At 44.5% G+C, this 144,179-nt stretch overlaps 1 protein-coding gene across 3 annotated transcripts; it reads right to left on the reverse strand.

The window, feature by feature from the left end:
* Positions 1–53,385: 53,385 nt before the first annotated feature.
* CD276 (CD276 molecule) lies at positions 53,386–90,092 on the reverse strand. Of its 3 annotated transcripts, none has more exons than XM_077471824.1 (9): positions 89,840–90,092; positions 88,507–88,635; positions 85,975–86,035; positions 68,524–68,871; positions 66,020–66,316; positions 61,619–61,765; positions 61,406–61,444; positions 61,078–61,110; positions 53,386–56,372 (listed from the first exon to the last, which is right to left on the reverse strand). In XM_077471824.1, the coding sequence occupies exons 2-9, from the start codon at positions 88,543–88,545 to the stop codon at positions 56,347–56,349; spliced, it is 990 nt and encodes a 329-aa protein (XP_077327950.1). In that variant the 5' UTR covers positions 88,546–88,635; positions 89,840–90,092; the 3' UTR covers positions 53,386–56,346. The 3 variants fall into 3 exon arrangements, with proteins under 3 accessions (XP_077327950.1, XP_077327949.1, XP_077327951.1); XM_077471823.1 differs by having other exon boundaries at positions 61,406–61,447; positions 89,840–90,091; XM_077471825.1 differs by lacking the exon at positions 88,507–88,635 and having other exon boundaries at positions 61,406–61,447; positions 89,840–90,089.
* Between the last annotated feature and the right edge of the window lie 54,087 nt (positions 90,093–144,179).

Below are 144,179 nucleotides of genomic sequence, written 5' to 3' on the forward strand. Positions count from 1 at the left end.
TTTCAGCTCATTAATCATGGAGGTGCTACCTAAGGTGGTCTGCATGTAAATATGCTCTGCCTAGAAATGCCCACCCTCTATATATTCATCCACAGTTTGCATTGGGGCTGAGGGCTCTTTTAGGCTGCTTTCACACTGGGGCGGTATTCAGGCGTTACAGCGCTAAAAATAGCGCCTGTGTAACGCCTGAAAAAAACCGGCCCCTTTAACTCCAGTGTGAAAGCCGGAGGGCTTTTACACTGGAGCGATGCGCTGGCAGGACGGTGAAAAAAGTCCTGCTAGCCGCATCTTTGCAGCGGTGAAGGAGCGGTGTATTCACCACTCCTATACCGCTCGTACCCATTGAAATCAATGGGACACCGCGGCAATACCGCCGGCAAAGCGCCGCTGCAGCGGCGCTTTGCGGGCGGGTTTAACCCCTTTTCGGCCGCTAGCGGGGGTTAAAACCACCCCGCTAGCGCCCGCACACCGCCGCTAAAACGACGGTAAAGCGCCGCTAAAAATAGCAGCGCTTTACCGCCGACGCTGCTCCCGCCCCAGTGTGAAAGCAGCCTTACTGAGGAAGGGTACTGTGATCTTTTTTTTTTTTTATATTTTTTATTGAGAAGACAAGCAGTACAATATACAGTTCAAAACAAGCATAATAAGTATCAATGCACTGAACAATATATTCAATTTGTGGAAAAACCATCAATAAGACTAGTTATAATTTGAGTCATCAAAAAGAACTACAAAATAAAAGTGCCTGACCTCTCATAGATAATTTTTGTGTACATATATTAATCAAATCAGGTTGAGAAACCAAAGGATTGAAAGAAAAATGCAAGAGTCACTGTGATCATTTTAGAAAGCTAGGTACAGCACCCTGCCATCCCCTCTCAATAGCCAAGATCTGCCTGCATTGCATAGAAATGCACAGAAACCTAGTGATACCCTCACTGGGTCTAAAATAGGAAATAAAAAATAAAAAATGTCATCAGTAGTGATGGACGAACTTCCGACGGGACGTTTCGTGAACGTGAAACGCGGCCGATAGTTCGCGAACCGTAACGTTCGCGGCAAGCCCCATTGACTTCAATGGGAGGCGAACTTTACAAACCTACAGGTCAAATTTGCAGCCACAAAATATTTACTAGCTGTGCACACATAGTCCCACCACATGGCCAATGACATAACACATGTATGAGGTGAATCTGGGATCGACAACTACAAGCATTCTCTTTTTATATGTGAAATTCTGACAATTCAGGACTCAGGAGCGCAAGAAGGCAATGGAGGAGAGGGAAGGTCAGGGTAGGCTAAGAAGAGGGTGCAGGAGATGATCACCAGCACCGTGATATAGAGCACTGACACCTGCACCGTGATAGAGTGATCTGACACCAGCACCGTGATAGAGAGCACTGACATCAGCAGCGTGACATAAAGCACTGGCACCAGCACCCTGATATACAGCACTGACACCTGCACCGTAAGCAGCCCCAGGAGGAAGTCAGCATAGCACAGGGATGGTGGGAGCCCCTCATAATGAGCATAGCACAGGGATGGTGGGAGCCCCTCATAATATGCACAGCAGAGGTACAGCCCCAGGAGGAAGTCAGCACAGCACAGGGATGGTGGGAGCCCCTCATAATAAGCAGCCCCAGGAGGAAGTCAGCACAGCACAGAGATGGTGGGAGCCCTTCATAATGAGCATAGTACAGGGATGGTGGGAGCCCCTCTTAATGAGCATAGCACAGGGATGGTGGGAGCCCCTCATAATGAGCATAGCACAGGGATGGTGGGAGCCCCTCATAATATGCACAGCAGAGGTACAGCCCCAGGAGGAAGTCAGCACAGCACAGGGATGGTGGGAGCCCCTCATAATGAGCATAGCACAGGGATGGTGGGAGCCCCTCATAATGAGCATAGCACAGGGATGGTGGGAGCCCCTCATAATGAGCATAGCACAGGGATGGTGGGAGCCCCTCATAATATGCACAGCAGAGGTACAGCCCCAGGAGGAAGTGAGCACAGCACAGGGATGGTGGGAGCCCCTCATAATAAGCAGCCCCAGGAGGTTGTCAGCATAGCACAGGGATGGTGGGAGCCCCTCATAATAAGCAGCCCCAGGAGGAAGTCAGCATAGCACAGGGATGGTGGGAGCCCCTCATAATGACCATAGCACAGGGATGGTGGGAGCCCCTCATAATATGCACAGCAGAGGTACAGCCCCAGGAGAAAGTCAGCACAGCACAGGGATGGTGGGAGCCCCTCATAATGAGCATAGCACAGGGATGGTGGGAGCCCCTCATAATGAGCATAGCACAGGGATGGTGGGAGCCCCTCATAATGAGCATACCACAGGGATGGTGGGAGCCCCTCATAATATGCACAGCAGAGGTACAGCCCCAGGAGGAAGTCAGCATAGCACAGGGATGGTGGGAGCCCCTCATAATGAGCATAGCACAGGGATGGTGGGAGCCCCTCATAAAATGCACAGCAGAGGTACAGCTCCAGGAGGAAGTCAGCACAGCACAGGGATGGTGGGAGCCCCTCATAATGAGCATAGCACAGGGATGGTGGGAGCCCCTCATAATGAGCATAGCACAGGGATGGTGGGAGCCCCTCATAATGAGCATAGCACAGGAATGGTGGGAGCCCCTCATAATATGCACAACAGAGGTACAGACCCAGGAGGAAGTCAGCACAGCACAGGGATGGTGGGAGCCCCTCATAATGAGCATAGCACAGGGATGGTGGGAGCCCCTCATAATGACCTTAGCACAGGGATGGTGGGAGCCCCTCATAATATGCACAGCAGAGGTACAGCCCCAGGAGGAAGTCAGCACTGCACAGGGATGGTGGGAGCCCCTCATAATAAGCAGCCCCAGTAGAAATATGACACAGCTCAACCTCTTCAAACAGGAGGGTACAGGCATATAGTACGGTGTGCTTTTTTTGTACAAGGAAGTGAGCCAAATAAAGAAAGAAGGTCTGTGTGCTCGATTAAAAAAAATCGTTTCTAGACATATACATGGTCTACTGGTCACATGTGTTGAATTCCTCCGAGATCCTTGCCTCATTCATTTTTAGAAATGTGAGGTAGTTAACACTGTCGTGAGCTAGGCGAGTACGCTTATCGGTCACGATCCCCCCTGCTGCGCTGAACGTCCTTTCGGACAGGACACTGGACGAGGGGCAAGCCAACAGTTCGATTGCAAATTGGGCAAGCTCTGGCCAGAGGTCAAGCCTGCCCACCCAGTAGTCCAGGGGTTCATCACTCCTCAGAGCATCCACATCGGCCGTTAACCCGATGTAGTCGGACACCAGGCGGTCTAGGCGTTCATTGATGCTGGATCCGGATGACACCTGTCGATGGGTCGGCTGAAAGAATGACCTCATATCAGAAGTCACCAACACATCTTCAAACCTGCCTCTTCTTGCAGGCGCTGTTGGATTGGTACCCGCAACTCCTTCTCTGGGAGTGGGAATTGCTCCTCTGCCAGCGCACGCAAAAGCAGAATGCAGCATTTCTCGAAGCAAGGCCTGGAAGTGCACCATTCTGACAGCCCTCTGTGACGGTGGTAACATTTCCGCCATTTTGTGTTTGCACCGGGGGTCTAAGTACGTTGCCACCCAGTACTGGTCCTTGACCCTTATGCTTTTTATACGGGGGTCCCTATTAAAACACTGGAGCATGAAGGCCCCCATTTGCACTAAACTGGAAGCGGTGTGGTGGCCTGGCTCCTGCTCATCATCCAGGATAATGTCGTCCTCTTCATTCTCCTCTCCCCATCCACGCACAACAACAGGGATCCCAGAAAGGTTTAAAGCATGCTCTTCTTGCTCCTCCTCCTCCACCCCAGCACCATCCTCCTCTGACTCCTCTTCAGACTCCTGTTGTTCACTTGTCTCAGATAGAGTAGCCCCCCCTGGGAATTCATCCAGCATTGCGACTTCGTCATCTTCCCGCTCCTGCTCCTCCACAGCTTGATCAATGACACGACACAATGCACGCTCCATAAAGAAGGCATAAGGTACCATGTCACTGATGGCGCCATGGCTGCGACTGACCAGTTTGGTGATCTCCTCAAATGGCCACAGAAGTCTGCATGCATCGTGCATGAGCAGCCACTGGCACGGTGAAAAAAAAACCAGCTCCCCAGAACCTGTTCTGCCGCAGAGTTCATACAGGTAGACGTTAACTGCACGTTTCTGCTGGAGCAGCCTATCAACCATATAGAAGGTTGAGTTCCATTGCGTCGGGCAATCGCAAATAAGACGTCTGACCGGCAGATTGTGTCGCCGCTGAATGTCAGCAAGGCAAGCCATGGCCATGTAAGATCTTCTGAAATGGGCCGAGATTTTCCTTGCCTGCAGCAAGATGTCCTGGACCCCAGGGTATTTGACAACGAATCGCTGTACGACCAAGTTTAAGACGTGTGTCATGCATGGCACGTGCGTAATTTTACCCTGTTTCAATGCGCTAAGCAGATTGGCACCGTTGTCACACACCACTTTACCAACTGTCAAATTGAGCGGTGTTAGCCACTGATCTGCCTGTGAACACAAAGCTGAAAGGAGTGCCGGGCCAGTGTGGCTCTTGGCTTCCAGGCACAACAGACGCAGCACGGCATGGCAACGTCTCACCTGGCATGTCGAATAGGTTCTGGGGATCTTGGGCGGCACAGCGGAAGAGACGCTAGCAGCGGAAAAGGAGGAGTCAGCCAAGGAGGAGAGGGAGGAGGATGGAGTAGGAGAAGAAAAGCCAGTCCTGCATGCAATCCGTGGCGGTAAAACCAAATCTACCCGGGTGCCACGGGTTACATGCTTGACGGCCGTCAGAAGGTTCACCCAGTGGGCAGTAAAAGTAATATACCTTCCCTGCCCGTGTTTGCTAGACCACGTGTCTGTGGTCAGATGTATCTTGGCACCGACACTGTGTGCCAGAGATACATTCACTTGCCGCTGAACATGGCCATATAGCTCTGGGATGCCCTTCTGTGAGAAATACTTCCTTCCTGGGACCTTCGATTGTGGTGTTCCAATGGCCACAAATTTTCGAAAGGCCTTCGAGTCCACCAGTTTATATGGCAGTAGTTGGCAGGCTATCAGTTCTGACAAGCCAGCCGTCAACCGTTGGGCAAGAGGGTTATCCGGCGTCATAATTTTTTTACGCTCGAACATTAGGCCCACGGAAGACTGCCTTTTTGCAGAAAAACGTGAGCTTGGCGTGATGGAAGGTGGAGTGGAGGACAATTGCGAGGAGAGAGGAGAAGGAGAAGCAGAAGACAAGGCTGGACGGTGAGAGCCTGGAGTGCGGCTTTGTGTGTTCCGTTGCTCCCACTGGGCTCGATGATGGCTGCTCATGTGCCTTCTTAAAGCGGTCGTCCCTAGGTGAGTGTTGGGCTTACCGCGACTAATGCGTTGACTGCAAAGATTGCAGATGGCAACGCTATTGTCAGCAGCGGACACGTTAAAAAAGCCCACACTGCGGAGCCATGTGCCAGCGTCCTGGGAGCGCAAGATGTGACCGTACATGGTCGATGACTCGCTCCTGATACATTAGCAGTCTACTTTGTCCCTCCTGTGCAATGTAAGTTATTCCTGCTTCTCCTCCCTATCTGCTGGTCCATATCTCCCTCTGAACGCCCCTCCTCTTCCTCTCTTGTGGGCACCCACGTGACATCACTAGACACGTCATCATCGACGTCACCTTCCCCACCGCTATAATTAGAGATCTCGGAGTAGGCAGCAACACCGGTGACCAACCTCCTCCTTGGGCTGATCTGGGTTCTGTCGTCAGACTGCTGAGTGGCGGTTGTTGCTACCTCCTCTTCCTGATCCAATGCCAAGAGTGGCTGCGCATCAGAAATGTCTTGATATGGATCGGAAAATAATTCCTGTGACTCAAGCAGAAGGTATGTGGTGGTGGTGGTGGTGGTGTTGTTGGTGGTAGTGTCTTTGGGGGTGCACATAGCAGAGAGTGAAGATATATTTAGAAGAAAGAATATTATACATGTACAACCCGATTACCATACCAGTCCTGAAAAGGACCTTTGTGGACCTAATAGTAACAGCTAATGATTAAACTGACTGTCCCTCACTGCTACACACAGCTTCCTGTCTGTCCCCATTTAAATTGACAAAACCCAGGCTGCTGCAACAATAACTTGAATAGCACTGCACTCAAAACTATATCCTGTACTACTACACCATAACAGTCCTGAAAAGGACTTTTGTGGACCTAATAGTAACAGCTAATGATTAAACTGACTGTCCCTCTCTGCAGCACACAGCATCCTGTCTGTACCTATCTGCACTGACAAAAGACAATCTGCTGCAACAATGACTTGAATAGCAGTGCCTCAAACCTATATCCTGAACTACACCTACACCATACCAGTCCTTAAAAGGACTTTTGTGGACCTAATAGCTAGTGATTTGGGTCACTGCAGTCTCTCCCTGCTCCACACAGCAACCTCTCCCTATAGTGACAGTAGAAAGAATGTAAAATGGCCGCCGGATCGGGTCTATTTATAAGTTAGGGGGAATGTCCAAGTGTCCATGTGCTGTAATGTCTCAATTGGCTGTCCTGTACCCCATGATGGATGTGTCATCATAGGTCAAATTTCTTTTACACAGTAAACACCCAAGTCCACCGGGCGAACAGCAGCAATAGTCCGCCGATCGGGCGGACCGCGATCAGCTGAAATTCGCCACAAACCGACCGCCGGGCGAACCGTTCGGCCATCCCTAGTCATTAGCATGTTGATGAAGTAGAAAAGGTAGGATCCAGGGAAATCTAAATGTAAACAGATCAAGCATCATCTTTATCTAGTGTTTGGAACTAAATCCACCATCAGGCTGGGTTCACACTAGAGAATGCAGTGTCTCAGAGCAGGAGTCTGGTACGTCGCCATTCACCATTTCAGCCCGAATTGTTGGCTGAATTCGGACCTGAAACGGACCAAAAGACGCACAGGACTCCTGTGCAATTTGCACTGGAGCCCCCTCAGAGATGTGTGAGCCAGCCAAATAGAGAGCTGGTCACAATTTTCTGCTATGCAAATTGGATGTGGGGAAACATGCATTAAATTCAAAATACTGTGAACCCAACCTTAAAGAATCAAAGAGTTTGAGCAAAAAAATATAAATAATTTGTAGACATTCAAGACATCAACAGAATGGCAGATGCTATGGCCATATGTGCCCCAACTATAGTACATTTTGTCATGTTACAAGCAAAAACATAAATGTATTTTATTGGGATTTTATGTGACAGACCAACACAAAGTGGCACATAATTGTGAAGTGGAAGGTAAATGATAAATGGTTTTCAAAATGTTTTACTAATAAATATGTGAAAAGTGTGGTGTGCATTTGTATTCAGCAATCCCCCCCCCCCCACCCCGTGTGATTGGATGGAGAGCATCTGTGAACCACAATTTTCAAGTCTTGCCACAGATTCTCAATTGGATTTATGTCTGGGCCATTCTAACACATGAATATGCTTTGAGCTAAACCGTTCCATTGCAGCTGTATGTTGTATGTTTAGGGTCATTGTCCTGCTGGAAGGTGAACCTCCGCCCCAGTCTCAGGTCTTTTGCGGACTCTAACAGGTTTTCTTCTAAGACTGTCCTGTATTTGGTTTCACCCATCTTCCCATCAACTCTGCCCACATTTCCTGTCCCTGCTGAAGAAAAGCATCCTCACAGCATGATGCTGCCACCACACTGTTTCGTGGTGGGGATGGTGTGTTCAGGATGATGTACAGTGCACGTTTTCTGCCACACAGGTCAAAAAGTTCAACTTTGGTCTCATCTGACCAGAGCAATTTCTTCCACATGTTAGCTGTGTCCCTGACATAGCTTCTCGAAAACTGCAAACAGGACTTCTTATGACTTTCAACAATGGCTTTATTCTTGCTACTGCACAACTAGTAGTTGCCCTGTGGATAGATTCTCCCACCTGAGCTGTGGATCTCTGCAGCTCCTCCAGAGTTAACATGGGCCTCTTGGCTGCTTCTCTGATTAATGTTCTTCTTTCCCAGCCTGTCAGTTTAGGTAGACAGCCATGTCTTGGAAGGTTTGCAGTTGTGCCACACTCTTTCCATTTTCAGATGATGGATTGAACAGTGCTTCGTTAAATGTTCAAAGCTTGGGATATTTTAAGCTTCTCCACAACTTTATCCCTGACCTGTCTAGTGTGTTTCTTGGCCTTCGTGATGCTGGGCTTCACAGAACAGTTGTATTTATACTGAGATTAAATTAAAAAGTGGTCTCTATTTACTAATTAGGTGACTTTTGAAGGCAGTTGGTTCCACTAGATTTTAGTTAGGGGTATCAGAGTAAAAGGAGGCTGAATACAAATGCAGACTGCACTTTTTTAAACAAGGAGCAATTTCTACCGCTAAGATAAGTTCCCAATGAAACTGCTGATCTTTTAAGCTATCTGTAAGAGGGGGATTCTTCCCACTGACCACCAATGTAAGAAGCATTCTTCACACTGTCCACCAATTTAAGGATCATTCTTCACACTGACCACCAATTTAAGGATCATTCTTCACACTGACCACCAATTTAAGGAGAATTTTTTCCACTTACCACAAATGTAAGGATCATTATTCCCACTGGCCATCATACTGATGTACTATGAGCTGTAGATTTAGTAATTATTAGCAGGTGTTATGAGACCAGAAAGCTATTTCAAGGGTTACTTCGGGTTAAAAAGTTTGGGAAAGGCTGAAAATTAGCATAATTTTTTTTAAAGTAGTTATGGAAAGAGCCAGAAAACATTAAGCATCTTGTTTAGCAAGTACAAAAAACAAAAAACAAAACAGTATTTGCTGAAAGAAATGAAATACATAAAATACACCATAACATCAGTGGGTGTGAAGTCTGATGATAAGAAAATTGCAGCAATTTTAAACATGTCAGCAGCACAGTATAAAAAGGCTTTAATGCTCTTATTAGGCATGGCAAGGTATTTATCACAATACATTCCTCATTAAGTATCTCTGTCTGCAGCTTTGTATGGTACTTGGGGTGAAGAGAAGAACATAACTAAACCTGAATCTACTGCATATAATGCTGATAAAAGTAGAGTTTTTTTTGGTCTGCCCAGAAACTGGAAAAAGAAAGCAGACCTTGGATGAGGTTTTTGTACAAATAAAACCAGAATTCATAATCAAATGCACAGGTTGAAAAAGAGGGTTGAAAAAGAAAAAGAAAGAAGACCTTGGATGAGGTTTTTGTACAAATAAAACCAGAATTCATAATCAAATGCACAGGTTGAAAAAGAGGGTTGAAAAAGAGTACCAGTAATTGTGTTTGCAAAAAAGAAATTCTGCCAATAAATCTCCAGAGCTAGTGGAAAAGGTGCCATCTGACCATAATCCACCAGCTACAGTATTTAGGCTGCTTTCACACTGGGGAGGGAGCGGCGTCGGCGGTAAAGTGCCGCTATTTTTAGCGGCGCTTTACCGTCGTTTTAGCGGCGGTCTGCGGGCGCTAGCGGGTTGGTTTTAACCCCCGCTAGCGGCCGAAAAAGGGTCAAACCCGCCCGCAAAGCGCCGCTGCAGCGGCGCTTTGCCGGCGCTTTGCCGGCGCTTTTCTGGCGGTATTGCCGCGGTGTCCCATTGATTTCAATGGGTAGGAGCGGTGTAGGAGCGGTGAATACACCGCTCCTTCACCGCTCCAAAGATGCGGCTAGCAGGACTTTTTTCACCGTCCTGCCAGCGCATCGCTCCAGTGTAAAAGCCCTCCGGCTTTCACACTGGAGTTAAAGGGGCCGGTTTTTTTCAGGCGCTACACAGGCGCTATTTTTAGCGCTGTAACGCCTGAATACCGCCCCAGTGTGAAAGCAGCCTAATAGTATCCACAAACTATGCTGCCAAAACACATTGGTCATGCTCCTGCAAAAGCAAGAGTGTTGCTATAGTTATACATATATGACTGTGACAAATGTTTCTACACTACACAAACAAATTGTGAGGTGCAGACCTCCACTTTTTTCAGGCAGGTATCAAAGAGATGATGGACATGGCTAGATAGACGACTCTATCAAGGATGTTATCTACAAGGCACAGGCATTTAAAGTTGTATAGGAACATGGAATAGATATGTGAAATCCATCCTAAAGTGTCAATGTGGTCTCTGGAAATCAGTGGACATGGGGACCTAGACACTAAATAAAAGTAAAAAAAAAAAAAAGCTTGTTTTCTCAGGCCATTTTTTGCTATATGGCATTGCGTCGCTTTAACTGACAATTGCGCAGTCGTGCGACGCTGTACTCAAAATTGTCCCTTTTTTTCCCACAAACAGAGCTTTCTTTTGGTGGTTGTTGATCACCTCTGCGGTTTTTATTTTTTGCGCTATAAACAAAAAAAAGCGTTAATTTTGAAAAAAACACAATATTTTGTACTTTTTGCTGTAATAAAAAGGCCCGATTTAAAAAAAAAAAAAAAAGATATTTTTTTCCTTGGTTTAGACCAATATGTATTCTTCTACATATTTTTGGTAATAGAAATTGTAAAAAGCGTATATTGATTTGTTTGCAAAAAAGTTATGGCGTCTACAAAATAGTGGATAGATTTATGGCATTTTTATTATTTCTTTTTTTTTTCACTAGGAATGGTGGCGATCTGTGATTTTTATCGGGACTGCAACATTATGGCGGACACATCGGACACTTTTGACACATTTTTGGGTCGATTGACACTTATACAGCGATCAGTGCTATAAAAATGCACTGATTACTGTATAAATGTCACTGGCTGGGAAGGGGTTAACACTAGGAGGCGATCAAGGAGTCAACTGGGTTCCCTATGTGTGTGTTCTAACTGTGGGGGATGGGACTGACTATAGGAGATGAGAGATCGTTGTTTCCAGTTCATAGGAACTCACAATCTCTCTCTCGTCTCCTCACAGAACTGGGATATGTGTGTTTACACACACACGTCCCTGTTCTGCCTCTCGTGCTCATGATCGCTCATGGCTTGCGGTCATTGCGACCACCAGTCACGAGCACTGGCACCCCCACTGTGCAGCAGGCGGCACGTGTACCTGTTATCCCACTTAAAGGGACATACATATAGCTACAAAGGTTCACGGGATCGTGCCGACTTGTCGCAGTATAATGACAGAAGCTGGTCGGCAAGTGGTTAAAGTGGTTGTAAAGGCTAAAGGTTTTTTACGTTCATGCATTTTATGCATGGAGGTTAAAAACCTATGTGCTCCTCAAACCCACAGCCCCACCCCTTAAACTTACCTAAGACCCCTCTAGATCTAGCGATATGCATGGGAGCCTCGGCTGTTCTGGGTCTCTCTCTAATCATTGGCTGGGACATAGCAGGGGGAGGCATTGCTCAGCCAGTCAATCACAGCCAGTGAGCAAATGAGGAGAGTACGGGGTCAAGCCCAGCCCTGTGTGTCCTTTGGGCGCATAAAGCGGGGCTTGGGAGCAAGCACACACCAGTGGTCGGAGGGGAGGAGCCAAAAGCACTGGCATGGGACCTGAGAAGAAGAGTATTGGGGCTACTCTGTGCAAAACAATTGCAAAAAACAGGTATGGCATGTTTATTTAAAGTGGGATTCCGCTCTTTTTTTTTTTTTTTCTTACCTGTCTCACAGGTGGGCGAGTGCTACCTTCGATTGGTATCCACGTCTGGCGCTTATTTGACCCCCGGCGCGACGAATCTTTTCCTCAGGATGACTTATAAAAACCTGCTCTGGTGTTTTCCATTTTAACTGTGGGCGTCTGAAGCCCACAGGCATTTACTTCCTGGTATATGATGACGTCTGGCTCCCAGCATGCTCCGCTCCATCTTGCACATGCTCAGTGAGAGCAGTGTAATGGCAGATACAGCTGCCTGCCCACTTTAAAAATGGCAAATTCGTACACGCCCTCGTCACGTGACCGGCGTCCTAACGAAATCTCGCGAGATTTCGCAATTTCATTGTCCCCCATGGATTCTTGGGAAATAGCTTACAAATTTCCCAGGGACCATTGCGAGGACGATAGCCACGCCTACTCCCACGGGAGGACAACCCAGAAGTCAGCTGAAACATCAGAAATAAAAGGTAAGTAAATAATATTTTTTTTTTCAGGGTTCGTTTAGGTAAGTATGCTATCTGTTGATTTTAATAACATGTACTTTCATTTTTAGGTACCAAACCACTTTAAAAAAAAAAACTTAGAATCACTTTAAAGCGGGAGTCCGCGTTTTTTTTTTTTTTTTAAAAGCCAGCAGCTACAAATACTGCAGCTGCTGACTTTTAAAATAGTGACACTTACCTGTCCAGCGCGCCCGCGATGTCGGCACCCGGAGCCGATCTCTCGATCGTCTCTCGGGTGCTGCCGCCGCCATCTTGGGTATGGGAATCAGGAAGTGGAGCCTTTTTGGCTTCATTTCCCGGTTCCCTACTGCGCATGCGCGAGTCGCGCTGCGCAATAAGGATGGACCCGCTGCCTTTGGGATCTGTGTGTTTCCCAGCAGGCAGCGGGGGACTTTCGGAAAGGGGCATAATCTACGCCCCTTTCCGCAGAGAGCTATCCCGGAAGTGGGTGTAGATACAGGTACTTGCACCCCCCTCCCCCCTGAAAGGTGCCAATTGTGGCGCCGGAGGGGGGGGGGGGAATCCAATGAGCGGAAGGTCCACTTTAGGGTGGACCTCCGCTTTAAGGTAACATCATTTTATATATATATATATATATATATATATATATATATATATATACACACATACATACTTATATATATATATTCACACATACATATAAACACACATATACATACATATACACACAGTATCTCATAAAAGTGAGTACATCCCATCTTTTCATGTGACAATACTGAAGAAATTACACTTTGCTTCAATGTAAAGTAGTGAGTGTACATCTTGTATAACAGTGTACATTTTCTATTTGCTGTCCCCTCAAAATAACTCCACACAGCCATTAATGTCAAAACCGCTAGCAACAAAAGTGAGTACACCCCTAAGTGAAAATGCTTAAATTGGGCCCAATTATCCATTTTCCTTCCCCTAGTGTTACAAAGTCTCAGGTGTGAATGGGGAGCAGATCTGTTAAATTTGGTGTTATCGCTCTCACTCTCTCATACTGGTCACTGGAAGTTCAATATGGCACCTCCTGGCAAAGAACCCTGAGGATCTGAAAAGAAGAAATGCTTCTCTACATAAAGATGGCCTAGCCTATAAGAAAATTGCCAAGACCCTGAAACTGAGCTGCAGCAGGGTGGCACGGTGGCTAAGACCAAAGAAGTTGAGTGCACATGCTTAGCATCATATCCAGAGGTTCTCTTTGGGAAATAGACATATGAGTGCTGTCAGCAATACTGCAGAGATTTAAGGGGTGGGGGGTTGGCCTGTCAGTGCTCAGACCATGCGCCACATAAAATTGGTCTGCATGACTGTTGTCCCAGTAGGAAGCCTCTTCTAAAGATGATGCACAAGAAAGCCCACAAGCAGTTTGCTAAAGACATGCAGACTAAGGACATGGATTACTGGAGACCAAGATAAACGTATTTGGTTTAGATTATGTCAAGTGTGTGTGGCAGCAACCAGGTGAGGAGTACAAAGACAAGTGTGTCTTGCCTACAGTCAAGCATAGTGGTGGGAGTGTCATGGTCTGAGGTTGCATGAGTGCTGCTGGCACTTGGGAGGTACATGAACCATGAATGCCAACATGTACTGTGACATACTTAAGCAGAGCATGATCCCTTCCCTTTCTAGACTGGGCCGGAGGACAGTATTCCAACATTATAATGACCTCAAACACACCTCCAAGATGACCACTGGCTTGCTAAAGAAGCTGAGGGTAAAGGTGATGCACTGGCCAAGCATGTCTGCAGACCTAAACACTATTGAGCATCTGTGGGGCATCTTCAAACAGAAGGTGGAGGAACGCAAGATCTCTAAAATCCACCAGCTCCATGATATCATGGAGGAGTGGAAGAGGACGCCAGTGGCAACCACTGTTCAGAGCAGGCAAGTATGACATGTTTGTTATTTTTATTAATACAAATGCTTCCTTTACAATCACTTTAAGGCCCCTTTCGCATGGACGATCCGTTCAGGTCCACCTGAAAAACTGACAGGCGGACCTGAACGGATGCTCCATAGAGCTCTATGGAGCGTCGGATGTCAGCGATGACATGTCCGCTGACATTTCCCCCCCCCCCCCACTCCGATCTGAAAAAGTGTGATGGAGGAAAAAGATATCTTTCCATCCGCCATCAGATCGGATCAGATGACGATGGATACTGCGGTCCATCGTAACCCGATCTCCCATAGGGGAGAGCAGCACTGTGACAGGTCTGTCCCTGCGCAGCGTGCAGAGACAGACCTGTCATCTTCCTGCTCAGCGGAGATTGCTCCGGTGATCCCCGCTGAGCAAGCGGATATCCATGGGGCAGATCAGCACTGATCCACCCCATGTGAAAGGACCCTAAGGCTCTCTAATTGACTTAAAAACATGAACACTATGAGTAAAAAGTCCCCATCAAATTTTTGATTAGCAGAATGTCCCATTATTACATATGTTGTCATCAGGAGAAAATGGTCCCCTGGTGATCAGTGGAAAGAACAATGGTGGCCACTGGAGATAAATGTGCACATATACATTGCTGATCAGTGGAAAGAAGAATGCCCTCTTATTCTCTATGCTGGTGTTAGGTGCTAGGAAAAAAAATGCCCTCTTACATTGGTGGTCACCAAGAGGAAAAATTACCCTTTCATTGATGGTCAGCAGGAAGAACAATACCAACCTGCATTGGTGGCTAGCAGGAGGAAAAATGGCCCCTTAAATTGGTGGTCAGCTGGAGGAAAAGTGCCTACGTATATTAGTGGTCAGTGAGAGATAAAATATCCCTTTGCATTGTAATCAGTGGTAAGAAATTGCCCCTTTACATTGTTGAAGAGTAAAAAGAAAGCCCATTTGTATACTGGTGATCAGTGGAAGGAAGTTTCAAAAAGCAAAAGCATTTAAGTTGATTTGCTTACTTACAGAAAGAATTTCTGTAAGGTGTGCCCCTCTAGTTCTGCTGGAGGTGGACCCTAATGGTCATTGGAAAAGCTCTCCAATCGGTTGGGTAATCAAGAAACCATGCACGATGTATGGCTTATCAAGAGTAGAATTCTTTATTTCCTGAACATTGAATATATGCACTTAGAGATTACACAAAGCACAAGGGGGAAGGCCTCTTGGGCAACCAATCATATACATCAACATCTATGTTAGTCATACAATAAGCAACATTTTTAGGTGATTTCTGCCCAGAGATATTTTCTGCGGAACATGTCTAAATATATGTTTTTTAACATTTAAGCTCTTATCATATTTGGAACATAAAACCGCAGGCCAATGTTCTTACTATGCCCTATATGTTCTAAGTATGCAAAACCCAAATGTCAGCTGCGACCGAAAGCGCATCCTGCTTCTTGCAAACTAGCACTTCAGAAGAAACTTTCAAAGCATAGCATGTGGAGCAGTTTCAATAACCTTTTAGTATATATCTGTTTTTGCAAGCAGACTCTAAATGTAATAAGAAGAGTATAAATTTAAAGGGTGACTCTTCCTATCCTTACAATCTCCATCCAGGGAAGAGCAAAACTCTGAGTAAATGACAGATGCTGGCTAGGCCCCCCAGTAAGTGATGAGTAGATAAGAAGAGGCATACATGACTGCTATCAACCGTCACCCTCAGGTACTCATTGGACTTCCCCACACCAGGCTCCATGGGCCATTTGGCATGCTCTTGTGGTAATTTGTTCAGTAACTTTAGTCTAACCCTTAGGGCAGTGATGGTGAACCTTGGCATCCCAGATGTTTTGGAACTACATTTCCTATGATGCTCACTAGACTACAGAGTGCATGAGCATCATGGGAAATGTAGTTTCAAAACATCTGGGGTGCCATGGTTCACCATCCCTGCCTTAGGGCTATGGTTAAATGTAGCTTACTTTCAAGTGTATTCAGAAATTATTCTTGGTTCATTGATAGGTCATTTGACATGCAGCCGACCTTCTTTTGATCGGCATTTGCATCAAGCTGCTTCTGCATTCCTAATGACTAGTATGGCAAGAGAAACAGTTCTTATTGGAACAAAAGCCTGTGCACACAGATTTTGGGTGGACCCAAGCCATAACACCTAAAGAGTTGCTAACCCCAGGACCCTGCATTCACTAATATGATCCAATAAAGATGTGGATTTGTTAAAAAGTTTTTATTTTTTAACTTGTAAGCCATATTCTTTTAAAACAAATTATTTTAAGCTTGCTCCTTTCAAGTCGGATCACACTGCACACCAGCTGCTGTGCTTTAATGCAGCGGCTGGTGTGAACCAGCCCCTACTGACTAAGCTCCTTTTGTTTATTGATTGTGTAGCTGGGTGTCTGTTGGCTTGTGAAGTTCTCAGCCCACTGCTTGCACCCCCACTCCAATTGTTGACTACCGAGAGGAGCGTCAGGCTTTGTGCATGTCAGCCAGCCCTATCCTCCCACTTCTTGCTGCTGTGTAGAACTTATATGCTTGATCCTCTGCTTAACCCCCCCCCCCACCAATCCATGCAGGTGGCTGCAGAACAGGCTCTGTTCTGTGCCTGCTGTCTCTTATCTCCCTGGGAGGCACTGAGGATTCTGGGAAATGCAATTCTTAAAGCAACACTGCATAAAACAAGTCAATGGATATTGAATTAGCTGTGGACTTCTCTATTCTGAATTCCTGTTATATAGAGGTGAAAAAAACAGAACTTTTCTCAGGGCAAATCTGGAGAGATAGGAGAGACCAACCCAGAGAATGGTATAATGCAGACCTGTCACTGGGGTATGTGCAGGGCTAAGAAATGGAAACTGTGAGAGACTGAGCCCTTGCAAGTGCCTGTAGAGCCCTAGGTCTAAACCAGAAAGTATTGCTGTGCCTTGAGATCGGCTGTCGTGTGAGCGAATACATCAGAGCTGAGAAGTCGAGCCAGTGAGGGGCCAATCGTGAGAACTGGGACAGCTGACAACCAGGCCAATGGTACAAGACCTGTTACCTGCCAGGAGGAGTAACCAGAACATCTGTGTTCATCTCAACACTGACACAGTTAATGTAGGAGAAAACATTTTAGTTTAGCATCCCACTAGCCATCTTGTGCACACTCTTTTTTTTTTTTTTTTTTTTTTTTTAATTCTTTATTTATATCCAATTTTTTTTCATAACAAAATAAATACATGTATGAAAAGGAGAGGGAACATATTCATACATATACAATATATACAACACCAGAAGAAAAAAGATTATTAGTTCAAACCTACTCCATTGTAAACTTAAAATACCTCTCTGCTCTCCCCCTCACACCCCCCCCCCCTGCCCACCCCGCCCTTACCTTGTAGAATCGCTAGTGGGTTACCTCTTAGTGACCGTATTTCAAACCGGGTAATATTTTCTTCTGAAGTTTATTGTGTAATTTCCTCCACATATCTCTAAGACAATTTAAATTATTCCCACGATGCCCATTTATTTGGGCCCCCCTCTTCTGCTAATAAGTCAACATCCCCTTCGTTATAATTTTCTATTTTTTGTATTTCATTTATACGGAAAATCCAATCCGATATTTTAGGGCTCTCATTTTCTCTCCATTTTTTTGGGATTAAATTTTTGGCGGTGTCTAACAGGATTGGAATTAATGAGGTTTTATATTGCTTTATGGGTTCATCTGTCCCATGGAATAGGACAATCCACGGATCTTCTCTTATTTCCTTTTTTGTTACAACTTTAATTATCTCTAAGATTTTTCTCCAGTAAGTTTTAATAATCGGGCAGTCCCACCAAATGTGGGCCATAGTCCCAGTTTTTTTACACCCGCGCCAGCAATCCGCAGATTGCTCTAGTCCCATTTTGGCCATTTTATCGGGTGTCGCATACCACCTTGCAAGGCACTTGTAGTTCGTTTCTATCAATTTATTATCTACTATCCCCAAGTGAATTAGTTTAAAAATCTTATTACGAGTTTGTGTGCTACATTGTGACCCCAGCTCTAATTCCCACTTTTGGAAGTATGGTGGGTCCTCCAATTCGTCCCCCTCAGAAAGAATCTTATATAAAAGCGTAATATTTTTTTTTTGATTTTTCTCTCAGACATAGACGCTCCAGGGGTCTCAGTTCCTCTTCGCTACGGATTGGCTGAGGTAAATTTGAAATGAAGTGGCTAAGTTGGAGGAACCGCCACCCGTCCATTTTCATGAGGTCTGTGTCCAGACTAAGTGCTTGGAGTGAGGCTATTTTACCATTAACTAATATATCTTTTAATTGTGCGGTGTCTTTCCTAATCCAATTACCCCCCACCTCCTGTTTGCCCGGAGTGAAAAAATCATTATCTTTGAGAAAAATCAAAGGTGAATTGTACCCCCACTTGTTTTGTGAATGTGTTCGGTCCCAAATCTTTAAGGCTAAACGTGTTATCTCGTGAGCGTGAGGTCCAATGGACCTAAACTGTGGAGGGTTCCATATCGTGCGACCTAAAAGTGCTTGACTCATTGTGTTCTCTACACTCACCCACCTCTTTTTATTTGCCTCTTTCGCCCATTCAACTACTCGAGACAGAACCACTGCATTGTAGTATCTTTTTAGATCCGGGACAGACAGTCCCCCTTGCCTTTTTCCCCTGCATAACACCCCCATGGCAATTCTCGGTTTTTTATGTTGCCAAATATACTTCGAAATTTAATTTTTCATTAATCTAAAATAAGCCGAAGAGAGCGGAATGGGAAGCATTGAAACTTGTATATAATCTTCGGGATTAGTATCATTTTAACTGCATTGATACGCCCTAACCAAGAGAGGGAGCATATTGAAATTTTTTTATTTCTCTTTTGATTTCATCGAGTAAGGGGATATAATTCTTCGTGAATATTTTCCTAATGGTGTTCGACAGATAGATTCCCAAGTATTTGATCTCCTTGCGCCATGGGAAACGGAATTCTGTCCGAAGGTTCTCCTCTTCCTGGGTACTGATGTTAACATTCATAACTTCGGACTTGCTGAGGTTTATTTTCAAATTCGATATTTTGCCGAATTTTTCCAACACTCTCAGCAAGTTCGGAATCGTGATCCTAGGTTTAGTAATGAAAAATAACACGTCATCCGCATAAGCGGCTAATTTATGTTCATCCCCTCCCAACTTGATCCCCGTTATATCCTGATTTTTTCGGATATAGGTCAATAACGGCTCCAGAGATAATGCAAATAGGAGTGGAGACAGTGGGCACCCCTGTCTGGTGCCGTTACTCATTTGAAATTGAGAGGAGGATTCTCCATTAATTTTGACAGAGGCCTGCGGGTGGTTATAGAGGACCTGGATCCATTGGATCATTCTCGGGCCTATACCCATAACTTCCAACGTTTCTATCATAAGTCCCCAGTCTACCCTGTCAAATGCTTTTTCTGCATCTATAGACAGGAATAGAGCTGGGGACCCACTATTTTTTAGGGCCTGGAGGAGGAGTAAAGCCCTCACCCCATTGTCCCTTCCTTCTCTCTCGGGAATAAATCCGACCTGATCTGGGTGCACTAGATCACTCATCTTGTTCTTCAGCCTGGCTGCCAGTATTTTGGCGAATAATTTTGTGTCCGCATTCAGTAATGCTATTGGCCTATAGCTTGAGCAAAGTAAGTGATCCTTCCCTTCCTTCGGAATTACCGTAATTGAGGCCCGTAAAGCTTCAGTGTTCATGTCGTATTGTGTACCGAGCCCGTTCATATAATGACATAGTCTTGGAACTAAGATTTCCTTAAATTTTTTATAGTAAATAATCGTGAACCCGTCAGGCCCAGGACTTTTGCCCAGTTCCGTCTCCTTTAATGCTCTAAAGATTTCCTCCTCAGTGATAGGTCTATCTATACTGTTTCTTTCACTTTCATGTAATTGGGGTAAGTTAGTATCATGCAAAAATTCTTTAGTGATTTCCTTATCCCCTTTACCACACCTCCCTTTTTGGCCCACATTATATAGGGCACTGTAGTATTGTCTAAATACCTCCGCGATTTCCTTAGTGGTATAAACCATCTTCCCGTTCTTATCCTGGATTTTATCGATAAAATTGGTCTCCCTCCTCCCTTTTAGTTGTCTCGCTAAGTATTTGCCAGTTTTATTTTTCCCATAGTGTCTCTCTCTAATTCTCCCTTCAAGTGACCTCCTTGCTTCCTGATCCAAAAGGTCTTTAAGTTCCTCCCTTTTATTAAACAAAAGGTGAAGAAGTTCCGGCTGTTGGACCTTTTGTTTTTTGTGCTCTTGTTCTAATCTATGGACTTCTTTAATCAGGTACTCCCTTCTCTGAATTTTAGCTTTTTTTTTATTTGTGCCAATGGAGATGAGGATACCCCTAATATATGCTTTATGTCCTTCCCATAGGGAGGCACCCGAGATATCCCCTGTATCGTTCGTCGAGAAGTAGAATTCTAATTCTTTCCGGATTATCTCGATGGTATCGTTGTCCTGAACAAGATTTTCATTTAATCGCCAAGTAAAGGGTTGTCTGTATAGCCCTGGTTTCCTCAACTTCATTGTCACAGGAGAGTGATCAGAGAGGGAGGCTATTCCTATCCCTGTCTCTATGACGTCCTCTAACAGCCTGTGGTCCACCAATATGTAATCCAATCTGGAGTACGTCCCGTGCACTGGGGAATAGAAAGAGAAATCCTTCGTTTTCTCATGTTGTGTCCGCCAAGCGTCCACCATTTGATGTTGTTTCAGGCGATGTTTCAATATTTTCAGGGTCCTCTCATTCGTCCCCCTTGCGCGGGACGTACTGTCCATGGCGGAATCCATACAAAAATTAAAATCCCCTGCTAGGATTACATCACCGGATTTAAATTCTGCTAATCTTCGCAGGATCCGTTTCATATATCCTAAGGGATTATTATTTGGACAATATACGTTAGCAAGAGTAAACACCCTGTTTCCTAGCTCACCCTTAAGGAACAGGTATCGGCCCTCAGGGTCAGTCAATCTATCGGTCAGAGTAAATCGTGTATGTTTCTCAAATCCAATTGCCACCCCCTTAGCCCTCCTAATTGGGGAGTCACCATAGAACCAGGTCGGGAAGCTGTCTGAATATAACTTAACATTCGAATCCAGGGAGAGATGGGTCTCCTGCAAGAATACTACTTCAGCTCTGCATTGATGTAATTCCATTAAGAGTTTGTATCTTTTGTTTGGGGCGTTTAATCCTCTTACATTGTAGGATATAAAATTTACCTCAGTCATCCTGTACTGTCTACTGGCATACTTAATCTATGTTTATTTATCCAACCCAAGATTTTCATGACTCTTTCGGTCCCCCACACTACAAGGCGTTTCTCCTCCCTCTCCTCCCCCGCCCCCCCCATCCCGTCACCCACCCCCCTCCCCCACCCCTGTCCCCCCCCCATCCCTTCCCCCACCCCCCTCCCCCACCCCTGGCCCTGTCCTGGCCTATACTTGACAATGGGTAGCACTGCCCCCCTCTGCAAGTAATACCTTCCAGGGTGTGACTCCAACTGCGGGCTTCCACTTCAACCCCCCCTGTCCCCCCACCCCTAGGGGGAGAGATACTCCGTCTCCATACAGGGAGTGGTGGAGCCCGGATCCGCCTCACCTATCCATCTTCCCTTCCAACCCAACCCCGCACCCCTCCCCCGGGTCCCCCCCCCCGCCCCACCCCAAAAAAAACCCCACTCAGAGTAAGAAAAGAAAACAAAAACGACCTGAAACAGACAGAGAAACCAAAGGGCCCGCGCGATAAGCGCTGAAACCCCCCCTCTTCCCCTCCTAATAAGCCCATTAACTTTCACGAGAGTCTCGGGGGAGCTTAAGGGGTGGAATTCCCAAGTTATTACAAAAGACCTCGATTTCTTCTAGGAACTTTAACTTGAAAGTCCTTCCCTCTTTCTGAACGATCAGAGCTGTCGGAAAACCCCAGCTGTATCTTATATTGGCACTTCTCAGTTGTTCCAGTAAGGGTTTAAGTTGTCTTCTCCGAGCTAAGGTCCCTGCGGAAAGATCTGCAAAAATTTGTAGGGTTGTCCCTTCATATTGTAATGAGGGCAATCCTCTTAGTTTACTCCAAATCTTGGTTTTGTCCTCGTAGAGATGAAATTTTACGATCACGTCTCGGGGTACCTCTACCCTCAGTCCTGGAGGTTTCCTTACTCTATGTACACGATCTATTTTTAATTCTTCACCTTCCACTCTTCCTAGTAAAGGGTTAAATAGCTTCGTCATCTTTGCACCGAGGTCTTCTCCTTGTTGTTCAGGTAAAGCTCTAATCCTCAGGTTCTGTCGTCTGCTCTGGTTTTCCTGTTCCTCCAGTCTGTATAAAATGTCCCTGTGAGCCTCTTGCATTTTTCTAGACTGCGCTATTAAGTCTAGTAATTCCTGAGCCTGTTTGCCCATTAGATCCTCCGTTTCTTCAATTCTCCTTAACAGGTGACCCATATCCGCCCTAACGGTTAGGATCTCTGACTTAATTAAATTTTCCAGTTTCAAAAACATTTCTTGTATTTCGCCTTTGGTAGGTATTTGGGAGATATCTGTCTGTTCTCTATTTTTACCATCCAGGTCTGACTCTGTTTCTTCACCAGAGGAGTCGCCTTGGATCCCAGTTGCTTTTCCAGCCTCCTTCCTCCTCTCTCGCTTGCCCGCTTGTTTTTTATCCAGGCCTGGACTTTTTTGGCTTGTCTCTTTAAGATATTTCTGGGTCGAGCTTGTATTTAGGCTCTCTTTAGGGGCTTTAGAGTCATTGACTTTTGGGTTTCTACCCTTCATGTTGTCCCTCTTTGGCTTTCTCCTCCCCAGAGTTCCCTTTCGCTTGGAGACACCTTAGAAAAAAGCTGTGGGATTGCAAATAGCAAGCAAAAGACCGGGGTGCAGGTAATAGTAAAACTAAAATAGTCAAGTCCTTTCCTCTGAGCTAGCTATTGGCCTGTCTATGAGACAGCGGGCTCTTCCCAGGAAATCAGTCCATGAAGCTCTCGGGTCTCGGTAAGCAAAGGGGGGGTCTACTGCGCCCCTACTTAGGCAAGAGTGTAGGCCAAGGTATCTCCTTTAACTGTCCATATCTTTGAGCGGTAGAGGCCAAAAGGAGAACCAAAGAGGAGGACAATGCCAAAACGGGCCACAAGGGGTCCCCTATTCTCCCTTTACACACAGGTGTATTCTCCCCCCCAAAAAAATAAGATTGAAAGTGTAATTTTCTAGTTCTGGGGGATTACCAGATGCTATATTTGGGGTCTTTGGTCCCTCCTGCGATAGGGGAATCCTCTTGCGACTCTCAGACTTAGTCGTCCCCGGTTTCTCCACTCACTCAAAGCGGGGGCATATGGTCTTGCCCGTGACTGCCTTACAAGCAGACGTGGGTCCTTAAACTGGGCTACCTTTAATTTAAATCAACTCGAGCCGGAGCAGCAAAAAAAACAGAAAAAGAAATGCCCCACCAATCAAAATTGTATCAGAGATCAATACTGAACTTTTCAAGGCTTAAATAACATGTAAAAATTGCTATATATCATCAGTGTCCTGGGCAGTACTTTTCAGGGCATAGAGTAGCATGTGAATCTTAATATGTGTATTCAGAGTGCTGCTATTCAATGAGTTGCATTTGAATCCATCAGTTTGCTCCTTAGTTGCTCCTGCTCAGTACTTAACTGGAAGATATGTAACAGTCCAGGAAAAAAAAGCAAAGCAGTTTGGAAGGGTCTGACCTGTTAGTAGTCTTCTGCGTGTATTGGATCTTCAGCTCACAGGGACTGTTCTCCCTCAGCAGCATCTGGTGGAAGAGTATGGGGGGGGGGGGGGTAGAGCCGAGGACTCCGCTCGCTCCAGCGCGGTCCTCCGTGCCGTCTACCGGTGTCCCTCCGGTTCACGCTGTGAGTGCTCTCTGGTCCGGGCAAGCGGGCGTTCGAGTGCGGGTGCTGGGGCCGGAGCGGGAATCATTTAGGAGCGCCGCGCTCTCTCCCTGCGCTTAGCTCCGGATGGTGCGGCGAATCCTCCTCCATCCCGTCGCGTGGAAGCCGCCGCTAGGCCCCTCCCCTCTCACGTACGCCCATCTTGTGCACACTCTTAAAAGGGGCAGCCACATGTGCACCACCTACAGAAGCACCCCAACGAATGTCAGCCAACACTGAAAATTAGGGTCCAGGTATTTGGCCATTACTTCCAGAGGTACCTACAGAAAGGCCCCAACGAATGCTAGCCAACACTGCCAATTAGGGGCCAGGTACTTTGCCATTACTTTCAGGGGTACCTCTTAGTTGGTAACATATATGCCGACCTGCCATTGGGGCTGTATGCATAGTGAGCAAAGTTGGACCTTTATTTTTTTAATTAGTTGATGCCAATACTTTAACCCTGCTTGCACCAGTTATATTTCAGTTTAACACTGCTATGGCTCACTTAATTGCCAGTTTATAGGCCAGAGCTCATTTATGTAGTACAGCATCTATTAAACTGTTTGCTTCCCTGTTCATTGATTTATGCATTGTTTGATTGCATGGCTTTTTTTTTACAGCTATTTAACCCACCACCATTTGCTTGGCTTATTTTCTGTGTGCTGTTATAGAGGGATAGCATACTAAGGCTAAGTTACTCGGGTGAGAGCAGTTTTAACCTCAACCAGGTGTGTCAGTTGGGACTAAGCAGCTTTACGAGTTGTGGGGACTGATAAGCTTTACAATTCGTGGCAGAACAGAGAATCCATCATCACCAGCGCCTCCTGTGAGGGTAAGCGCTACAATTGTAAGATACTGTTTGGCATTTTTCTTTAATCTGTAGGTAACTTTGTAGATCAGTTTTGATACACATTTGCTTACCCACAAAATAGGCAAAAATGCCTCCAAATTAAAGAAAAGGGATACTTTTCCATTTCAGTGCTGACATTGAACCTAAAGCTGTATTAACAGACTGGCTGGAGGGAGAAAAAAGGTTAAAATACTTGAATTTATGAGAAAAATGCTTCTCAAAATTATTTTAAGTGCTACTCCAAAAATCTAAGCATTTGGTTACATTATCCTTGTTGAAGGGAAGGATCAGAGTTCAGATCTGCCAAGATTATTGAACTTGAGATACTTGAGATACCCATCATGAGAAAAGTGGGGATTTGGGAAAAGTTATCAGTCTATCAATCTTTATTTATCAAGCCTAGCAAGTCTGTTAACAGACTTTAAAGCCCCATACACACTATCAGATTTTCTGCTGATTTTGTCTTCAGATTTACCAAAACGATGTAGTTCAATCGTCTGCCTGATTGCATATGAATTGAAACTCCTAAGGTTTGACCTCATATATGGTTTTGGTAAATCTGAAGGAAAAAAACAACAGAAAATCTAATAGTGTGTATGGGGCTTTAAGCTGATATAGGTATAGGGTTGCTTGAGTGAGATGTTTAAAATCCACATAAATATGAACTTTTTAAATTTGTTTACATTTTTTTTAAATTGTTTTTATTAATATAAAATTAGTTTAATGCCAACCAGAACAGTTATGTAACATTTGAATAGATTTGGGGGTATTTGTGTAACCACTCCTGAAACCAAGAAACAATTAAAATGCTCAGGTATAGCAGACAATTCAAATTATGGAATTCAACAGAGCCAACACAGATGTCCAGCATATATTGTTTTGGATCCGAATTAGAACCGCTTGGTACCTTTGTTTCTGTCCCCCTGGCCAAATTAATCCTCAATATAAAAGTGTGCCCATTTGAAGTCAAACACTGACACAGTCGCAGTTAAGTATTCAGATACTTCTCTATTTTTATTTCCTGAACTCCAGCTGATATACAATGAGCCGGATATCTTACTATCAAATCAAAAATTAGATGAAAGACAGCGTGTACAAACCACAAATTATACATATTCATTATTGTGACGGAGTATAAGCTTCTTAGCTGGGCTATGTCTAAAAAGGGAAAAGCAAACTATCGTAGCTAAAATAGGGTCCGTGATGATATAATCAATCCCTCCTTCCCAAAGGTTCCCACAAGACAAACAGACAAACTCCAACAAAACAAAACACTCCGAATACAGGCGGGCCAGAAACAATTGCAGGTTCATATAAATGGACTCGAGAGAAGATATATACCTGTCTTTTAGGCCTCAGGAAGCCGATGTCAAGACAGAAATTAACCAGATACGGATGCGGACTAAACAGTAGACAAATTAAGGAAAATGTCTTACCGTTTTATCCAGAGTTGATCAGGCTCCGTCTCTTTCCGTTTCGGCTGTCCTTTGGACCGAGTCTCAAGCCCCACGATTGGGCGCCAGCTGTTTTGGATCCGAACTAGAACTGCTTGGTACCTTTGTTTCTGTCCCCCTGGCCAAATAATCCTCAATATAAAAGTGTCCACACTTGAAGTCAAACACTGACACAGTCGCAGTTCAGTATTCAGATACTTCTCTATTTTTATTTCCTGAACTCCGGCTGATATACAATGAGCCGGATATCTTACTATCACATCAAAAATTAGATGAAAGACAGCGTGTACAAACCACAAATTATACATATTCATTATTGTGACGGAGTATAAGCTTCTTAGCTGGGTTATGTCTAAAAAGGGAAAAGCAAACTATCGTAGCTAAAATAGGGTCTTGTTTTCAGCCCCTTCTTCCTCTTGGGTGTAGTCTCATGGTTCCAAAAACAAGCGCAATCTTCTTTTTGACATTGCTCTTTTTAACCCTTGCAGTTTCATTCCACATGAAGGGAGAAGCTGGCAGACATCTTAATTATGATTAAATGAGTATGATTAAGGTTGATAGCTGATAGTGAAAGATAAGCACTTATATCTATAAGAGTACCAGAAATAGGCATTTCACTTATAACACTCATGATCACATCCATTACAATAGCTTCAATCTGTAGCAGTTTCATTTTCTGAAGTGATATATCTTTAAACAATGTATATATTCTGAGTGTATTATGGATGACCAAGCTATATTTGTGTGTAAGGGTGCCTATAGGCTGTAGTTGGCCACCCATGCACGATCTGACTGCCCAAAGGGACTTCTGTATGCCAATACATCCACAACAGGGACTTGGCTTAGCCAAACATTCCTGTTTCCTGTGAACTGAGTGAGGAGGGGGTGGAAGTTAATGTTGCCAGCAGGCACTGCCAGCGCTACTTATCTCAGGGGGGAACAACAGCAAACTAAACAGATTTTCTGGATGGATCAGGTGACTCTCATTTCTGATTTATGAGCAGATTCATTTTATCTTGACTGGAATATCAGCTATGTTAAATGCCAGCCAAATACCAACATGACAAATTGTATCATGGATGTCAGAAAACGACTCTTGATTCCGAACCCGATCTTTTGTCACTTTGGTATACTGCTTCAATAAGAGCTTTGTTACTATATTTTCTGCAAGAATTATTTTAATCTTCAGATTATAGAATGAGCTGACCTTGCTTTTGCTGTATTTAGCTATTACTATCACTTTAGGTTTTACACCTGTTAGCAGCCTTCTCTATTGCCAATGCAACTTCTATGGCTAATCAATGAACCTCTGCATTCCATAATGCATGTTTTTTTTTTCCAAAAAGTTTATTGAGAATTGTAGAGTACAATCATAGTATACATGCACACAGAAGTTACATATGCAGGGAACAGTATAACAAGTAGGGTACAGCTCGGTGAACAGTAACTAAGCGTGAGTTCAACTAAGAAAGCAATTGCTGCTCAATAGAAGGGCACATAAGAAAACAAGAAAAACAGAAAAATTAACAGTTTCAACTGACGTGTATTCTCCTGCAGTTATCCATCATGCAGCTTAACATATAAGCCCAGAAGTAAGACAGTAAAGAATCTGGGAGCGAGTGTAATTATTCTGCAGCCTCTTCCCGGCGCTGTGCTCGGTAGGAGCTCTAGGAAACCGCTCGGCTTAGTAGTGTCTGACAGTTTGCTGAGTGAATGGGATGCGTCTAAGGAGGGCACATATTACCCTCATCAAATCTCCAGTTTAGCCATCCACCCCTAAGGGGAACTCACTGTGGATGGGCGTGAGCTGTCAATTGAGGGGTTGCACAGGTGAGGAGATTGGACAGGGTCTATTGAATGCGTCTACTCTACTTGTGGTAGTTAGACATGTGTGAATGTTCCTATGTGTAAAGCTGAAGCAGGTGTGAGTCAATGGGGGGGAGGGGGCTACGCTATAGAGTGTGTTGGGTAATGTGAGTAGTAAGTGAGAGGAGAGGAAAGGAGCTAGCGGGCTTCTTCTGAGGAGTGCTCATGGTAAGGGTAAGAATATAAGGTTGAAAGGTCGGGTGTGGGGATGACGGTCAGGAACATAGTCAGGAGGTCACTTAACCCTATGTTACTTCACGGTGGGTGGGAGGGGTCAGTGTTGGTGTGGTTCCTCAATGTTCGGAATTGTATCCAGCATGACCATGTGTGGGTGAATTTAGTATGTCTGTCATGTGCTTGGTGAACCAGTCGTTCCATCTCTTCAGTCCTATCAATCTGTCGGTACCATTCCTCGACAGTAGGAGGCATCGCAGATCTCCAGTGTAGGGGAATGCACTGGGTGGCCACGTTGATCATGTGTAGAATGAGAGACTTCCGATAAATTTGTTTCAGTATCGGCGTGTGGTGTAGCAGGTATTGGGCTGGGGAGAATTCTGGGTGGTAAGTAGTGATTTTAATAACATTGTTGTGAATTTCCTTCCAGTAAGGCTGGAGTAATGGGCAATCCCACCAAATATGTAAGATATTGCCGTTGGCTACATTGCATCTCCAACAAGTCGGGGGAACATTGGGAAAAAATTTGTGCACTTTGTCAGGGGTGCGATGCCATCTGGAATAGATCTTATATCGATTTTCTTGCACCGATACATTCACAGTTCCCTTGTGTGTGTGTTCATATATTACAGCCCAGTTAGCATTGTTCAGGTTGGTCGCAGTATCTTTTTCCCATAGCTGTATGATGGGTTTGTGTGGGGTGAGGTCTTAGCTCAGCAGCTTGACAATAGTCGAGATTAAGTGTTTGTGAGGTTCCACGCTGGCACACATTGATTCAAAGGGGGTGAGCTCTCTGTGCCATTGTCATAATGCATGATTTTAACATGTCTATGCAAATTGTTCAGTACTGACCTCAAATTGTTTTCTCCATGTGTTATGTAAAGTGGAAAGATTTTTCATGATGCGGATGTGCTAAAAATGAATAATGCTTGACACTTGGTTTTTACCTGTCAAACATTTATATTAATAGGCCTGTTAACCGGTTCCTGACCGGCTCACGGAGATATACTGTGGCAGAATGGTTCTCCTGGGCAAAAAAACGTACGGTTACGTCCTTCTCTCTTTCGGCCACCAGATTCAAATATCCCATCATCCACATGCAGAAAGAGAAGGGACAATGTACAGTGCCTTGAAAAAGTATTCTCAGCCCTTGAAATTTTCAACATTTTGTCATGATACAACCTGTCATGGATATGCAGTAATGTTTGTCTGTTAGCTTACCTCTCCATGTGTTCAGCTTAAGAGGCCAGCCACTCTCACCTGGCTGCTTAAGTAGTCTCTCCTCAAAGCATGGCTCCATTCCAGCCCCTATCAAGGAACTCTATATTAAGCTGTGCACTGCAAGCCAACCCTGCTGATCAATATTGTGTTTTTGGCTTCCGTGTACTACTTGCTGTGTCTTCTATGTCTGATTCCAGTTACCGATCTTGGCGTTCTTGACTATCCTTACCTGCTTGTAGCCCAACCTTTGGCTATCTCCTGACTATACTTTGTTGTCGCAGTCTGCTGCTTCCTCCCTACCTCCCTGTAGTCTATCATGAGCATGAGCTGGGAGGCCCTAGGGGTCGCGAGCTGGAGCCAGACTGCAGCTAAATCCATCTCCACCACTAGGGGCCTCTGGTGAACACCTGCTGGCTCTTAGATTCCGCTCCCAGTGTTATCCATGTTGGTACTACAGAGTACCTGCTCTCTTGTATAACCTGCAGCTCTATCCACTGCAGTCGTGGGGTCCACTTCCTTGCGGTGCACTCCAGACCCCAACGGGATGCATCTGTCACTTGGACTCAGGTGACCTGACACAACCAAAAACGGAAATGTATTTTATTGGGATTTTATGTGATAGAACAACACAAAGTGGCACATAATTGTGAAGTGGAAGGAAATGATAAATGGCTTTCCAAATGAATATGGGAAAAGTGTGGTGTGCATTTTAATTCAGTCCAGTCAATACTTTGTAGAATCACCTTTCACTGCAATTACATCTGCAAGCCTTTTTTGGGTATGTCTCTACCAGCTTTGCACATCTAGAGATTGACATTTTTGCCCATTCTTCTTTGCAAAATAGTTCAAGCTCTGTCAGACTGGATGGAAAATGTCTGTGAACAGAAATTTTCAAGTCTTGCCACAGCTTCTCAAATGGATTTAAATCTGGACCTTGACTTGGCCATTCTAACACATGAATATGTTTTATCTAAACCAGTCCATGGTAGCTCTGGCTGAATGTTTAGGGACTTTGTCCTGATGGAAGGTGAACTTCTACCCCAGTTTCAGGTCTTTTGCAGAATCGAATGCCCTGTACACACGGTCGGAAATTCAGACGGAAAAGGTCCGATCGGAGTATGTTATGGGAAAATCCAATTGTGTGTGGGCTCTATCGGATTTTTTCCGTCAGAAAATTCAGACGGAAAAAATTTGAGAGCTGAATCTAAAATTTTCCGACAAAAAAATCTGATCAGACTTTTTCTGATCGTTTGTGGAGAATTCCGACGGACAAAGTGCCACGCATGCTCAGATTAAATTACGAGATGAAAGCTATTGGATACTGGCTTCTACATAGTCCCATCATACGAAACGAACGTCACCGCGTTCCGAACGATCGGATTTTCCGACAACTTTGTCCGACCATGTGTATGTAACACAAATTTCAGCCAAAATACGTCTGAAAAAATCTGATGGATTTTGTGGTCAGAATGTCCGACCGTGTGTACAGGGCATTACAGGTTTTCTTCTAAGATCAACTTTGACCAGCTTCCCTATCCCTGCTGAAGAAAAGCATCCCCACAACATAATGCTGCCACCACCATATTTCACGGTGGGAATGATGTGCAGTGTTCGTTTTCTGCCACACATAGCGTTTTGCTTTTAGGCCAAAAAGTAACATTTTGGTCTCATCTGACCAGAGTACCTTCTTCCACATGTTTTCTGTGTCCCCTACATGGTTTCTCGCAAACTGCAAATGGGACTTCTTATGGCTTTCTTTCAACAATGGCTTTCTTCTTGCCACTCTTTCATAAAGGCCAGATTTCATAAAGGCCAGAGCTCATTTCGAGCGCGTCTCCAGGTAGGCGGGGCCCGCGAAGGATACGTCGCTGGCCCTGCCGCCTGGTATGGACTTAAACCCCCACGCCGAAAAAAAAGAAGGAGAAGAAGAAGAACGGAAGGCGGCGGCGGCGACAGAAGATCGGGCCACCGCCTGTAAAAGAGCTATAAGAAGGCGCGGTGGCCCAGCAGAAGAACCGAAGAGGGGGACAAGACCCCCGAAGTCGGAAGAAGAGGCCGCGGCGACGAAGAAGAATGCCGGGCTCCTCCGCTAGTAAAAGAGCTACAAGAAGATAGCGGAAGAGTCCGGCGAGAAGACCCCCGAAGACGGAAGACCCCCGGAGCTGTGCAATAAATTATTTTATCTTGTGTGTTGTGTTTTTTTTTTGTACTTTATTTTACAGGTGAATGGGTAGGGGTACATTGTACCCCATACTCATTCACATAGGGTGGGGGGCCGGTATCCGGGGACCCCCTTATTAAGCCCCCCGCCCGCAGACCCCGACAACCAACGGCCAGGGTTGTCGGGAAGAGGCCCTTGTCCTCATCTACATAGGGACAAGGTGCTTTGGGGTGGGGGGGCCGTGCGTTGGCACCCCCCATGTTGAGGGCACGCGGCCTGGTACGGCTCAGGAGGGGGGGCGCTCACACGCCCCTCCTTTCCTGGCCGGCCGGGTAGCGTGCTCGGACAAGGGTCTGTTGTGGACTTGGGGGGGGGACCTCCACGCCGATTTTTTTCGGCGTTGGGGTTCCCCTTTAAGTCCATACCAGGTGGCGGGGCCAGCGGCGTCTCCTTTGTGGGCCCCGCCTACCTGCAGACCCGCTCGAAATGGGCAGACTTTTCTCCGGGCGGGAAAAGTCCGCTCATTTCAAAAGTACGGCGGACTGGCACACACACGGCTGGATTGTCCGCGGAAATGCGAGTCCGGCGGGAAGATTGGAGTGCAAAACTACTTTCTAAGTCCGCCGTACTTTCGGGTCAAAAAAGTATGCCGGAGGCTACACACGGGGGGATTGTCTGGCGGACTTCAGTTTGCCGGACTTTTCCACCCGCTTGTTTGATCGTGTGTACGTGGCATAACAGTTTTTTTTGGTAGCGTTTTATATTTAAATCCTGAAGGCGGTGCTTGGTTTTCGGGGTCCCGTATGTGGCTAGGCTCCCAAAAAGTCCCCCACATGTGGTATTCCCGTACTCGGGAGAAGCAGTAGAATTTATTTTGGGGTATAATTTCACATATGCCCATAGAATGTGTGAGCAATAAATCATTTAGTGACAACTTTGTGCAAAAAAATAAAGTTTATAATATTCCCACAACTTGTGGCAAAATATAAAATATTCCATGGACTCAACATGCCTCTCAGTAAATAGCTTGGGGTGTCTACTTTCCAAAATGGGGTCATTTGGGGGGGGGGGGTTTTCTGCTATTTTGGCATTTTATGGCCTTCGAAACTGTGATAGGTAGTAAGGAGTGAAATCAAAAATGTGCACCCTTAGAAATCCTGAAGGCAGTGATTGGTTTTCGGGGCCCCGTACACAGCTAGACTCCCAAAAAGTCCCACACGTGGTATCCCCGTCCTCAGGAGAAGCAGCAGAATATATTTTGGGGTGCAATTCCACATATAACTATGGCATGTGCGCGCAATATATCATTTAGTGACAACTTTTTGTAAACTTTTTTTTTTTTTTGTCATTATTCAATCACTTGGAACAAAAAAAAATATTCAATGGGCTCAACCTGCCTCTCAGCAATTTCCTTGGGGTGTCTACTTTCCAAAATGGGGTCATTTGGGGGGGGTTTTGTACTGAAATGAGATAGGCAGTCATAAATTAAAAGCTGTGTAAATTCCAGAAAATGTACTCTAGTTTGTAGACGCTATAACTTTTGCGCAAACCAATAAATATACGCTTATTGGCATTTTTTTTTACTAAAGACATGTGGCTGAATACATTTAGGCTTAAATGTATGACTGAAATTGAGTTTATTCGATTTTTCGTATAACAAAAAGTAGAAAATATCTTTTTTTTTCAAAATTTTCAGTCTTTTTCCTTTTATATTGTAAAAAATAAAAATCGCAGAGGCAATCAAATACCATCAAACGAAAGCTCTATTTGTGGGAAGAAAAGGATGCAAATTTCGTTTGGGTACAACATTGCATAACCGCGCAATTACCAGTTAAAGCAGTGCAGTGCGAAATTGTAAAAAGAACTCTGGTCCTTAGGCTGACAATTGGTCCGGGGCTTAAGTGGTTAACAATCCTCTGAGGGCTTCACAGAACAGTTGTATTTATACTGAGATGAAATTACACACAGGTAGACTACTTAATTAGGTGACTTCTGAAGGCAGTTGGTACCAGTAGATTTTAGTTAGGGGTATCAGGGTAAAGGGGGCTGAATACAAATGCACGCCACACTTTTCAGATATTTATTTGTAAAAAATTTGGAAAACCATTTAGAATTTTCCTTCCACTTCACAATTATGTGCCAATTTGTGTTGGTCTATCACATAAAATCCCAATAAAATACATTTACGTTTTTGGTTGTAACCTGACAAAATGTGGAAAATTTCAAGTGGTATGAATACTTTTTCAAGATACTGTAAATTAAACAGTGTGTGTTTATAGTATTCATTTAAGGCTGAACTCCAAAGAGTTGAATACACTGCTGAAATACTCATATGCAAACTGTCTTATCTCATTCTGTTCAGTCACTTTGTGATCCATGCATTGGTGCCAGACAGCACAGCCAAGATGATGAGAACACTATCTCTAGTAGACTTCAAGATTGTAACCTCCCCACCCTCGAAGTGCTAATTGGACAGTGAAGTAGCAGCAATACACTGATCATTTATGCACAAGGCTCACTCTCTCCCATTGTCAACCCACTACCTGTGTGCACAGCAGAGCATGGCTTACTTTAAGTGCCTCCTCTCCTCTCCCAGACTGAGCACTGCTGTTTGACTATAGAGTGGTAAGAATCGGTTAAACGATGGCTGGGCAGGACCGCACTAGTTCTGAGAGGACATCATATGACATCCTCCCGTTATTGCCGCACATGCACACCCTCAGGGGAGTGCGGCCAATGGTGGTGAGCTGTGCCCCTAGAACACAGCACATCACCTATCGGGGGAAAAGACAGTGGCTCTTTACCACATGATCAGCTGTGTCCAATCACAATGTAAACACACTTTCCGGTTATCGGCATTCTTTTCCTCATGCTGCCACAACATGAGGAAAGGAGAGAGCTGGTAACTGGCTAGTGTGAAATTGGGAGATCTGCTCTGATAATCAGGGTACTGATCATCAGTGTTCAGATGATCAATGCAGCCACAATAGTGCTGTCTATTAGTGCCAACCAGGGCCCATCAGTGTTGCCAATCAGTGCTCTGAAACAGTGCCACCTATCAGAGTCCATCAGTGCTGCCTAGTAGTGCCCATCAGTGCAGCAGCATCAGCACACATCAGTAAAGTAGAAAAATGATCTGGTTTGCAAACTTTTATACCAGAAACTAAGGAAAAAATATTTTTTCAAAATTGTTTGTTTAGCAATAAATAAAAAACCCAGTAGTGATAAAATACCAACAAAAGAAAGCTCTATTTGTGTGAAAAAAAAAATTATAAAAATGTCATATGGGTACAGTGTTGCATGACCGCTCAATTCTCATTCAAAGTGTGACAGCACTGAAAGCTGAAAATTAGCCTGGGCAGGCAGGGGGTAAACGATTTACCAGGTAACAGATTTGGGTACATATGCTAGATTTATGTAAAAATACATATAATACAGGTTTTGAAAAGCATACACAGTAAAAAAAAATATCTGCCTAGAGTTCACCCTTACGAACACTAAAAACAATTAAAATAAACACAAAGTAAAACTTTCAACACTTTTCAATTAGTGTAATTGTAAAGACACGTCTGGTCCTTTAAAAAAAAGTCTAACATTAAACAAGCAATGCTGCATAGCAGTAATAAAATGAAGACCTGTGCCCAAAGATACACTAGCGCCTCATACTGTGATAATTAGAACTTCTACCTCAGCAGGAAATGTCCACAACATTTAAGTTAAAGTGGTTACATAGTCTTTAAAGCACAATTATTTCTGCAGTTAAATTAAAGTGATTGTAAGGCAGAAAGGGTTTTTACCTTAATGCATTCTCTGCATTAAGGTAAAAAACCTTCATTGTGCAGCTCCCCCCCCCCTCCCCCATACTCACCTAAGCCCGATTTCAATCCAGCAATGCGCATGAGAGCAAAGGCTCTCTGACTCCCCATTGGCTCAGATACAGCAGTGGGAGCAACTGGCTCCTGCTGCTGTCAGTCATAGTCAGTTAGGAGGGAGTGGGGGGGCAGGGCCAAGCCAGACTTTGTGCGTCTTAAGGACACGCAGAGCGAGGCTCCAGAGTGAGCATGCACAAGTGCCCTCAAAGTAAGGAGGCACTCGGCGGGGGGGTAGGAGTTAGGAGCGCCAGCGGGGGATCAGAGAAGAAGAGGATCAGGACTGTTCTGTGCAAAACCATTGAACAGTGCAGGTGAGTATGACATGTTTGTTATATTAACCACTTAAAGACTGAGCCTCTTATTAAGATGTGTTGTTTACAAGTTAAAAAAAACTTTTTTTTTTGCTATAAAATTACTTAGAACCCCCAAACATTATACATTTTTTTCATACACCATAGAGAATAAAATGGCGGTCGTTGCAATATTTTCTGTCACACCGTATCTGCGTAGCAGTCTTACAAGCGCACTTTTTTTTTGGAAAAAATACACTGTTTTGAATTAAAAAATAAGACAACAGTAAAGTTAGCAATTTTGTTTTAATATTGTGAAAGATAATGTTGCACCGAGTAAATTGATACCCAACATGTCATGCTTCAAAATTGCGCCCGCTCGTGAAATACCGACAAACTTTTACCCCATAAAAATCTCCATAGGTGAGATTTAAAAAATTGTACAGGTTGTATATGCCTCAAAGAGACACCTGTGTTACCTTACGCTGGCAGCTGGCATCAGAAGAGTAGGACCTGGTAGGACTTAGTGAAGGCGTGGACAGAAGACCAGGTGGCAGCCTTGCAAATATGGGAAGCAGTTGTATGATGCCAAAACAATCCAAGAATCACCCACTGAGCTACTACAGTGCGCCATGACAGGAAAAAGGTTAAAATTATTCTTAAACTTTTGGCCATACTTCTGTGGATTTTGTCAGGGATGTGCTGGCCATAGCACACCCAAAGTTCATAGGCAAAGGCAGATGCGCACGTGCAGGTGTGGCCCTGCAGGTACCCGTCTCACCAGGCACAGGTACACGAACATGCACATAAATATTTGCTGTGCGAATGCTTATGCGCCTGCATGTTAGCCATTAATGCTAGCACCAAATGGCCGATATAAGGGCAGCAGCTGCACTAGTGCATTGCTGTCTGATCTGCAGCTTTACCTGTGTTCCTGTGCCCAGAAGACTAACGTTAAATTTTGCCCAGGTCAGGATTCATACTACTTTTCTTGCAGTGGTGAGACTTTCGGGTCCTCGCCATCTTTAGAGCTGGATTTCTGAGCCCCCTGGCCAGGGCCAACCTGGTCCTCTGTGATAGAGGATATCGGATAGACCAGATCAACCTGTCTCATGACAACAGAGTGTTGTGTTGCAGAGGTCAGGAGTGCATCTGGGCAAACTGGACTGCCTCAGAAAGGGGTACCATCAGAACTAGGACTCTCATGCAAAAGCATAAAGTCAGATAGCTTTTGGATTGAAGAGTACAAATTTGAGACTGGAGTGTCTTAAAGCGGGAGTCCGTGTTTTGTTTTGTTTTTTAAGCCAGCAGCTACAAATACTGCAGCTGCTGACTTTTAAAATAGTGACACTTACCTGTCCAGCGCGCCCGCGATGTCGGCACCCGAAGCCGATCTCTCGATCGTCTCTCGGGTGCTGCCGCCGCCATCTTGGGTATGGGAATCAGGAAGTGGAGCCTTTCGGCTTCATTTCCCGGTTCCCTACTGCACATGCGCGAGTCGCGCTGCGCAATAAGATGGACCCGCTGCCTCTGGGATCTGTGTGTTTCCCAGCAGGAGGCGGGGGACTTTTGGAAAGGGGCGTAATGTACGCCCCTTTCTGCAGAGAGCTATCCCGGAAGTGGGTGCAGATACCTGTACTGTACAGGTATCTGCACCCCCCTCCCCCCTGAAAGGTGCCAATTGTGGCGCCGGAGGGGGGGAGGGTTCCGATGAGCGGAAGGTCCACTTTAGGGTGGACCTCCGCTTTAAGTTTTAAATCTGGAAGGAATACTCTGGCCTGAGCTGTTTCCAGGACTATACCCAAATACTCCAAATTATGAGTCAATTCCAATGAAGATGTACAGGATCCATCCAAATTACTGTACCTTCAGGATGTTAAACTTCATGTTGACCAAAAGAGCCCTTGCGGATTGTTCCCTTAACAGGAGGTTGTCTAAGTGTCTGACAGTGGCAATGCCCTGATACCATAGCAGGGCTAGTACAAGGGCCAGCAGTTTGGTGAATACCCAAGGAGAGAAGATAAAGAGTAGGGCCAATAATTGGTAGTAGTAAGGTTCCCATGCCAAAGCAGATGGACTGCTTTTCCATGTCAAAAGTCACTTTTCTTTTTTCTAATGCTTGAAAATGCTAAGGCAAACTAATTACACAGTAAAATACAGAGAAGGAGGTGCACCAACCTGCATGTAACAAATTAATAAATTGAGCAAAAGGAAAAAATAAAAGGAACTCACAGTAATGACTGCAGGGCTTGACAAAGAAGTCTCCTATGAAACATGTTGCCTAGCAACTACCTACTACTCAAAAGAGTTTCTCTGCTCCAGACCCAAAGGCTTTGCACTACACCTGATCAGTAGGGTCTGTGTTTGCTGTGTTATTCCAAGCTTTAGCAAAGATCCAGAATGGTTCACTCACACCATTCAGCACCACCACTGGAGCTGTAGGTTTACAATTTCCTGGCCAGGCTCTTGCCAGATGACGATCCTGCAGTTATTACTAGGAGTGCCTTCATTGTTCCTTTTTGCTTAATTTAGTAATTACTTTTAGGTCAGTGTGCCTCTTTTCTCTGCATCCTCTTGTTTGATGCAACTAAGGACTATCCCAGTCCCGTGAGATTGATAACTGCATACCTATATCTTGGTTCCAAGTATCCCAGCACTTATTTGTGCAACTCTCAGCTCCTTTTTTGTAAGCTACTTGCGTTTGTGAATGAGAACTGGGAAATCCTTATTATTTAGATCCCCCTTCTTGTGACATATGTAGTTGCTATTTATATATGTAGTGATCAGAGGTGTAACTATAATCTTCAGGGCCCTGGTGCAAGACACCATGAAGGGCCCCCACCAGGGCTGTTGCTGGGTCTACAAAAGATCGCGGGCTAGAGCCCACAGCAGCGAAGTAAAGAAAGTCATACACATGCATATAATATACATGTGTGTGTATGTATATATTTATATTATCGTTAACATATCTGGGTGCGGATCGCCCACTTACATCAGGGTCCCCAGGGAGCCTCCCTTACATCAGGGTCCCCAGAGAGCCTCCCGTTACACCAGGGTCACCAAAGAGCCTCCCTACTTACATTAGGGTCCCCAGAGCCCCCCCTCATTACATCAGGGTCCCCAGAGAGCCCCCATTACATCAAGATCCCCAGAGAGCCCCTCCTTACATCAGGGTCCCCAGAGAGCCTCTCCTTACATCAGGGTCCCCAGAGAGAGCCCCTCCTTACATAAGGGTCTCCAGAGAGCCCCTTCCTTACATCAGGGTCCCAGGAGAGCCCCCCTTACATTAGTGTCCCCAGAGAGCCCCCCCTTACATCATGGTCCCCAGAGAGCCTTGAATCAGGGTCCCCAGAGAGCCCCCCCTTGCATCAGGGTCCCCAGAGAGCCCCTTCTTACATCAAGGTCCCCAGAGAGCCCCCCTTATATCAGTGTCCCCAGAGGGCCCCTTCCTTACATCAGGGTCCCAAGAGAGCCTCCCCTTACATTAGTGTACCCAGAAAGACCCCCCTTATATCAAGGTCCCCAGAAAGCCCCTCCTTACATCAGGGTCCCCAGGGAGCCAACCCCCCTTACAGGGGTTCCCCTGTACCCTTATATTATTGTCCCCAGAGAGCCCCTCCTTACATCAAGGTCCCCAGAGAGCCCCCCCCTTAGATCAGGGTCCCCAGAGAGCCCCTCCTTACATCAGGGTCCCCAGAGAGCCTCCCCTTACATCAGGGTCCCCATAGAGCCCCTCCTTACAACAGTGTCCCCAGAGGGCCCCCTCCTCTTACATCAGGGTCCCCAGACAGCCATCCCCCCTTGCTGGGGTTCCCCTTGCACCTGGCTGGTACCTGGGCTGGGGAGGTGGGAGGCGACGATCGGCAGATCTATAGTGTCCACGAGCGACAAGATCTCCCTGGGGCTTGTAGTTCTCTTCCCTAATGTATACAGTGGAGAGGGGAGGGGCCTCAGACTTAAGCATGTATCAGTAATTTAAAAAGATACAGTAGATGCTCGGGTCAGAGGCCCCTCCCCTCTCCAATGTATAGACTTAGGAAGAGAACTACAAGCCCCCAGGAGATCCCGCCGCCCATGGGCAGCATAGAGCTGCCGATCGTCGCCTCCCACCTCCTCCCACTGAATTCTAAATGGACAGCCAGAGATGCAGGGGGAGATGCCGTTCTGCCCCCCCCCCCCCCTCCCCACAGCGGCAGAACGGCAGCAACCCTTATAGTTCCACTGATAGCGATACCCCTGAAGGAGCTGCTTTGTTTGTTCAGTCCATTACTCTGCCTCTCAACCTTAACAGCCTCAGCCCCGTCTGGCACACCTGCCAATAGTGTAAGTGCAATGACCAATGAGAAACACACACGTTATAATAAAACACAGAAATTGTCTTTACTGCAATATTTCTGTGTAAGAATAACAGACAGTATATATTCAAGTAGTCAACTAGAGAGCAATATCTGAGCTTTAAGAGCAATATAGCTCTCAATCCTATATGCAAGCTGCTTTCAGGGGATTCCAAACCTGAGAATGTCCCCAAGAGCAGAGGCACACTTAAAGGGTAAATAAAGCACAATATGACACTTTAAATTGGATTGGTTACCGTTACTCAGGATTGGCTCTATGAATCCAAGCAGGAGGAGAGCCGTGGAATGACTCCCTTTGTGTCAGGCCTCTCTTCTGTCCCCTGACACCACAGGCCCAACTTTAAACAACATGCAATGGCTTAACTTCCTAGATGTACTGTCCCATACACCCAATGCATATACAGTCATGAATATGTATGTGCGGATCCGTATGGCACTAGTAGCTTAAGTCCTTTTATAGAAAAGATACAATTTGGTGTCTTCAGCTAGCCATTTTCATTGGTGCACTTAAACTCCTGCATAGCAGGGACCAAACAGCACAACTGGCCCAGATTATCAAGTGAATCAAACAGGATCTTTCTCAGCAGGGTGAGAGGGCAATGATGTCTGTATACTGTATCCCAAGTGTCAGCAAGATGACTACCAGCAATGATGTCTGTATACAGTGTTCATACAACTCCTTCGGTGGTGCAGTGTCTCTGTTCCCTGCAAATGGGCAAAAAGCCCCCTCACCCAATCCTGCGATCAAGGTCCAAATGAACATCCTGGAACAGGCAGGCTCTCCTGGCAACCCGACTGGTCACCTCACACTGGAACGCTTCACTGTCAGTGCAGATGCATCTGGATGTGCATCTGGGATCCCCCTCTCTCAGGCTGGATGTCCCAACTGGCGGCAGAGGCCTGAATTGCACAGGGAGATCACATGAGGGACAGCATATCTCCCCCAGGTCTGATCTCTTTCCCAGCCTTGAGCTGACTGAGAATCTCCTCCGCAAATCAAAATGGAGTCTCTCCTTGCATGCTGGGATTTGCAGTCCTGCCTCTATAAAAGTCAGTGAGGCCGCTCTGTGCTGAGACTTCAAATTCCAAAGTCCTTTGCAGCTGCTGCTTGTTAAAGTCCTGGTGATTGGCTCCTGTAACTGGTCCTTTAAATGGCTTTCTTCCTCCTGCCAATAAGAACACAGGGGAGGAACAGAATAGCGCCTGTGTGTGAGAGAGAGTTGAGGGGGGATGAAAAGCCCATGCTGACACTGACAGGCAGCTCTCTCCCTCTTTCAGGATGGAAAGCCTGTGTACATCGTGGCGGTCAGCTTGGCAGGGTTGCGGAAGAAAATAGATATCCGCTACATATAAAATCTTTGTTTTATAAATGAAAATTTATTGTACACTTATAAAGCTGGATTCACAAAGTATCATGGGTTGTCAAAAGAGCATGCACGTTATTCAACTGTGTACATGTTAGCTAGAGCTAAGGCGCTCTAAATAAAAAAATGTGGTTAAGTAAAGTAGCTAGTTTCACCTGCTGGTAGGATATGAAAATACAATAAATAAGTTTTATATATATATATATATATATATATATATATATATATATTATGTTTTGGATCTTCCTAAAAAGAGAAGCGATATATTTTAAAAAAATTTTTAGCCCCGGAAGTAATAAACATACATACAAATCAATCATACATTGTTTTGCATTTCTTATTCATTATTATTATTTAAATATAGCCTGTAAAAAGGCCTACTTAATTGCATATTGGTATGTTATATATAAAACAAACCTCTATTGTGCATATACTGAACTTCCTACTGTTTACTGACCTTGTCTGAGGACCAATCCACCAAAAGGTTTAGCAAACCCAAACTGCAAAGTTTACTGTATGACTGTATTTACTGTATGTAATTTACTGTATGTTTGGGTTCGGTAATGTAATGGCGCTTTTTTAACAGCTGGAGGGCAGCCAATTAACATTCATTTAACTTGTGTGCCCTTAGAAGCCATCACAGTCATGCCTACTAATGACATGGCTGTGATTGGCCAGCGCAGCATGTGACTCAGCCTCTATATAAGCTAGAGGCACATAGCACAGCACATCACTCTGCTTTAGATAGTGTAGGGAAAGGTTGCTGCTGCTGTTTTGAGGGAGAGAATTAGAGAGGAGTCCTGCTTCAGAAATCTAATTACTCAGCGATCGACCTTGATTTTCTTGTGTGGGTGCAGTGCACAATCTTTTTACACTGCCCTGAGCCCAGTGCCAGAGAAAATATAACTTTTATCCATCTGTTAGATACGCGTCGGCGGGCATTTTATGCAAGCTCAGTGTACCAGCACTGCATATGTTACTGTGAGATACACCTTTTAGATACTGTTGCTCTATTCTGCTATTCTAAAAACACCCATTTAGGGCAAAAAATATATTTTACAGTGTTTCCTGCATATCTGTACGTGTGAGATACACACTTTAGATACTGTTCTTCTATTGTGCTATTCAAAAAAAAAAAAAATGTAGGGCAAGAAAATATTTATTTTTGAATAGCATTTTCTGCATATCTCTACATGTGATATACACCGTTTAGATCAGGGATCTCAAACTGGTGGCCCTCCAGCTGTTGTGAAACTACAAGTCCCATGAGGCTTTGCAAGGCTGACAGTTTTAAGCATGACTCCCACACTCAGAGGCATGATGGGACTTGTAGTTTTGCAACAGCTGGAGGGCCGCCAGTTTGAGACCCCTGGTTTAGATACTGTTGCTCTATTCTGCTATTCTAAAAACACCCATTTAGGGCCAAAATAAATATTTTACAGTGTTTCCTGCATATCTGTACATGTGAGATACACACTTTAGATACTGTTCTTCTATTCTGCTATTCCCAAAAAAATAATTTAGGGCAAAATTATTTTTTTTGGTGTGTTTTCTTAATACCCTTTAGATACTGTTCTTCTATTCTGCTAGTCAAAAAACACCCATTTAGGGCAAGATCCTAAATTTGAGAAATATGAGGAGAAGGCCAAATAAGGGACGTGGCCCTGGTTGTGGTGCTGCTGGTGGAGCTCCTGTTGCAGGGAGAGGATGTGGTTGATCTGTGCCAGCTACACGCACAAGCGAAACACCATCCTCAGGTGCAAGTAGACGACAGAGCCTGCAGTGGTATTTGGTCGGGCCTAATGCGGCTCTATGAATGTTGAGCCAGGACTAGTACAGGCGATAGTAGATTGGGTTGCTGGCAGTGCCTCCAGTTCCTTCACATTATCTTCCACCCAGTCTACTGCTGAACGATCAGAGTTGGCACCTGCAGCCGATGTCCATCAGTCTTTCACTTCGCCCCTTTGCAAATCAGCCAAGCAGTCTGAGACCCAAATCATGCAGCAGTCTCTTCTGCTTTTTGATGACTCTGTTAGCAGGGTTTCCCAGGGCCATCTACCTAGCCCTGCCCCAGAAGTGGAAGAGATTGCGTGCACTAATGCCCAACCACTTATGTTTGAAGATGAGTACATGGGAGGACCATCGCAGCACGTCTCGGGTGACGAAACACAGGTGCCAACTGCTGCTGCTTTCGCAATTGTGCAGACCGACAAGGATGGCAGGGGTGAAGACTGGGTGGAAGATGATGTGGAGGACGATGAGGTCCTCGACCCCACATGGAATCAACGTCATGCAGGTGACCTGTGTAGTTCAGAGGAAGAGGCGGTGGTCGCACAGAGCCACCAGCACAGCAGAAGAGGGAGCAGAGTGCAAAAGCGGAGCATCCGTCCCCTAGACAGTACGCCTGCTACTGCCCAATGCAGCAAGGGACCCAACACACCAAAGCCAGGTCCAAGGAGTTCCCTAGGGTGGCAGTTCTTTAGACAATGTGCTGATGACAAGACACAAGTGGTTTGCACGCTGTGCAATCAGAGCCTGAAGTGAGGCATAAACGTTCTCAACCTAAGCACAACCTGCATGACCAGGCATCTAAGTGCAAAGCACGAGCTGCAGTGGAGTAGACACCTCAAAAACCAAGAAAGGTCTCTGGCTCCTCCTGCTTCCTCTTCTGCTGCAGTCTCGGCCTCTTCATCCACCTCTGTAGTGACAGTGGCACCTGCCAACCCGCAAACAGGTGATCTGCCAGCAACACTACCACCTGGGTCACCAACCATCTCCACACTGTCCCATGGAAGCGTTCAGCTCTCTATCTCCCAAACACTGGAGCGGAAGAGGAAGTACCCATCTACCCGCCCGTGATCCCTGGCCCTGAATGCCAGCATTTCAAAATTTCTGGCCTTTGAAATGCTGTCATTCTATCTGGTGGAACGCAGAGTTTTAAAAGCCTGATGGCATTGGCTGTCCCAGAGTATATCGTGCCCAGCCGCCCCTACTTTTCCAGGCGAGCCATCCCTTCCCTGCACAACCAAGTGGGGGACAAAATCAGGTGTGCACTGCGCAATGACATCTGTGGCAAGGTCCACCTAACTACGGATACGTGGACCAGTAAGCACGGTCAGGGACGTTATATCTCCCCAACAGCACATTGGGTAAATACAGTGGTGGCTGGGCCTGAGGCGGATAGCAGTTTGGCGCATGTCCTTCCACCATGAGGATTGCAGGGCGCTTCAGTTTGCCTCCTGTTACGAACTCCTCCTCCTCATCCTCTACTGCCTCCTAATCCGGGCAGCGTAACACCTTCACCACCAACTTCAGCACAGCCAGGGGTAAACGACAGCTGGCAGTTTTAAAACTTTCCTGTTTGGGAGAAAAAACCCCACACCGCGCAGGAGTTGTGGAGGGACATGGAACAACAGACCGACGAGTGGTTGGTGGCAGTGAGCCTCAAGCCCGGCCTGGTGGTGTGCGATAATGGGCAAAATCTCGTAGAAGCTCTGGGCCTATGCAGTTTGATGCACATCCCTTGCCTGGCGCATGTGCTGAACTTGGTGGTCCAGAGGTTCCTTAGAATTACCCCCATATGCCAGAGCTGCTGCAGAAAGTGTGGGCCGTCTGTGCGCACTTTCGGCGTTCTCACCCTGCTGGTGCTCGCCTGTCAGCACTGCAGCGTAACTTTGGCCTTCCTACTCACCGCCTCATATGTGATGTGCCCACAAGGTGGAACTCCACCTTGCACAAGCTGGCCAGACTGTGCAAGCAGCAGCAGGCGATATTGGAGTTTCAGCTGCAGTACGAATGCGTGAGTCGCTCTGAGGAACAGCACCACTTCACCAACAATAACTGGGCCTCCATGCGAGACCTGTGTGCCTTGTTGCGCTGTTTTGAGTACTCCACCAACATGGCCAGTGCCGATGACGCCGTTCTCAGCGTTACTATCCCAGTTCTATGCCTCCTTGAAAAAACGCTTTGGGCAATGATGGAAGAGGATGTGGCACAGGAGGAGGAGGAAGAGGGATCATTTCAAAGGCTTTCAGTCATTCACAAGTGGCTCCGAGGGTGGGTTCCTGCACCAACAAACGCCAGGTACACAATTGTCCAGCAAGGGCACAGTTCTGGAGGATGACGAGGTGGAGGATGAGGAGGAGGAGGAACCATGTTCACAGCAGGGTGGCACCCAGACCAGCTCATGGCCATCACTGGTGCATGGCTGGGGGGATACAGAGGATACAGACAATACACCTCCCACAGAGGACAGCTTTTCGTTACCTCTGGGCAGCCTGGCACACATGAGCGATTACATGCTGCAGTGTCTCCGCAATGACCGCCAAGTTGTCCACATTCTAACTGTTGCTGATTACTGGGCTGCTGGATCCCTGTTACAAGGACAACGTACCATCCTTAATTTCCTCAATGGAGCGTGATCGTAAGATGCGACAGTACAAGCGCACGCTGGTGGTAGATGCGCTGCTGGTGGCATTCCCACCTGACAGCGAGGGCACAGTGGAAGCACAAGGCAAAGGCAGAGAAGGAGGAAGAGGTCACTAACGCAGCCGGGGCACCCCCAGCACCTCAGAAGGCAAGGTTAGCATGGCCAAAATGTGGAAAAGCTTTGTCAGCATGCCACAAGAACCAGCACCACCATCTGATATCGAATGTGTTAGCAGGAGGCAGCATTTCAGCAACATGGTGGAGCAGTATGTGTGCACACGCCTACACATAGTGAATGACGGGTCTGCCCCCTTCAACTTCTGGGTCCCCAAATTGGGCACATGGCCTGAGCTTGCCCTTTACGTCTTGGAGGTACTGGCCTGCCCTGCAGCCAGTGTATTATCTGAACATGTATTTAGCACGGCAGGGGGCGTTATCACAAACAAGCGCAGCCGCCTGTCCAGAGCCAATGTGGAAAGCTCACATTCATTAAAATGAACCAGGCATGGATCCCACAGGACTTGTCCGTACCAGATTAGACATGTATACCGGCCTTACCCAACCATTTTTGTATTTTTGATCTTTCTAACTCTTTTGGGGTATACCCTAATTTAAAAAATAAAATAAAAATTAAAAACAAAAACCAGTGTTGGCTACCTCGTCCTCTTCCACCTACACCACCATCTCAACCTCCTACTCCATATGGACCTCGTCCTCATAGGTCAAGATTATTATTTTTTATTTCAAAGTATTTTATTTTGTATCACAACAAGAATAATACATTTGAAAGTGACATTCAGAACATCAATTCAGTCAAAACATAGAAAGGTTACAGGCAGCGCAACAAGATGATTCGGGTGTAACATGTCAGAGATATAAAATGTGATATCATTTTAGACAGACATGGTAGTGTTAGAGTGAAGGGTTGGTATTCCTATTAATGGTCGGAGGTGTACCTCCTCCCTGGACAACCCCAATGGGAGCTAGCTGTGCCCGAGAGGAGGAACTTAACCACTGACCCCTAGGAGTGAATGTAAGGAGAGGGACGGAAATGACCAGGTGTCTTTTTCCCTAAGATAGGAATCCGTGACTAGGCATCAGTGTTTGTCGTCTGCAAACAGGCCACATTTGTGAACCTGAGAGCCACATTGAACTCCTTGTATGTTGGGGTCCTGGCAAATGGAGAAGGAGAGTGTCTCAATTGCTATTCCAAAGATTAGCGGAGATAAAGGACAGCCTTGTCTGGTGCCTTTGGCTATATGTATTGGTTTGGAGTAGTGGCCTTGAAGCCTAATATAGGCTTTAGGATTTGAATAAAGAGCTTGGATCAGGCCCATGAACTTTTCGCCAAAGCCACAACGTTCAAGGATTGTAAAGATGTATGGCCAGGAGACCGAATCGAAGGCCTTTTGAGGGTCCAGTGATAAAAGCATGCCTGATTGTTTTGGACCTCCTAGCCAGTTTGTCTGGAGGATGGAGACTATGTCTATGGCTCTTCTGATCTGATCAGGGCCCTGTCTGCCTGGGATGAACCCCACTTGATCTTTATGAACAGATCAGTTAATGAAGGAAGCTAGACGATTTGCAAGGAGTTTGGTAAGGATTTTTAAGTCGCTATTGATGAAGGAGATGGGTCTATAATTACTGACTTCTTGTTTAGGTGAGGATCAAGTGGGGTTCCCTGTGTCTTTGCGTTAAAAAATGGTGTCATATGTGGAGTCAGGGTGGTGGTAACTGTCTTGTAATAGGGGTTAGGGAGACCATCGGGGATTGGAGCAGAACCTGATTTGAGATTCTTAATTACTTCCTGTACCTCTTCTTCTGAGAAGGGGGCCTCCAGCATATTATTTAAAATTTTTATGCATTTTATGTTATTTTAAGTTATTTCCCTATCCACATTTGTTTGCAGAGCACTTGCCATGCTCTTAACAACATTTTGCTGCCATTTGCAGCTCTCTAGCCCTTTCTATTACATTTTTAAGAGCAATTTTAGTCCTCAAAAGTTTGGGTCCCCATTGGCTTCAAGTTCGGGGTCAAGCTTGGGTCCCGAACGCTAACTTTTTTGCAAAGTTCGGCCGAACTCATCGAACCCGAACATTCAGCTGTCCGCTCGACCCTATCCACCACCAAACCTGAAATTCCTGTGTGAGCTTCTATTTTGTTAAAAATGTACACATGGGAGTACAATTGCTCTATTTACCCCAGGATGTTGCTTTCCCCTCCTGTGGATCAAATCTGCCTGTGAAGAGAAGTAATGACTTTGGAAACAAAAACATTTTTCAGTACATATACACGTGTTATTATTGTAGCTTTGCTCAGTCTTTAAAGAAGAACTTAATCTTTACAGAAAAAAAATGCACACAGAGAGAGGGGCACACTGATGTGAAAATTTTATGTTAAAGGACACTCTGATGGGCACATTTTATTTTAAGGGGCACGCTGATGGATATATTTTTAATGTGCACATCGATGGGCATATTTTGTTAAGGGGCACCTTAACAAAACATGCCCATCAGTGTGCACATAAAATATACCCATCAGCGTGCCCCTTAAAATAAAATGTGCCCATCAGAGTGTCCTTTAACATAAAATTTTCCCCTCAGCATGCCCCTTACAAAAAAAAGCCCAGCATTGTGCATATTAAAAATATACCAGTGTGCCCCTTAAAATATGCCCAACAGTGTGCACAATTCTTATTTATAGATCACTAATGTGCCCACATACCTTAACTGCAGGAGGGTGGGCACAACTGAAGCTGCCTCGCAATGTGATCCAGGACCCGGGAATCGGGAACAGCGGGCAGCAGGGGGGTGGGGCGCGCACGTGACATCACACCCCTACTGCCCGTGAGTGTCTCTTCAGCTCCGAGAGACGCGGCCAGGAGCAGGGGGCGGGCGCATGCGCGCAGCATCACTGGTTGCTGGGGAAACCCGCGGTCCCAGCAAACCAGTGATTGCTGTCGCTTACTACACTGGCGGCATGGCGGTCCGGGCAGAAGCGCTGCTCGGTCCGGACTCGGACCGCAGGCCGCCATTTAATGACGGCTGGTTTAGACCATAATTAATCATTTCATTATCCATTTTTTCATCATAATAAAGAGAGATCATTGATTTTATCTAGGATTCTTAGGGAACACCCACCAAAATCAATCTCACTTGCTTATTGCCGCACAATCAATGCTCTGGAAATTAAGATTTTGGCCTGAAATCCACACTCTCCATCTGAACCTATGACTGGAAAAGTTTTAATTCAGGTGAAAAAGTTAACAAAGTTGAAACTTTAAGCAGCAGTAAACTAAAAAAAAAAAAAAGTGGGCCCCTGAAGGATAATGTCATAATGTACTAGTATGCATCACATAGTAGCATATAATGACAGACTTGCCTGAAAAATGGATCCCTCCAGAAGGTACTCTGTCACCACTGACAGGGCTTCCATCTTCACCCGGTCTTACTTCAGGGTTCAAGGGCTCTGGCCGTTTGAATGGCCAAACCGTAATGACGCCTGAAAGTCATGTAAAAAAGCCCCCGTTGTGTTTTGCAATCTAAGACTCAACTGCCCCTTTAAGTTTATCATTTTGCTGATCAAGTAAACTTATTGTTGTTCAAGAAATGAGCTTGTGTTGAAATCAAAACTAGAAATGGGAACTTAAGTGTTTGTCATGGGATAGTCTGGAGTTACAATATCTCACAGAAGTGAGTAAACTCCTCACATTTTTGTAAATATTTTATTATATCTTTTTCATGTGACAACACTGAAGAAATTACACTTTGCTACAATATAAAGTAGTGAGTATACAGCTTTTATAACAGTGTAAATTTGCTGTCCCCCTTTAAAAAAAGCTCAACACACAGCCATTAATGTCTAAACCACTGGCAACACAAGTGAGTACACCCCTAAGTGAAAATGTCCAAATTGGGCCCAATTAGCCATTTTCCCTCCCCGTTGTCATGTGACTCGTTAGTATTACAATGTCTCAGGTGTGAATGGGGAGAAGGTGTGTTAAATTTGGTGTTATCGCTCTCCCTCTCATACTGGTCACTGGATGTTCAACATGGCACCTTATAGTAAAGAACTCTGAGGATCTGAATAAAAGAATTATTGCTCTACATAAAGATGGCCTAGGTCAGTGATGGCAAACCTTTTTGAGCCAGAGTGCCCAAACTGCAACACAAAACCAACTTATTTCTTTCAAAGTGCCAACACAGAATTAAACCTACCAGCGGCTCTGTACTGAGGATGGGACTGATCATCCCTCTGAATGAGCCCTAAGGGAATAAAAACATATGATTCTGCCAGATTCGCTCAGAGTGCGTTGTGTTCAGAATACACAGTACAACATACACTCACCTACCTGCCCATTACACTCAAAATGCATTCGATAGAGATACCTGGCATATTTTTTATAGGGCTGAGACTGGAAAAACTTTGAGAAAAACTGGCCTAGATTGCACTAGGGAATTGAGTTTCACCCTTCAGCTGCATACCAACCCGAGTCTGAGACAATAATGTCTCCCACTCATCTACTGAGTGCCACTATTCATGTGGCCAGCTTTAATGCTGCCATGTTTTCCTTCAGCTAATTGGTGCTTATTAGATGCCATCTACTGACTTAAATAGGGTACTTCACAGTATACCTTTTGGGTCATAAAGTGGTGGGTACGGTTATGTCATCAGGTGGCAGGCACATATCCTGCTGAATGCACTTTCAACATCTGAGCAGAATGCGCTTGTTGGTCAATTTGATCTTCTGTATCTGTTCTGACAAAAAAAGATTGCAAATCCCCTTGCTATTCTTATCTGTCCTTTTTTACTCTTCTTCGGTAGTTGCCAGCAGGGTGAACCAGAGAGAAGCAACCAGGAAGCATTAGGCAGAAAAACCTAAACCTCCCTGTGAGGATTCTAGGTTCAAAAAGACACTTCTAAAATAAAGCATAAGTTATTTCATCAAAATGTGAGGTATTTATCTCATTAAGGCCCCTTTCACACTGCCGTGCGATTTTGCCGCGATTTTAGGGAATGCCTGTGTAAACTTGAGGTCTAAGGACTTCAACTTGCATCAAAAGTCAGACCAAAGTAGTACAGGAACTACTTTGAAGTCGCACACATATAAAATGGTTATCATTGGGAATCATGGGGTACGACTTGTCATGTGACTCTGATGTCCAAACAACAAAAGATTACAGCACACACATGCAAAAATGCAATTTAAATCCTGCAAGGCTTTTTAAAACACCTGGACATATTCAGCAAAAAATAACATCACACCATATGGCCATATAGTGCTTAAGCCCATTACTGCATCAACGTAGTGGGCTTAAGCACTATATGGCCATACAGTGTGACGAAATCCCCATATTTTTTGCTGAATAGGTTCAGGTGTTTTAAAAAGCCTTGCAGGGCGTAAACCATTTGATATTTTAATCTCATGACACGATATCCAGTGGGATGGATACAGTGAAGAAAGATTAGAACCCTTGTCAGTTTTTATTAGAAATATACCAACTAAGTCAATGCGGTCCTTGCAGCATATGTATTAATACAAAAGAAAGACGGTGACTGGAATACCAGTTGAAGGGAAGCTGCTTTCACAGGATACAAGTGGTGTATCAAAAACAAGTTAAAAGAAGTAAATACAAAAATATCTCTATGAATGTCAAATATTGAATAAAAATAGTATAAAAAAAATAAAAATAAGGAAGAAGAGAGACAATGTCATTGCTTACCCATCACTTACTGTCCAATAGCCAAAACAGGAAGGGAGAGGAAATTAAAAGGAATCCCTATGCCCCCCCCCCCTCCAGGTCACCAAGACCAGTGCCCCCATTGGAAGATTTCCCCTCTATCCCAACATTTGGGATTTTTTTTTTTTAGGTAAACAGGACAAATCAAGAAGGTGAATCTCCCCAACAGGGACACAGACAGCGATAAAAACCTAATCCATCTCCATCTGTCCAAAATTAAAAAGCTTTGCCTTTAGTTATGGTTTAAGTAAAGCAACCCCAATGATGCTGTGTTTTCCATATTTAGGTTTCTATGCACTACAGTTGAGAAACATCCACAAAAGGCAGAGACTACTCCAAATTAATTATATTTAATTCCCTAAATACCTCAGGCCTGGACATCTACTTAAAGTGGTTGTTAAGCCACTTCTATAAAATGCTCCTATCCTCTCTGTATTATAACAATAAGTTCCCCTGTGTCTGTGTTATATCAAATATATGCTCATCTGTACTGATAACACACTGTCTTCCTGTGATCTTCCTCTCTCCTCTCCTCTGCCTAGCTGACAGTTCAAGTGGGCGGGGCCGAGCACCTCAGCTGTGTTATCAGTACAGATAAGCATATTTATGATATAACACAGACACAGGGGAACTTCTTGTCCTAATACAAAGGGGATGGGGCTTTTAATGTTAACTATGAGAGCAGCGGGGGGGGGGGGGGGGGGCTGGGTTGGGGCTGACATGAGCAAACACTCAGAGAGGGGAGGGGGGAGAGGAGGGTGATGAGGACACAGGAGACAGAGCAGGCTGCGTATGATGGAGGCACGTACTGAATCTGGTGTCAGAGCTCAGCAGCCCTGATATATTGGAGTCAGTGTACAAGGGGAGGTTAGCAACTCGCAGGATCAGACAGGTATTTCAGGTGATACAGAGGGCCAAATGACACAGCACAGGCACTGTGCTGTATAACATGATTTAAAGGAACAGGATGTTTTTTTGGGTTAATAAATGCTTTAGCTCATGCATTTATTTATTTCCTTTAGTGAATTAACTAACACCGTTTTAGCCCACAGACTCAACATTTTCTCAAGAAATTGTTTGCTGGGCTTCATCCGAGTTTACCCATGTAGAAAATTTAAAAGGGAACTATGGCTAAAGCTATTAGCCATGCTTCTAGTGGGTCCCAGGAGTGCACATAGTTGGTTTATGTCACAGAGCAACTTCATGTTCTAGAAGGATAGCGATCCTTTTGTCAGGATCCACCCAGATATCCGATTGGCAGCTGGCTCAGCCTTTCAGAGTGCTGCCAAGAGCCTGAACCAGCTGCTCCCGCCCCCTCTCCCCCTCCTGCCCGTGGCTCCAATGAGCACTCGAGGGTCAGAGCAGAGAACTGAGCAATCAGCTGTCATGTGATCACTCAGTTCTTGGGCACAGAGCCAGCAAGGGACAGATGCTGCAGCATGGGAGTGAGTATGTGTTTATTTTATAACCCAAACTTCTCCTTTAATGTCTGGCCGAAGACTTCAAACCTCAGGGTAGCTTACCCCTATTCACCATTAACGCAAAGGACCCACAACAGTATAAGAAAATGTTAAATATATAGTACCTTCCACATTGAAAACCCCAAGTTTAATTGAATAATTTGACTGATTTGAATAAATGCCCTAAGACTTTAAAGATATTTCCCGAGATGCTACCAACATGGCAAAAACACAAATCAATGGACCATTAAAGTAAAGCAGTTTATTTAAAAAACAAAAACAAAACACATACAAATAATAAAATATCACTAAAATCCAACTAGTTTTGGCTTCCTGGCAGATTAATATTTAAATCCTTACTGCCATAGGAATGTGCAATATAGTAAAGGCACAGCATTGCTTCTTATTAGTCACAGAACACCTTCAGTGTGCTCCCATGCAGGATTCTGGACCAGCAGAAACACTGGGAGCAGTAACATACATTTTACATTACACTTTTGGAACAAAACAAGACTTTACAGTATACAAAATTTTGATTTGTTTATGCTGACCATTTACAACCACTTGTTCATCTACTAAAAGGGTAAGGCATGTTGCTGGCTTCTGTGAGCTAAAAAATAAAAATGTACTCTCTAGTGACAAGTGTAATCATTTCAACTACAGATACTCTATATCACAATATCAGGGAAATGCAATTAGCAGACCTCTAGCTGTTGAAGAAATACAAGTCCCATGCGGCATAGCAAGACTGACAACCACACATGACGCAGAGGCATGATGGGACTTGTAGTTTTGCAACAGCCGAAGGTCCACTAATTGCATATCCCTGCTCTATATCAATACAGTGTTCACAATACTGACTCTATGCAATGCAAGTAAACAGGGCTATACCCTAGATTACAAAATTAAAGAGGTTTTCCACATGCAACTAACATATGGGAACTGCTGCATGCAGTCCCTCTCCCTTTCTTTACAGGGGTCTCTCAGCTTAAACTGTCACCAATTCACTGTTTGAAACTAGCTAAGAAGCGGTCCGATTTTCTGGTCTCAATTTCTCCCTCTCCTCCCATCGGGGTTAGAACAGCCCAGGCCTTCTCTTGGTGGCTCGCCCATGGATTTTCTCAGGTCCATCACTTTCTGGGATCCCGCTCTTTTTCCCTGCTGGCCCTTGCTCCGTGAGACATACAAAATACCCCCTATAAAAAGTTCTTCCCCTAGATGCAGCTCTGCCACTGGATAGTTGCCCTCAGTCGCAACTTATCCTTTTCCATTCCAGACAATGGCCTTCAAGCATAACGGTCAACATTCCACAGGAGCCCGCAGGACCATTTCTGAGGTCTATTTCTCCTTGAACACTGGTGCCTTGTCCATGTTCCTTTCCTATATTTCTAGATGGGAGAGTGATTTAGCAACCCCCACAGATCTTGAGGACTGGAGTAAGGCCTGGTCAAACGTAGCCAAATGCTCCTTTAACAGTCACCTTGGAGGCAGCCTATAAAGTCCTCCTCTGCTGGTACTGGGTTTCAACCCATATTGCTCACTCAAACCCGCCATATAGTGATAGATATTTGGGGCTGTGGCCGGCGCAGGGACGAGATCCACATTTGGTGGTCGTGCCCTTAACTGGTGGGGTTCTGGTTGAGGGTCTTTGGCCTCTTCACTAATTTTTTCCCATGTGCTGTTTCGCAGGGACACCAGACATGTACTTCTCCACTGGCCAGTCCCAGGCCGCTTTTCCTATCACCAGAAATTGGCCACATACCTTTTTATAGCCACCAAATGTGCTATTACCAGAGCCTGGAAGAGACTTTCAATTCGGTTTGCAGAGGTGAAGAGCATCCCAACTACCCTAATGATTCATGAGAAGGTGACCAGTATCCTTCAAGACTCTCACTCCAAATTCCTCAAAGTGTGGGCCCCATGGTGGTTATACGCTCTTCCAACCCTTCACCTGACTAGCATGGGCTCTACTGGCCACCATAGTGTGTTATCTAACCCCCCCCCCCCCCTCCCATTACCATCCTCCTACCTCCAGTGGATGGGGTCCCCGTTCTCTCTCCTTTTACTTAGCACTGGGTCCCTGAGCCCAGATATTCACATTTACTTCCAGCATCATTAGCCAGATGACGTTGATCTATATCCTTGTACAATCAAACTTATGCAACTATTCTGTAATCACTATATTAATTCATTGTATTTCTCCTGCACAAGAATTACTTGTTTCACAAATATATAATGTTATTTTTTTTCCTGTTTTTTTCAATAAAAAAACATTGTACCGAGAAACAAAGAAGCAGCTCTAAGGCTACAACTGCTTGGAACAACTTAGTTGTTTTGGGGTCAAACCTGACCTTGCCTTGGTATTCCAAGGAAGACAAATAGATATTTGAGAACGGCTGCATTTTGCCAAGAAAGCTAATCAACTCCAAACAGAAACAGCTTCATAGCTACTTAAGAGTTTAATTTCACCATTTTGCCTAAGGTTTTATACTTATTCAGCACCCTCCCGATATCAATACTAGTGTCTGATCTGAGGAAATTTCAGGCAAAACTGTTGGAATTTATTTGGGGAGCTAAAAGACCCAGGGTGAATAGACGAACATTATACACTCCAAAACTTAGGGAAGGTCTAGGAGTGCTTGACTTGATTAAGTACTATCATGCAGTGCAACTGGCCCAATTAACCCGATTCCACTCACGACAGTCCAGGCCACTCTGGATGTCGATGGAAACCTCCCTATACCCAAACAAGGAGATTAGTCACTTCATATGGATGAAGGGGAAAAAACAGACCTACACTATTGTTAATGAGAAACTACTTCCTATCAAAATGGAAAATGCTGACTGTGTACTTTTTAAATAATTTTCTGAATAAAAATATTGGAAAGTTTTTGTTTCAAACAGTTGATTGACAGAGGACAAGGAGTGGGGTACCCCCTGCTACTTACCCATGAGGGACATGCTCAAAAGGTTTTTACCTATCTAGTTGAAGGTGGAAAAGCGGTTTAAAAAGTATTCATCACATGCCCATCTCCAAATAAAATTCTGCAATAAAAAAAATGGACCATATTAAGATCACAGGAAGGCAAGTCCCGCACGCCTTGCGAAATCTATAAAGAGTCCCTTGATTTTCCAGCACCGAGTCCAGTGTGTATTAGGTAAAGCTCAAAATGCTGAAATTGTTCAGATTCACATGAACATTCTCACTCCAAGGAAGAAGTATTTTCACCTATAAAAACAGAAATGGAGATGCTTGAAGCCACAAATATTTTCTTTCTAAAATTTACCTTTGATTATAATACTGTACCTATTTTGACATGGATTTGATTAAAGTACGCCTGCAATGAGAAAAGCACGTGGGCTGCCATACTGGGCACCTCCTAAACATACTAGTTTCCAGGCTGGGTCTGGCTTTTTTGAGTATCAGAGAAAAGTCAGAATTCTTAGTCATTATACTCATTCCATGTTAAGCCCTATACACACACTATTAGATTTTTGTCTTCAGATTTACCAAAACCATGTAGTGGAAGGGCCTGCCTGATTGCCTAAACATTGAAACTCCTAAGGTTTGACCTCATATTATATGGTTTTAGTAAATCTGAAGGGAAAAAAAAAAATCTGTAGAAAATATGATAGTGTGTAGTCTGCATAACAAGGAAACTAGCATTTCAAATGGACAAGTCAGTAATGGTATCCTACATATTTCTCTCACAACCAGCATGAATTAAAAGGAAAAGTATAGTGTATATTAGAGCTACACAATTAATTGTCAAGAATCGTTATCGCGATATTGACTAATGAAATCATGTGACTGTGAAGAACACGCGTCGGAAAACGAGATACCGGAAGTGACGTCTACGAGCTCGCCGCTCGTCTCTGTTACTGCTGATTTATTACATTTTTAAATGAGTACCGTGTTATTTTGCTGCAATAAAAAAAGTTTTAAAACAATACTACACTATCAAGCATTCCTCTTGCCCCGTTTATGAGGTCCATCCACTACATTGATGAGAAAAGAGAGATTGTATATTCGTGTACCTAGAGATGACCAGATACTAGTGAAATCGCCCTGGGGATACCCCGCCTGGGGACATACAAGAGTTCCAAAACCCACTTTTATGTTGTAACCTTACAGCAGTAAGGTAAGGGGACATCCATCCACTTAACAAACGGAGAAAAGGAAAGGAGAATCACCCTCTCTCTGCTGTTGCACTACCTGGGAGCACTAGCACTTTATTTGGGACATCCCTAGTCATTTGAAGATTGCACAGTTTTTTATGTCGTTTGCACGGACACATGTAGCATTGCAATTATTGCGAAGTTTGCACATTGCTTGCAGTGTTTGCATGAACATTACTAATACTGGCACTTGCACTTTATGTGTTTTTTTTGGATTATCACATCGTTGCACTTCATATGGCAGTAGCCTATATGGACAATTTCCTGAGCTGTAAATGAAATGTTTTTTTATTTTGATTAGACATTGATATATTTTGCATGTAATTTATTTAAGCACTTTTGCACTAGAAGGAGTTAATTTATACAGATAGATTGCGATCTGAATATTTTTAATATCACATTTATGAGACTTCTTCACACTCTTTTGTGTCTGATATGAAATAGCCTCAGTTATCTATCTTGATACACCAATCCCCTTTCCTCCCTCCCCTCCCCTATATAGGGCACACTACTCTAGTCAAGTATTCTTCTACATATTTTTGGTAAAAAAATAAATAAATAAATAATAATAATAATAATAATAATAATAATAAAAATTAAAAAAAAATCGCAATAAGCGTTTATTGATTGGTTTGCGCAAAAGTTATAGCGTTTACAAAATAGGGGATCATTTTATGGAATTTTTATTACAATTTTTTTTTACTAGTAATGGCGGCAAGCAGAAATTTTTATTGTGACTGCGACATTATGGCAGACACAGACATTTTTGGGACCATACAAATGCACTGATTCCTGTGTAAATGACACTGGCAGTGAAGGGGTTAACCACTAGGTGGCAGTATAAGGGTTAAGCGAGTCCTGGGGCGTGTTTCTAACTCTGGGGGGGCATGGCTGTGTGTGACACGTCACTGATCTCTGCTCCCAATGACAAGGAGCAGAGATCAGTGACACTAGGCAGAATGGGGAGATGCTTGTTTACATTAGCATCTCCCCATTCTGACTCCCCGTGAGACGAACGCGGGTATCCCCACAGCCATAGAGTTCGCAGGACCTGCAATCCGACTCATGGAGGTCCCGGTCGGCCGGCGGCGGGCACGTGCTGGCACGGCGGCAAATTTAAAGGGACGTACAGGTACGCCCATTTGCCTGTCTGTGCCATTCTGCCTACGTACATCAGTGTGCGCTGGTCGGGAAGTGGTTAATGAATTTAAGACAAAACAAAAAACTAACCAGTAAAGTTAGCCCATTTTTTTTGTATAATGTGAAAGATTTTATGTCGCGAGAATCGTGAGAGAATTGTGATCTTTTAATTCTAAGCAAAAAAATTGTGATTCTCATTTTGGCCTGAATCGTGCAGCTCTAGTGTGTATTTAACAAGTTTCCAGTTTGAGGTATTATTGCAGTGTTAACCTTTAAGTAGCTTTTTCAGATTTTTAAATGTACACGCTTCCATTTGTTTATATTTACTAAATACAGAGATTTGTAGAATAACCACTAGAGTGAGCAAATGCTCAATTTGTAAATCAAATCAGTCAGTTTTACCAAAATTTGAAATATAATTCACATTATGCATGGTTTTCAATGAGCAAAGACATGCATTGTGACAGTAAATCAGATCTAATGTGTAGCACTAAAAACCAGGAAGCAGGTCTGCTTATATAATAAGCAAAGATGGCTACCCATATACGCATTGTATAGAAGTACAAATGTTCAATAGAAAAAAAAAAGTTTTTAAAAACATTAAAAAAGGATAAGTTCACCTTTAAAATAAATAAATGCACTTTTGTTTTTCCCCCTAGGTAAAAAATAAAAATGTGCATTTTTTTTTCCGAGCCTGCAGAGCATTGCATCCACGATCAGCAGATCACAGGTACAATCTCAGTCTCCGGCACACTCACTAGAACTCACTAGCGCCCTGGTAGCTCATTGAGAACTAAGAGCCGTCAGCCACAATGGCTGATGGAACCTAAGCATTCAATAACCGGAAACTGAATGAGTGACGTGGCCATGTGGGAGGAGCTCCATCAAATGTGAGTGCAAGTTGCTTTTATAATAAATTGAATAGTTTTAAAGGGTACCACACTAAGTGGAGTTTTTAATTGCTTTTATATTGCCTGAGTGGAAGAGAAGATCAAAAGAACTTGTGACACTGAGGGGGTGTCAAGCTAAGCACTTTCTGACCTGAAAACCTGTTAGTGTATCTGTGAGCATAGGTGGAAGTCATGGAACTGCTTTTTGGGAGGTGCTTCTGAAGAAAAATAGACCAAGATACGAAAAAAAAAGATACACTGTATGATATCTTTTGAAGAAACTTTCTCCTATTTGATGCAATTGAAATATTTGTGTTTTTTTTATTTTGTCACAGCTCATAGCTTTTTTGGAATACTGGTGCACATTAGATATCCTACCTTTTATCAATGGAATAGTTATAGATATATAATTTGAGCATGTGGGGAGGGTTTAGTAAGTACATTTGAATTTTTCTTTGAGTCTATAGGACACACCCAAAAAAGTTTAAGAGGTTAAAGACCCTGCAAGTACAGAAAAATACCCACTTATCTGCCAGAAATGGACTTCACTCGTAAGTCCTGTAGTGGGCTTACAACACACAGCACTTTTAGGACTTGGTGTCAGCCATGAGCAGTCTTCTATAGACATCCCTGAATTTCTTGACATGATCCAACAGGTATTTTAGAACGTATTGAACAGATATAGCAACAAAACACTTTTAGTGGTATATTTAACAGATCAAAAAAGGGAGCAAATAGAACTTGTTTAATGTTAGGGTTCATACACACTTTAAAAGATAACTGCACTAACAGTACGCTTATTAAAATATAGTTTATATTGTAAAGCCCTGCGTAAATTTTTGGCGCTATATAAATCCTGAATAATAATAATAATTAGTTCTCCCTCATAAGTTCTTGCAGCAGTTACATATTAATGCATGAATGGTATAAAGAAAAAAAAAACACACACACACACAGCTTATAATCTGCATTCAATGTCTTATATCTGGTTTTACATATATGCAGCTGCAGGTTTAGCGCAGGAGTCCAGTGCGGTTCTGTTCATCGGCTCAGGTGTAATTTTTTTATTGGAAATTGCATCTGAATCGGATTAAAAAACACACAGGACTCTTTAAAACCACACTGCGGCTGCCCGCACATGTGTGAACCGGCTGCATTTCACATTATTTGAATCAGATTGCATATATGTTTCCTTTCTAAAGCATCTAGAGCCTGAGATGAAAAGCCTTTCCCCTACCAAGAGCTGCAGAGTGGGATTCTTGCTCACCCAGTGGAAACAGCGGTATTTCTGCAGAGGTTCAATGCAGAGATAGCGCCAGAGCTCTCCAATTAGCAGGGAGCTAGAGCTTTGATGACTGCAGAGCTATAGGTATGTCTCAGTAGGGGGGTGTTGGCCTTTTGCCAAGAGATCACTTTTTTCCCACTGACAGCATGCCCCCTGACAGCAACTGTCAGGGGACAAGCTTTTATACTCTGTGGTTCCTTTGCAATGAAAATTAACTGTAAGACAGCAAACAATTTTGTTTTGCGAATGGAATCTATTTAACTAATTTTACCTGAGCAATTAATTGGACTTTAATTTGTTTTTACTTGACAGCTGCAAATTCCAACAATGAACACGTTTAAAATGTGTGATGTGACTGTTAGGTTCATATTTCTGGTCAGTCCCTTATCGGGCATGATTCAGTCTGCTACATAAACATTTAGAAGATTCTACCATCTTACCTTCTAATGTGCTGGATTTTAGGGGCTGCATGGCTGTAAAACATAAAAATTGATGGAATGAAGACAAGAAAATACCAATAATGCCTAAGAAGTTGACAGAGTACTGAAGGCAGATCAATGAAAGATGATTTTTAACTGCAGCGGTTAATGGATTTTATATGTTGCACATGGGTTAAGCCAAAGCAAGATACAATGCAAATGAAGTAAGGGATTTAGAAAAATAGATCTGAATGAAGTATAAAGCGGAAGGCTTATTAACATGATGATGAAGACAAAACCATCTTTAAATGGAGAAATGCAATACACCTATGGAGTTTAACAATTATACCTGTCTTCAATTCTCCATTTTCTTCTTGTTCCATGTTGCCTGCTTAGAAGGAAGGAAATTGAATATTCAGTGACAGGTTTAGTGTTTGAGCTGGTCTGCCTCCCTATAAAAGTTACAGCACGTCTATCAGCTTCATGTTTCTCCCTCTAAACATCCTAGATAATCATCACCTCCTGTATGGAAAATAATACTGCCAAATCCTATGCTTATTACCTGCTTCCTCTTGTTCTTGCTCTTCCTCACAGGTCTGTTTTAGATGTTTTCGACATACACAGGCAAGAGCCACAAGGAGACCCAGGAGGCAGACACAAAGCCCCACTGTCACCCACAAAGCCACCAGTGGGAATGAGAGATGCTGCCCTGTAGATGTAAGGAAGAAGAAGTTCAGTTCATTGCATCAGTTAGACCAGTGTTTCTCAGTCCAGGCGCCTTTTAAAACTCTGCACAATCTTGAGGCACACCATTCTAAAATGTAAAAACTAAACAACATGTAGGACACTCAACGTTAGAGGTTATTTATTCTTCCAAAGCAAAACACACCTTTATTAAGTTAGCCATTAAAAACAGCAGTGATTATGGTTGTCTTTTCACACATTTTTATCATTTGGATTTTTACATATACAGCACTGTGCAAGGGTTTTAGGCAGATGGGATGAAATGTTGTAATGTAAAAATGCTTTAAAAAAATATTTTTTTTGTGTGTTTTTTTTTTTAATATCAATTTACAAAATGCAAAGAGAAGAAGAAAAATCAAAATAAAATCTAGTACTTGGTGTGACTATTCTTTGGCTTCAAACCAGCATTAAATCTTACACTTGCATACTTTGTACACTTGCACAAAGCAGGGATTTTGTAGGATTATAGTCAGGTGTATGATTAACCAATTATACCAAGCAGGTGCTAATGATTACCAAATTATTATCAAGGTTAAAACACTTAACATTAACAGAAACAGCTGTGTAGCAGATTTAACCGGGTTCCCGACCGGCCACTGCAATTATACTGTGACACAATGGCTCCCCTGGGTGAGCCTTTATAGCTGTAAGTTGGCCCTTTAAGACGATGTAGGAGGCCCGCAGCATGTACCCGGAGTCAAAGTGAGTGCCCAGCGGGCGCGATGACTGCCAGGCACCCGCGATTGCTCGTAACAGAGCGAGAACTGGGATCTGTGTGTGTAAACACACAAATCCTGGTTTTCTCAGGGGAGAGGAGAGAGATTGTGTGTTCATACTAAGTATGAACACGATCTCTCTCCTCCCCTAGTCAGTGCTATCCCCCCACAGTTAGAACACACCTAGGGAACACAGTTACCCCTTGATCGGCCCCTAGTATTAACCCCTTCCCTGCCAGTGACATTTATACAGTAATCAGTGCATTTTATAGCACTGATAGCTGTATAATTGTCAATGGTCCAAAAAAAGGTGTCAAAAGTGTCCAATTTGTCCTCTGCAATGTCATAGTCCAGATAAAAAAAAAAAAATCGCAGATCGCCGCCATTACTAGTAACAAAACAATAATAAAATGGCATAAATCTATCCCCTATTTTGTAGATGCTATAGTTTTTGCGCAAACCAATCAATATATGCTTATTGCGATATTTCTTATCAAAAATATGTAGAAGAATACATGTCAGCCTAAACAGAGGACAAAATTTGTTTAAAAAATTAAAATAAAATTGGGATATTTATTATTGCAAAAAGTAAAAAATAGTGTTTTTTTCAAAATCACCCTCTTGTTTATAGCACAAAAAATAAAGACCACAGAGGTGATCAAATACCACCAAAAGAAAGCTCTATTCGTGGGAAAAAAAAATACATACATTTTGTTTGGGTACAGGGTCGCACAACCACGCAATTGTCATTTAAATTGCTGTATTGAAAAAAATGGCCTGATCATTGAGCAACCAAATCTTCCCGGGCTGAAGTGGTTAAACAGCCAAACTCTGCTACTCATGTGATTTGTGGAAGACAGTTTTATGGCACATGACATACACCATGACAAGACTGAGCACAGGAACAAGAGCCAAGGTAGTTATACTGCATCAGTGAGGTCTCGCCCGGCAAAGATTTCAAAGTGGACTACCCCAGATTCAAGAGGTGCTGTTCAGGCTCTTTTGAAAAAGCACAAAGAAATGGGCACTGTTGAGGACCGTGGATGTTTTGGTCGTCCAAGGAAACCTAATGCAGCAGATGAAAGACACTTCATGATTACTTTCCTTTGACATCGGAAGATGTCCAGCAGTGCCATTAGCAGAGAACTGGTAGAAACCAGTGGGACCCAGGAACACCCATCTACTGTCAGAAGTCTGGCCAGAAGTGGTTTTCATGGAAGAATTTCAGCCAAAGATCCATACCTCTGACATGGAAACAAGGCTAAGTGACTGAACTATGTATGAAAACATAGGAACTGGGGTGCAGAAAAATTACAGCAGGTGCCCTGGACTGACCAGTCAAAATGTGAAATATTTAGCCGTAGCAGGAGGCAGTTTATTTGCCGAAGTGCTGGAGCTCGGTACAATAATGAGTGTACAACAGTGAAGCATGGTGGAGGTTCCTGCAAGATTGGGGATCCATTTCTGCAAATGGAGTTGGAGATTTGGTCAGGATTAATAGTGTCCTCAACGTTGAGAAACACAGGCAGATTCTTATATATCATACAATACCATCAGGGAGGAATGTAATTGGCCCAAAATATATTCTGCAGCAGGACAAAGACCCAAACATACAGTCAATGTCATTAAGAGCCAAAGACGCACAAGGAGTGCTGGAAGTGATGATTTGGCTCTCACAGAACATCAAGTCTTTCTGGGATTACATGAAAAGACAGAAGGATTTGAGGCAGCCTACATCCACAGAGTTCTCCAAAACGTTTGGAACAACCTACCTGCTGAGTCTCTTTAAAAACTGTGTGAAAAGTGTACCTAGAAGACTTGATGCTGTTTGAAGGCAAAAGGTGGTCACACCAAATATTGATTTGATTTCTCTTCTGTTCATTTACTTTACATTTTGATAAAAAACAAACCATTGACACTTCTATTTCTGAAAGCATTTTTAATTTACAGCATTTTTTTCAAACCTGCCTAAAATGTTTGTACATATGCACAGAATAACAGAGTAACAGTTCATTTATCATGGAGTAGGTATTGTTTATTTTTATACACACCTTTTCTCACTTGTACCAACTAGTATGGCAATGTTTCTCTTCTCCCTCAGTTTATTTCCATCACTCGGCTAATGGGAACCCAGCTTATCAACTTATGACAACTGATGGTTGTTATAATACCAGAGGCTAAAAGGTTGTAATGGCGCATAATGCAAACCTGTAGCTTTGTGTAACTAAAGGGTAAGCTTGATCCACTTGATACACCTGCTGGCTTGTATACAATTTCTGGGCAATTGCCAAGGTACCCCCTAAAGAAAACTGAAGGCACCCTGGTTGAAAAGGCTAAATTAGACCATCAGTGTTTTGTAAGAACTCATGCAATTTTCCGCATCATCACCAAGTCCAGAAAAAGGGGAATTCTCCCCAGCAGAGACACAAAGAGCAATACCAATATGACAAATGCTCCAAACCGTCCTTCCTCATATCATAGGTGGAAGTAAAGAACATTGTGCGATTCCCCCATCAACACAGTCATTGCTGATGGGGGAATTCCGCCCGCTGCACTATTGTATTTTGCCAGCAGGGGGCACAGGGAGCATTCCTGGCCGGCAGAATACAATGGATACTACTGACAGCTATATCCACTGGCAGATATGCTGATTGTACCCAAGTTGATCGATCCACTTGGGTACAATCAGCCTGCTCATACATGGATCAAATTTCAGCCAGTCCCTGCTGAACTGAATGAATTTCAATCCATGTTTTTGCTGGCTTAGAAAAATTGGTGGCGTTCAGTTTCATAAAAAAGGTTCTAATGGGATCAAAAGAATTCACCTTTGCGTCAGTCCAAAAATAAAAATTTTGGATGATTTTTACAGATTAAAAGGGGTTGTAAAGTCTATTTTTTTTGTTTTGTTTTTTAAACAACAAGCATGTCATACTTACCTCCTCTGTGCAAGGGTTTTGCACAAAGTGGCCCCGAGCCTTATCTTCTGTGGTCCCCCAGCGGCGCTCCTGGCTCCTCTCCCTGCATCAAGTGCCCTGACAGAGAATCGCTTTCTCCTGGGGGCACTCATGCGAGCGCGCTCCCGTGTCCTACTGCTGAATCCATTAACACAGACAGTAGGAATCGACCATGCCCCCCGGCTCCCGCGCCATTGGATTTGATTGACAGCAGTGGGAGCTAATGGCTGTGCTGCTATCAATCTATCCAATCGGGACCCGAGACACCGGCGGGAGCTGATGTGCTCATCCTTGTCGCTGGAAAGACCAGGTTCAGTTAAGTAAAAGGGGGGGGGGGGATCTGGGGTGCTGCTGCATCACAGGAGGTTTTTCACCTTATTGCATAGAATACGTTAAGGTTAAAATAAACTTGAGGGTTTACAACCTCTTTAAAACAGTCTACAAATTTTTGAATTGCAATAAATTATGAATATCTGTACCTTATTAAATCTAAAAGCCTGGATATCTGCTACACTGAGCAGAACAAAAGACTGTACATTCCGTACTGACCTGTCACACTCAGAGATGCATGAGTCACCGCCTGCAGGATGGGATTGTATACCAAGCAAGTGTATGTGTCACTGGTCTCCAAGATGACATGGACAGTACTCTGAACGCGGAACAAGCCTTCTTCATTGGCCACTTGTGAAGTTGTGATGTTTTCTGTCAGGTTTTGTCCTTTTCCATCCTGCCATAGTATTTCGGCCTCTGGGTATCCACGATAAGTATGGCATGTCACTGTTACATGATCACCAGGTTTAAGGCCCTCACTAGGTTCCAGATGCAAAATTGGCTTTGTAAATGAGGCTGTATAGAAAAGAAGAACATCAATCATTTATTACACTAATTAACAAAGCAGGTGCTAGCTTTATATTGGTTCATTTATACGGCGCATTCACACAAGTCCCTTTACTGCAGGCTTCATGTAGGTCTGCGTTTTCCTGGCACGGAGATGAACAGGTGTTGCGTGCATCCCTGTGGCGGAATCCCATTAATTTCTATTGGGACATGCAGCTGCGCACACACAGCCGCCTTGTCCTAATATAACATGTGGTTTAGTGTAAGTGCACGGTTTATTCAGGGACCTGCATTCACCCACATGCCACATTTGGACACAGCAGCTTTGTCCGTGCAGCCACATGTCCCAATAGAAATTATTGAGACACCGGCACAGGGATGCACACAATACCTGTACATCCCCATGCTGGAAAAAACAGACCTGCAGGGCCCACATTAACCACTTGCTTACTGGGCACTTAAACCCCCCTCAGTCCCAGACCAATTTTCAGCTTTCAGCGCTGATGCACTTTGAATGACAATTGCGCGGGCATACAACACTGTACCCAAATGAAATTTTTATCATTTTTTTCCCACAAATAGAGCTTTCTTTTGGTGGTATTTAATTACAGCTGGGAGTTTTATTTTTCGCTAAACAAACAAAAAAAGATGCAAAAAATAAAAATAAAAAATCATGTTTAATAGTTTGTTATAAAATTTTGCAAACAGGTAATTTTTCTCCTTCATTGAAGTGCGCTGATGAGGCGGCACTGATAGGCTGCACTGGTGGGCACTGATAGGCTGCATTGGTGGGCACTGATAGGCATAGTTAAGGCGGCACTGATGGGCACAGATAAGATGGCACGGATGGGTGGCACTAATAGGTACCACTGATAGATGGGACTGATGGGCACTGATAGGTGGCACTGATAGGTGGCACTGCTGGGCACTGATGGGCGGCACTGCTGGGCACTGGTAGATGACACTGATGGGCATGGATATGTGGCACTGGGGTGCAGCACCTTTGTTGAGGCAGATTGTGGGCACTGCTGGGTGGCACTGTGGGCACTGCTGGGTGGCACTATGGGCACTGCTGGGTGGCACTGACGGGGGGCACTTATTTTTTAATCATCTTTATTGATGAGGGGGCAGGTGGGCACTGGCAGGGGGCAGGTGGGCACTGGCAGGGCTGGCCGTGATCGGGACATCAGTGATTGGCTCTTTTTTTTCTCCTCGCGTTCTCAGCGCGAGGAGGAATAATAGCCAATTACCGGCTCCGTTATATCACATGATCAGCTGTCATTGGCTGACAGCTGATCACGTGATAAGGGGTCGGGATCGACCCCTTGCTCTGATCGGTGATCAGGCGAGTCTCATAGACTTGCCGATCACAGAGCGCGCCCCTCAGGGGGCGCGCAGGCCGCTCGTGCACGGGACTACGTCAATAGACGTAGTCCCGGAAAAGGAGATCCGCGCTGTAGCCGTCATTCGGCTATAGCGCGGGTCTCAAGTGGTTAAAAGCAATCTGTGTGAACATGCCCTAAAGTGGTTATAAACCTCATACATGAAATATGAACAAAGCATATATCTCTGTAGTTTGTACTTTTCCGACACCTTTTGTTTAAAAGTAAAAATCTGTATTCCAACGATCAAACATTATATATTTTTTAGCAGTGGCCCTAGAGAATAAAATGGTAGTTGCCTGTAAAAGTGATCCAGAGACTATTCTCTCTGATAACTTTTACAAATTAGGGAATCACCAGTTGAAAATTGCTGTAGCCATGGCCCCGGTATAGCCACTTGAACAAAATCACAAATATATACATGATTGTGCGGCAAATGGTTAAGAGCACTAAGCGTAACTTCTTTTCGCTACCTCTTTCCTCTGCTATCAGCATGAATCGCTTCTGACAAGTTTTCCCTGACAAAAAGGGATCTCCAGCTGACTTACAGCCTCAGCTCTGTTTCTACGTGCTGTGCAGGGGGTGTCCCTTCCTTCCAATCAGCTCTCAGAGCTTTCCTCATTGAGTATTTTCAGCTCTCCGCCCCCTGTTTATTTGAGAGATCAGACAAGCTTTATGAATTCTGGACTTTGAACAGATGTAGAGAAGAGGTACCTGTAGATTAACAGGTACCACTTGTGTAGGAGGATTTGTTTCATCTCAATGTATCACCTGAGGCCAGTCACTTCACTGGGTATATGTAAGGGTTTACAACCACTTTAAAATGATGCTTACCTGCCACCTGCAGGCTCACAGCAGCTGAACTGTAGTTTCCAACATTTACAAAGCATGTATAGGTGCCTTCGTCAGAGAGCTGGACCTTGCGAAGAAGAAGGGACATATTGCCTTCTGGCAGTTTAGTTAGAAAAAGCTGTGTACGATTGATGAAGTTTGGTTCCTGGTTCTCCAATTGCTCTTGTCCAAGGGTAAAAGCATGAACCTGCTGCAAGCTTGTCAACTTCCAAAACAAACTGAGATTCTGCACTGAGAACCCAACCGGGGGAGTGAACCAGCAGGGGAGGATGACATCTTCATCTAGGATTCCAGTGACAGGAAGATCAGGGACACAAACTTCTATGGCTCCTGGAGATGTGCAGGAAAAATAGAGGAAAGAATGGTTAACTGTTTACATCAAAAGGAATTTTAATATCTCTTCACTGCAAACTTGATAATTCATCCTTCTACATATAAAATGCATCTAATAAATCAGCACTATTCGACAACTGAACAAACTTAGTCCGTAGGGTTCAATATTGATTGGGACCACCCTTTGCAGCTCCACATCTTTATTGACCTTGCTTTGTGCACTCATGTTGGAACAGGAAGGGATCATCCCCAAACTGTTACCACAAAGTTGGGAGCATGGAATTGTCCAAAATGCCTTGGTATGCTGACACCTAAAGGGTTCCCTTCACTGGGACTAAGGAGCCAAGCCCAACCCCTGAAAAACCCCACATCATAATCCCCCCTCCACCAAATGATTTGGACCAGTGCACAAACCAAGGTCCAGAGACATGGAGGAGCGAGTTTGGGGTGGAGGAACATGACTGCCTGCACAGAGTCCAGACCTCAACCCAATAGAACACCTTTGAAATGAATTAGAGCGGAGACCGCGAGCCAGGCCTTCTCCTCCTGACCTTACAAATGCGCTTTTCGAAGAATGGCCAAACATTCCCATAGACACACTTCTAAACTTTGTGGACAGACTTCCCAAAAGAGTCGAAGCTGTTATAGCTGCAAAGGATGGGCCAACTCAATACTAAACCCTACAGACTAAGTCTAGGATGGCATTAAAATTCATCCATTTCGTTTGAGAGCCACGACGTACGACCACGCAATTGTCAGTTAAAGCAACACCGTGCCGAATCGCAAAAAGTGCTCTGGTCTTTGGGCAGCCAAATGGTCCAGGACTTAAGTGGTTAAGCAACGTACATGCAATTGCATGGGTTGAACGGGCGCAACTCGAAACTTGCCAATTTTTTTTTACACTAGGTCACCTTTATGTATTTTTTAAAGCGGAGGGCCACCCTAAAAATAAAAATATCATTAATATTCTTTAAAAAAAATGTAAAAAGAAACATTTGAAAAAAAAAAATGTTTAAAAGCGGAGGTCCACCCTAAAGTGGACCTTCCGCTCATTGGAATCCTCCCCCCCTCCGGCGCCACAATTGGCACCTTTCAGGGGGGAGGGGGGTGCAGGTACCTGTACAGTACAGGTATCTGCACCCACTTCCGGGATAGCTCTCTGCGGAAAGGGGCGTAGATTACGCCCCTTTCCGAAAGTCCCAGAGGCAGCGCGTCCATCCTTATTGCGCAGCGCGACTCGCGCATGCGCAGTAGGGAACCGGGAAATGAAGCCGAAAGGCTCCACTTCCTGATTCCCATACCCAAGATGGCGACGGCAGCACCCGAGAGACGATCGAGAGATCGTCTTCGGGTGCCGACATCGCGGGCGCGCTGGGCAGGCAAGTGTCCTTATTTTAAAAGTCAGCAGCTGCAGTATTTGTAGCTGCTGGCTTTTAAAAAAAAAAAAAAAAACGGCGGAACTCCCGGCGGACTCCCGCTTTAACTTACCAGAAACCCCTGTTGCTAGGCAGTCTTCCTAATCTGCCTCTTCCTATTTCGTGGCACTTCCTCCTCTTCGGCGAGCAGCCCCGTTGCCTGCTGGGACATGTGTGTGTCCCAAAACACAACAGGGCCATTCACAAAGCACTGCGTGACTCACGCATGCGCGGTAGGAAATGGGAAGTGAAGCTGCAAGGCTCCACTGCCTGATTCCCTTCATTAAGATGGCTGCGCCGACAGCCGATCCGATGGACGGGTTGGCCTCAGGAGGGCCGACATCGCGGGCCCGCTGGACAGGTAAGTGTCCTTATTAAAAGTCAGCAGCTACAGTTTGTAGCTGCTGATTTAAAAAAAAAAAAAAAAAAAAAACACACATCGCGGCCGGAACACCCCTTTAAGGATATTTGCAAACAGGTAATTTTAGCATTTTACTTTGCCAATATGTGACATGCGCCTTGTTAAAATTACTTTTAATTACTAATTAAAATGACTCTCGCTCCTCTAGCTCTTCCTAAAAGAGCATTTAACATTCCCCCTCTAATGCATACAATTTCCTTGGGCTAGCTTTTGCTTTTAAAGGGGAACTCCACACTCCACTCTATTCTTAAAAGGCTGCGAGCTGCCTTCACCAATCCAAACCACATTCTTTTTCAGAGCATACAACAGGGCCAGCTAAGAAAGGGGCGAGAAGAGCGATCGCCTAACTCCCTCCTGAACCATACAAGGCCACATGCACTCAACATAGCTGGCTGCCTTTGGGGCATGTTGGACCCCCCCCCCCCGTCTGCAGCCCCCCCCAACAACCCCAGCCTAGGGTTGTGTGGAAGAGGCCTTTGTCCCCCTTACTATAGGAACAAGGAGGTTGACTTTTGAGGTTCCTGAGCCCCTCCTGTCCCCAAGCATCCACCCCCTTTCATGGGCTGGCTTGCTGTGTGCTTGGCTAGGGGTTTGTTAGCGTGTGGGAGCGACACAACATTTTTTTAGTTTGGGGTGGTATTTTTCACATGGGGGTTCCCATTTTAAGCCTTAACAGACCCAAATGGCATTGTATGCATTGGTGGGGGCAGGCTATTTTTTGTTTTTGTTTAAAATCTTGCAGCTGCAATTTAGATTTGTAAGTTTTCTCTAAAGCCGTACATCTTTGAAGCAGCATTTTGGATACATGCTACAGACGTACCACTTTAGGCCTGATTCACACCTATGCATTTTTAGTGCTTTTTGCATTTTGCAGATTTGTACTACAGTCCATTTAACATGGTTTCCTATGGAACACATTCTACAGTGAAAATCTGCAAAATGCAAAAAGCACAAAAATGCATAGGTGTGAATCAGGCCTTACAGGCAGAGTAAGCCCCACCCCCAAGTTACTAGCTTTTAAGCAATTTTGTATTTTTAAAAGGCACTTCTTGTTTCGTTTTTGGGGTTGTCCAAATTGGTAACATTGATATATGTCCCACAGGGTGGGACCTGGGCCCCCATACCCATTTTAAGCCCAATAACTAGAATATAAGCCAGCCAAGCGGGGACCCGCAAAATTAATAAATCAGTTCCCATAGACTGCAATAGTATTTGTTGTATAACTTTTGCCCGTGTTAGGCTCTTTGTTTGCCCCCCTGGATTGGGGGGTGTTTGTCCCATCTGTAATTTTAAAGCACGCTGGATGATGTCCTTAATTTTGGATAGGGGGTGGCTTATTTTGTGCCCGCTGCATTTGGGATGTTCTGGGCATGCTCTGGGACTTTTTTTTTTTTTTGCTGTGGTTTTGGTGTGTGAAATGCATTTGTGTTGGTCTGGGCATGCTCTGGGTTTTTTTGTGCTTTGTGTGTGTGAACAGCACTTGGATTTTTCTTAACAGGTGTACCTACTTTGAAGTTCTGTCTCTACATTGGGCGAACCTGCATTTTGTGTGTTTCATGGACTGTGCATGTGTTTTCATTTGCCTCATTAGCACACAAACCTATGTTATATAAAGCTTGCAGATCACATTCTTTACCTCGCCCTGAAAAGAGGCCAGATTGCTTGATGGTATGTGTGGCAAGAGAGTACATTTGGGTGCCCTTCTAGAGTTTGTAACATATATTTTCTCTTTGTATTTTGTTTATGTCTTTGCAAAACAGATATGTTTTAGCGCAAGTATTTTTTCATATTTTTCACTGAAATATTTTTGATGTTGTCAATCTGTAGGTTGTTTAGTTTCACTTTGATTTATTGTCTGTGCTGCATTTTAATGCAAAATCTTCCTCCAACTGTTGTGACTACTACATTTTTAAATCTTTAAGAGACTGTCCGTTTGTGGGCGCAGTCCTTTTAAAGAGGAAGTAAACCCTGTAAACCCTCTGTTTCCCCGCGAAGGTAAAGCATAATAGGCTACTATGCATCGCCTAGTAGCCCATTATGCGTCGCTTACCTGACACAGGAGCCAGCGATGTCACCGCTGTCCCCTCTTCCAGAGTGTCTATCCCCCTTTCGGGTATCGCGGCTCCGGCGCTATGCTTGGCTGGAGCCACGACGACGTCACTCCTGCGCATGTGCGGGGGAGCCGCTGCTAACAGCATGATTGCCAATTGCAACGCCACACTCAGCGCACCTGCGTGCCGCTGTCTACAACGAATGCGGCGTAGACAGCGGTGCCTGTCTTTTGCAAATATCTCCTAAATGGTGTAGGTTTAGGAAATATTTCTTTCACCTACAGGTAATCTAGGCTTACCTGTAGGTCAAAGTTGCCTGTAAGGGTTAACAACCACTTTAACTTTAAATAGTCAAAAGTAGACCCCCAAAACCATATTCTGTTAGTGTCTCAAATTAACATACATGTGTTTTTTGCTTTCCTTGCTCTTTTCCAAGTCCTGTTGACCAATAAAATTTGAAACGATTAAATCGATATTATCAATAATGAAAATCGTTGTCAACGATTTTCAATATCGATTAGTTAGTCCGCACCTTCCTCCCTGCCGGTCCGTTAGAATCCTGTGTCCTACGAATGCGCCACGTACGCAAGCACGCATTTACGCCTGCTCGCATTCTCCACCCAGCTGACGTCCCGACAAACGCGCCTGCGCTGCTTTCGGCTCCTCCTCCCCCTCTACCCAGCAGCCTTCCGATAGACCCGCCGTAGAGTGCATGCGCGGCAAGCACTCGCCGGGCCGCTTTCCAGCGCTGCCGTGACTGGAGGGTGTGCTCTGCACATGCGTGCATCGATCTCCCGGCTTCGGGGTGCCCTTCGCGCCATTCGGAGGAGTTGGCTGGGGCACGGAGGAGGTGGGGCACCAGCCGGCTGAGATACCGAGCTTACCTCGGAGAGGAAGAGCGAGCGAGAGAGGGGTGGGGTGAACCGGGACTGAGACTCCGCCCCACACTACCCAGCATGCCGAGGGAGAGCCGCTGTCACCATAAAGGGGTGAGAGAACCTGAGACACTGGAGGGGGGGAGGCAGTGACATCATGTGAGAGGGGAGGAAACGTGTGTGTGTGTGTATATATCTATCATCTCACCCCCCCCCCCCCCTTTTTTTTTTTTTTTACACATATATTTATTTTATACATAAACAACATTTATAATTCTTTTTTTTTATTTATATATTCAATGTATACTTTCTATGGAATAACGGAAGGGGGGAAAAAAAGTATTTTATATGTCTATTATTCTCTTTATATATATATACTTGTATGAATAAAGCAGGGAATCTAATATTCACCATACTTTTTTTGCGGGTGAATCTCCCTGCCCCATGTGTGTCGCATGGAGTAATAGTACCCCATCATTGCCGTTTTATTCCGCAGTTTGAGTGTAACACTCAGTTTTTTCATTATTACTTTTAAATAAATGGAAAAATTGCATATTACATTTTTTGGTTGTTTTTTTTTTTTTGTATGATTTTATCCGATTAATCAAAAATAATTAGCCGATTAATCAATTATGAAGATAATCGTTAGTTGCAGCCCTAAAAATTTGTAGCACATTTTTATCTTCTCATCCTCATCCCTGATTGGCATGGCAAAACAAGGTGTGATTTGAATAAAAGCTGCCATGCTGCCATGGAAGGCACCAGGAAAGGAAAATTACACAGGTAAGTATTCAATTTTCCATTTTAGACCCCTTTCACAGGGGCGTTTTGCAGGCGCTATAGCGTTAGAAATAGCGCCTGCAATCCGCTCTAAAGAAGCTGCACCATTGTGTGTAGTCAATGTTGTGAAATCAATGGGGCAGCGCTGTAATACCGCCGGCAAAATGCCGCTATTGCGGCATATTACCGGCGGTTTTAACCCTTTCTCGGCCGCTAGCGGGGGTAAAAGCGCCCTGCTAGCGGCTGAAATGCGCCGTAAATCTGGCAGTAAAACGCTGCTAAAAATAGCGGCGTTTTACCGCCGACGCAATGGGCGGTGTGGTGTGAAAGGGGTCTTAGTGCAGTGGTTCTCAACCTCACTCCTCAAGTACCCCAGACAGGACATGTTTTGGGAATTTATCTTGGGTAGATAGCTGTCCACAATACCAAGCAATTGACTGTAATTTAAAGCACATGTGCAAGATGAAAGAAAACCTGAAAACATGGCCTGTTGAGGGGGAGGGGTGTGTACTTGAGGACAGGGTTGAGAATCACTGATTTAGAGCACTGAGCTAAAATCTAGCTCAAGAAAATCCTATTCTAATTGTGGGCATTTGAAGGAAAACGAGTGTTAGAACCCCTGCTTTGCTTTCTGTCACATAGCCAAACAGGAAGTGAGGGTAAAACCTTACCAATGTCTTTCCTTGGGGACACACGGGTCAATCTAGTGTCCCCACTAGGCAAATTGCACTCTAGCACTTTGTTGTGTACACCCCAAATTATTAGGTATTTTGGCGTTTATTAAAGGCAAATCCACTCTGCAATACAAGTGTACATGCTGTAAATCTGAGGGTAAGCACTGGTGATTTTATCATCCAATTAAGTAGAAGCAAAGATGCTGTTTTATTTTCTTTCCATGCCCCCCCTCGGATCTCCAGCAACTGCACTTGTAGTGCAAAGTGGATTTCCCTTTAGTAAATAAACCCCAAAGTCCAAGATAATTAGGGGTGTACAGAGCAAAATGCTAAAGTGCAATTTACCTAACGGGGAAACTTTTAGACTGACCTGTGTGTCCCCAAGGAAAGACATTGGTATGGTTTTACCCTCACTTCCTGTTTGGCTATGTGACAGGAAGTGAATACATTTGAAGGACAATCTGGCAAAATTTGGGAGTTGTCTTCACCCTATCGGGGGTGCGGATATCCCCAAAAACTGACAAGACTTCTAATCCCCCTGCACTCTATTCCCAAGCAAAAATAAGAGGATTTAATGTAGTTTAACTTTGCAAAGACACATTTCTAAGTTCAACTGTGATGCATGTCAATGGCCCATTTAGCCCTTGTTTAATAGTAAAAAAACAGTTGCCTTTCACTATAAACATTTGTTAGTCCAGTTCTGGAAATCTGCTTTACTATTATTTTCCATAAAAATTTGGTTCCTGCAACTAGATGCGCGACTGCTGTGTGCGGAGGTATGTACCCGTGGCGCATATCTGGTTCCCGGAAGCGGTGGCCAGCACACAGGAATGACATCACGCCCCTTCAGGAAGTTGCTTGTACTGTTGCTAATTTCTTCCCACCACCATGCCCTGCTCACTGTTCTCTGGAGGAAGAGATGATACTTATTTGGAAATTAAGATGTTTTATTTTTACATGGGGTGGTGTTTGTGTGGGTCATGTGTGTGTATATGATTTGGCCTCAAAAACACACACCTACTTCCTGTGTACAGATTCACTTTTGGGCCAATGTATATTGCTTGTGTGTGTGTCTATTGATGTAGGTTCTTGTGTCCACCAGCAGAGAGAAGTTGGGTAGATGCCACACTCCAATTCTGGAGGCATAATAATGGTCTAGCACAGGGGTCTTTCAAACTACGGCCCTCCAGTTGTTCAGGAACTACAATTCCCGTCATGTTTGTGAATGTCAGTTTTACAATGCCTCATGGGATGTGTATTTCTGCAACAGCTAGAGAGCCGTAGTTTGAAGATTCCTGATCACTCTAGCATGTCTTGAAAAAAGGTGGTTTCTCATGTGCCTTGTATAATGCCCAAGAAATATCGTTAGGAAAATACAAGTGGGTCATGGCACATCTACGTTACAAATTTGGCACTTAAGATGGTCATGCATTATGCAATCTGATTGGCCAATCTCTGTACAACTCAATATTTAGGAAAAATAGGTAATAGGAAGACACACTTGAACAATTGATTCAAAATATAGGAAATCAAATGGGCTTTTGCACTAAATCTAATTTTTTTAAGATCTAACTGATTGTAGTGTGTGGTCACTTTTAAAGATCAAGATCTGAAAATATGAATTTATTGGGTTTAGAATCACTTCCCTGTTCTTTGTAATGTATTGAAAGATTTGGGTAAAAAAAAACAAAAAACTAAAAAACACTTTGCAAAGATATATTAGAAGGGATAGGAATGAGATTGGCATCAAAAGGGTTAATCAACTGAGAACGCATACTAATTGCCTAACAAGACACATCCAATTAGATTAAATTAACCAATTGTATTGGGTGTGCACTATTGATGAGAAAACCGCACTTACCCTAGCACTAATTGCAGTTTACAAATGCGGGTATTTATTATCGTTATTTGCGCTTCAATGTGCGCCGGTTCGCACATTCAATTAATGACTTCTGGCGCACCAATTAATGTATGAACTGGTGCAGTGACTTCTTAGTAAATGATTCCCATTATTTGCGTAGCAGTTTATCAAATGCACGTTTTCAGGAAAAGGAAAGTTTTATTGAATTGTGCATACAAACCAAACTTTTTGGTAAAAGATGTTACAGTACGTAAATACATACCTAACATGTCATGCTAAGACTATACACCTGTGGGATAGATATATCTATATATCCAAGTCAATACTGAGCACTGTCACCCCCTGCTTGACCAGGCCAATTTTTAGCTTTCAGCTCTGTTACACTTTGAATGACAATTATGCGGTCATGCAACACTGTACCCAAATGAAATTTTATCTTTTTCCACACAAATAGAGCTTTCTTTTGGTGGTATTTAATCACCACTGGGTTGTTTATTTGCTAAAACAAAGGGGGAAAAAAAAATGAAAAATGTTAAAGAAAGTTTTGTTAAAATTGTTTGCAAATGTGTAATTTTTATTCTTCACTGATGTGCACTGATGAGGCGGCACTGATGATCAGTGCAAACAATATGCTGACAGGCTTGCCAGTAAGGTCTCCCTTTTGTCACAGTGTGGGAGGAAAGGCATAACCAGCAAGCCTGTTTACATGTGACCAGCTGTGATTAAACAGAGCTGATCACATAGTAAAGGGCCACTGTGATTGGCCCTTAGCTCTGATCAGCTGTGTCCTAAGGAAGGCCTTGCCCATCAACATCCTAGGATTTTGGGCAGAGCATCTGGCTCTGAAGCCCTGAACATTCAGGTTATGGGATTGTCCTGTCAGGATCCAATCCGATAATGCCACAGCTGTGGCCTATATTAGATCACCAAGGGGGCACTAAGGGTCACGCAGCTCAGAGAGTGGGGGACCACATGCTAGCTTGGGCAAAAAGGGATGTTCCTTGCCTATCAGCAGTCTTCATTCTGGGAATAGATAATTGGCAGGGGAACTACGTAAGTCGCCAGCAGTTGTTCCCGGGAGAGTGGTCCCTTCACCCCGGAATCTTTCTGGCTATATGCCAAGCATGGGGGGATCCCCGATGTGGATCTTTTGGCATCCAGGTTCAACATTGGTCAACTTTGTCAAGGACAAGGGATCCACTCGCATGAGACAGATGTGTGGTGACCCCATGAGGTCAGTTTTCACTGAGTTAGTTTTTTTTTTTCCCTATTCAGTTGTTGCCACAGCTTCTTTACAGCGCGCCTCAGAAGGTCAGGGTATGCAGAAATCTTAAAGATGGCGGTGGAGGATACCTTCCACTAGAGCCAGACCTACTCACAGGGGCCAATATTCCATCCTACCTTACAAATGCTAAATTTAACGGCTTGGCTATTGAAACCCACATTCTGAAGAAACGGGGGTTTTCCGGGTCAGTTATCTCTACCTTAATTAATGCAAGGAAGCCAGCTTCCAGAACTATATATTAGAGTCTGGAGGGCTTACGTTTCCTGGTTGAATTCAAGGGTTGGCACCCTCAGATACATCATAGGCAGAATTCTTGCCTTTCTACAAATTAGGGGTAGAGATGACCTTGGCCTTGAGTACTATTAAGGGCCAAGTCTCAGCCTTATTGGTCTTATTTCAAAGACCGCTTACTACACATTCTTTAGTCCAGGGTTTTATGCAAAGGGTGATGTGGATTAATCCGCCAGTTAGATCACCTTTGAACCCTTGAGACTTGAACTTTGTTTTGTCAGTGTTACAAAAACAGCCATTTGAATCGATGCAACATATTCCCTTAGTCCTTCTGACAAGGAAGTTGGGGTTCTTGGTTGCTATATCCCCAGCAAGGAGGGTTTCAGAATTGGCTGCCCTTTCTTGTAAAGAGCCATACTTGATTATTCATGAGGACAGAGTGGTGTTGAGCCCTCGTCCAGGTTTTTTTTTGCCAAAAGTGATCTCAGGCTTTCACCTGAACCAAGATATTGTCCTGCCATAGTTTTTTCAAAAACCATGTTCCAAGGAAGAGAAGTCACTACATTGTCTTGATGTAGCGAGAGCGGTCAAAGTCTATTTAAAGACGACTGCTCCGATCCGGAAGACTGATATCTTATTTATACTGCCAGAATGTCCTAAGACAGGACAGGCAGCGTCAAAATCCACTGTCACTAAGTGGATTTTGGCAAGTTGTAATTCAAACTTATGCTTTACATAGTAAGATTGAATAAAGACACCAGTCCATCTAGTTCAACCTGAGAGTGTCTACAATTGTCCCTATCCCTGTACATTGCACACTCACATTGGTCCCTACCCTCAAGGAGCCCACAATCCAAGGTCCCCATTCAGATACTCAGGCCAATTTTGGACAGAAGCCAATTAACCTACCTGCATGTCTTTGAAGTGTGGGAGGAAGCCGGAGTACCCAGAGAAAAACCCATGCAGGCACAGGTAGAACATGCAAACTCCAGGCAGGTAATGTCATGGTTGGGATTTGAACCAGCGACCCTTTTTACTGCTAGGCAAGAGTGCTAACCACTACACCACTGTGCCGCCCAATTTGAGGGGAAAGATTCCACCTTTCCAAGTCAAAACGTACTCTACCAGGGTGGTTAGTGCTTCTTGGACAGTGCGGCACCAGGCCTCCATGGCTCAGATCTGGAATAGCACAACCTGGTCTTCAGTGCATACATTCACCAAGTTTTATCAGGTGAATGTGAGGAGGCATGAGAATATGGCCTTCGGGTGCAGTGTGCTGCAGGCAGCAGTATAAGTCCTCAAGTCTGGGGGTGCCCTATGGGTTGTCTCTCCTTCCCCTCAAATAGCATTGCTATGGGACGTCCCACATAGTTATTACTATGGTGCTCTGTGTCCCATGATGTATGATAAAGAAAATAGGATTTTTATAACCGCTTACCTGTAAAATCCTTTTCTTGGAGTACATCATGGGACACAGGTCCCTCCCCTTTTTTGGGGGTTTAGGTATATTGCTTTGTTACAAAAACTGAGATACTCCTGGAAGGAGGTGAGGTTATACAGGGACTGAACTTCCTGTATTGGGTATACCAGTGTCCATCACCTGAAGGTGGCCCATAACCCATTAAGTAATTACTGAAGGCTCTGTGTCCCATGATGTACTACAAGAAAAGGATTTTACAGGTAAGCGGTTATAAAAATCCTATTTTTCTGTAGAAATCCCACAAAGCAACTGTACTGCTCAATCGCTCCTCGGGTTCTACTCGCGCATCAGATGCTGACTTTCTCCCCGTCCTGCTCAGTGTGTATTGCAAAAAAATTGCAAATAAGACACAATTAAGCCCAACGTGGGTGAAACGCGTTAGAGGGGCCTGGCCTATGGTGGGGACCATCTTTGGAAGCCAACTATCTGGAATACAGTACTAGGATGTGGTTTTACAGAATGTGCATCTGTTTCCAATTTTTTTCAATAAAGGTATTTTCTGTACTTCATTTTGAAACCAACACATTATAGGACCAGTAAGCTGAAAAAAATAAAATTTTATGTTCTTGGGTTTAACCACTTCCCGCCCAGCCTATAGTAGAATGACGGCCGGGTGGTGGTTCCATTATCCTGGCTGGACATCTTTCAGGATAATAGCAGACGTGCAGCATGGCGATCGGGCGTGCCAGTCTAACACCGATCTCTGTAAAGAGTCTATACCACGTGATCAGCCATGCCCAATCACAGCTGATCAGTTTAAACAGGAAAAGCTGATTGGCTGCCCTCCTGTCAGGGAGCACAGCGCGACCCAACCCGCCCCCACCCCCCCCCCCCCGAGGATGCCCACTTCAGACCACCAGGGATACCAATTCCTACCTACAAATGGTGCCAGTCAGTGCCCATCACTAATGCCTGCCAGTGCCTCCTTATCAGTGATGCCCATCAGTGCTTGTCAGTGAAGCCTCATCAGTGAAAGAGAAAAAGTACTTATTTACAAAACTTTATAACAGAAACAAAGAAAACCTTTTTTCCAGAATTTTTTTTTTTTTTTTTATTTGTTGTGCAAAAAAATAAAAACCCCAGTGGTGATCAAATACTACCAAAAGTACACTCTATTTGTGGGAACAAAATAATTTAAAAAAATGTATTTGGGTACATTGTTGCATAATTACGCAATTGTCATTCAAAATGCGACAGCTGAAAATTGTCGTGGGGAAAGTGCCAGGCACTGAAGTGGTTAAATATCCTTTTAACCACTGTGCCGTCTGCCAGGGCTGTGTATGTCCAATAACTGGATGGACAGAAATTCAAATCCTTTAACAGGTAAAACAGCTCACTGTATTTCATCTGTGTATTTAGCGGTTTGTCTGCTTTGTTCAGCTTACTCCACTATTGTGGAGGAAAAAAATAAAAATAAAAAATACATTCCCCTCTGGGTGTTCAATGTACATTGCAGAGATTTAAAAAAAAAAAGTTGTTGCAGATTCCTATGTTTTGTTATTCTGAAGAAATCCCTCTGTTTGTCTGTGTCCATATGGTATGTGAATCTAATGGGAGTGCTTTAATAATAATCATCAATTAGCTGCTGCACCTGTATATACACTCAAAAAAACCGGCAGGGTCTGCGTTCCTTGATGTGATTTCCCACTGGGAGTATCTCACCAAAATGACATTTTTGTTGCAGTAGATGCCTGAAATCTGACTTGTACACACGGTCGGACATTCTGACAACCAAATCCGTTGGATTTTGTCTGAAAACTGTTGCATACACACGGTCGGACAAAGTTGTTGGAAAATCCGATAGTACATAACGTGATGACGTTATTTCGTTACGACGGGACTACGTTCAGGCTAGTCGCAAATAGCTTTGGTTAGGGGTACAACGGATCGTCACCGATCAGTGATCCGAACGGGTCAACCTGCTCAGATCGGCACATGCCGCGATCCACGGAGCGCTCCGAATCGGCGGCCATCTTTCTACACCCAGGCTGTTTACACTGATCTCTCCGACGGAGTGATCACTTGTAAACAAACCGGCGTCATGTCATGACGACGGTTCCTCTCTCCCCTCTCTGTACTAACCTGTACAGTGGAGGGGAGAGATCCTGAGATGGAAGCAGCCATCCCTCCATACCCTGTAGTACCCAGCAATACCCTGCCAATACTCTGCAGTACCCCAATACTCTAGCTATACTCTGCAGTACCCCAATACTCTAGCTATACTCTGCAGTACCCCAATACTCTAGCTATACTCTGCAGTACCCCAATACTCTAGCTATACTCTGCAGTACCCCAATACTCTAGCTATACTCTGCAGTACCCCAATACTCTAGCTATACTCTGCAGTACCCCAATACTCTAGCTATACTCTGCAGTACCCCAATACTCTAGCTATACTCTGCAGTACCCCAATACTCTAGCTATACTCTGCAGTACCCAGCCAATACTCTGCGATACCCTGCCTGCCAATACTCTGCGATACCCAGCCATACTCAGCCAATATTACAGTGGGGGAGATGCATATTACAGTGGGGGAGATTGTGGATATTACAGTGGGGACTATATGGTGGTGGAATTTTCACAGGTTTTTGCAAATTAAATTATTATTTGCTGATCCGAAAAATGATCCGATCCATGACTCTGATCCGAGGAACGATCCGATCCGTGAGTTTTTTGATCCGTTGCACCCCTAGCTTTGGTCTAGGAATTTGATCTGAGCATGCGTGGCACTTTGTCCGTCGGAGTAGGCTACACATGATCGGAGTATGTCCGATCGGAACATTTTGTCGGAAAATTTTACTGGCAAGTTGGAAAAGTTGGTCCGTCGGATATTCCAACAGAAACAGCCTGATTGAGACCACACACAGTCGGAATATCCAACAAAAAGGTCCGATAGGACACATTCCGTCGGAATCTCCGACCGCGTGTACAAGGGCTTAGAGGGCTTTCACACCGAGCCGTGGGGGGCGTCAGCGGCAAAGCGGCGCTATTTTTAGCGGTGATATTCGGCCGCTAGCAGGGTGGTTTTAACCCCCCCCGCTAGCGGCCACAAAGGGGTTAAATCCACCCGCAAAATGCCACCGGTATCACAGCGGAGCAGCGGTGGAGGAGCGGTGAGTTCACTGCTCCAAAGAAGCTGCTGGCAGAATGAGGGCTTTCACACTGGAGTGAATGGAGCCGCTTTTTTCAGGCTCTATACAGGCACTATTTTTAGCACTATAGTGCCTGAAAAAATGCTGGCAGCGTTGAAGGGGCCTTAGTGCAGAGTTCTGGAAAAATAAGTGAGCCAATCACACAAGCAGGAAATTGTTTCTGGGGGATGTTCCGTATACCATCTGTGTACAGAAAACCTCCTGGTAGCCATATTGCATGTCACAGAAAATTACAGAGCTGTAGATTGAAAAGGAAAAGTCATTTTTAATACAATTCAATTACAATAAAACTTGAGTTGCAATTTTATACGCTATATTATTTTTTATATTTGCTATTGTTTTTCCCCACCGCGAAAGTGGAGTTACCCTTTAACCGCTTGCCAACCGCCTCGCGCCGATATACGTCAACAGAAGGGCTTGTACAGGTAAACTAACATACCTGTACATTGCCCTTCAAGAGGCGGCCTGCGCATGCGGAAAGCTCCATGAGTCGGGTTGTGCGGACTCCATGCCCATGGGGATACCTGCAATCGTCCCACGGAGAGGAACAACAGGGAGATACTAATGTAAACAAGCATCTCCCTGTTCTGCCTAGTGATAGTGTCACTGATCTCTGCTCCCCGTGATCGGAAGCAAAGATCGGTGATGTCACATGTAGCCACGCCCCCCACAGTCAGAATCACTCCCCAGGACATACTTAATGCCTACACTGCCCCCTAGTGGTTAACCCCTTCACTGCCATTTACGCTGGAATCAGTTCATTTGTATAGCACTGATTGCTGTATAAATGACAATGGTCCGAAAAATGTGTCAAAAATGTCTGTGTCCGTCGTAATATCACAGTCACGATAAAAAAATAAAAATAAAAATCGCTGATCGCCGCCATTACTAGTAAAAAATTATTAATAAAAATGCCATAAAACTAACTCCTATTTTGTAACACTATAACTTTTGCGCAAACCAATCAATAAACGCGTATTGCGATTATTATTTTTTTGACCCAAAAATATGTAGAAGAATATGCATCGGCCTAAACTTTTTTTATATATTTTTGGGGGATATTTATTATAGCAATATTTGTAAAAAAATGTTTTTGTTTATAGCGCAAAAAATAAAAGAACGCAGGGGTCATCAAATACCACCAAAAGAAAGCTCTATTTGTGGGGAAAAAAAGGACTTCAATTTTGTTTGGGAGCAATGCCGCACGACCGCGCAATTGTCAGTTAAAATTACGCAGTGCCGAATTGGAAAAAGTGCCCTGGTCTTTGGCCAGCAAAATGGTCCTGGGGATTAAGTGGTTGAGTCAGGGCTCGACAAAACCCAGGCGCCAGGTCGCATTTGCGACTAGAATTAGCGACCTGGCGCCTGGGGCAGCACAGCTGGGGGGGGTATCCTGTCTCCGTGGACCCCCCCCCCGGCGTGATCGCGTCGGGCCACGCCCAGCCGGCGGCCGGTAATTGAGCCCCCGGCTTTGAGGCCTTCTGTGATCCTATGGTTCCTTCTGGAATCTGGCGCCCTCTTCTGGTGCCCGTTGGAATTACAACCAACAATGCTAATGGAGCTTGCCCTGTCTGCCAGCCATCTCCTTCCCTTTACTTAGAACCCCTAAACATTATATATATATATATATATATATATATATATATATATATATATATATATATATATATATATATATATATATATATATATATATATATATATATATATATATAATATAAAAAAATATATATATATATATATATATATATATATATATATATATATATATATATATATTTATTCTAACACCCTAGAGCGTAAAATGGTGGTCGTTGCAATAATGTCTGTCACACCGTATTTGCACAGCGGACTTACACGCGCACTTTTTTGGGGGAAAAATAATTTATTTAATTAAAAAAAAATAAGACAACAGTAAAGTTAGCGCAATTTTTTTTTATATTGTGAAAGATAATGTTACGCCGAGTAAATCGATACCCAACATGTCATGCTTCAAAATTACGCCCGCTCATGGAATGGCGACAAACTTTTACCCTTTAAAATCTCCATAGGCGACGTTTAAAAAATTCTACAGGTTGCACGTTTTGAGTTACAGAGAAGGTCTGGGGCTAGATTATTGCTCTTACTCTACCGATCGCAGCGATACCTCACATGTGTGGTTTGAACATTGCTTTCATATATGCGTTCGCTTCTGCACGCAAGCTTGGCAGGACAGGGCGCATTTAAAATAATTTTTTTTTTCTTATTTTAACTTTTATTTTTTTCACTGTTCTTTTAAAAAAAAAACTGTCACTTTTATTCCTATTACAAGGAATGTAGAAATCCCTTGTAATAGAAAAAAACATGACAGGTCCTCTTTTATATATGAGATCTGGGGTCAGAGAGACCTCACATCTCATATTTACACTAAAATGCAATTTAAAAAAAATTCCTCATTTGAAAAAAATAAAACAAATAAAATGTCCCTCTAAGAGCTATGGGCAATGACTTGGAGACAGGTGGGGAGCTGGGGGCTATCTTCCCCTCACTCGTCTCCATATCAGGCCAGGGACAGGTCCAGATCGCTGTCACGGACCTGGCTCCTAACTTTTTTAGCTGGCTCCTAGATTCCAAGCAAATTTGTCAACCCCTGGGTTAAGTTAAAGCATACACATGAATGGTCTACTGAAATTTTAAGGAAACTATTTTATTGGTCAACAAGAATACCATTTTAAAATTTAATTAATTACAAGTGTGTCTAATTATCTCAAGTGAAGCACAATCTTGAAGTGTTTTTGAAAAATGAGTTGCCAACACAAATAACTGTTGTATGGTGGACATTCTAGGCAGTGCCACATGTTTGCAAAACTGTTGATAGCGGAGACCCGATACTTACGACATATGGCAGGAAAAAGGAGCAGCAGACAGAGGATATCCATGTCTAAGAGCATTAGGAGCTACAAGAGAAAGGAAAGCAGACAGGACATCAATCATCAAAGGAAGACAACAGAGGAAGTGGGAAGTATACAGGGAAAGACAATGGGCCTGATAAACCATTGAAATTAAATAAATATTTGGTGTACGCAATAAAATTAATAAAATAAAATTTGACCAGGGAGATTCAACTGGAACAAATATGACACAATCTGCTCCAAATAAATTATTCAGAAAACACTTTTTTTTTCAATATTTGGCACAATGAAAACGTGAGGCATTGAGCCAAGAAGATGATGTTGCAAGACAGCTCAGATACTGATTTCTGTGCCTAATAACGCCCTGTTCACACCTGAGCAATGCTGCCATGTCACTAAGCCCTTGTACACACGGTTGGAGATTCCGACAGAATGTGTCCGATCAGACCGTTTTGTCGGATATTCCGACTGTGTGTGGTCTCCATCAGACTGTTTCCGTCGGAGTATCCGACGAACCAAGTTTTCCAACTTGTTGGGAAAATTTACAGACAAAATGCTCCGATCAGACATACTCCGATCATGTGTAGAGAATTCCGATCGGACAAAGTGCCATGCATGCTCAGATCAAATTCCTACACCAAAGCTATTGGCTACTAGCGTGAACGTAGTCCCGTCGCAACGAAATAACGTAATCACGTCGGATTTTCCGACAACTTTGTCCGACCGTGTGTATGCAACAGTTTCTGACAAAATCCGTCGGATTTGGTTGTCGGGGGCTTCCACACTGGAGCGGTGCACTGGCAGGACGGTAAAAAAAAGTTCTGCTAGCAGCATCTTTGGAGCGGTGTTTACACAGCTCCTGCCCATTGAAATCAATGGGGCAGCGCGGCTATATCTGCAGAGGCACTTTGCGGTGGTTTTTAACCCTTCTTGGCCACTAGGGGAGGGTAAAACCACCCAGCTAGCGGCCAAATAGCGCTGCAAAGCCGACGGTAAAGCGCCTCTAAAAATAGCTATGCTCCCCCCCAACCCAGTGTGAAAGGGGCCTTAAGATTTGACCTGATGATATATGGTTTTGGTAAATCTGAAGACAAAAATCTGCAGAAAATCTAATAGTGTGTATAGGGCTTTTGGCTGTTCATACTTGGTGCATACCCAGCAGCACTGGTTGCCAAAGCAGGCCACATATTAACCAATTTTCTTTCCACCAACCACTGGTAAAAAAAAAACATCACTTGATTCCCCCATCAACACAGTCAGTGTTGATGGGGGAATCCCTTCCATGGAGCGTATGTATTTTGACAGCGGGAGGTTTCCCCACCCTCAGAATACAATAGTTACTGCTGGCGGCTATAGCCGCCAGCAGTGATCGCATGATAAAAGTCAGACAGGCTGGTTGTATTAATGTCAATCCATCAATCGACTTCAGTACAACCAGTCTACCTATACATAGATCAACATTTGTCCAGCTATGGCTATGCACCCGACAGCATCATAACAACCAAAGACTCATCCTTGGCCATATTCAGCTACAGTCTAGGTAGAGATTCTAGTCCTTGTCCAAATATGCCCATTGCCTTATATATGGGTAATACCATCACCAGCATCTCCACCTCTTTGTTTACAGAAATAGCCTGAATTCTGTTGGTGTACAGCAGAGATATGCAATTAGCGGACCTCCAGCTGTTGCAGAACTACAAGTCCCATGAGGCATAGCAAGACTTACAGCCACAAACATGACACCCAGAAGCAGAGCTTGATGGGACTTGTAGTTTTGCAACAGCTGGAGGTCCGCTAATTGCATATCACTGGTGTACAGCCTTCTGTGTCTGTGTGAGTGAGCCCTAACATTTTAGCAACCACATTCTTTGTGCAACATCTGACTTACAAACATTTACTACTGAACTCTGTGCTTGTGATGATCTGTCATGATATATCTTAAAGCAGTATTAAACCCAAAAAGCAAACATATCATTTATTGCAGCTTAAAGTGGTTGTATAGTCATTTTTGGGACTTTTACCTACAGGAAAGCCTATAAGGCTTACCTGTAGGTAAAAAACATCTCCTAAATCTGCACGGTTTAGGAGATATTCCCCTCGCAATGCGCCACTGACTGCAGCGGGGCATGAGCACAGGGAAGACGCCGGACCCTGCCGGGAAGAAATCTCCCGCGCATGCGCGGGAGTGACGATATCGTGGCTCCGGCCACTCAGAGCGCCGGAGCCACGATACTCGGAAGAAATGCTGAGGGAACATGTCAGCTCCCTCTGCGAGGATAGGGCCAGATGTCGGTGCTTCGTTCTAAGGTAAGTATTTCATAATGAGCTAGTATGCAGTGCATACTAGCTCATTATGCCTTTTCCTTTGCAGGTGAGTTAAAAAAAAACACATCAGTGGGTATACAACCGCTTTAAAGATGTTGTAAACCTGCAAAAAAAAAACACACCACTAGCCACAAGACAAAGGCATAATGAGCTAGTATGCATCGCATACTAGCTCATTATGAAATACTTACCTTAGAACGATGCTGACACACCGCTGACAGGGCAGACATTAGCAAGTGGCTACTAATGGGGGCATTGGTCAAGAGGGAGGAGCCAAGGATACCAGCAGAGGACCTGAGAAGAAGAGGATTGGCGCTGCTCTGTGCACAACCATTACACAGAGCAGGTAATTATTACATGTTTGTTATTTTAAAAAAAATATCACTTAAATTCAGAGAATGCATTAAAGCAGTATAAAAACCTAAAAAAAAAACAAAAATTAGATGCGGTGGCTGCATTCGTTTTTTTTTTTTGGTTTGTTTTTTTAATAAATTTAGGCTTTTTTCTATTCGTCTTCACCTGGTAGCCTGGCCAGTAATATACCTCCTGTATTAGTGTCTCCACCCTGGATGAAGGAGCACAGGGGGAACAGAAGCATTGTCAGTCTGGAGAGAGAGGGGGGTGGGTTAGATGGACTAGCAGATTTCAATACACTAACAAATTGAAACTGAACTCCATCTAAGACCCCTTTCACACGATAGACCCGCTCGGATCCATTCTTCAGGTGGATCCGAGCGGGCCACCCATTGACTTGTATGGGCAGGTGGATATCAGCGGAGAGGTGTGTGCTGACACCTGACTGTCACCTGATCCGACAAGATCCAATGAAAACAGACGGGTGGCGATACGTTCACCATCCGTCCAGCGGATGGGATGAAAACAGACATGCTGTCTGTTTTCATCCGATCTTCCCATAGAGATCAGCGGGGCTCGGACAGGTCCGTCCCTACACAGTGAGCGAAGACGGACCCGTCACCCGCCGGCTCAGCGGGGATCAATAGATCGATCTCCCGCTGAGCGGATCCGCCCTGTGTGAAAGGTGCCTAATACTTTATAATCAGTTACAGCAAATCACTTTTTCCTTTTGGGATAAAGGTTTTACATAAAAGCTGGTCATTATAAACTCCCCTGTCAGTGGTAAAATGGTTTGCATTTTCTGCAGAAAAACAGAAGACTCACTGGCTGGATCTGGTGAAAATAACTGGAAGAAAGAGAACAAAGAAAAGAAAACGAATGCAGCCATCACATCTTAGAAATGGCAATCAAATGTTTGCCTTTCTGTTTAATACTGCTTTAAAGGGTTAAGGCTTTAGAGCCTCTATTATCATTGTAAACAATAATGTAATGAATAAAGTTTGACTTGTTGCAGTCCAATAAACACAGGAGCGCGCAGCCACGTTGAAGAAGCCCACAGAGCGCAATGTAAGTGGGGGGTGTATATTAATAACAATAATAGCGGCGGACGTGGCTGGTAATATACAGTGTCAGTCCGGGCTGTCTATACTCCCGCTAACACACACTTACCTGCTGGCTCCGGGCACAGAGAGCGGAGGGTGTCCCCAGCACAGGAAAGTGTCACTCAGCCTCTCCCACACAGTGGGCTCTCCATGCTCCTTCTGCTTCCCAATCCTACAATCACAGGGCGTGTGAGGAGGAGGAGGGGGCGGGCCACAGGGGCATCTCCGCTCTGATTGGACGAGCCTCGGCTGACAAAGACCCCTGAAGAGGTGGCAGGCAGCTTTCCCCGAACACACAGCGTTCTACATTTCCTGGAAAATCCGCTTCCGCCCTTCCATCCCCTCTCTCCAACCAATCCCGCTATTCCGATGAACGCCTCCGGCTTCCGATGCCAGGCAATGTCTCAGTGACAAGTCCTACCTCATTATAGAGAACAATCTAATGGGCTCTGACCGCTTGCTGTGCGGGCAGTTTCGAAATGTTCTCACACATGTAAAAACCTTATTTTCTTTGCTAGAAAATGACTTGGAGACCCAAAACGTTTATTTTCTGAAAGCAGAAGTCCTGGAGAATAAAATGGTAGTTGTTGCCATTTTTTTTTTGTGTTGCCTGATTTTTGTGTAGTCATTTATGAAAATCCAATTTTTAACTGCTTAGCGAGCGACCGCCCGCCCTGCGACAGGGAGGCCGCTCTGCGCCAGATCACGTATGTGATCTGACACTTCTAGGTCTGGGGCCCACCCCGCCAGCTGCCCGCTTCCGCTGTGATTGTAAACAGCAGGAGCCAATCAGTGGGTCCAGCGGACGCGATGTCTGCCGAGCCCCGCCGATCGTTGGGCAGGACGGCAGTCTGCCTATGTAAATGTAGCTAGGGTTGCCACCTTTTCAAAGTCAAACCCAAACACTTTATTGGCGCACGGCAATTTTTTTTATTTTTTATAGTATAAACTATAGATATATTTTGCTATTAAATAACATTTCTAATCATATGACATTAATAACAAGAGTTCCCCTTTACATCAGAGTTCCCCTTTTACATCTGAACTTGCAGAGTTCCCTTTCACTGTAAGGGGAGACTCTGCAGACTCTGATGTAAGGGAGAACTCTGGGAACCCTGATTTAAGGGGGAACACTAAGAACTCTGATGTACGGAGAGGACTTTGATTTGAAGAAACACTGTGCCCTTTGGTGTAAAGGGGAACTCTGATGTAAAGGGTGCTCTGAGAACCCTGATTTACCTAAGTGTACTCTCTGAGGCAGGAGAGAGAAGGAGGGAGACTTCAGTCACAGACAGGGATGGATAGTGAGCTCACTCACCCCTTGGCAGTCAGCACCTCTCACCCAGATGTATCTGAGGCTGCTGGATTTCTAATTAAGAGAGTAAGAGATACAGATCAAGCCCTCTCTCCTTTCCTGTTTGTGTGTGTGTGTGTGTGTGTTTTTTTTGGGGGGGGGGGGGGGTGCTGGCTTTAGGCAGTGTAAAAGAGGGTGTTAGAGACACACTCTCAGCTTAGAAAACTGCAGCCAGTAACCCTGCTGGGAAGACATGATCCAGTCTGAATAATGTATCTGGGTTTCAGGCAGTCTGTCCGGGTGAATCCTGGACAGGTGGCAACCCTAAATGTAGCACTGACCCCGCAAAGGAGTGGCTGGTTTAATTGGGCAGATACCTTCTTGACCTCGTGTGTGTGTGTGTGTAGGGTTTCCTGAGGTAGAAGGCCCAAAGAACTGCAGAAACTGACACTGGATCCACTTTTAGGATATTTATTTGACAAGTAGACAGAACAGTCTCTCAATGAAGGGTAAAGGGTAAGGTAGGAAGTTCAGGTAGTTCTTGGAACTGCAAAAGATAGGAAGTCTCTCACTATAGAAATCCAGAGAATTGCCACTCACAACTGTATTCTCACAGCTACCGGATAGACCTCCTCTCACTAGGTAAATAAAATCCTTATGTACTACACAAAGCTGCTCTAAGGTTACCAGTAACGGTTGCTGCCTCCCCTCAAACTAAAGTCCCCAAAAGAACTATAGGTGTAAGATATTATATGACAATTGGGGTTAGTGGCGCTACCTCATATGTGCACAATGTATAAAATATCTCTAAAAACCTCCCTCAAAGCATACAGAACATCCCCTATAGGTACTCTTAAAGCGGGAGTCCGCTGGGACTCCGCGTTTTTTATTTTTTTTTTTTTAAAAGCCAGCAGCTACAAATACTGCAGCTGCTGACTTTTAAAATAGTGACACTTACCTGTCCAGCGCGCCCGCGATGTCGGCACCCGAAGCCGATCTCTCGATCGTCTCTCGGGTGCTGCTGCCGCCATCTTGGGTATGGGAATCAGGAAGTGGAGCCTTTCGGCTTAATTTCCCGGTTCCCTATTGCGCATGCACGAGTCGCGCTGCGCAATAAGGATGGACCCCGCTGCCTCTGGGATCTGTGTGTTTCCCAGCAGGCAGCAGGGGACTTTCGGAAAGGGGCGTAATCTACGCCCCTTTCCGCAGAGAGCTATCCCGGAAGTGGGTGCAGATACCTGTACTGTACAGGTACCTGCACCCCCCTCCCCCCCTGAAAGGTGCCAATTGTGGTGCCGGAGGGGGGGGGGTTCCAATGAGCGGAAGGTCCACTTTAGGGTGGACCTCCGCTTTAACCAGAGGAGAAAGATATGGGGGAGAAGGGAGGGATGGCTATTCTGTAATAGATACCCAAACCCAAAAGGCTTCCCTCAATGTCCCCTATCAGGGAATGTGTGTGCTGATTGCGTGTGCCGAGTTATGCAGGTGTGCTATATTAATGCACCTAACGTACGGGAACCAAACCTAACTGTAAGCACCCTGTGCAAAAAAGAAAACCTGTGTAATTGCTATAATCTGTGTTGTTACGTGCAATAACCAAATTACTAAAGGTGAATAAGTGAGTTTCAAAATAAGATTAGGATATAGGTAGACTGATAGGTTACCCGCAAGTCATTCATATGCAATACCAATATCGCATCCCTATATCAAAAACATGCTACACATAATGAATTGTTATACTATGCATCCATGGCTCAGCCGTGTTCAAATATAAATACCAAAGTGAAAAAATAAATAAAAATACAAAATTAATAAAATTAATAGTGATATTTGTGACTCCTCATTAACATAAAAAAAACAATTATGAAAATATATAAACTGTATACATGAAAAAATTTGTCCATGTATTCTTGTATCAAATTAATGTGCAAAACGTCCAAAAACTGTAAAAAAAGTAACTTTAGTGCTTGAAAAAAATCTTCAGTGACTTGAGTGCTCCCCCACAAGGATCCCTACTCACCGGATCCTCACACCCCTACAGGGGTAATGCGCGTATAGTTCCACTGTCTCCAGCAGGTCCACCCCCACCCCCAAACACAGTGATCAGTCCTAGGGAACACAGTTAACCCTTTGATTGCCCCTGATGGTAACCCCTTCCCAGCCAGTGTCATTAGTGCTGTAACTGCATATTTTTTAGGATTGATCACTATTGGTGTCATCGATTCTCAAAAAGTGTCACTTAGTGTCCAATTTATCCTCCGCAATGTCACAGTCACTATAAGTCACTGATCGCCGCCATTACTAGTAAAAAATTAAAATATACCATAGTTTGTAGACGCTATAACTTTTCAGCAAACACATTATATATATATATATATATATATATGTATATATATATATATATATATATATATATATATGTATATGTATTGGGATTTGTTTTGTTTTTTGTTTACCAAAAATATGTAGCAGAATACATATTGGCCTAAATTGATATTTTTAAAAAAAATATTGGATATGTTTTATAGCAGAAAGTAGAAAATGAAAAAAAATTTTTTTTTTTTTCAGAATTGTCAGTCTTTTTATTTTGTATATAGCACAAAAAATAAAAACCGCAGAGGTGATCAAATACCACTAAAAGAAACCTCTATTTGTGGAGAAAAAAGGGCATAATGTTTATTTGGGTACAGTATCACACAACTGTGCAATTGTCAGTAAAAACTATCACTGTCACTATCAGATTTTCGTCTTCAGATTTACCAAAACCATGTAGTGCAAGGGCCTGCCTGATTGCATACAAATTGAAACGCCTAAGGTTTGACCTCATATTATATGGTTTTGGTAAATGTGAAGGAAAAAATCAGCAGAAAATCTGATAGTGTGTATGGGGCTTAACACGGTGCCTTATCACAAAAACTGGCCTGGTCATGAAGGGGGATAAACCTTCTGGAGCTGAGGTGGTTAAAGTAGAACTATAGGCAAAACTTTTTTTTCCTTTATGGATAGAGTAAAGCTTTATACACTCGATCAGATTTTCAGATGACCGTCTCATCCATTTTTTGTTGCATGCTAGGCTCATATAGAAAGTGAAGAGGTTACTCACCATATGAACATTTTCGTACAACAGAATACAACTTCAGAAGTGACATAATATGTTGAATAATTTTGTATGTATTCTTTTGTTTCTGAGCATGCGTAGTCTTGCTCTTATGCTTTTTTTTCGTACGAAAACCGTACTATTTATATTAAATCGAACGTAGAGTGCACATACGACAAAAATGTTATAGTCCACATCCATCCAAAAATCAGCATCAGATGTCGAAAGCACCATACCAACGATCCGAAAATCGGCAGATAGTTCATCAGACAAAATTTTACTTCCGATTTATGTATCATTTGTATGGGCCTTTGGGGGGGTTGTAACCCCTGTCTGATTTTTTTTTTTTTTTTGCCATCTAAGTCCTATTGTGGAGATTTCCCTTCAATTCCTTTTCCATAGCCACAGGAAGTGAGAGGAAATCCCTGAAAATTAAGGGAATTCCTTGGGGACCCCCAGGTCACCAGAACTAGTGTCCCCATTGGAAGATACCCCTCTATTACTTTTCTGGGGACAACCCATAATGTGGGATTTTCTTTTACTTTCACTTTCAACGATAATGGTAAACAGGACAAATAGAGAGGATGAATCTTCCTAACAGAGGCACAGACACAGCAATAAAAACTGACAGGTGCTCTAATCCATCTCTGCTCTATCCAAAACAAAAAAAAAGGGCTCGCTTTTAGTTATACCTTAAGGTTTTTCACCTTTATGCATTAAGGTAAAAAACCTGTTGCGCTGCAGCTACCCCCCCCCCCCCCCCCCGTTTCTTACCTGAGCCCAATCCGATCCATGGACGTGCAGTAGCGCAACAGCTGTTTCGCTCCTCATTGGACAGATTAATAGTAGCAGTTGCTGTCAATCAAAAGCTGTAAAGCTGTGACATGGGGGGTATGGCCGAATCCTGCTGTCTGTGACTCGGGAGCGAGCAGGCATGGGTGCCCCATAGGCTTTCTGTGGGGGCACCACCCAAAGAGGAGGGGCCTGGAGCACCCGCAGGGGGACCCCAGAAGAAGAAGATCGGGGCTGCTCTGTAAAAGAACATAAGTATAACATGTTATTTAAATCATTTTTAAAATTATGCTTTAATAACACTCAAGTGAATTTTAGTGCATACCAACACAAAATAATATCTAAATGTTTGTATAATATAAAAGATGATGTTGCATCAAGTAAATAGATACCAAACATTTCAAGATTTACATGCACATGCTTAAAGCTGGCTATGGACATTCTAATCTCGGGGCAGTTCAGCAGGGACCGGCCAAACTTCGATCCATTTGTGTGCAGGCTGGTTGAACACAAGTTGATCGATCAACTTAGGTACAACCAGTCTTTTGGATCTTACATGCAATTATTGCTAGCGACTGTTATAGCCACTAGCAGTAATGACTGTGTGCTACCGGTGGGGACGACTTACCCCCCTGCTGGGAGAACACAATTGCTCCGTGGTTAGGATTCTGCCATCAACACGGACTGTGTAGATGGGGGAATCAAGCAAATTTCCTCCTGCAACCCTTAATTGCAGGAAAGAAAATCGTTTCATCTATGGCCAGCTTAAGAAATGAAGACAAACTACAGTAGCTAAAATTGTCCATAGGTGATAATTTAAAAGCCTAAACAGGTGATCAGTTTAAAGTGGAGTTTCACCCAAAAATGGAACTTCCGCTTTAAGTGTTGGTGACCCCCTGACATGTAGGGTTGCCACCTGTCCAGGATTCACCCGGACAGTTCGGGTTTGGAATCATGCGTCCGGGTTTCAGACTGCCTGAAACCCGGACACATTATTTAGATTGACTATGGCTTCCCTGCAGCTTCCACCCCCCAAACACTCCTACCCCTCTGTGTCTGCCCACACTCCAATCCCCGGCGCTGTGCCTCAGAAATGGAAAGTTGGGGCTGGAAATTTGAAGGTGCTGACTGCCAAGGAGTGAGTGAGTGAATACACTAAGGCAAGTCAGGGTTCTCAGAGCACCCTTTACATCAGAGTTCCCCTTTACACCAGAGGCCACAGTGTTCCCCCTTGCATCAGAATCTTCTCCATACATCAGAGTTCTCAATGTTCCACCTTAAATCGGGGTTCCCAGAGCACCCCTTATGACAGAGTCCCCAGAGTTATCCCTTACATCAGAGTCTGCAGAGTCCCCCCCTTACAGTGAAAGGGAACTCTGTGAGTTCAGATGTAAAAGAGGAACTCTGCGGACTCTGATGTAAAGGGGAACTCTTGTGATTAACTTCAGATGATTAGAAATGTTATTTAATAGCAAAATATATGTATAGTTTATACTATTAAAAAAATTGCTGCGTGGCGCTAAAGTGTTCGGGTTTGACTTAAAGAAAGGGTGGCGACCCTACTGACATGCCACATTTGGCATATCATTTTTTTGGGAGGGGGTCGTTTCCCTGTTTTTAGAGGCACCCAGCTCCCACTTCCTCCTCTGGCGCTGGATGGAAGATCACCTCTCCCCTCTCCCTGCAATCTTCTGGGACACGTCACAGGTCCCATAAGATTGCCCTGCCATTTACAGCACGCAGCATGGCTCGCGCGTGCGCTGTGCACGCCCAGGTGTGAAGCCACAGCCAGCCACCCAAAGTTAGAATGCTGGCACCGCAGAAAGGAGGAGGAGAGGAGCAAGGCTTCGTGTGCCCGCATCGCTGGACCATGGGACAGGTAAGTGTCTGACTATTTAAAGCTTTAATAGCAAATGAGGGAGCTAGAGCTTATTGCCCTCATTCTGACGTTCACTGTGAGGTGAAATCAACATTTAAAGTGTTTGTAAAGTCAAATTTTTTACTTTTACCTACAGGTAAGCCTATAATAAAGCCTGTAGGTAAAAAAAATATCTCCTAAACTTGTACGGTTTAGGAGATATTCCCCTTGCAATGAGCCACTGACTGCAGCAGCGCATGTGCACAGGGGATTCTCGGCTGAAAGCCCGGCAGACGCCGGACCTTGCTGAAAAGAAGTCTCCTGTGCGCATGCGTGGGGGTGATGACATTGCGGCTCCAGCCACTCACTGCACTGGAGCCGCGATACCCAGAAGACACGCCGAGGCAACATGTCAGCTACCTCGCTGTGGACCAGGTGAGATACCGACGCCTCGTAATATATTAATAATATATTTTAGTCTGTGTCAATCTCTGGAGAATAATATTTCCAGCCTGCCTATGTATTTTTAAATGTATCTTTTTGATTTCTAAACTCATGAACCCATCGTTCCACCTCTATTATTAGATCAACTTCTCTTTTCCAGTCCAACAAAGTGGGGCTTGTAGCCCGTTTCCAAAACCTGGATATTAGTAATTTAGCTGCATTTAACAGATGTGGAATGATATATTTTTTTAATATAAAATTTTATAGAAGCAGGAAAATGCAAGGGTGATAATTGTATAGGTTTAAGAGTCATCTTCTTGATCCATGGGCGATTGCCTCTCAGATCTAATTTTTAAGCAAGACATATGTGAAGGAATGTGCCCTTTTGTTTACAACCCCTCCAACACTAATCATCTGCTGTTGAATATATTTGTACTAGTTGGGCTGGAGTCCTGTGCCATCTAGCCAGAAACTTATATGACATCTCCTGTATAAAGGAGCATATAGAGGTGTAGAGTGCATTGATTTCATAAACGTTTTGACTTGTAAAGATGTAAATGTATGATTCAACTCTTTGCCACTCTTTAATAAAATAGGGGGTTGATGTATGTTGGCCACTGAACACTATTTTATACATTTGGGATAGCAGATGATTAGGCTCTGAATTCTTTGTACACAAAATCTCAAATGTAGTAAGAGAGCTCAATGGCATTAATCGAGGTTGCAATTTATTAGAAAAATCAGTCATTTGGTAATATCTCCACCTGGCCAAAGGAGTGCTCTCTTGGGACAACACCAGCTCCGAAAAAGAGGAGATAAAATTCCTTGTGGGGCATACCTACCCTGTTTCCCCTAAAATAAGACCTAGCATGAGTGTCGGTGATGGCTGCAATATAAGCCCTACCCCCCAAATAAACCCCACCCTCTTTCCCCAAAAATAAGCCCTACCCTGAGAGTAAGCCATAGAAGGACTTTAACCAGGGCTTATTTGGGGGGTAGGGCTTATATTGCAGCCATAGTTGACAATCACACTAGGTCTTATTTTAGGGGAAACGGGGTAGCACACGTTGTATTCCCATCTGATCCACATAGACCCAGGGTTCCAGCCTCCTCCCCCGGGGGGGGGGGGGGGACCAAGGGTATACCCCCAGTGGGGCCAGTGGAGATACTTGGGGGGCATACTTACCATTTTTATTCATTCTCTCCCACACTGATAAAGAGTTCCGGGTTAATGGGGACGTCCAGTCTGAGAGACCCCTGGGTGTAGCAAGGATCCATGGAGCGCCCACCAGGTTTCTTTTTTTTTTTTTTTTTCATTTTCTTTTTTTTGTTTCAAACTATTTTTATTGATAAAGAAAAGACAGTTACAATATGTCACCACATAACCAAAGGGCTGCTATAAAAGGCCCATAAACAGGTTCACAATTAGTGGTACAATGTTTAAGCATTACAATAGAGCCACGTACAAATTACAAACAAAGGTAATATACGTCTAACTTAGGTCATTTAACAAATTACAGAGAAATGCCTGAGGTAAATGTGGCGTAAATAGGATGACCAGGATGGCCGAAAGCATATGATGCGAGTCGTAGAAGTGTTTCTAAAGGATAGACAGGTAGAGCCATAGCCTCCCCTCCCTATCTCCGCACCCCTAATGGGATCACGCTGTGCGGAGGGAGAGGGTAAATAGTATTCTCGTAAGATCGTGGTATTATTGGTCTACGATTTTGGAGCGGAACTGAATTCTACCTCGCAATAACACATAAGCATATTCCACCATCCGAGTCATATAAATGGATAACACAGTCGATGAGCAAAGTTAAGGACTACCTATGTGAGGGAAAAATCCAGGGCAGACTGGAATGTAGCAGTATTTGTCAGTGCAGATGACCGTTGTAATACAAACAGTCCCTTTCCTATAGGACCTGTGCGGGTGAAACTATCCTAAATAAGAGGTAAGGAGGGGAATAAGGGATATAACCAATATGGTCAAGAAAGAGGTCGAAAGTGAAATAGGCATGGCGGATACGGCAGGGTAATTGAATGCGTTATTTGGAAGCGTTTAGGATTTTGGGGAGAAGAAAAACCCCTACAAGGGGAGGGAATCAATTTGAGTGTGTAAGCTCCCGAAATTGCGGAGAGTTCCGGAAGCGTAACCAACACGCCCATGTGTTACTGTATTTTGTTGGGGTGTCTTTGGCTTGGTGAATCAGGTTTTCCATTTCTGAAATCTTTTCTATACGGTTGAACCAGTCCTGTATGGTAGGTAGGGTATTGCTTCTCCAATAGAGAGGTATGCATTGTTTGGCTGCATTTAGAAGGTGTGGTACAATGGATTTCCTATACGTTGATCGTGGTAGTGTGGTATAATGTAAAAGGTATTGAGCTGATGTAAACTCCAAGGTATAACTGGAAATACGGGTGATTATCTCATGCACTTTTTCCCAGAAAAGTTTAAGCCGAGTGCAATCCCACCAAATATCAAGTGGGGTTCCCCTATCTAAGCCACAACGCCAACACAGCGGTGAAACCGAGGAATAGTATTTGTGGAGCTTGTCCGGAGTCCGATACCAGCGAGAATATATTTTGTAGCAATTTTCCTGTGCTGAAATGTTGATAGAGCTTTTATGAATATGTTCGTAAATTGTTTCCCAATCTTCTCTGGATAGGTCTAGTTGGAGATCCTTTTCCCAAATTTTGTGTTTGGGGTTATAATCACTAAAGAGCAATGCATACGTCTCTGAGATAAGGTGTTTTTGCGGGGTCGAACTGGAACAAATCATTTCAAAGGGGGTCAGTTCTCTGGACCATTGTGTGGTGGAACCCGTGTTCTGTAGGAAATGTCTAATTTGCAAATATTTGTAAAATGGAATATGGTGGTCAGGAAACCGCGAAACCATGGTGTTGAATGGTAGGAGCGAGCCGTTCTGAAAGAACTGGAAAGCTTTAGGTGCAGAAGTGGGGGGAATGCCCAATGGGTTACATAGTGGAAGTCCCGGCAGGAAGTCAGGATTACCATCTAGGGGAGTTAATGGACCTGGGAAATTCGTCCAGTTGAGTGTCTTGGAAATTTGTAAAGTTGCTCCGGTTAGAGGATGTTTTACGTAAACCTTGGGCGTACCCGGCCCACCAGGTTTCTACCTGCTAATATGTTTGCTAAAGATACCCATGCTTTACTTGAGGAGTCATGACACCAATTTAGAATGTGTACCAAAGACATCGACAAAGACAGGGCCACATCTGGAAGCCCAATTCCCCCTTCCCCTATCATATTCTAGGGCTTTTGTCGTTCCATAAAAGGCATATAAAAGCTTTACGTAAACGTTTAAAGAAGATCTGTGGGAGTGAGATAGGTACAGTTTATAAGATATAAAATATTCTGGGTATTATGCTCATGTTTAGAGCATTCACTCTTCCACAAACCATGTCAGGGAATGGCCTTTCCATCTCTGCAAGTCCTTTGTTATCCCTATTAATAAAGATCCATAATTAAGATCATATAAATGTTTTAAATCTGAGGTGATATGTACTCCCAAATATAGAGAGTCGACATTCCAAATAAAGGGAAAAGTATGTTGCAGAGCTATATAAAATAGGTGGTGCTGCACTGTTATTAGGGTAAATAAAGCAAAGTGAAATTAATACTAACTAAAATAAATTAAAATTTCCAAACAGTGAAAAATAATACAATAAAGTGCTAAAGGTAGTAGTATGCACGTAAGGATATCTGTGCAAAATAAGCAAATGAACGACAGTCGTATGTGATGAGAAGGTTAATAAAGTGGTGTATTCCCTCTCCAGTTCAGTGCAGGTATAACGCATATAATGACTTGCACTTTTTTGTCCAAACAAATTGTGCAGATAAATGCAATGTGCAAAGTGCAAAAAAGTGACTTCTCCTCTTCTGTGCAACACACTTCAGTGTAAGATGGCCTTTTACCTTACGGCTGTAACATAACAGAGTATATATATATATATATATATATATATATATATATATATGTAATAGTAGAAATCAAGTGGTGCTCACAGTGCTGGCTTCTTATATCCTGATGGTATGCTCTCAGTGTAGTGGTGCAGATCTTTCTCTTTAAAGCCGGTGTAAGCAGTAAAATTTCTCTCCCAATGGGTGTATATATATATATATATATATATATATATATATATATATATATATATATATATATATATATATATATATATATAATATAGAGGAAGAAGGCGGGATTCCACATAGTGTAGTATTTTCAATCCAATATTTTTATTTAAAACAGCTAAAAGTGCTCACATTTCTTTACAAGTACATTTTAAAATGCCACGAGTGGCGAGCTCGCACGCTAATGTCACATCTGGCGCCTGTCCATCCCAACGCATATCGTCACAGTCACGTGACTTCATCTGGGGATACAGACTGGCACTGGAGGTGTCTTTAAATAGGCTAAAGCATTGAACCACTTGAGCGGCCATTTTCTTGTGGCTTAATGGTAGGGAAGTGATGTAGCGGCCATGTTTAGGTGGATTTTCTTACATGGCAATTATGGCAGCCCTTTTCTAGTGGTCTCCTGCTGTAGGTTGCCTGACCAATATACAATGATACAAAGAAAGCACCACTGCCCCCATTTATAGCTGCATATGCGTCCACTGTGGAGACACAAATTAGTATTGGGGACCACAGATACCAGGGTGCCGTGGTGAGGCTCTGTGGCTTACGCATGTATTTGCAAATGTGTGCAGACTAAACCCCTGCTTTTAACGCATACAGTTAGACAAGTTGATTTGGTTGTCTGCAAGCTGATCGGTAAGTAAGCTTGGTTTCTTTCCCTTTATCCTTGGCCCTGTTTATACCAGGCTGACACTGTTCATGTCTGTTCATAGCTGTTTGCATGTAATCACAAATGGTGCAATTGTCTACAATTAGGGACAGTGGTGCACTCCCTAGATGTGAACTGTCTGTCCCTAACCACAGGTAATCACTTTGTGTGTGATACATGCAAACAGCCATGGACTATGTCAGCCTGTTATTCATTTGTAAGGGCTTCCTGTCCAAGCTTGAATAGAGACATCTGACAGTACCTGCCGCTGAATACACTGATCTGGGATGTGTATGGCCCTAATTGGCCATGTACAGGAGCTTCTAATGGATAGGTAAAACATACTGAACAATGGAGTACAATGAACAATGGAATTCATGAAATGCCTTGTCACAAAGACATCACACCACCTAGTGACACTGACACTTCACACTGGTAGAATGTACCTGAACTGTTTTAGCTGCCAAAGGATTTTTATGTCAGTTTGGCCAGCCTGGTGATTTACATACCCCTGTCAGGCAGTAAATGAAGTCCTGGATTATCCCAGAGATTACACTGCAATTTAACCCCAACTCCCAGCTCATGATCCTCCTGGTGCCTTTGGTGACTTCACAGTTTCTCTTTGCTGTCTTCTGTATGTTGTAGCATTCAGCTTTTGAATCCACAAAAAGGGCAGGATCCTTGACATTGGCTCAGAAAAGGAGCAGCACTGCTGGATTTCTGTGTCTGCAGGACAGGCAAGAGACACGGGGCAGCAGCCAGAACTGCATTAATATTTCAAAAAACTATGGGGGATCCATGTATTTTTTTTCCCCTAAGTTGTAAATGGGCTTTAAAGTGTAATAAGGATGGATGTAAGTGTTTTGACATCCGGCATGGGCGGATCCATGATCGCTCTATGGGCAGTTGGATGTAAATGGAATCAGGCTACCTCTGATCAGTTACATTTTGGTATGGGAAAAAAGAAAAGGATGCAGTCCTTTTCCAACGTTTTTTTTTTCTGAACCTGAATGGGCTTGGAGGTAGGCGAGTGTAAATGGACACAATAATAACAAAAAATTGTGTTAAACAAAAAAACAACAAAAAAGCATCCAGGAAATAGTTCATAAAGTTGTGCAAAATCAAATTTCCAGGAATGTGAGCAAGATCAATCCATGCACGAAATTAGATGAGTCCGTAAACACAGGAAACAGTGTGGCAACGGTACATACGTAGGCTCTGCCCTACATGTTTCGTGACAACTAACATTATTGGGGTCATCGGCCCGATGCTGCATCTGTCCCTGTTCACTGAGAACTGAGCCATCAAACACTGCCTATGGCTCGGTTCTCTCACCTTCCCGAGTGGAGAGCTGCTGCCTGTCAATCAGCAGCTCTACTGCTCAGCTCCTCCATGCTCACTGGAGCGCTGAGCTGTGGAGAGGCAGGGAGCAGCCATCTCAGCTTCTCAGCAAGTCGCTCCTGGCACCTGGCGGATCCAGACTTTCAGAGTCTTGATGATGCGGTGCCTGGACTGATCTTGGTGATGTCAGCAGAGAGCTCTCTGCTGAAAACGGTCACAGGAGTGCAAAACAAATCCTGTGACTCGTAGGAAAAGCCCAGCCGAATGAGCTCAGGCTGGACTTCTCCTTCAAGCAGTGACTATACAATGCAGTATAAGAATCCCTTAGTGCTCCTGTTCTTCATTCCAGCATCCAGGGTTTGGCTATGGCACTCTCCTTGTCTGTCTGTCCACCTGCAGGCTGATTAATGTGATCAGTCTCTGGGTGGAAACCAAGCTTGTTATAAGCCAGCTCAAACCTTATTTGGGTGCTTGTGATGGGGGACTTGTTTGAGGAAAATAATTGAAAATGAAATGTGCAAGAGAAGGAAAAGAGCGTTCGCTGTCGCCAAAGTTATTTTAATGCCATACAGTTTCATTGCAATGAAAATATACACATAATGCAAAGCCATGCCCATTATACATATATGAATAGGATTTTGCTTTAAAATGTCATGTGGCATTCATAAGAATGGATTCCTGTTTCCAGATGTAGTCACCTCCCTTATTTTTAAATGCACGTTTTACATAATTAGAGCACTTTCATTGAAACCTAAATGCCATCCATTAAACATTTATACTTCCATCAAATGAAGGAAAACTATTTTGTTTTTCTAGGGCATATTCTGAAACAATGATGGTGCAATTGTATGAAACATTTAACATTTTCGACTTTTGTTCAACAGATCATTTTTCTTGCCTAAGGCCCCTTTCACACCAGTGGACCAATCGGGTCCGCCTGTATGTTTTCAGGCGGACCCGATCGGGCCACCCATTGTCCTCTATGGGGTGGTGGATGTCAACGGACATGTGTCCGCTGAAACCTGCTGGGTATCTGATCCGACGAGATCCGCTGAAAGCAGATGAATGGCGATACATTCGCCATCCTTCCAGCAGGTCGGATCGGATGACAATCGGATGAAAACATGCAGTCTGTTTCCATCCAACCGCCTCATAGAGGAGAGCGAGCTGTTTCCTTGTCTGCGCTGCATACAGGAGCAGACCCGGACCTGTCACTCGCCTGCTCAGTGGACATATCCCCCGCTAAGCAAGCAGATCCGCCCCGTGTGTAAGGGGCCTTACATCTGTAGTGGCCACAACCCTTGCTGTGCGGCCTTGACTTGTTGGGCTTACCAGTTACCTTCTCTCGGCCTGCTCTTCCACATCTAGGGGTTCCCAGGGTTGATACCCAACGACTTGAACACTGACACAGATGAAGTCCTCTTTAAAAGGTTTTATTTTGCGATAATAACTTCCAGACAACACAGTCTCTTAGGGAACAGAGGGCACGGGTGAAGAACTCAGTCACCTTGAACTGCAGGTCTAGCAAGTCTCTAATTCCACCCAGAGAGTAGCCACTCGCAGCTGGGCACTTCAAGGCTGAACAGATCTCTAGCCAGAGATCATGGCAGTCAGCACGTTGACTCAAAACTTGAAACAGCTCCATGAACGTGGATAAGTCATAAATAAAGGTGAACAGGAACCTTTTCCTCAGTACCCGGAACATTTCCCGTCTCCTCAATGGTACTAGAAAAGCGTGAATTTGTCAATGTCCTTCCCAACTTAGTAACCAGGCACTTCCCAGGATGCCACTTGCCGGCCCTCCTCCGAAGAGTCCTCCCCCGGTCACTTTCCACGGGCTGTGGTGCCTCTCCAAGCCAAGAGCACACCCGGACACTTTGACTCCTCCCTCAGTTACTGTGCCTCGGACCAGCCGGGTCCGAGACTCTGGAACAGACAGATCCCTACCCCAGACCAGACGGGTCTATCAGGGGCCTTCCACAGGAACATGTTGTGGGGTGTTGAACTACCCCGGTCCTGGAACCAGACCAGACCTCACAGGTCTCACGAACTCCTCTCCCCTAACACGTGACCCACATCCCTTAAGTACCCCTTCCCAGATTCCTCATTGGGCCCCGGCACTCCCACTGATTGGTTCCGAGAAGGCTGATACTTAAACATCCAACCAGACCTGGTTCTGGCCTGTCATGTGCACCTCACCATTCACATGACCAGGCAGAACTTCCAAACACAGCCTGGCCAGACTGGTGTTAATTACTCAACCTACCTACTCAATTAACCCTCAGAGCCCCTACTGTTCTGAGGCAAAAACTAAATTTACATGCGTATGACATTTTATCCAAAATGTCATCCGCTACACATCCTTAGCAAACTGAATCCTATTTCTTAGGGGAGACTTCCATTTTACCATAAATGCTAAGCGGGATTGGATGTCAGACTTACCTTGCACAAGCTGCTTATCATACTCAGCTGTTTCCAGATATTCACCTCTTGATGTTTTGAGGGAAATGGATTCTACAGAATTCTACAGAATGAGATTTTACATCTAATTCTCCCAAGCATGTTATGTATTCCTACATTCTTACATTGATTTCTTTTTAGTTTCTCCAATTTACCTTGACCCAACACAACTCATTAGGGAATTTTTCCTATTCGGACACTTCTCTGATCACCATAACTCTAATTAAGGCTTCATGTACACGGGACGTTTTTACAACCTCTCCTGAATCATTTAACTTGACAGATAGTAAACTGCGTTTAAAACATCCATTTTGCCGCGTATAGCTGTGTTTTGCCGTGTTTCGCGTTTGCATTTAGAAGCGTTTAAAAAAAAAAAAATGTTTTCAAAATGGCCAAAAATGAAAAACACCTGTAAACGAAATGTGGCTAAATGTGAGTTTAGAATCGTTTGGCGCTTGAAATGCCTGTAAACTCAGCTTCTGAACACATTTTTTTGCATTCCCAAAAATGCCTCTAAACTCAACTGCCTAGAAAGACAGTAAAGGACCCTGTGTACCTGGACAGATAAGATAACATGGAGGAGAGTTCAGGGACAGTTGAAAAAAACTCCCAACTGCTCCTAAGGCCTCATGTACACTGCTGCTGGTAAACGGACATTCAGAGGCAGTTGGCTGCTTTTTTCAGCTGCCCCTGAACTCATCCAATGTTATCTTATCAGTATATGTACACAGGTTAGTTTAATGTCTTTTTAGGTGAGTTTAGAGGCCTATTTTGGAAAGCAAAAAAGTGAGTCCAGACATTGCGTTTAGAGGCATTTCAAGCACTAAATGTGGCTACGCTCGCGCTTAGCCGCATTTCGTTTACATGCGTTTTTGTTTTTTGGCTATTTTGAAAAAGCTTTTCAAAAGCTTCTAAATGGCAAGGTGGTAAAATGGACGTTTTAAATGTGGGTTAGTATCTGTAAAATTAAATCGTTCAGGAGAGGTTGTAAAAACGCCCCATGTACATTAAGCCTTAGCGTCCATTTACCAGCAGCAGTGTACATGAGGCCTAATTTAATATCCCCCTCAAGCTTCAGTCCTGAGAACTGAAAAAATCCCTTTTATGGTACCCAAATATAATCTAACTACTCTTGTTTTATCTTACTGAATTGTTTCCACCTCTATTAGGCTGGGAACCTAGCAGTAATCTAGAAAGCACACAAAAGGTTATTCTAGAAGGCATCCTTTAATAATTGTCTGTCATAAAATAAAAATGCATATTCTTGGTTTACAAGTTGCACGACGAATGGTTGAACTGTTAAAGAAATTACATAGGACTTTATTGATTTCCTCCTTCTGTGCTCAAATTGACTAAAGCATCCCAGGAATTAAAAGATCTTAAAAGACCTCCAAATTAGAGAAGCAGAGAGGGCACTGACTTTCACTAGACAAAAATTACATGAAACAGGTAATTAGGCACACACTACGCTTGGAAACGGCAAGATGATAAGGCTGCAAAAGCAGCCTCAACTTTAAAAGATAAAGTAATTGTAATTTTGTAATCTTCAGATGATAAACTGAATTTTATTAGAACCCTACCAAGACCTGTATAATTTATTTCCTCTCTGTACAATAGCAAAGCTCCTAGCTGCTTTACCGGATTTCTTAAGCTGGCCATACACTAGTAGAATCTTGTTTGAAATTTTTCATTTTCAGAACATTCATTCAAGTCTTGTAACCCTTAGTGGGGTCAAAATGGAGTTTGTTTTTGACCACAGTGACTAGAGCAGGATGGATTTTTTTTTCTTGAACGAATACATTTCTTATGATGAACATGGTTTTTGTTTGGGAAAGTTCATTTGTTGCAAAATTAAATGGTAATAGAAAATTTAAATCTGAAGTATTTTAAAACAAAAAGTGGGGGAGAAACCACGCTGACAAAAAATAGGGCGCTAGGAAAAACAGTCAGATCTACTGTGCAATACAACTAAAACAGAACATATGCAGCGCCAATGGTGATAAACAATTTGTGCCAAAAATATATATCAAAACCAGTGCAAAAAATACATTTTTGTGTAATCGTAATGATGATTCAAATCATAAAAAAATGATCCAATTCCACCACGTGATACGCCACCAACGCTAAGAGTTGAAGGACTTTATTACGGAGTCAAATGCGCTTAGTATAGTGTATCCACATACATCAAGCATCACATGGCATCCAGGAGCATCTAATTGAGTCTCATAAAATCAGCAGATATGATAAAATGGGTTTTCATCTTGGACATAAAACAAAGAAAACATCCACGTAGTGTAAAACCATAGTGGGACTTTATGTAAAGGGATAAAAAATACTCACACCAAGTTTGAAATAATAAGCATAATGAATCAATCCAAAGCACACAAACCATGCATGGAGATAGTTCAAATCGTGTACACAGCAAGACAAGCATGGTGACGGCACATACATAAGCTCCTCCCTACATGTTTCATCAGTTGTGATGAAACATGTAGGGCGGAGCTTATGTACGTGCCGTCACTGCACTTCTCTTGCTGTGATACTTGATGTATGTGGATACATTATACTAAGTGCATTTAACTCCGTAATAGAGTCCTTCAACTCTGGTAAGAGTCAATCTTGCGTTTGGTGGTGGATCACGTGGTGGAATTGGATCACTTATGTTTTTTTTTTTGATTTGAATCATCATCACAATTGCATGAAAATTACTTTTTGGACTGTTTTGATATATATTTTTGCCACAAATTGTTTATCACCATTAGCGCTGCATATGTTATGTTTTATTTTAAAAAGACATTTGTCAAGTCAACAAATATACTGCTGAGTATCTTCGTACAAATGTTCCTATGAACAGTCATTTAGAAATCAACTAGTGTTTGGCCAGTTTTTCCTTCTGTTCCTTACCATGATTGTCCCATCTGGAGCTACCAAGCCTCATTGGCATCTTTCACGGATAGGGAGGAGGGGGGGTACGACATTAAGCACTCAAGGATTTTCAAAGCAGTAAGACTCTGGGACTAGACAAATTCTATCTACATAAAATTCTCAAACATAATCATCCCCACCTGTTTTATGACACACGCCCCACATGTTTTATAACACATTACCACAAGGGCCCCAGGAGTTTTAGAACCTTTTACTTTCCTATCTAATTTTGAAGGAAGGGTGTGTCCCCCAGCACTAGGGAAGCTGTAAACCTGTAACCCTACAAAAAAAGACCTTAAAGTGCACCGGTGCCTAAAATATGAACATTAAAATATGAACATTAAACTATTTACATATTCTTAAAAAGAAGTAAAACAGCTTTAAAACAAAAACAAGCTTTCCCTCCCAAGCTGCTTGACATGTGCAGTAGTTGAGCGTGAGCTTTTTGCTGTAATTGTGTAGCCTTTTTTGTGAGTTTTTCAGGCTTGAATGTTTTTATTTTAGCCAATGGTAAGCTAGTCTAACACCCTCTTAAGTTGTTAGTTGGTACGAAAATTTTATTTTTTGTCTGGGTGGTAGTTATCTCGGTTTTTGCTTTGTATACTTGTGCACTGGGTTTCTCCCTAAGCTCAGTGGGGTTGTAATCTCTCACTGTTAGCAGGTGTCACTGGTGCCACTGATTATAGTATAAGGTTTCCCTGCAAGGCTGTGTAGGAATATTCATATTTCCCCCAGCCATCCCAGTAGGTGGTTCAGGCCACTAAGGCATGATAGGAAGGGTATAAATATTTGGGGAGGACCATGTGCTTGCTTTCTTGCTTCGGGCTGAGGCCTGAGGAGCTGCTGTTGAACTGTTCATCATGCTAGGCCCAGAAGTCTCACTGAGACTGCAAGCAATGCAGGACGCGAACGGACGACAGTATATCGGCTACCTCGTTGGTCAGAAGCGCCAGTTGCTTCTTATCTTGCATACATAACTTTATAGAATGTGAGTGTGTTGTTTTTTTTTTTTTTTACTACCTTTAATAAACTGTGAAATTATTTAAGATGCTTGCACAAAGAGCGGTGTCTCTCTATTTTATATTTTTATGATTACCGAGCCATGCTTAGAAGTGTTTGGTTCTGCCCCATGTTGAGAGGAAGTTTTCACTATTGTGCTGCTTTGGAGGAACTACTTCTCGAGCCATGACCTATTCTTGTTACATGTGCATGACCCATGCACTGACGGTAAGGGTCAGTCTTGTTGGGTGAAGGTGACGGGATCCTGTTACATCTTTCCTGTATGTCATGGTGGATGGTGACTAGTTCCTATTTGGTGGAATTTTTCTCTCTTGGACTGTTCACAATTCAGCTTTATTTTTATAAATTTTCACCCACTTGGGTGAATTGCTTTGGAATATTGATTTTATTGTTTTATATCACTTGTTTTTGAGCACCACATTTTAACCCATATCATGTATATTGTATCCAGCAATATTGTGTGAGCAGCTTGTTATATATTTTTCTTTCTATTAAGCACGACAAATCGTTTGTTTATGAAGGTAAAAAATTGTGTGCCTTTACAACCATTTTAAGGATCCAGTCTATTATCACCTCTCTGGAAGGCATCAGCAACCTAATTTTGGACAACTAATTCTTGGCCTTGTGAGTAAAAGACTGTTTGATGATGCACATGACAATGTTGCTGCAAAGAGATAAGAGCCAATGTAGTGTTATGGGGTATAGCATTCTCAACTACACTTAATCTGGCTTATTCCTTCTAGTCTCAGGGGACAAGGTGTGTTATATTTTCAGGGCGGTGGCATTTATTTCCTCTTCTTTAAATCTGCATTTATTGGAGTATCTTCTGTTTATTGGAGTATTCTATGCCCTATAATTCTCCTCAGTTACAAGTTTGTTCAGCATTAAACTTAAAAAAAAGACAACCCCTAGACTGGTTACTGAGTCAGTGTGCATGAAGTCAGCAAAAGTTTGTGTGTGTTGGCAGCCTCTGCACAATCACGAGGAGAAGCCTGGTTATCATCAACATCTGTGTGACTGTACTTTTATCACCTTTCATCATCATCAGTCAGTGGCCCTTTCAGGGGTACCACTACACTAGCTACTAGAATGAGGAGGTGTTTGAAGTCTACTGGGGAAAAAACACGCAATCATGCCTGAAAGAAGTTCTGGTACTTTTTCTGAGCAATACATGAGAAGCACATTACTCCGATGTTAACAGCCACAGTAGAATAATGTGGAAATCTTGTATCAAGCATTGAAACGCTTCTGGAAGTGCATTTCAAATTGATTGTGTGTGGATGGTTTTAGTCAGTTTCTAGCAGCTTAGAAACACCTGCTGCTTTTTTAGTAAGCTGACAGACTGCCAAGATCTGCTGAGATTACTGTATCTGTGTTGGGAAATTGTAATAAAAAAAATCCTCAATGCCTATAGCTACACTGGTGCTTGAAGGCTTGTTTTAAGGTACTCTTACTGCTTGTTCAGAATATGAAAATATTTTAGGGTGCATAGTCTGGACACAGGTTCACTTTAAGAGTCTAAAAGAACTGATGGATAACTACCAACTTTCCTTTCCAAAGTGAGCCACCAGAACCAAATGGGTTTTAATTTTGGGTACTTTTCAGAAGACAATGCAACGTGGTGCTGAAGGACTTTGGTCTCTGGGGCCACTTTCTTTCATGCATTTCATAACTGTACTGTAGCCCTTGCTTTTCTATAAAGTTCCCATACCCTGACCTGAACTGGGACTCTCTCCAGAATGACACTTGTCAATCTGCTCTCACCCTTACGATTTGCATTTAATATTAAAATCAGGTGCAACAATCCTGATATCCTCAGGGTTGCTACAAAAGACAAAATATACTAGCTCTCCTTCTTTAAGCACAACATTCATCTTTTTGCCCAATATGCAATTATTTAAAAAAAGAATGTTACCTATTCCACCTATTCCAATCTATCATATATTTCGCAACCCATACAGATTACAACAGGAATGCCAAACTGAGTTTTATGCCACTTCATGCTCATAATTTTTGTCTTACTACTGGGTAGTAAGGTTATTGTCCCTGTGAACTTACTTTCTGAACGGTTTCTGTGAAGTTGGTTGATCAAAACTCTCTTCAATGTTCTATTGTTTGAATCCAAGAATCCTTCTCTCTCCATAGACTTACTTTCTATATTTTAAAGTGTTAAATAAAGGTACTTTAGGCGTATTGTCCCCATGCTTGGTATCAGACATGGCTGGCACACTTGGATTATTGTCCCTGACCAATCTTGAGGTTATACCAGTATATATCTCTATCAAGTTTGGGCAACCATTCCCCTCTTTCAATGGTGCTCAATGTTACTATGTTTTTAAATGTAGCTGTCTTTTAATGTCAATTTTTTATATTATGTACCATTAAAATGTTGTATTTTAATTATTTGTTGAAGTTGTGCCCATAAAGTTCTTGAACTATTGTTCAAACCTTTTTGTGATTTATATATTTAATGATTATGTGGCACTGGTGTACTAGTAGGGTTAATGGGTGTCCCTTTAATGTTCTTATAGATGGATATTCTCCTGAGGATATTGTCATTTTTTCATCAGCCTACTAGTCAACCTAAACCTATTAAAACCACACAGAGTTACATTTTATTTCATATGGAAAAGAATATATTTTTAGGGTATCTAGGAAGATATCAACCCTATCTAGAAATCAGGACAAGCACGAGTTACATTTCAGGATGCACCTGTGGCGGGAACATCTATCTAAATTTTACTTACTCATCTCATATTCCAGTATACTTCCAGTTTACATCCATTCAAATCCCCACCAGACCTCTCACCGACCATAAGTAATATGGGTTTCTGTGGGCAGACATACTTTATATACCCCATAAACCAGTATACTTTAAACTCAAGCAAACTGTAAGCTAAATTCTCGCATTTATGGAAGGATTATTGCAATATTCTGAGTTTCATCCACACAAGATATGACAACTTGACTTCTCTGTTTCCCAAGAATTTGAAAAAAAAAAGATTAAGAAAGAATGACTCAGAAGGTTATGGTTAAAAAAGGACTAAAGGGACCAAAGAGCCCTTCACTGAACCTGTGCATAGCACAGTAGAGCCTTTTGAGAACAGAATGTATTTTCTTGTCTCAAACCTTGCCTATAGGCCAGGAACCACGAATCAGACTGAGACAGAAGTACAGTTAAATCATACTTGTTTAATAATAATAAAAAAGGTAAACCGAGTAAACGTAGTCAAAACATAGCCAGAGTTCAGGAACCAAAATGAATAGTCAGCCAAGCCAAAATGTCAGGAAGCCAGAGATAAGCATAGTAGAACAGCAAGCAGGATCTGGAGCCAGAAGGAATGTCAGCCAATCAAGTCTTTAACGGGAATGTGACCAAGGCGAGGGCAGAGCTCATCTGGACTGGACGGCTTAAGTAGGATGGACTGACGAGCAGGATATCATCAACAGGTGTGTCCCTGTGGAGGGATAGGAGCTGGCTGTCACGTACCTAGTGGACGAGCCTGACCTGCAGGGGATGGAAACTCTTGGGGCTCGGACTCGAGGGCCCTGGTAGGATGAACAGGAAGCACAAGAGTGGCATGAGTGCCTGGCAGGATCGACAGCAGAAGATGGATCAGGAATTCAGGAAGCATTATGTAGCAGAACCTCAGACTGGGCCGGTGTTCTGGCAGATAGTGTCCTGCCATCATATAGTGTTCGCATGCGCAGTACGGGGCAGAAGAAGCTTCGGAAAATTTCCGAAGATGAATGGCCCTGCGCCATGAGTGGAGGTGGTAGCCCCACCATCCAAGCGGACATAGGGTTGTGAAAATTAGAGGGCCCCTCGCGGGCGAGCTTCGCTCGCCATGCTTCGGGCTCGGCCTCGCTGTGCTCGGCTCTTTTATATTCCTACTCTATGTCCACTTGGATGGTGGGGATAAAACCTGGACTCACGGCGCAGGCGCCGTTCATCTTCGGCTATTTTCGGAATCTGTGTGTGCTGTGTACTGTGCATGTGCAGTACACAGCGGACACTATCCGATGGGGGACCATGTAAGATAGGACACCGGAAGGTAGGCAGGAACCTGGAAGGAGCTGGATCGGCAGGCAGGTGCAGCAGACTGAAACCGGACATCAGACTGGAACCAGGAACTAGGATACCAGAGCTAGACTGCAGATAGGAGCTGGACAGCAAGCTGGAAGCTGGACAGTAGGGATGAGCTCATGTTCGAGTTGAACGCATGTTCAACTCAAACACCGGCTGTTCACCTGTTCGACGAATCCAGAACTTTGTGGGCCATTTGCGCCATATTTGTGTGGCGCTCACGGCCCACAATGCACTGTGCCATCGCAGTGCATTGCTGTCTCATGATTGGCCAAGCATGCACTGTGACCCCGCATACTTGGCCAATCACAGTCCTGGCAGCGAGGAGAGCCATAATTGGCGACAGGCAGGATGCCTGTGGACAGTTATAGCTCAGGGGGGTTTAGTACACGCCCCACACTATATAAGGCCGCCAGTGTGGTGGCCTTGTGTAGTGTGTTGCTTACTTTCTATATTTTAAAGTGATAAATAAAGGTACTTTAGGCGTATTGTCCCCTTGCTTGGTTTTTAGACATGGCTGGCACACTTGGATTATTGTCCCTGACCAATCTACGATGAAAGTGCCCTAAATGGTTATATCTACACTGAATCATTTTTCTTGTATGAATTATTCACGTTGTGAATGTATTACTATTTGTTCTTATTCTTAGGGAGCAAATGTTTGTTGGCACCTTTTGCTCCTGAGGAAGCGGCATATGCAAAACATGTTGAGCTTTAGTTAAAAGGATGGTGGTACCCTCTACTGTTTGAATATTGTATCTTCTCTTGAGGTTATACCAGTATATATCTCTATCAAGTTTGGGCAACCATTCCCCTCTTTCAATGGTGCTCAATGCTACTATGTTTATAAATGTAGCTGTCTTTTAATGTCAATTTTTTATATGATGTACCATTAAAATGTTGTATTTTACTTATTTGTTGAAGTCGTGCCCATAAAGTTCATGAACTATGGTTCAAACCTTTTTGTGATTTATGTATTTAATGATTTGGATGTGGCACTGGTGTACTAGTAGGGTTAATGGGTGTCCCTTGTGCCTCCCAATGGTCCCTCATTCGATCTATTCTTAATTTATTGTTATCTTATAGATGGATATTCTCCTGAGGATATTGTCATTTTTTCTTCACCCTACTATTCAACCTAAACCTATTAAAACCACACAGAGTTACATTTTATGTCATATGGAAAAACTATATTTTTAGGGTATCTAGGAAGATATTAACCCTATCTAGAAATCAGGACAAGCACAAGTTAAATTTCAGGATGCACCTGTGGCGGGAACATCTATCTAAATTTGACTTATGCCGCGTACACACGGTCGAACTGTTTGACGTACTTAGTCCGTCATACAATCCGGCGTACTTTCCACTGAACGGACTTGACCACACATGGATACACAAACAGTCCGACGAAAGCTTGCGCGATGACGTACAGCACGTACGACGGGACTAGAAATAGGAAGTCCAAGACACAGCAAAGCCCTGTAAATCCTTTCTGGGCATGCGCCATTCTTAGTCCGTCGGACTAGCATACTGACGACCGTATTGTCCGCTGAAACCAAAGTACGACGGACAGATTTTTGTAAAAACCGAAATTCTTAGTACTCCGGACTGCACGCTGAAAAAGTCTGCTGAAGCCCACACACGAGCGGATTGTCCGCTGAAATGTGTTTCAACGGACTAAGTACATCAAACAGTTCGACCGTGTGTACGCGGCATTACTCATCTCATATTCCAGTATACTTCCAGTTTACATCCATTCAAATCCCCACCAGACCTCTCACCAACCATAAGTAATATGGGTTTCTGTGGGCAGACATACTTTATATACCCCATAAACCAGTATACTTTAAATTCAAGCAAACTGTAAGCTAAATTCTCGCATTTATGGAAGGATTATTGCAAAATTCTGAGTTTCACCCACACAAGATATGACAACTTGACTTCTCTGTTTCCCAAGAATTAAAAAAAAAAAAAGATTAAGAAAGAATGACTCTGACTCAGAAGGTTATGGTTAAAAAAGGACTGAAGGGACCAAAGAGCCCTTCATTGAACCTTTGCATAGCACAGTAGAGCCTTTTGAGAACAGAATGGATTTTCATGTCTCAAACCTTGCCTATAGGTCAGGAACCATGAATCCGGAAACGAGGAGAGCCATAATTGGCCACAGGCAGGATGCCTGTGGCCAATTGTAGATCAGGGGGGTTTAGTACACGCCCCACACTATATAAGGCCGCCAGCGAGGCGGCCTTGTGTAGTGTGTTGCGGCGGTCAGGGAAAGGGCACAATAGGCAGGGACAGTGTCTTTGTTGATTGGGAGCATAGCGCTTGTTCAGTGGATGTTGTGTGCCTCCTGCACAGTATACACCTGAAGCTACCCTTTATTACTGGTGTTCTGTTTCTGTAATACAGGCATCTGCAGAAGTTAAAGTGGGTGTTGTGTGCCTCCTGCACAGTATACACCTGAAGATACCCCTTATTGCTGGTGTTGTTGTTCTGTTTCTGTAATACAGGCATCTGCAGCAGTTACAGTGGGTGTTGTGTGCCTCCTGCACAGTATACACATACACCTGAAGCTACCCCTTATTGCTGGTGTTGTTCTGTTTCTGTAATACAGGCATCTGCAGCATTTACAGTGGGTGTAGTGTGCCTCCTGCCCAGTATACACCTGAAGCTACCCCTTATTGCTGGTGGTGTTCTGTTTCTGTAACACAGGCAGGCAGTAATTACAGTCAGTGTACTGTGTCATCTGCTCAGTGTGCACCTAAAGCTACCCCAATTGCTGGTTTTCCCATCTCCCTGCAGGCCATTACTATGTCTGGAAGGCCAACAAGGAGAGGCAGACATTCACGAGCCAATAAAAGAGGGCAAGCAGGCTCTGTGTCGAGAGACAACAGTGCTGGTCATGGATGCGGTGCATCATCTTCAGCACGTAGCCATGGGACACGCTTGTCCTTATTTTCGGCAGCTGGACATGTTGAGTCGCATCATGCTGAAGACTTGGTAGAGTGGATGACCAAGCCCTTCTCATCCTCCTCATTCTCTCTCACCCAGGCTCAGGGTACTAGCAAAGCAGCTGCCAACGCGTCCTCTTCCCTCGTCTCAATGTCATCAGTCACTCCTGAGTCCCCCGAACTGTTTGAGCACAGTGTTGGGTACATGCTCCAGGAGGATGCCCAGCGTTTTGAAGGCTCTGATGATGATACCCAGCTAGAGGGAGGCAGTAGCTTGAGCGCAGAGAGAGGGGATGCTCAAGAAGGACAGCAATCTGGCAGTCATGTTCCACCAGTTGCAGCATACTGCCAGGTTTGCTCCAGTGATGAAGAGGGAGGGGATGATGAGGTCACTGACTCCACGTGGGTGCCTGATAGGAGAGAGGAGGAGGAGGCACATCTCCAACGAGGCAGGGGGCCAGCTTAAGGGCAGCACACCGACTGAATCACACTGCAGAGCTCCGCCTGTGCAGGGCACTGCCTCTGCGCGTTATTCCAAAAGTTCTTTGGTGTGGGCCTTTTTTGAGACGAATGCATCAGATCGCACTGCTGCTATTTGCAACATATGTCTCAAGCGTCTCTCGCGTGGCCAAAACATCAGCTGCTTGGGCACCACATGCTTAACCAGACATATGTTGACCTGCCATGCAGCTCGTTAGCAAACGTACCTTAAAGACCCACACCAAAGAACAAAGCGGACCTCTCCTTGCTCCTCATCAGCTGGTATCTCCAACCCCACTAGACCTTCAGTCCTCTCTGAAACCTGCACTGAGAGGAATGAAGGGGTAGAATTAGGTGTCACAGCCAAGTACTTGCAGGCACACTGCTAGCAGTACACCGACATCCGATTGTAGCAGGCAAATTTCCCTGCCCAAGCTGCTGGACCGTTGAAAGAAGTTCACTCCCAGCCATCCACATGCCCAGCGGTTGAATGCTAACTTGGCTAAATTGCTAGCACTTCAACTGCTGCCTTTTCAGTTGGTAGACTCGGCCCCCTTCCGTGAGTTTGTGCAATGTGCGGTTCCTCAATGGCAGGTTCCCAAATGCCACTTTTTCTCATGGAAGGCGATTCCTGCTCTCTAACAGCATGTGGAAGGCAATGTCCATGCCTCGCTGGACAGGGCGGTCAGCAGTAAGGTGCATATTACCGCTGACTCATGGTCCAGCAGGCATGGACAGGGACATTACCTATCTTTCATGGCCCATTGGGTCACTCTTCTGGCAGCTGGGAAGGATGCAGGACAAGGTGCAGTAGTGTTGGAGGTTGTTCTGCCACCATGCCTCCAAAATGCTACTACTGGTTGTGACACACCTCTCTCCGTCACCCCCTCCTCTTCTTCTTCCTCCATGGTCTCTTCCAGTGCTTTGTCCTCAGAACCAGCGGTGCTCTGTAGGCGTTCAAGTTGCTACGCAAGTACGCAAGCAAAAAGATGCAATGCCGTTCTTGTGTTAGTTTGTTTGTGGGACAGGAGCCACACTGAGGCAGATATTTTGTCAGCTCTGCAGGGGCAGGCCGAGAGTTGGTTGACGGAACGCCAGCTTAAGCCAGGAATGGTGGTTTGCGACAATGGCACCAACTTCCTCTCTGCCCTCCGACAGGGACAACTGACCCATGTGCCCTGTGTGGCTCATGTCCTTAACCTTGTGGTGCAGTGGTTCTTGGGCAGCTACCCGGGCTTACAGGATGTCCTGAGGCAGGCCAGCCTGACACTGGCAAATAGCCAACAACTGAGCAGCCAGCTTTGAGAAGGAAGGGCTGAGTCCAGCTCTGACAGTATCCCAAAAAAAGGGATTATTCCTATTTTCAGGCTAAAGAGCATAGTCATGCAAATCATTGTTTGTGTTAAGGCTCACTGTACATCCAAAACTGCTGGTCTATAGCACAGATAAAGCCTAATATGAGGAAGCCATTTATTTCAAACTGCATACAGCTTTTTCAAGCATGTTTACTATGATCAGCGCAGTGAAGGGAAATGGGCTTTTATTTAGGACTTTGGACTTTTAGTTTCCTTTAGACAAGAGGTACTCAACCTTTTGAAGAGCGAGGGCCACTGAAGTGATTTGGTATCCGATGTCAGGCCACAATGAAATGGTTCAGAATTTCGATTTTTTTATTTTGAATAGCATAATTAACATTTTCTTCCTGCAGCCACTGAATGCCGGCGAGAGGGAGAGGGGGAGAAGTCAGCTTGCAGCAGTTGCAGGAAGAATATGGAGAGGATTGGTTCCCATATATGCTGTCCCCGCTGCCCCTCCTGTCCAAGTGTAAACTGCAGTTGTGCTATACACCAGGGACATGCAGTGAGGTCAGTGGCTGGTGAGGCACTGGCTAGTATCAGAGCCAGATACACACAGCTTGCATATGCCGCGATCGTTAGAGCGAAGGCAATAATTGTAGCACTAGACCTCCTCTGTAACTCTAAACATGCAACCTGTAAAAATCTTTAAATTGTATCCTATGGGATATACAAGTACTGAGGTTTGGCGCCATTCCACAAGTGTGCGCAATTTTAAAGCATGACATGTTAGGTATCTATTTACTCGCCATAACATCATCTGTCACATTATACAAACAAATTGGGCTAATGTTAGTGTTGTTGTTTTTTATTCATGAAAGTTTTATTTCCCCCCAAAAAAATTTCTGTGCAAATACAGTGTGACATAAAAAGTTGCAATCTACTGAAGTTTAAAGTTCCGACCAGTTATAACATATAGCATAATAATATATGATTTAGCTTGAATATAACAGTGCCTTTTCAGCAGGCAGCAGATTCTCATTCTCCCTCTTAAAGTGTTTGTAAAGCCTTTTTGGTGACTTTTACCTATAGGTAAGCCTTGAATAAGGCTTACTTATAGGTAGTGGAAATATCTCCTAAACGTGCGCCATTTAGGAGACATTTCACTTGTAGTGTGCCCATGTGGCATCGGCACATGCACTGTGCCGTGTGCCATGGCTGATGGCTCCCGCGCGCACACGCGGGAGTGACGTCCGCAACTTCGGCCAGTCACAGAGCCGGAGTCTGTGGCCCGGAAGGAAGAGGGGCAAAGATGGACGTGGCCTGCCCAGGGGACAGTGCGGGCTTTGTATGCAGGCAAGTGTCATATAATAGATTGTAAGCTCCTTGAGGGCAGGGGCTGATGTGAATGTACAATGTATATGTAAAAGCGCTGCGTAAATTGACGGTGTTATACAAGTACCTGAAATAAATAAAAATAAATATAATGGGCTAGTGTGTGATGCATACTAGCCAATTATGCTTTTCATTTGCAGGGCTTACGGGAGCAAAAGAGGTAGTAAAGAGGGGCGTGGCCTGGACATGGAAGGGTAGAGACGTGCAACGCCTGAGCTCCCGGCCGTCTCTCACCTTAACGGATAAAAATACAGTTGGACCGCACTATGCCCACCTCAAAGAAGAAGACCTCACAAAATCACGGCAGATCTACCCGACCACCGACTCCGGTATCGCTTTCGGGTGATATTGAGAGACTTTTTCATACCTCTCAGCACCGCTCCTCAGGCCCCAATATGGCGGCGGAGCGCGCCCATGCGGACGCTGCCCGGGCTACCTGCTCCTCGCCGGACCTTGACTCGGAGACCTCTCAGGCTTCCCTACCTGCTCCGTACGTGGGGACACCCCTGGCGACCTACGGTGCGGCCCGGGACACTATGGAGACTCCCCGTCCGGAGCAGCCGGTAGATGCGGACCTCCGCCTGCTGCTACAGGCTCTCCCCACGAGAGCCGACATCACCACCTTGATAGATAAGGTGGAAGAGACTCACCGCAAGGAGATAGCTCTCATCAGGGGAGAAGTGCAGGACCTGGCGAATAGGGTTGCTGGCGGCGAGCATTCTCTATCGGCCCTGGAGCTACGGATGGAAGCAATGGAGGCCTCACAAGAAGCCCATATGGACATGCTCCTCACACAGCAATTAAGGTTGGAAGAGATGGAAGACCGCAGCCGCAGAAACAACCTGCGGCTGCGGGGGCTGCCTGAAGCGACGGGAGCAGAGGATCTAGCGGACACTGTTGCTGCAATCTTCCGCAGTATTCCAGGAGTGGAATTGCCATCTCGACTGGAGTTTGACAGGGTGCACCGTGCTCTGGGACCCAGGTCCGCGGATTTGACTAGGCCACGGGACGTAGTTTGTCGGCTGCATCATTATGGCCTCAAGGAGGAGGTTCTGCGGAAGTCCTGGGAGGCCCCTACCTTGGAGTTTGACGGCGCAGAGGTGAGGATCCTCCCGGACATCTCCCGTGCCACCCTCCAGCGGCGTGCTTTACTGAAGCCCCTGCTGGACCTTGCACGCCGTTGTGGTGCTACATATCGCTGGGGCTACCCGCTATCGGTCACGTTCCGCAAGGACCAGAGAGCCTTCACTCTTCGTGCCATGGACTCCCTACCTGCTCTGTTCGGTTTCCTGGACGTGGAGCCTATCATTGTCCCGAACTGGCTGGCGTCTCTGCCTCGTCCGCAGGGACAAGGCCCGACCTGGGGGCGACGGAGTGACTTGCCGCCCAGACAGCAGCGACAACGCCGCAGACCCAGGGCACCCTCAGGGGAGGACTCCCGCGAGCTCTAAGGTAACTTTTGCTTTTGATCCCTTGTCCGCTGCCCCCCCCCCCTCTAGCCACCACTGTTATCACCGCCGCCGCCCCCGTCATGGGTGGTATACCGCTGTCCTGCATTGCGGCTATGGCCTTTGCGGATGACACCCCCCCTTGGCTCCCTTTCAGCCGCTTCCCTGGCCTCCCCTCCTCACCGTGGAGCTGTTTGTGGAGCCGCCCTATTGACTGCCTATCTAGGAGAATGTACCTCGTGCGGCGGCTCGTCTTTCCGCACCGAGTCGCAAGTTGGGTCACGAGTCGCCACTTCTGTGCCACCTACGATGTGCTGTTCTCACATACTAAAGACCCTTTGTTAGGGAGCATTACTTCTTACTGGCTCTGGTTTGGTGCCGGGAAGGACTGCCTGCTGGACTCCACTGCTATGACAGCGCTCCTCAACGTGCGGACTGGCTCCCCACTATGATGTCCGACGGTTCTTCCATGACCTATGGCGGAGACGTCTAAACCTTGTAGACGGACGCTGATGGGGTGTTACACCGGCCAGGCCGCCCGTGTAACGGGGCCGGGCGGGTACTGTCTTTGCACAACCGGTACTCAGGGCTCAGGCGCCCGGATATATGCCAGCCCTTACGTCTGCTGAATGACTATGGGACCTGCTTGCAATGTTCTCCGTGAGGAGGGAGGTGGGTTGTTTTTTGGAAATTTTCCTTGGATTGGGGAGGACGCATCTGGTCAGGTATCACGGCGGGCGGCACCCGCTGTTTATGGTGGGTGGGTGGTGTCCGGGGACGGGGGGGTTGCGGGACTCGGGGGTACGGCATGTTGTATGTGCCCGGGTGGGCCTCTGGTTGCCCTACCCGGATACGGTATGACCTGCTGCCTGCCTTACCTGGGTTGCTGCTCAGTATTATAGTCCTCTGCTTTATTTGTAAGATTTACTTGCACTGTTCATTTTTGGTTTGGTTATTTATTTTCTATATTTCTGTCTTAAAGTTTTGAGGTGTTCTGCATAGTGCATCTGTGATCTACAAGAGGTGGGAGGCGGGCCTGTGGAGCTGGCTACCTGGTTTCCTGTCAGTCTCGTCCCCACCATTAGGCTGGCATATTTCACAGGGGGGTACGATTTGTTCCCCCTGGGAAATTATATGCTCTTCTTTATATTATAGGGAGACAGGGGCACTAGGCCCGCTCCCGTGTTACGGTTCTTTGTGTTCTTCTTTTTCCCTCCTCCTCTCAATTTCTCCCCTCTTTTCTCCCCTCTCTTTCTATACCAGCATCTGTCTTCACATTTTCTTGTCTCCATCTCTCCTTTCGCTCTATCTGCTTTTTCTCGCCACACCCCTTCTTCTGGAACCTTTCCCCCCCCCCCCTCCCTGCCCCTTCCCCATCCCCGCCCCTCCCCCATCCCCGCCCCTCCCCCATCCCCACCCTCACCCCGCTCTGATCCCTCCTGAACCCTCCCTCCCTTCCTACCGACCCCGTCTGCCCGCCCCGGTGTTCCCCCCCCCCCCCTTTTTCTCCTTACTCCCCTTCTCTCCGATTTGGTGGTTCCCCCGGTTTGATTATGTCGGTATCACATGTGAACATACTATCACTTAACGCAAAGGGCCTTAATACGCCTGAAAAGCGTTGCATTCTTTTAGCTGATCTAAGAAGATTACATACTGATATTGCCTTTATACAAGAGACACATTTTAAACCGAATGCACTGCCATACTTACGCAATAGACACTACCCGTGGACGTATCATTCGACCAACCCGCTAGCTAAATCCAAAGGGGTCTCCATACTCCTCTCTGGTAAACTGCCGTGGCGGTGCCAGGGGTCCCTGTTAGACCCTTCAGGCCGATATGTGTTCCTTAAGGGGCTTCTTGGCCACGTACAGGTAACCTTGGCGGCTGTATACGCCCCTAACGAACTCCAAGCCACTTTTCTAGAGAGGACCATGGAAAAATTACAGGAATTTAAAGGTGGGCAGTTGTTGCTAGGGGGTGACTTTAATACCCCACTGGTCCCGTCTGTAGACACTTCGTCTGGTCAGACCTCCATGCCGGTTGCACAGCTTAAACGCATTGCGAAGACACTACACAACTCTCAACTTATAGATGTCTGGAGGCTCCAACATTCGGGCGAGCGAGATTACACGTTTTACTCCCCCATGCACAAACTCTATACCAGAATTGATTACTTTCTGATCCCCCACTCCCAATTGCATGCGGTAGAATGTTCCATCGGCGACAGGACATGGTCGGACCATGCGCCGATCTTCCTTACATACAGACTGTCTGACGCTTCCTCCCTGACGAATACATTTTGGAGATTGAACGAAAGTCTCTTACAGACCCCGGAAGTTTTGGATGATGTCACCAAAACATTGTGTTGCTATTTTCAGGAAAATGACCTCCCAGACTGTGCTCCGGGTGTTTTGTGGGAGGCACACAAAACGGTAGTGCGCGGGGTCCTCATAAAACACGGGGCACGGATAAAACGAGAACGCACCAAACAGTTGGACCAGCTTTTAGCACAGCTACACGTCATAGAGGCCAGACACAAACACGCCCCCTCACAATCCTCTGAAAATGACCTACTGACCATCAGGAAGCAGATTACGGATATACTTCATTATAGAGCTAAAGCTGCCATACAATCTTGTCGCAGGATGGCTTATGAGGCGGGTGACAAATGTGGAAAGCTACTGGCGAGACTGGTCAGGGAACGCAGGCTTCTGACTTATATTCCCCATATCGCGGCGCCGGGGGGACGGAAGGTCCAATTACCCATGCATATTACCCGTGAGTTCAGGAATTTTTACTCGGGCCTGTACAATCTACAGACGCATCCCCCACCTCCAGTATCTGGAGAGGTCCCAAATGCCCTCTTTGTCCCCGGCGGTGAGGGAGGAACTGGAATCCCCCATTACCTTGACGGAAATTCATAAAGCTATAGGGACGATGAAGCCGGGGAAGGCTCCGGGACCGGACGGCTATACGATGCAATATTATAAACGATTACTAGACCTACTGGGGCAGCCCATGCTTGCGCTATTCAATGCCATAGGGGTGGGAGGGGAGTTCACTAGAGATTCCTTAGCTGCTCACATCTCGGTGATTCATAAAGAAGGGAAGGACCCGGCATCCTGCGGTAGTTACTGACCGATTTCTCTCCTAAATATAGATCTAAAAATTTACACCAAGATCTTGGCCACTAGGCTGGCAAGCCATCTCCAGCAACTGATCCATTTGGATCAGGTTGGATTTATTCCCTCCCGTGAGGCCCGAGATAGTACCGCGAAGGTGCTTAATCTGATTCATGTGGTGAGAACAGCGGGATCACCATGTGTCCTGTTGAACACGGATGCTGAAAAGGCTTTTGACCGTGTGAGCTGGCCATTTATGTTTGCAGTACTCCGACACGTGGGATTGGGGGACCGGATGATTGCACGTATATCTGGGGTATATTCCAAGCCGACAGCCCAAGTTAAAATCAATGGGACACTGTCAACTCCCTTACCGATAACCAATGGGACGCGCCAAGGTTGCCCACTATCTCCTCTCCTGTTCGCATTATCTCTAGAACCCTTTTTAGCCACGGTGAGACTGAACCCAGACATACAGGGAGTAGTTGTGGGAGACGCGCAACATAAACTTTCGGCATATGCCGACGATATGCTTTTCACATTGACTAACCCCAGCATTTCCTTACCTAACCTGCTCAAGGAGTTTGAGGCGTACGGGACGTTATCTAACCTAAAGATTAACTTCACCAAATCAGAAGCCATGGGGATACTGATACCGCCACGATTGCTTCCCTCTTTACGATCCAGCTTCCATTTCCAGTGGACGACGACCGCCCTGACTTACCTAGGCACTAACATTCCCCCAGACCTTTCAGACCTGTACGCATGCAATTTCCCCCCCTTACTTACTAAGACGCGGCTGCTTTTGGACTCATGGCACAAGGGGACACATTCCTGGTTCGGTAGATGTAATTTACTGAAAATGTGCATTTTGCCTAAATTTTTATATCTGTTTCAGACTCTACTGATCAAAATCCCACCTGCATTTTTTAAACAGGTACAGGCCCTGTTTACCCGTTTTGTCTGGGCACAGAAGCAGCCTCGGATACCGCGCTCCTAACTGTCACTCCCGAAACGCTACGGAGGTGTGGCGTTGCCGGACGTCAGGCAGTATTACAGCGCCTCCCATTTGAGTAGAGTGATTGATTGGGGTCGCAACCTCACCACCAAATTATGGGTCCAAATTGAGCAACACCAATGTTCAATGTTCAGCTCCGTTGCAGTCTGCTCTCTGGTGCAGGGCCGCGTTGCCGAGGGAGGTGAAAGCTCACCCCCTTATAGGCAACACTCTTTACCAGAGTGAGAAGGTGGCATTACAGTACTCCCTGACAACCGCGGCGTCGCCGCTGACACCGATCCTTGGTAACCCTAGCTTCCTGCCGGGTCTACCGACTACGCAGTTTAGGCGGCTGCGGGACTCCAACCTTACTAGGGCCCCTCAGTTTGTAGCACGTGACGGCTGGGTCTCTATTGGTGACCTTATGGACCACAGGGGTCTCTATGGTCTGGACTTCTGGAGCGCCGCGCATCTACATCACTTTCTTCAGTCCATCCCGAACCCTATGGCTTATTCCAGACCGCTGACCGTGTTTGAGGAATACTTGTCTGGCACGGAACCCATCTCCCGACTTCTCTCTAAAATTTATGTATTATTGAATACCCCACCACAAACGCACCGTATCTCTAGTCTCGCGAAATGGGAGGGGGATCTGGATCGCACCTTCACACCCGCGCAAATTGCACAGGTTCTGCGGTTCACTCTGAAATCCTCAATCTGCACCAAAACACAGGAGCTGAATTATAAAATTCTCACGAGATGGTACCTGACTCCCAGCCGCCTTCATCTTATCTTCCCGGATGCGTCTGCATGTTGCTGGCGCTGTGGGGAGGCTGGAGGTACGATCCTGCATGTTTTTTGGTCCTGCCCCAAGCTCTCGGACTTTTGGACAGCTGTCCGAAACATAGCCCAAAAATTCACGGAGTGGCAAATCCCGAATGGCCCAGCGTTCTTCCTATTACATGTATCGGATCTGCCCCCTAGGATATATGCACGGTCAATACTGCGCCATCTCACCAATGCGGCCAAATCCTGTATCCCTCTACTCTGGAAGCAACAGACTCCCCCTTCCGTGGCAACGTGGCTACGGAAGGTGGAAGAAATTAACAAAATGGAGGATTTGATCATGACTGCCCAAGATAGGCAGGAAGTCTACCGAAGGACCTGGTCCCTTTGGAATGCGTTTGTGTACTCGACAGAAGGCAGAAACCTTTTCGAGCGTTAGGTGGAGATGGGTCAGTCAACAGGCGCCCATGGGGGGAACTCCGAATCACCTCCACTCCCCTTCCCTAATCTATTCCCTGTCCCTCCTACCCTTATCCTCCTCTTTCCTAAAACCCCCCCTCCTCTCTCCTCACTGCTTCCCTATCCTATCCCACTCCCCTTCCTACATCTCTCATCCCCCCCCTTTCTCCTGTTTGTGCGCTCACTTCATACCTCTTCTTCTTATGGTTGCAACCTATTGCCTGCTCACAATGGCCTTGACCTCTGTCTGAGATGTTAATCGGACTTGGTATGTCTTTGGCCCTTCCACCGAAATCGGCCGAGGGAGTGATCCATGTGGGGTCGACTCACTATTCACAATGTAATGCAAGGCTGGTAATTGTACTTTCTGTTACTGTGATACACATTCGGGAGGCTGCGACCTTCACTGTCTATGTTGTACTTTCTTGTTTGGGGACTCTACCCTATATGTGTGAAAATTCTGAATAAAACTTATATTTGCAAAAAAAAAAAGAGGTAGTAAAGCTCATTAGGGTTTACTTCCTCTTTAACTGTGTGAGAAAAACATGGGATTGTGGGTAAATCTTATACTCATAAACACATGTTTTTTCCTTGTAGTTAAGAGGGCTGGGCTGGAAAGGAGCATTTGTCTTTTAGGGAGATGCCCCTTCTATGACACTGCAGTGAGAGGCGTGCCTCCACTGCAGCATTTTTATTGGACACCTGGGACCAATGTTTTTTTTTACTATTGGTCCAAGACTCCAAGCTGTTTATTGAGCTCAGTGTCTCTGACAAGAAGTGAGAGGCACTCTGCTGCAAACAGTGTGTCAGCTTGTATTTAAAGTGGCTGCTCTGTATGTAGCTTCTGACAGGCTGTGCAAGGAGCCCCATATCTCTTGAACCATAGGTTGTAGGAATTCCAGTGCTCGGGTAGGACTTAGGTACATGCCCCCCAAAATGTATTGTGGAGAAGAGAGAGCACAGAAAGCCAAAGATACAAGAATACAAAACATCAGCGACAGGGTGTGGTTGAGGTAACATACAAAGCACAGGTTGGAGAGTGTGTAGTGCTAAGTAAATCAGATAGTATTTGGCATGGATGGTGGGGGAGAAAATTACCACAGAGCACAGTGTGGATGGTGGGGTGAGTTTTGGCAGAGAGTGCAGTAAAGAAGTTTGAGGAAAAGCTGCCAGAGAATGTTGTGTAGGTAAAGCATTAGCATGCATTTTCATAGGCTCAGATTCTGAACTAGTCAGAAGCTGAGGATAACAGCATCTATAGGAATTTAGCTATTAGGACTTTATGTGCAAAAGAATAATATAAAGATAATAATTATACAACTAGTAGGCTACAGTAAATATAAACTTTTGAAGTTTGGTTGAAATATTCCTTTACACCGCGTACACACGACCGGACTTTTCGACGGACTTCCCTACGGACTTGCAGCGGAGGTCTGCCGATTTTTGCGAACGAGCTGACCTGCCTACACACGAACAGACTTTCCAGCAGACTAGGCCGCCGGACTTCTTGACTTTCAAAATGAACAGACTTGCCTGTCCATTCATTTTGAACGTGACTCCGGGTACGACGGGACTAGAAAGCAACGTCAATCTTGCAGCTTTCATCGGTGAGATTGACACCTTGCCAGCCCCGTCGCCTGGTATAGATTTTAAGGGGAACCCTTTACGCCGACAAAAACGGCGTGGGATCCCCCCGCCAAAACCATAACAGACCCTTATCCGAGCACACAGCCCAGCCGGTCAGCAAAGGGGGTGGGGACGAGCGAGCACCCCCCCTCCTGAACTGTACCAGGCTGCATGTCCTCAACATGGGGTGTGGTGCTTTGGGGAAAGGGACGTCCTGCTGCCCCCCCCCCCCCCACCCCAAAGCACCTTGTCCCTGTGTTGATGAGGACAAGGCCTCTTCCCGGCAACCCTGGCCGTTGGTTGTCGGGGCCTGCGGGTGGGGGGGCTTATCGGAATCCGGGAGCCCCCTTTAATAAGGGGCCCCCAGATCCCGACCCCCCACCCTATGTGAATGAGTATGGGGTACATCATACCCCTACCCATTCACCTTGGGGGAAAGTGTCAATAAAAAAAACATACTACACAGGTTTTTAAAGTAGTTTATTAGGCAGCTCCCGTGTCTTCTTCTGCTTTCCGGTTCTTCTTGCCGGGCTCCTCCGCTATCTTCTGCTAATTTTTTTTCTTTCTTCTTCTTCTTCCTCCTTCCTTCTTCCAATGTTGACATGATGCTCTCTCCCGCGGGGTGGGGGGGTCACCTGGTGACATCACACGGTGACCCCACCCCTTATGCCTATATAAGTCACAGGCACCGTGTCCATGGCATTACAGCAGAAGATAGAGCGAGAAGAAGAAAAAAAAAAAAAGAGCAGAAGATAGCAGAGGAGCCCGGCGAGAAGAACCGGAAAGTAGAAGAAGACCCCCGGAGCTGCCTAATAAACTACTTTAAAAACCTGTGTAGTATGTTTTTTTTTATTGACACTTTGCAAAAATTGCAGAGATTATCAAATACCACCAAAAGAATGCTCTTGTGGGGGGAAAAAGGGACATACATTTTATTTAGGTACAGTGTCGCATGACTGCGCAATTGTCAGTTAAAGTGGTTGTTTACCCCTGTAGGTGATTTTTTACCTACAGGTAAGACTACAGGTAAAATGAATAACTCCTAAACCTCTATGGTTTAGGAGATATTCACCTTGCATGCAGCCGGTGATGTTAGCGGCGCATGCGCTCTGAAGGTCTGCGAATGCTGGCGGAAAATAATAGTTCCTTGCTCACATCGCCGGAGCCGCGTACCCAGAAGAAACACAGAGGGAACATGACAGCTGCCTCAGTGGTGACCGGAAGGTGATGCCGGCGCTTTGTTCTAAGGTACATATTTCATAATGAGCTAGTATGTGATGCATACTAGCTCATTATGTCTTTGTCTTACAGGTTATTTTTAATTTTTTTTGCAGGTATACAACAACTTTAAAGTGCCATATCGCAAAAAATGACCTGGTCATGAAGGGAGTAAATCTTCCAGAGGTCAAATGGCTAATTAAAAATAGATTACAGGGCCATTAAGTAGTGGATGTATATGGATAGTTTTTGGATATAAGGATTTCGTTTAGTGTCTCTTTAAGTTTTCTAGATCTATATTATAGGGTTGTAAATCATTTCACTTAGTACTCCATATATCATATATTTAGATACACACAAATAAGGATGGCTTACTCATCTCTTCCCACAGGCGGCTAAGTGACTCATAACTGTATGACTTGTTAACATAAAGGATGTCTGATTGCAACAATACAGAACAAAAAAATAGGGAAATATCTAATAGTCGGATTAGATCTATATATAGATAGATGTAATACAAATATTTGGCATTTGTGCCTTAGTGCTTTCTAACACAAGTAACCTTCACGCAGCTGAGAATTCCTGCTTTTACAGAGGACACCCTCACATAAGGGCCGTGTCCCATAGCCTTACTTGACCTTTTTTTATGTGGAGTTCACCACTAAAAGTGCATCTGGCACATTTACATGAGCAGGAAAAGACAGTGACCACATCTGTGAGTCACAGGATGGATTTGCTGAGTATTCAACAGGGCCTGCAGAAAGGAAACATGTATACGCCTTGATTAACCACTTCACTGATTGAATTGACTGTTTATGTAGTAAAAGAAAAGATGTTTTGTAAGCTTTTTTTTTTCTGGTCCATATTAGTGGAATTCTATTTTAGTTAAGCTACATCATATATGACTGTAGAGAGATATCTGTCTACACACACCATTTTTCATGGATTTTTGACAACCATATATAGAATGGGGAACTGATGTAAATGGCATGGATCCTCCGCCCTCTCAAACCCCTGTTAAGCTGCTGTATGCCTCCTTGTAAGCATCTATAATTACGAGGTTTAGGCTTTAGATATATAATTCAATGGGTATCCGACCTGCTGCAGTAACTCACACCGAATTAACTGGCTCCAGAAAGTGGGAAGACCCTCTCTGGAAACATTACACTGACAACAAAGGGGGTTTCCATGGTGAGCAAAATACCCCTTCTGTCAGAAGAATTTTCAGATGATTTCTCCTGTTTCTGAACAGATGTCCATGCATGACCTATTGTTCTCAGGGCAAAGAAACTTCCTAGCACTCCATAAACATAAAAGCTTAGGGTTTCCAAACATACAGGTTTATTTTAAAGTATAGTTTAACCACTTACTTACTGGGCACTTATCCCCCCTCCTATCCAGACCAATTTTCAGCTTTCAGCGCTGTCGCACTTTGTCATTGTGAGGAGAAAAAAAAACGATCACTGAGCTTTTAACATTGTGTGATCAGCTATCATTGGCTGACAGCTGATCACAAGGTAAGGGGTCGGGACCGGCCCCTTACTCAGATCGGTGATCACCCGAGTCTTGATGACTCAGTGATCACAGCATGCTCCGTGCGCACCCTGTAGGGCGCGTGCAGGGAGCGTGCACAGGGGAGGCCGTCATATGATGGCCTCCCGGGAATTCACATACACGCTGTGGCCGTCATTCGGCCATATCGCGGATGGCAGGCGGTTAAGTGAAACACATTCACATAACTTAACAGCCGGTGCAAAAAATAAAAAAATAAACACAAAAAAAGTGCACAGGGTATACCATTCTTCGGTAGGCCTGCCAAAACAGGCCAACCCAAGTGCTAGGTAGGGCTCCCACAAAGAGAGACCCCATGGAAGGGGCAGAACCTGACCAAAAGGCCCGAGGACCTACCCCCCTACTAATCAGGGAGTGATAAAATGCAATCGTGCTGTGCAATGACAAAACACAGAGAAAAAAGGGGAAGTGAATAAGTGCATTTTTGCCATAGTGAAATACCATGACAGGCCCGTCAGCCAGGAATGGGAAATTCCTCTGGTCCTAACCAAAAGGCCCGGCCCTAGAGGCAGGTACGAAAAAAGCGTGTGCAGGATGCAGTGGCCATGATGCTAAAAACCCAAGGTGAGGGGCACATACACCGCGGGCTACTTTCACAGCCTGGCCCTTGTCCAGACCAGTGAAGCCACATCCTCACTAGAAACGCATCAGAACTTAGAAAGCTTAGGGAGAGCCTTGCCTACAACCGGGGACAGGCCTGGTGCAGTAGGCTAGAATCAACCCAGTAGGAAAAAAGGCTCTCACACTGCTCTCACCATTTTTTACCTAATTATATCAGGGGGGATACTCACCAGCACCCCCACTCAACAAGAATCACTGACATTCTCCCTTCCAAAAACTGATAAGAACTGATACAGTGCCTTGAAAAAGTATTCATACCCCTTGACTTTTTTGCATTTTGTCATGTTACAACCAAAACGTAAATGTATTTTATTGGGATTTTATGTGATAGACCAACACAAAATGGAACATAAAATTGTGCAATAGAAGGAAAATTATAAATGGTTTTCAATTTTTTTTACAAATAAATATCTGAAAAGTGTGTTGTGAATTTGTATTCAGCCCCCCCCCCCCCAAGTCTATACTTTGTAGAACCACCTTTCACTGCAATTACATATGCAAGTCTTTTTGGGTATGTCTCTACCAGCTTTGCACATCTAGAGTGACATTTTTGCCCATTCTTTGCAAAATAGCTCAGGTTCTGTCAAATTGGACGAAGAGCATCTGTGAACAGCAATTTTCAAGTTGTGCCACAGATTCTCAATTTGGTTTAGGTCTGGACTTTGACTGGACCAGTCTAACACATGAATATGGTTTAATCGAAACCATTCTATAGTATCTCTGACTGTATGTTTAGGGTAATTGTCCTGCTGGAAGGTGATCCTCCGCCCCAGTCTCAAGTCTTTTGCAGACTCGAACACCGCGTACACATGATCAGATTTTCAGACGGGAAATGTTGGATGTCAGGCTGTTGAAGGAAAATCTGACCCTGTGTATGCTCCATCAGACAATTGTTGTCGAACTTTCAGCCAACAAATGTTGGATAGCGTTTCATCAAATTTTCCACCAAAAAATGTTGTCGGACTTTCTGATCGTGTGTACAAAAGTCCAAATTACAAACATGCATGCTCGGAATCAAGTAAAACTAGCGCTTGTAATGGAGATATCACATTCGTGACGCGGCAAATTATGAAATCTCTCAATGCAGCGCATTCATTTCTTCTTCTTTATAATGATAATAATTTTTGTTTTTTTCTAGTGATCTCCAGAATAATATATATTTTTTTCTAGTGATCATCTCCAGAATTATTATTTTTTTTTTAGTTTTGAACTCACTTCAGCAGTGCAAGTACACAAGTCCTTATCAGTGAGATCATGGTGTGCAATCATGATTTGGAAAAGATGAAACAAACCATCCATGATGTTCAAAAAGACTGAGCAATATTTTAATATGATACACCTGTACAAATGTTAGTATTATTGTACAATTGTTATATCTAAGATCCAATAAAAGCTTATTGTTTAAAAAAAAAAGACTGAGCAACATCATAGATATTTTATGCAAAATCTAAACCAAACATTTTTTTTTAAAGTTGTCGTTATGTTGTACGTGTTTTTACAGTTTTAAATGAATTGCAAAGGCAAATTTTGAAGATGCACACAGTGGGTCAACATGTTATACCTCCCATCATGGGATATCGATGTACGCATTTGTGAGTGCAACCCCCTCTTCCAAAATAAAGTAGGTGAGAGCAAGGGGTTGCACCCTTGAAACACATCCATTGATCCCCCATGATGGGAGCTAGCACATGTTGACACACTGGGGCTTATTTCAAAAAGGCAAAACCACAAGTGCAGTGCAAGATTTGGGGACGAGTATGTTATGTTTTTAAACATGCCTGTTTAGCCCCAAAAAAGACAAATTTATGTAAAATATACATGTTATACACCAAGATGTTAGTTTGTTCCAAAACCGTTTATAACGCACATGTGAGTGTGTTGGTCTATCACATAAAATGCTTTATACTCAACAATGTGTGGTTTCTTATTTGAATGCTCAATATCATTTTATTTGTTAAGTTGGTGTAGTTAGTGGCAATGGGAGTTATTTACTAAAGGCAAATCTACTTTGCACTACAAGTGCACTCTCAGTGCACTTGTAGTGCAAAGTGGATTTACCTTTAGTAAATGACCCCCACTGTGCTGTAAAATGTGCCAAAATCAGGCACATTAAAAACCCTTTTCTCAGGGGTCATGTTCCTCATGGGGAACGACCTCATCAGATGTTCCCCAAGAGCAAAGGACTCACCCAAAGACCAAAAGGAAGTGTCAGAAATTGAAAATGGTGCTGATCCACCACAAACCCTAGGAATCTTTGGTGAGGGGGAAATATTGGCACTTGCAAATATGCATCTTTGATGTCTATTGATGCTAGGAATTCTCCACCTTGATGGGTGGAGATGACGGAGCGGATATACTCCATTCAGAAAGGACGAATGTCTAGAAATTGATTCAGGTCTTTTAGCTCTAGAATAGGTCTGATATCTCCGTTCAGTTTTGGAACCGTAAAGAGGTTTGAGTAGAAGCTTGAGCCTTGCTCCTCTGGGGTCACCTCTATAATCATCCCTTAGGATAACAGACGTTCTAAGGATAGAAGTAAGGGCCTTCTTTTCTCTGGATTCCTGGAGACTCTTGACCTTAGGAAACGAGACGGCGGAAGTTCTCGGAACTCTAGCTTGTAGCCTAGAGACACCGTGGAGGCTACCCACCTGTCCTGAATCTCTTCCCGCCAGACGCCTGCAAAGTGCAGTAGCCTTTTCCCCATTCGGCCAAGCGGGGGAGTCCCTTCATAAGGAGGTTTTGGGGTTCTGTTTACCAGATCTTGGACCCCAAGGGTTCTTTTGCCCTTGAGCTTGACTTTTCCCCTAGTATTGAATTGGGGAGGCCATCGCCACTGCCTGGAGGATGAGGCTCCAGGGGCTGGGCACAGAGAACGTCTAAATGGAGGAGGTTTACTCTTCCTTTTGACCGGTAACAACGTGGGTTTACCCCCAAGTAATCTCTGCATATATTTGTCCAGCCAAACAGGCGTTCTCCGCGAAACAGGAACCCGGTTAAATATTTTTTGCATGAAGCCTCAGCTGCCCAATGTTTAAGCCAAAGGGACCTGTGCATGTGTACCAGCAGGAGAGTAAGGCGAGTTGCTTGCTGAGCATAATCCATAATGGCATCAACCATAAAACATAAGGCCTTAGGAAGGTCTGCAAAAACCTCGGCCTTCTCAGTTGGAAAGGAGACTAAGAGCCTGCTTCATTTGTTCCTTGAGGAACTGGCACATGCCAATTGCTGCGACCGTAGGCTGGACCACAGCAGTATCTGAACTAAAGGTAAGCATTCTGAGGATAATAACACAAGAAAAACTCTGTAAATATGCAAGGTACCCGGATACCTAGGAGGTGTGAGATTAAGGCTTCACCTTGACAGGTCAACTTATCACTTACAGTACAATAGGTATTAGTCCCGGTACCCTTGGAGAATTTGGGTATTCGTACATGGGGGAAGAGTACTGTGGGGTGGCCAATTGGCATCGAAACATACTGGATTTTGAGTTTAAATTGAAGAAAATGGATATAAAAGAAAAAGGAAAGGGAGAGAGATGGGGGGGGGGGGAGAAATGGAGGAAAAGGGAAGATGGTGGGTTTGGAGCGAAGGCTACTCTCAGTTCGTTTGATGGCCATGGTTTGGAACAAGAGGTTCTGGCAGTCAATAGGGCCATACTATGTATTGTGGAGGTATTCCTCCGAGAAGCAGAACTGGGTCCAATAAAACCACCTGCTCTTAAGTTCCTCAGATTTATCCCAGATCGTGGCAGTTAGGTCTTCCATTCGTTCAATGTCATTAACCCTTGCGAACCATATTTAACCCGGTTAATGGCATCAACCATAAAACACAAGCCCTTAGGAAGGTCTGCAAAAACCTTGGCCTCAGTTGGAAAGGAGGCCAAGAACCTGCTTCCTTTGTTCCTTGAGGAACTGGCACATGCTAATTGCTGTGACCGTAGGCTGGACCACAGCACCAGCCATAGATAAATGAAGTTTACAGCTTTTTGTCAGTTGGATCCTTAACCTCCTGAGGTATTTCTCTGAGAAGCAGAACTGGGTCCAATAAAACCACCTGGTCTTATGTTCCTAAGATTTATCCCAGATCGTAGCAGTCAGGTCTTTCATTTGTTCAATGTCATTAACCCTTTCGAACCATTGGGCCACAGTGGGAGCAAATTGCTACTTTCGTTGACTTGGGATGCAAGCTCTAGCAGCGTTGAGGAGGTGTTTAAGTAGAGATTGGCGGTAGCGCTTTCTTGACATGGGAGTGAGGTTGAGGAGCACAGCAACAGGATCGTTGGTTAGGACAGGTTGGCAAAAAGTTTGTAGTTTGGGGCACACCCAAAAAATTTGAAGAATAGTGCCGGCTTGTTGCTCACAACGCCAGCAACGGTCAGATTGATTGAGAAATATTTAGGCCAAAACGGATGGGGTGTGATACTAACGTGTGGTCAACTTGTAGGAATTTTCCTGATATTTGCTGCAAAGTGATGACTTATGGGCGAAGAAGAGTAGACGTTCCTTCTGTGGAGTGGTAAATGTGGTTTTTAAGTCTTTCCCATTTGGCTAAGAAAGGAGGGTCTGTGGTAGCTTGTATGTCCAACAGTTTTGTAGGACCTAGAAAGAAAACCATGAAGTGGACCTTCGTTCAGACATAGTTCTTCGAAAGGAATGGAGTTGTTGAGAGAAGAGCGCATGGTTGGGTAGGGAGCCAAAGAAGTGGGAGAGCTGTCGGGCTCTCCAACTATCCAACGCAATGGGTGCCTGTCCTGATACTAAGGTCCCCGTAGGGATCCAGCCTGTGGGTCTTAGAAATTGAGATGCTCGTAGGAGCCCATTCGGGACTCGCCTGGTAAAGGTCAGGTCTGTCTAATCTGGGGGGGGGGGGGAATCTAGGATGTCCTATGATTGGGGCCATGGAGATGAGAAATTAGTCAAGGAGGAAAGACGAAAATATCTTTCCTTCTCGGAGAGTGAAGGACCAATCAACGGGTGAGTAGTTTTGAGGGTCTAACTGCTTGCCTGCCCAGGGCAGACCCGCCAACAGGACCCGGGCCATCTCCCGATCTAGGGAGACCCAGAATTTAAATTCCCCATGACAGCACTAGTCTTCCACTCGTGTCATGTGCGTCGCTGTGTAGTAAAGAGCAGGGTCAGGGAAGCCGATGCGTCCCCTCAGCTTCGGCCTTAGCAGCAACACCCTACCAATATGTGGATGTCTGCCATGCTAGAGGAACTTGATGAACATTGAACGTACCGCATGAAAGAAAGTCTGGGGTATTTTGACAGGTAAGGCTTGTAGCAAATATAGGAGCCGCGGCATTGCGTTCATCTTCAGTACATTACATCGGCCGAACCAAGGCAGGACGAGGGGGTCCCATCTCCTAAGGTCTGCAGTGAGCGTCGATAGGAGAGGTTGAAAATTCAGGGAGAAGATATCCTTGGGATTTGCAGGTATTCTGGTGCCCAAGTATTGAATAGAATGGGTGGCCCATTTAAGTGTATGGTATGGTATGGAAATGTTCAGAGCTTCCGACTTTTGGAGGTTAACTTTAAAGTTGGAGAGAGTACCATAGTGTTTCAATTCTTGTAACAACGAAGGCAGGGACGTTATAGGTTTGGTGATAAAAAAATAAAAGATCGTCTGCAAACGCTGCCAATTTCTGTTGATAGTGGTCGGAATGGACACCACTGATATTTGGGTTGTCTCTTATATGGCAAAGAAATGGCTCTAGGGAAAGAACAAACAGTAGAGGGGAAAGTGGGCATCCCTGCCTAATATCGTTGGAGATTGCAAAAGTGTCAGTGTCCATCCCATTCACCCGGGACGTGGGGTAGAGTAGAGAGCAGAGATCCAATCTAAGATAGACTTCAGCATTCCAAAAGAACATAGCGCCTCCTGAAGAAAGACCAAATCCACCCTATCGAAAGCCTTTTCAGCATCAGTGGACAGGAGTAGGAGGAGGGTGCTGGATCTCTTTGCCTTCTCTATAACATTTAATGTCCTGATATTGTCTCTCGCTTCTCGTGTTTGTATGAAGCCCACCTGGTCAAGCGCAACCAACTGCTGCATTAGACTGTTGAGCCTGGAGGCTATAATTTTCGTGAGGAGTTTGAGGTCAGTTTAAAAGAGAAATGGGCCTGTAGCTGGAACACAGCAATGTTTCCCTTCCTAGCTTAGGGAGTAAAGAAATAGAAGCTTGCAGCATGTCTGAGGGGATGTTACGCCCTTCCAGAAGTGCATTGAAGGCCGTGATGAATTGGGGGGCTAGATGTGTCTGAAATGTTTTGTAACACATAAGCGTAAAGCCATCTGGCCCTGGGGCCTTCCCCGGCTGTGTGTCTGCTATGGCAGCTGCAAGCTCTTCTATGTGGAGAGGTTGGGATAGTTGTTCCCGGTTGGCTTCTGTGAGAGAAGGAAGTTGGCCTCCTGAAGGATCTTGGACCCTGAGGAGGTCAAGAGAGCAGGGATGTACGATTGTGCACATTTTACTCTCAATGTTTTGGCCAGCAAATGGCCACATTTGTCTCCATACTCATGAAAGGAGCGGCGAGCCTTGAGCAGAACATGTTTGGCCTTGTAGAGAGAGTGCTCTCTGATCGCCTCTCTAGTCCGGAGCAACTCTGCTTCTGATGTGCAGTCGGGGAGATCTTTATGTTGCTTCTCCTGAGCATGAAGTTTTGTTAAAAGTTCCATCAAAGTTTTGGCGCGGTCAGCACATAATGTAACATTTATGTGCTGACCACACAGAGAGAGGGTTAGACACAGAACCGGTATTCAACAAATTTTCAGGAATGTATAAAATATCAAATCAAAACCTGAACCCAGCGCTCCTATGTGCCAGTAAAATGTTGTCACTAAGTCTTATGAGATACTCTCTCCTCTTTGGTGTTTGGCAGCTGTTATATATCAAAAGACAATACTACACAATGTGGTTGACCCTATGAATCAAACACTAACAGCGTTCTATTATGCAATCTGAATGATTTCTCCAACCATTATCAAAAATGCAAACTGACTGCTCTTATTAAAACAATCTCATATCAACCCTGCTTAACATTTTTTGAAATATAAGCAAATGAAGACAAATGTGAGAGAAAGTCCTTCCAGTGGAGATTCGTCAAGGTAAGGTGATATCTTTCCCCGTGAAGATGTGTTCCATGAGTATTAGGCACCTGTCCTACACCGTCACCGTTTCCACCAACGTGTGTACCCACATAAATGGCTGCTTACCAGAGCACCACTGCAAAAGAGCCTGTATATGTTGGATCTTTCAGTATAGCCACTTCTTCAATCCTCCTTTCTCCACCGCTTTCTAACATACTCTCCTCATTATACGCCCTCTGAAGACGGAATTATGAAATGCGTCAGGGCGTGGTCGGCAACAGCAAACGAACACCTGGGACTCTACTAGCAGGCAGTTCAAAGGAAAAGATCGGCCGGCGGTGAGACGTTCGTGGTGCATTGTTGACATGATTTTAAGCTATTTGATTATCATTTGATGTAAGCGCATTATGTAAAAAGGGGGGGAGGGCATTTTTAATATAGGGTATAACACTATACCAGTCCCCTTGTATTTTTACATGCTTACTTATAATGAGGAGAGTATGTTAGAGAGCGGTGGAGAAAGGAGGATTGAAGAAGTGGCTATACCGAAAGATCCAGCATATATAGGCTCTTTTGCAGTGGTGCTCTGGTAAGCAGCCATTTATGTGGGTACACACGTTGGTGGAAACGGTGACGGTGTAGGACAGGCACCTAATACTCATGGAACACATCTTCACGGGGAAAGATATCACCATACCTTGACGTGTCTCCACTGGAAGGACTCTCTCTCACATTTGTCTTCATTTGCTTATATTTCAAAAAATGTTAAGCAGGGTAGATATGAGATTGTTTTAATAAGAGCAGTCGGTTTGCATTTTTGATAATGGTTGGAGAAATCATTCAGATTGCATAATAGAGCGCTGTTAGTGTTTGATTCATAGGGTCAACCACATTGTGTAGTACAGAACTGGTATTGTTTGCAAAGATGGAGCGAAGTTCTCTGCTAATCTCTGCTGATGTTTCAGGGTCCTTAAGAAGTGTTTCATTCAGGCACCAAAGTGGCGTCTTTGGGTATGAGCATGGGAGAGTGAGTTCCAGGAGAACTGGAGCATGATCAGAAAGTGTTATCTGGCTTATCTCTGTTTTGGAGGTTAAGGGAATTGTGGAATGTTGTATTAGGAAAAAATCGATCCTGGAATAGGATCTGTGTGTAGGAGAATAGAAGAAGAAATCTTGTTCCTGGGGATAAAATATTCTCCTTATGTCCACCAGTTGATCATGTACCAGGTCTTTTAGGGCTCGTCTAGCCCCTTGGGGTAGAGAGGATGATTGAACAGATGAGTCCTTAGACGGATCCAAGGTGAGGTTAAAGTCACCCCCCAAAATGGGTGTGTTCTGTCTCTAGGACAGAGAGCTAAACCTTCTTCTTCCAGAAAACTTCAGATACCATATTTCTTTGATCCCAGTTTTATTAGAACACGCCAGGTGAAACTACAAATTAACAGAAATAGACCTCAATACGTATAGTATTGCATACATTAACCACTTTCAGACCGGACCATTTTGCTGGTCAATGACCAGAGGTCTTTTTACAATTTGGCACTGCGCTGCTTTAACTGGTAATTGCGCGGTCATGCAATGTTGTACCCAAACAAAATTTGCGTCCTTTTCTTCCCACAAATAGAGCTTTCTTTTGATGGTATTTGATTGCCTCTGCGATTTTTATTTTTTGCGATATAAACGTAAAAAGACCGCAAATTTTGAAAAAAAAATGATATTTTCTACTTTTTGTTATTAAAATTAAAATCCAATAAACTCAATTTTAGTCATACATTTAGGCCAAAATGTATTCAGCCACATGTCTTTGGTAAAAAAAAAAGTCAATAATTGTATATTTATTGGTTTGCGCAAAAGTTGTCACATCTACAAACTAAGGTACGTTTTCTGGAATTTACGCAGCTTTTAGTTTACGACTGCCTATCTCAATTCTTGAGGTGCTAAAATGGCAGGGCAGTACCAAACCCCCCCAAATGACCCCATTTTGGAAAGTAGACCCCCTAAGGAAATTGATAAGTGGCATGTTGAGCCCATTGAATATTTTTTTTTTTTGCCTCAAGCGATTGAATAATGACAAAAAAAAATTTTTTTTTTTTTTTTTTACACAAAGTTGTCACTAAATGATATATTGCTCACACATGCTATGGGTATATGTGAAATGACACCCCAAAATAAATTCTGCTGCTTCTCCTGAGTACGGGGATACCACATATGTGGGACTTTTTGGGAGCCTAGCCGCGTACGGGGCCCCGAAAACCAAGCACCGCCTTCAGGCTTTCTAAGGGCGTAAATTTTTGAGTTCACTTCTCACTACCTATTACAGTTTTGAAGGCCATAAAATGCCAAGATGGCACAAAACCCCCACAAATGACCCCATTTTAGAAAGTAGACACCCCAAGCTATTTGCTGAGAGGCATGTTGAGTCCATGGAATATTTTATATTTTGCCACAAGTTGCGGGAAAATTACAAACTTTTTTTTTTTTTTTTTTTTTTCACAAAGTTGTCACTAAATGATATATTGCTCACGCATGCCATGGGCATATGTGAAATGACACCCCAAAATAAATTCTGCTGCTTCTCCTGAGTACGGGGATACCACATATGTGGGACTTTTTGGGAGCCTAGCCGCGTACGGGGCCCCAAAAACCAAGCACCGCCTTCAGGCTTTCTAAGGGCGTTACAGTTTTGAAGGCCATAAAATGCCAAGATGGCACAAACCCCCCCCCCCAAATGACCCCATTTTGGAAAGTAGACACCCCTAAATTTAGGGGTACACTAGTGAGACTAGGTAATAAATGGCGGGTGCCCTGAAACTATAAAAAAATAACTAACCAACCAGCGTCACCTGTAACAGTTATATGGTGATCACTGGTGAAAGGGTTAACTAGGGGGCAATCAGGGGGCTTTATGCGGTAGTATATGGGGGTCCCTGGCGCTATAAAAAGCTGCGGCGAACCTAAATACCTACCTGCCTAACTAGCGTCACCTGTGACACTAATACAGCGATCAGAAAAATGATCGCTTATTAGGCTGGGTTCACACTGGAGCGATGCGGGAACGCCACGAATCTGCGGCGGGTTCCCGCATCGCATGCCTCCCGGCGGCAGTTCACACTGCCCTATGCGAACTGCTGGGAGTGTCAGTGAAATGTTAATGACACCCCCAGATCAGTTTGCATATCGCAGTGCGATCTGCAAACTTGGATCGCATGGTGTGAACACCCATGCGATCCGATTCTGCTGCGGACCAAAAAAAGGGTCCCGTGCGAGTTTGCGGCGGGTGCGACGCAAATTCAGCCATACTATCTGTATGGCTGAACTCAAATCGCACAGAGATCGGATGTGATTTGCACTGCAGTGCGGTGCGAATCACATCCGTTCTCATAAACCGCTGCAATGTGAACCCAGCCTTAGTGACACTGGCGACGGGGGGTGATCACGGGGTTAAACCTTTATTGGGGGGGTTAGGGGGGTACCTTAGAACTAAAGGGGGCTAACCCTAACTGCCCTAACAGTTATTACAGTCACAAATGACACCCGCCGGGTGATCAGGGGGTTAAACCTTTATTAGGTAATAAATGGCGGGTGCCCTGAAACTATAAAAAAATAACTAACCAACCAGCGTCACCTGTAACAGTTATATGGTGATCACTGGTGAAAGGGTTAACTAGGGGGCAATCAGGGGGCTTTATGCGGTAGTATATGGGGGTCCCTGGCGCTATAAAAAGCTGCGGCGAACCTAAATACCTACCTGCCTAACTAGCGTCACCTGTGACACTAATACAGCGATCAGAAAAATGATCGCTTATTAGGCTGGGTTCACACTGGAGCGATGCGGGAACGCCACGAATCCGCGGCGGGTTCCCGCATCGCATGCCTCCCGGCGGCAGTTCACACTGCCCTATGCGAACTGCTGGGAGTGTCAGTGAAATGTTAATGACACCCCCAGATCAGTTCGCATATCGCAGTGCGATCTGCAAACTCGGATCGCATGGTGTGAACACCCATGCGATCCGATATTGCTGCGGGCCAAAAAAAGGGTCCCGTGCGAATTTGCGGCGGGTGCGGCGGGTGCGATGCGAATTCAGCCATACTATCTGTATGGCTGAACTCGAATCGCACAGAGATCCGATGTGATTTGCACTGCAGTGCGGTGCGAATCACATTCGTTCTCATAAACCGCTGCAATGTGAACCCAGCCTTAGTGACACTGGCGACGGGGGGTGATCACGGGGTTAAACCTTTATTGGGGGGGTTAGGGGGGTACATTAGAACTAAAGGGGGCTAACCCTAACTGCCCTAACAGTTATTACAGTCACAAATGACACCAATGCAAAAAAAAAAAAAAAAATGACATTGGTGTCACTGTGACTGGGGGGCAGGGGTAATTGGGGGGGTGATCGGGGGGGTGTGAGTGTGCCTGGCATGTTCTACTGTGTAGTGACGTGTTGGTGCAACTCACCGATCCTCTCTCCTCGGTGTCGGAACGAAAAATACCGACACGGAGGAGAGAATACATCACTTCCTCTCCTGTGTTTACATTACAGGAGAGGAAGTGATGTCACAAAGGATTTCTATTCGTCGGGAGCGATCGCGAGGGGGTGGCCATGAATGAATGGCCGCCCCCTCGTCCGGGATCGCTCCCGAACGAATACCGACCGCCGCAGGCACCGGGCGGGGGCCCGACCGGGCCCCCGACCCGCGGGAAGGCAGGGACGTACATGTACGCCAATATGCCTGCCCGTGCCATTCTGTCGACGTACATCGTCGTGCGGCGGTCGGGAAGTGGTTCAAGAAACAACATTCTACAATGCAGAATGAGATAATAAAAACATACTTTTTAAGTTCTCTAAGGGGTGATGGTGATGGATTTAGAAAGACATGTCTTGCTTCTTGCAGTATCCTCTAAAAGAATGGTGGCCGATTCAGTTCCTGTGAAGACTCTACCCAGAATTCCCTGCTTATTAACAACTTTATTAACTACACACACAATGTAACAGATAAACAGCACAACTGAAGCAATACTAAGAGAGAACGATAGATGGCGCTTTCACTCTGTATAAGATTGACTTATGTAAATTAGAACCTTACATGTCATTTCAAATAACACAGATACAGATAATCAGAATAGAAATCTGGTGGACAGAACAGAGTACCCTCGCAAAAAGACTCCAGTGTTGATAGAAAAGTTCCCAAAACCCGAGCTTGGTTCGTGTTGG

The sequence above is a fragment of the Lithobates pipiens genome, unplaced genomic scaffold, assembly GCF_037356315.1.
Source record: "Lithobates pipiens isolate NorthernLeopardFrog02 unplaced genomic scaffold, aLitPip1_a1.2 Scaffold_8, whole genome shotgun sequence".
Lineage (NCBI taxonomy): Eukaryota > Metazoa > Chordata > Amphibia > Anura > Ranidae > Lithobates > Lithobates pipiens.

Coding starts and splice junctions, on each gene's coding strand:
- CD276 (XM_077471823.1), bottom strand. CDS start 88,545: ATGTCTGCCCTGTCAGCGGTGTGTCAGCATCGTTCTAAG. Junction 86,036..88,506: donor TGTGTCAGCATCGTTCTAAG/GTAAGTATTTCA, acceptor TTTCTCTTGTAG/CTCCTAATGCTCTTAGACAT. Junction 66,317..68,523: donor TGTGAGCCTGCAGGTGGCAG/GTAAGCATCATT, acceptor TTTTCTATACAG/CCTCATTTACAAAGCCAATT.